At 41.2% G+C, this 144,179-nt stretch overlaps 1 long non-coding RNA gene across 2 annotated transcripts; it reads right to left on the minus strand.

Moving 5' to 3' along the window:
• Positions 1-39,030: 39,030 nt before the first annotated feature.
• Positions 39,031-96,359, minus strand: LOC123363536. 2 transcript variants are annotated; one of them, XR_006576816.1, is made up of 3 exons: positions 95,937-96,359; positions 89,779-89,834; positions 39,031-39,062 (listed from the first exon to the last, which is right to left on the minus strand). It is a non-coding gene; the product is annotated as an uncharacterized LOC123363536 (long non-coding RNA). The 2 variants fall into 2 exon arrangements; XR_006576801.1 differs by lacking the exon at positions 39,031-39,062 and adding an exon at positions 83,058-83,175.
• Positions 96,360-144,179: the final 47,820 nt, after the last annotated feature.

Genomic DNA, 144,179 nt, shown 5'->3' on the forward strand with positions numbered 1-144,179 from the left:
CCCACTTCGTCAGATGCAATAGTATCATTGAACTCACGGAGCTACTCAGAGTGCATAAAGTTCAGTGTGTGCCTATGTATTTGCAGAATTGGGGAATAAGGACCTGATTCAAAACCTACTGAAGTCAGTGGGAGTTTGTCCATTAATTTCAATGAGCTTTGGGTCAGCCCTTAGTGTTGTGTCTATAATAGAAAAATTAGTAGCCTATTCCAGCAATGAGCAACATCCAGCAATGATTAAATTGTGTCATTGCTGGAATAAGGATATACATGTCTATTGTAGAAAGGGCCTAAAGGACAAAGATCAGATAGGAATGGACATGGAAAAGCTTGGGGACATGATGAGTATGGTTAGGGCTGGCCAGAAAACAACAATTTTGTTTCCTGAAAAAAATTCAAGATTTCAACATTCGACTTAATTCTAATGTGGAATGAAAATTAGACCTTCAGAATTTTTTTAATGGGGCGGGGGGAGACCCCAGAATAGCCAGTAGCCTGGTGCATAGAGCACTCACCTTCCAAATAAGGAATGGAGTTGAACATAGGTTCCCCACCTCCTAGTTGAGTGTCCTAAAGTTAGTCTCACTTTTTTTGACTCAATAAATATTTATTTATACAAAGTGGAACAGCTCTAAAGGAGAGCTAGAGAAAGACCCTTGAACCTGGGTCCTCCTGGTGAGTCCCCTAATGTAAAAACATAAGAATTGCTATATTGGGTCAGACCAATGGTCCATCTAGCCCAGTAGCCTGTCTTCCAACAGTGGCCAATGCCAGATGCTTCTGAGGGAATGAACAGAACAGGTAATCCTCTAGTGATCCAGTCCCTGTCCGCCACTCCTAGCTTCTGGCAGTCAGAGGCTACAGATGTCCAGATCATGGGGTTCCATCCCTGACTATTTTGGCTAATAGCCATTTATGGACCTGTCCTCTAGGAACTTATCTAATTCTTTTTTGAACCCCATTATGCTTTTGGACTTCACAATGTCCCCTGGCAACAAGTTCCACGGGTTGTCTGTGAGTTGTGTGAAATATTACCTTTAGTTTGTTTTAAATCTGCTCCCTATTAATTTCATTGGGTGACTCCAGATTCTTGTGTTATGTGAAGGAATATATAACACTTTCTCCACACCAGTCATGATTTTGTAGACCTCTATCATATATCTTATTAGTTGTCTCTCTTCTAAACTGGGTGTTTTTTAATCTCTCATATGGAAGCTGTTTTATACCCTTAATCATTTTTGTTGCCCTTCTCTGAACCTTTACCAATTCTAAGATATCTTTTTGAGGTGAGGCAACCAGCAGTATTCAAGCTGTCAGTGTACCAGGGATTTATATAGTGGCATTATGATATTTTCTGTCTTGGTATCTATCATTTTCTTAATGGTTCCTAATATTCTGCTAGCATTTTTGACTGCCGCTTCATACTGAGCAGATGATTTAAGACCACTCGGCTATTCTGGTGTCTTTTTCTCCTGTGTGTTATGACCAGAAATTCCATCCTCAAACTTTGAAATATTTGAAAAAATTAGTAAGTTTCTATGCAATGTTTTGGTTTGGACAAAACTGATTTTTCATCAAAAATTTTTCAACCATGTTAAGTTCTGATGGGGATTTACAGTTGGAATAAGTGGAGCATCAGAAGAGATTTGAGTGTATTTAGATTTAGAAAATGTTCATCTATCCCATCCTCCTTATGGGCACCAACTATACAAATTTATATTCATAATATAATTTATTTATATAATGATTTACTCATACTTCAAAGAACAGATAAATATCTACCAGAAAATATAATAAAATAGCCTGTCCCTCTTAGCAAACGTAAACATGCTCCACCTCCTAAGCTTAAGGAAAAATGTGGCTTTTCAGCATACCTGGGAAGTTAATGGTAAAAAAATTTCAAAGCTGAGCCCACTTCATGGAAATATCCTGCCACCAGTTATCTTCCTTTAAAATCAAGAGGGCTACAACTGAAGAGTTCGCTTTGTTTTGTTTTACTCATTTTTAACTAATTGAAAGTAATACAATTTTTTTTCCCCAAGAGCATAATTAGCTCATGGAACGCATTGCCAAATTGTCATTGAGTCCTAGAGGTTAGTTGGATTCAAAACATATTTTTGTTTCATTTTGCTGAGGATTCACAGTTAAATTGCAGGTGATCATGCCTATTTCTATTCTATCATGGCACAAACCACAGCAGAACAGAACCGTCAGTCTGTTTTGTACATACATTAACTGTGGAAAACATGCAGATTGGAATATTGGTGAATTAGTGATTAAACATTGGGTTGCCAATACCAATCAAGCAAATATGCTGGTTTTGTTCACAAACATACTCATGAAATCTGTTTGCTGTAATTGCTCAGCACTTCTGCCCAGAGGCAAAGCACACAACTATTTATTTATTGCGGGGGGATGGGGGATGGAAATGTAGTAATTGGCGTCAATTTGCTTATTTAAGTATAAGTGAGAGAGAAGGCCACTTTGGAGCAGAAAGTAGTAAGCATTGACCCATCCCTCTTAAAGTACTAAATACATCTTTAAATGGATACAGGATAAATAATAGTGATGGCCCTGTGGTCAAACTGAAGTTTTCAATGTTACCCCACATCAGAGATCAGCTTTATTACCAATTTCAGACCCCCTTGGTTCTTAAGTCAGCATTTCTAGTGTGTATTTTTTTTCCTCCTTTCCTGTGACTCCATGGGTCAAATAATGTTTTTTTTGGCCCTAAGGGTCAACGTATTTATGTGGCCCGTTAGTTTTAAAAAAAAGACAAAATCAACCAGAACTGACACATGATATGTAATGCACATGTGTTTGATGAAATGCAGTCCTGGTGCTATATTTTAAAAAGATAGTTTATATACACATTTTTGTTGCTTATATATTATGCAATAAATCCTGTGAATTGAAATTAGTTCTGTCCCATCATTTTTAGAACTAGGTGAGGTGTTATACTGATGCAAAACCATCCAGCTAGAACTTGAATATATACAGTACTAAAGCTCTGAGATAAAATGAGAACAAAGGACTTTTGCAATGCCTGAATCATAAAAAGCAGCTCTGTTCTCATTTATGCCTCAATCCTTTTTATTTTTCCTGCTAAGTTCCTTAAGTTTGCCTCTCAAGGAGACATGCGCAGAGTAATATAGATTGGTTGAATAAGTAAGTGATATCCCAAGTAATAAGGAACCTGAAAAAAAATCATTAATTTCCTTCTTCAACTTATACAATTTGTATACATTTGAAAAACAGATACTAGTAAAATTGGAAACGTCTTTCCCAGAGCTATTCCTGGAATCAGGTTGCTGAGATCAAAACATTAAGATGCCTGCAATGCTTGCCAAGTAGTGCATAACCATCAGGCACTTTGTGGCCATCCATTATATCTTTGATTTTTTTAAAAAAAATTATTTAACTGAAAGTTGTTTGTTGAAGAGTGAGATGAGAATCCATTGGGAAGGAATAAGGAGACAGGATTTTTTGCAGCTCACGTTTCTTTACTTGCTGCTTGCTCTTTGTTCCTTCCTGCACTCCCTTCATTTCCTTTAATAATCCAGTAATCCAACATTGCCAGTTTAAACGAACATCTGAGTGAACTGTCTGACCTTCTAAATAAATAACACTTTCCAATCTATATGCAGAAGCTGAGTTAATGCAGGCAGGAGCTTGCAGGAGTGAGATTCTACCTCTTAAGGAAAAAGGCACTAGTAGCACTTTGCCTGTTTGCCTTCATTGCACAGTGACTCTTCTTCCCAAAATACAGGATAGTGATAGTGCTCTGTCCACTTATCTGCATTTTACCTGGGGGATATTGCCATTCACCAAGTGGCTTTCTAGAATAAACTAGCTGAATTAGCAATTTAAATGGCCCTATATTGTGAGTTTAAACCTGACACAAACTTTCAGTGCATGCAATGACACATCACAATGTATTCACACAGCCTTGCAATGCAACATTGTCATATGACACTGACGACCAAATTTGTGAGCTCTCCTTCCTTTTTAACCACTAGATATATGGTGCTTTCAAATATGTGGCATAGGATTATTTTGCATTCTAGGGAAGAACATAGTGTTCATACAATCAAGTTATAGGGTCTGATTCCCAGGTCCATTATGGCAGATATATGCCAATATATTGGCATAAAGGTACCTTGGAGCCAAGTTAACCAGATAGTGGAAGATTCCCCTTGCTGTAGCAACTCGTATAGGGCAATTCCTCTGGTGTTATGTTTTTGGCATACATACAGAAGTTAGATAATAGCCATACGTACTCTTTGTGGAAGGTTGCAATGTAACACTACTTTATTTCTCAAAATACAGAACAAGAACCCTGAAACAGATTAACAGACAAAGCAGGCTGCTCCCTAAAACAGAGAGGCATAATTCAACACACCTTACTTTAGGCTGACTCGCTGAAGACCTGGCTTTGAGCCATAGAGTCCCCTACCCTGCAAATAGTACCTTAGTTTTTAAAGGGGTGGCTTGTAATTTGTATACAGTTTTCCATACACCACATGGGAGAAGTAGCCATGTCACCAGCAATATCTGGCTGCAACAGCCCATTAGAGCTTTTGGAAGTTGGCATAGATTGAATCAGGCAGTTCTGATCTGTACTGGGCACTGGGATGGTGCAGAACTGGCCTTAGTATCGGGGCACAACAGCTGAGATTCTGGGCCAATACATTTAGTTATGGAGTGAAATTTTGAAAAGTGCCTAAGTCCTATTTTCTAAAGTAAGGTAAAGACTATTAGGAGCTTAGGGCCAGATTTGCAAAGGTATTTAGGCCCAATGGGAGTTAGGCTATTTTATAAATTCCATTGGGTACCTAAAACACTATTGTAAGTCTGGCCTCTAAGCCTTATTGAAAGTCAGACTCTCAGTTACTTAGATGCTTTTGAACATGTTATCCATAGCGTATATTACAAATGATAAATATTATTTATAAGAATATAAATATATATAATACATTATCAATATATGAAATCACATACTACTAATACTGTCAGAACATGCTTATATTGTCATAATTCTTGTACATTTAGACCTCTGTATCAATTGCAAGCATTCTAAATATAACATTTATATACCAAGGAGAAAAAATAAATGTGAATTATTACAATCATTGTGGATACAAATGCCAAATAAGGATTGTGCAAAATGACCTTTTTTATATGCAACTTTGATACTCAATCCTGGTGTCACTAAGAGATTTCATTATCTTCTTGCCATTGTCTGTGATGGATATTTCAACCTTAACCACTTTAAATCCATTTTAAAATTCTAACTCTGATTGGAAGAAATACTGGATGTTATATACGTTATATTATCTCATAATCTCTCTATACTCAAGGGTAATGAACCCTGTGGAACTATCAACAACAACACTATTATGATGCTACAATATGGCAAACTGTGGCAGTTAACTCAATAAGCAACACGTAATTTGTGAATCTCAGATTTTCCAAAGCAGTGAAAATACAATGTCTTATTTCTTCTGTCTGTGTACAACAGATAACGTCTCCTTTTCATTCTCATCTATTTAACATTGTCATTTTAAGGCTGGCACTGAGAGATGCTCCGACTGCTACTCTGCAACAATTAAAGTGGACAAAATCTTTTCTCAGTGATGCTGCATCGCTGATCCCAAACCAAATTCATTCTATCCTATCTATCCAACTTAACCTAAACTCCCAGTTTTTTTAAGCGCTCATACACTGCAACCCATCATTATATATTTCAATATGCTCTACAGCTACTTCAAGAGCAAAATCTCCTTCCCTCTCATTATAAAGTTCAAACATACTCTGCTGCTGTATGTGATGACACTCATAAAATATTAAGGTTAATATTATTTATTTGTATTAAGGTAGCATCAAGAGTGTTATACAGACCTGGACTCAATAAAATTACAGTGAGACAATTTCCACTAATTTTCCACAGGGTGGTTGTTCTTATGGATACTTAAGCAACAGCCTACAAAGCTACAGCTTTCTGATAGGTTTGTGAAAGAGTATTTTTTCCATTTTTTGGTGATATACTTTAAATAGACAAATGAAATATTAATATTAGGATCTAAAATTTTATTCTATTTGATACTGTAGTCACTTGGGCAATTCAAGAAATAAATTAGACCCTTTTAATAGGGAATCAAACTTATACAAAGAAAGGAGTTGATTCAAAGTTTCAATGTAAATCTGTGGAAAGGCTGTGGCAGCTTTATCCAAACCTTAGGAGATGACAAAGGTCAGCTTTGGAGGAAATTCTGTTGCTAGGAGACAGTAACTGCTAAGGTATCACAGTAAGGGCTGCTCATTTTAAGGCCTGGTCTACACTACGCATTTATACCGAATTTAGCAGCGTTAAACTGATTTTACGCTGCACCCGTCCACACAACGAAGCCCCTTATATCGATATAAAGGGCACTTAATACCGATATCTGTAATCCTCCCCGACGAGGGGAGTAGCGCTCAAATCGGTATTGCCATGTCGGATTAGGGTTAGTGTGGCCACAAATAGACGGTATTGGCCTCCGGGAGCTATCCCACAGTGCACCATTGTGACTGCTCTGGACAGCAATCTGAACTCGGATGCACTGGCCAGGTAGAGAGGAAAAGCCCCACGAACTCTTGAATTTCATTTCCTGTTTGGCCAGCGTGGAGAGCTCATCAGCACAGGTGACCACGCAGAGCTCATCAGCACAGGTAACAATGCAGTCTCCTGAGAAGTGAAAAAGAGCTCCAGCATGGACCGCATGGGAGGTACTGGATCTGATCGCTGTATGGGGAGAGGATTCTGTGCTAACAGAACTCCGTTCCAAAAGACAAAATGAAAAAACATTTGAAAAAATTTCCAAGGCCATGATGCAGAGAGGACACACCAGGGACTCAGTACAGTGCCGTGTGAAAGTTAAAGAGCTCAGACAAGCCTACCAGAAAACCAAAGAAGCAAACGGAAGGTCCGGGGCAGGGCCGAAAACATGCCATTTCTACGCTGAGCTGCATGCAATTCTAGGGGGGTCCGCCACCACTACCTCACCCCTGTCCATGGATTCCAAGGTGGGGGTGGTGATCGCAGCCATGGCTGAGGATTCTGCGGACGGGGAAGATGAGGAGGAAGAGCTTGTAGAGAGTACACAGCACTCCGTTCTCCCCAACAGCCAGGAGCTTTTTCTCACCCCGACGGAATTACCCTCCCAGCCCTCCCAAGCAACCATCCCAGACAATGAAGCCATGGAAGGGACCTCTGGTGAGTGTACCTTGTAAATATAAGACATGGTTTAAAAGCAAGCGTTTTTTAATGATTTTGCCCTGAGGACTTAGGATGCATTCGCGGCCAGTACAGTTACTGGAAAAGTCTGTTAACATGTCTGAGGATGGAGCGGAAATCCTCTAGGGATATCTCCATGAAGCTCTCCTGGAGGTACTCCAAAAGCCTTTGCAGAAGGTTTCTGGGCAGCGCTGCTTTATTCCATCCTCTATGGTAGGACACTTGACCACACCATGCATGTAGCAAGTAATCTGGTATCATTGCATGACAAAGCCTACCTGCGTATGGTCCCGGTGATTGCTGGCATTCAAGCAACATCCGTTCTTTATCTCGCTGTGTTATCCTAAGGAGAGTGATATCGTTCATGGTAACCTGGTTGAAATTCAGGAATTTAATTAAGGGGACAGAGATGGCCATTCTTACTGGGCTGTTTGCCTGTTGCTTAAAAGAAATCCTTCCCTGCAGGTAGCCAAGCGGGGGGGGGGGGGGCGCGATTGGCGCTGAGCTTTTCCGCGTTTGGCTAGCAGGGATCTTTCCTGCTACCAGCCACGTGGTTGGGGGGTGGGAATGGGGGGTGTTTAGCAGTGATCTTCCATGATACCAGCCACGGGGTGGTTTCTGCTGCTGCACGTTAACAGGAAAGAAGCAGCACTCAACAGGCTTTGCTTGCTATTTGGGAAAGGAGGGCACTGGATAGATGAAGGCTGCAGAAGATGAAAGACAATGGCTTACCATGGCCGCATGCAAGCCGAATTCTGCTGCCCAGACCTGCGTCTGTGATCTGTAACACCAAAGCCGCAGGCACTGAATATTAAGATGCAAAATGCGACCTTGTAGTGAAAACACATGTGCTATGTAAGGTGAATAGTGTTGTTCACCGTGAAAGAGTATGACCATTGTTCTCTAAAATGTATCTTTTAAAATACTTCTCTCCCTTTTTTCCCTCCCTCATGCAGCTGCAAATTTTTCAAGCCTCCCTACTCCGTCCCGAAGGCTATCTCAGATAAGGCGGCAGAAAAAAAAGACGCTAGAAGAAATGTTTTCAGAAATCATGGAAGTGACCCACAATGAAAGAGCTCATCTGAATGAGTGGAAGAACGTGGTAGCAAAGTACAGGAAAGATGCCAGTGACCGTGAGGACAAGAGGGACCAACGTGAGGACAGGAGGGACGCTCAAGATGAGAGGAGAGATGCTCGAGATGAGAGGTGGCAGCAGGAAGATCAGCGGTGGCGGGATGCAACTCTGGGGCTGCTGCGTGATCAAACTGACATGCTCCGGTGTATGGTGGAGCTTCAGGAACGGCAGCAGTATCACAGAGTGCCGCTGCAGCCCCTGTATAACCACCCTCCCCCCTCACCATGTTCCTTAGCCTCCTCACCCGCCAGATGAGTAAGAACTCGTGGGGGTAGGCTCCGTGCACCCGCCCACTCCACCCCAGTGGACAGCCCAACCAAAAGGCTCTCATTATTATGAAATTATGAAATTTTTATAGTGGCCTTTTACTTCCCTACTATTCTTCTCCCAAACCCCACCTGGGCTACCTTGTCAGTTCTCTCCCTCTTTTTATAATTAAGTAATAAAGAATACATGATTTTTAAAAGAGAGTGACTTTATTTCCTTAGAAAGCAAGCTGTGATCGAAGGTGGGGTGGGTGGCTTACAGGGAATGAGTCAATAAAGGGCGGGGGGGGGGGGTCATCTAGGAGAAAGAAACACAACAGTCAGACTTTACCCTGGCCAATGATGAAACTGGTTTTCAAAGCTTTTCTAATGCGCACCGCTTCCTGGTGTGCTCTTCTAATCGCCCTGGTGTCTGGCTGTGCGTAATCAGCGGCCAGGTGATTTGCCTCAGCCTCCCACCCCGCCATAAAGGACTCCCCCTTACTCTCACAGAGATTGTGGAGCACACAGCAAGCAGCAATAACAATGGGGACATTGGTTTGGCTGAGGTCTGAGCGAGTCAGTAATGTGCACCAGCGCGCCTTGAAACGGCCAAATGCACATTCTACCACCATTCTGCACTTGCTCAGCCTGTAGTTGAACAGCTCCTGACTACTGTCCAGGCTGCCTGTGTATGGCTTCATGAGCCATGGCATCAAGGGATAGGCTGGGTCCCCCAGGATAACGACAGGCATTTCAACATCCCCAACTATTATTTTCTGGTCTGCGAAGTAATTCCCTTGCTGCAGCCGTTTAAACAGAGTAGTGTTCCTGAAGACGCGAGCGTCATGAACCCTTCCCGGCCATCCCACGTGGATGTTGGTGAAACGTCCCTTGTGATCCACCAGTGCTTGCAGCACCATTGAAAAGTACCCCTTGCGGTTTATGTAGTGGGTGCCCTGGTGCTCCGGTGCCAAGATAGGGATATGGGTTCCATCTATCGCCCCACCACAGTTAGGGAATCCCATTGCAGCAAAGCCATCCACTATGACCTGCACATTTCCCAGAGTCACTACCTTTCGTAGCAGCAGCTTAGTGATTGCTTTGGCTACTTGCATCACAGCAGCCCCCACAGTAGATTTGCCCACTCCAAATTGATTCCTGACTGACCGGTAGCTGTCGGGCGTTGCAAGCTTCCAGAGGGCTATTCCAGTCGCTTCTCAACTGTGAGGGCTGCTCTCATCTTGGTATTCTGGCACTTCAGGGCAGGGGAAAGCAAGTCACAAAGTTCCATGAAAGTGCCCTTCCGCATGCGAAAGTTTCACAGCCACTGGGAATCGTCCCACACCTGCAACACTATGCAGTCCCACCAGTCTGTGCTTGTTTCCCGGGCCCAAAATCGGCATTCAATGGCTAGAACCTGCCCCATTACCAGCAGGATCTCCAAAGCGCAGGGGCCCGCAGTTTGACAGAATTCTGTGTCCATGTCCTCATCACTCTTGTCGCCGCGCTGCCGTAGCCGCCGCCTCCTCGCCTGGCTTTGCAGGTCCTGGTTCAGCATTGAGTGCACGAGAATGCGCGTGGTTTTTAAAATGTCCATGATTGCGGTATTGAGCTGAGCAGGGTCCATGCTTGCTGTGCTATGGCGTCTGCACAGTTCACCCAGGAAAAAAGGTGCGAAACGGTTGGCTGCTGCTGCTTTCACGGAGGGAGGGGTGAGGCGGTACCCAGAAGCACCCGCGACAATGTTTTTTGCCCCATCAGGCACTGGGATCTCAATCCAGAATTCCAATGGGCGGGGGAGACTCCGGGAACTATGGGATAGCTATGGGATAGTTACCCACAGTGTAACGCTCCGGAAATCGACGCTAGCGTCAGTATATGGATGCACACCGCCGAATTAATGTGCTTAGTGTGGCCGCGTGCACTCAACTGTATACAATCTGTTTTAAAAAACCGGTTTCGGTAAAATCGGTATAATCCCGTAGGGTAGACATACCCTAAGTAGTTAATGGATTAAGAAATGTTAAATAACCATTGATTAAAAAACAGGTAATAAACAAAGAGACATCAAAGACTATGGGTTTTATAATATCTGGAAAAGCCAACACAAATCTAAAACAATTGAGTCCAATGGCTTTTGGTCATCTTATGATTAGTTCACTACATCCTTTGGTGACAAGGCTGTGACAGGGAGGGCCGATCATCACAAAGCATTAGAAAAATAACACAAATCCATCTTTAGCTTTATATTACTTATTACACAATATCATTTGAGTGGGTGTTATCTCCTGCACAATTTTTAAAGGCACAAGAGCATCCAAGGCTTCCCTTAATTAAGAACAGCCCACTAATAAAACTTTCGAATTCCATTTGTATATTCTTAATATTCTGTATTCTTTTATATAAATGCAACATTACAGCTGCACCGTTGAAATCCCCCAAAGCCTCCTCTCCACCCCCACCAAAAAATACAAAGAATAAGGCTTCAGCAGCAATGTTAACTTGGCTGCATCAAACATCCTTTGTTTTATTGTATACAAAACATTTAACAACAAACAAATACAAAGTGCCTTGCTTGCCCAAAGAGGTGACTGTAGGGGGAAAAGGGAATAGAAAATATTTTCCCAGAGCTTCATTATCTCATGACTTTGCCATTTTGCCCCAACCTGCCTTTTTTTTTTTAATCTATTCAAAACACTACTGCAAAGATCACTCTTCTCTTCACAACTCTCCACTGGCTCCACCTTTTGCAATGCATTAAATGCTTAACCTCATCATAGCTATGATCTCTTATATGATATTGAGCTGTTGACCTCCATCTCCACTCTGTCAGGTTTCACTGCCTATTTGTCCAACTTTCTCTCAAATACTGTCACACTTTCTTCTAGCTCCCTATAAAATCCGCAAAGCCACTGCATAGTTCTTTTTCATATACCTCTTTTAAAAAAAACTCTCTGCTGTTATTTCTACAAAACACTTTGAGAAGAGAAGGAAGCAGCCCATTACCTAGAGGTCTTTGGCTTTACTGATGTCAAGTATTGACAATACATATTGTGGACAAAATGCTTTGGTGGCTTCTAAAGCTGACTGAAATTTGGAATTTCCATCTGGTAGCAAATTCTGACACTTTAAATACTGTTTTAATCTCAAAATGGAGTAAAAACTTGAAATTTCAAAATTTTTCTGTAGACTGGAATCTCCAAAAAAGTGTGATTCAAACATGTTCAAATATTTTGTTTTCATGTTTCAGGTAGAAATACAACATTTCAACATTCTTAAAATTGAAATGTTTCATTTTAGTTTGTTGACATAACACTGAATCATGTGACTCCCATGAATGATGAACCACATACAGAAAATCTGCATTGCATTTTGGGAGATGTCATAGACCAGGGATCCCAGCTGATAGAGAATGGGGGCTGGCTCTATAATTACCATAAGACAATTAACAATAGGGAAATGCAGTTTTATTTTTTTTTAAACTGATTTAAATGAAACATTTCAGGTAAGTTAATTGGGATTTTTTTTCAGTTTGAATTGACCCCAAATTAATATTCAATTTTGATTTTTCCGAATATATAATTGAAAAAAAAATCAGCAAAATCAAATTTTTCCCAGTGGAAAATTCCCAGCCATGTCTTGCTGCTTCCAAAGATGGATTTGATTTTTGGGGCCATTTTGATTGAAGGAATTCTGTGTATGGGGAAAACAACTGTTATGGAGAAGGTGATACAGGAGGGTGTTTTTGTTTTTTTGTTTTTTTTGCACATGAGGGTTTTGTAGCTCTTTGCAAACAATCTGAAAAACAGAAATTAGAACCATATAAAAAGGGCTCAGGGTGTTTTCAAGGGTTAGTTGATTCTTTAAACAAGGTTTCATTGTTTTTCTATATGTTTTAATCTTTGCCCTGAGGTGCAATTAATCCCTTCAGCCTTTTGCTGGAACCCAATTTGAGTAACACAGGGGAATTGCCACAGGGAAAAATGAAGGATAAATCTCCCCATCCCTCACCAGGATTGCTATTCTGTGCCTGCTACTATGGGTTCATTGTGCCCAGAGTTGTATTTCCTAACCCCCCAAGTTGCTACATGCAGCCATTCTGGGAATCCCCATGGAGCTCAGTTCCTGCATCCAGGAGAGAACTGGTATTAGCTCTTATACTAGATTGCTTAACACCTTCATTAATGAAGAGTTCCTCCAACCTTTTCTTTATGAAACTCTCACACCTGCATTATTTGCTGAAAGCCTTTGGGGGAACCCTCTTGGGCTACAGAAATGCCTGTTCTTTGTCCAGTGAAATTCCATTCAGGTTTGGCTGAGAAATAGTGTTGGAAATTGCCATTTCCCTTATCACATGGGTTTGTCAAGAAAATTGTGGCAGCCTGCCAAAATGACTCTTTCAGTGCTGGGCTCACATTGCCTTTGCCACAGCAATAGCTGCACATGCTGTACTGGTAACAGAGAGAAGCTGCTAGAGCAAGGTTAGGGAAAAAGTTGTGCTCCACTCCATGGTGCAGATGGGTGGAGACGGCTCCTACCATTGTAGAACGGAGTTCAGTGATGTCATTTATGTGTTTGTGGTATGAGGACAATAGTGGTAGGCCCAGTCCTGGTCCCAAAGAGTTGGGTTTAAGGGGTTAAATGGTGTGGAAGGCATTGTATGAGCCTTATTCACTGGAGTGAATTTCACCATTTAGCTGTGATCCAGACAAGGGGACTGCTTGTGCTTAAAGTTAAATGAGTGTTTAAATTCTTTCCTGGACTGGGGCCTTTGAGAATAGGTAAGGAACAAAAATCAGAAAATTAACCAGTAACTACAGTGTTCAAGTCTGGCATGCCACACACTAAAATTATGATTTTTAAAGCTCCTACAATAACTTTATGGATGATATTTCCGGAGTACTCATTCCCTCTTCTTCTGTTAGCTATTAGCTTATTATAACTACTGTGTGTTTGGCTATGGCACTATAAACATTCAAACACAAGGGAACATTTGTTGCATCTCTTCCTTTTGTGATAGCTTTTTATGGCATGTTGTCCCTGCACATAACTGGATTCCAGTGTATGTAAACTGAAAATTAAAGTATTTAGTCTATTTGAAAACCAAATATGAATAAATCATGACTCTAATAATACCCTATTATATTATGGTATTATCACAGTGAAATTTCATATTGCAAGCTATCAGAGGTACTCTTTATTACTGGTAATAAATCTCTTTGTATTGCAAATGATTATTTTATCTTTTCAGAATATACTATTAAGCTGGTGAAACAAACAACTTGTTTGTTATGTCAATCCTGTAATGCCTCTTACAGTGGTTTCTTTGTTTCCACTGGTTTAAAGTATTATGATGTATATATTTTTGCACTTTAAAGCATGCTGTAATTTACTGTTCCGTACATTTTCATACTGTTTTACAAGGCAGCATTACAATCCTAATAAAACAGTAATGTAATGCTATTGCCAATCAATAAAAAAAAATTGTCTAGTACCTAAAAGAGGATGAAAGAATTTATGGGATTTGCAGAACTGAATTTAGGACAGGGAGATTATTTCATTTAGAGGGCTCATCAGCAAAACTGCAAGCATCATATGTTTCCTAATAACTTCACACAGCTGACATGGTGTCATTACTGGAATGTAACATTGAGGAGTTCTGATTGATACCAGATGTTTCCTACAATTACACAGCTGAATGCACAACACATTGGAGCTTAAGCCTGATTTAGTAATGGAAATGAAATGTATGCAAAGTACCAAAAGTGGTCTACAATTAGGAAAACACTGAGGTTTAGAGTGAATAAAATACCCCCAATCTAGAGTAAGGCATACTATTTTTTGATAATTTTAAGGTACTGATACTGATCCACACATTTATCATACTCCCCATGCCTCCTGATAACTCACTGGCAAATCTGGGTGATCTTCTAGTTCTCCTAATTTGCTTCCCATAGGTAATCTTTCAAATGTGCCTGTCTTCTCAGTCTTCACCAATGCACCCCCACCCAGCTACTCGGACTCTTCAGAACACCTTCTGGGGCTTATTGATGAATCACAACCCTCTTTCCCTCTCTGATGCTGCCTCTGCAATAACATACCCTTCCCCCTCCCCACCTACGCCAATGCACTAGCCAGCAGTCACATATAGTACTACACCTTCAGAAGTGGTATAACAGCAGCAGGGATATATCTAGAGGGCCACATGATGTGGACAGAGGAGTCCAGCTTCCCTCTGAGCCCAGCGAGGAGCTATGCCTTAAACACACAACTTTCCCCTCTCCCCCTCTATAATTGTTTTCCAGGTTTACCAAGAAGCTCAAATCACTAGCTCTAGATTTAAAAAAATAACTGTTATTTGTGGGGGAGACACATTCCTCATGTAACTATTGAAATCAATAGCATTACAAGGTAAATGTAGTGCATGACATTACCACAAACAGACCCTGATTCAAGAGACATCAATTGTCTCTCTTCATTCTCTGGGACTATTCATACGCTTAAGTTTGGCACCTGCTCCAGTACATTCCTGAACTGGAGCAACACAACATATTTCATTTCTATTACGCTTACAAGAATGATTTTTTTCATTAGTCAATATTTTCTAGCATTTTCATTATACTTTTATTTTGCTTAATACTTCATTTTTAAGCTAACTGAGTTTTATATGGACTATAATACACATTTTATTGAATTGTGAATTCCAACTCAAAGCAATCATCCTAGGAAAACAACAGAGTTTTTTTTTTAAAAAGGGTATAGCAAATGTATGACTGTCCAATACCAAGGTTATGACTATGAGCTAGCTACATTATCATTTGTGTTCTGTAATTCCTGTTCATGCAGAGAGAGAGAGGCTGATAGATGTGTGTGTGTATAAATATGCATATGTATAAATAAAATATGCATATGCACCTATCAGAATAAAAACAAATATCTCCAGTATGTGGAGTGAACAACCATGTGATGTATTTCAGAGCCATGTGCCATATTGCATTTGCATTCATTTTGACTGATGCATGTACACTCCCATTAGTCTTTCCCCTCCCTGGACTATGTTTACGCCCAGATATGAAAGCAATTTAAACTAATTTTTAAAGATACTGCCCTGAAAAGGTTCCCCTCTTTTCTTTGCTGACTCACAAAGGGCCGGTCTTCCATACTTATTCACATTTACAGTACAACCTCAGAGTTACGAACACCAGAGTTAACTCACCAGTCAACCACACCTCATTTGGAACCAGAAGTATGCAAGCAGGCAGTAGTAGAGACCAAAAAAGAAAAGCAAATACAGTACAGTACTGTGTTAAATGTAAATTATTAAAAAATGAAGAGAAAGTTTTAAAAAATTGACAACGTAAGGAAACTGCTTCTGTGCTTGTTTGATTTAAATTAAGATGATTAAAAGCAGCATTTTTCTTCTTCATAGTAAAGTTTCAAAGCTTTATTAAGTTAATGTTCAGTTGTAAACTTTTGAAAGAACAACCATAATGTTTTTTGTATAGAGTTACAAACATTTCAGAGTTACAAACAACCTCCATTCCTGAGGTGTTTATAATTCTGAGGTTCTACTGTAGTAGTGACACAGCAAATAGTCCCATTAATTTCACTGGGACTATTTGAGGATTAAGGTTCTACTGAATGTGCATAAGTGTGGCAGAATTTAGCCATGTAGTTCCCTGTCTATCTTGAGATGCAAGATGGGCATTATTCAGTCCTGGATCAGAGAGAGATTTAAGGTCTTATAGTCCATGAGATATGAGAGGGTTATTCACCCTGTGCAGTAACTGAGGTTCCTCAAGATGCATGGTGCTCCACTGTAGGTGAGGTAATGTCCCTGCACCTGGGATCAGAAATTTTTGGTACAGTGCCCATTGGGATGCACATGCACTCCTCCCCATCTCATGCCATGAGTGGCATCTATATAGTACTGCTGTGCGGTCCAACTACCTTCTCCAGCATAGAGCTTATCTTTGAGCTCCAAAGCAGAGGGAAGGAAGGTGGATAGTCGAGCACCCACAGGGGGACACGTCTCAAAGAATATCAATAACTTCTTTGAGTAGTGTCCCTACAGGTGCTTCACTGTAGGAGACTGTAGGGCAGTGCCTCTAGTTGGAAAGCTGGGATTTCAGAGTGATCTCTACTGAGGAGGATAGGACAGTGAGTTCTAATAAGGTGTCTGATGTTGCGTCATGGGTGATAACGTAATGTTGACAGAAGATGTCTGTGAATTCCCAGGCTGGCATTTGTCCATAATCAGCACATTATTCAAAAAGGCTTTGGAGGTAGATAGTGGTCGAATGGAGTGTTTTCAAGGGCCAGGTGAGGGCCAAAGTTTGTGGTGTTGGTAGTAAAGGTGGATGCACTCTGAGATCTATTCCAAAAGAGGATATTTGGATACAGCTGACCCCTTTGATTTTTTGGCGACAGACAGGAATAAATATGGCGACAATCTGAATGATTTGGTTCTGTCAAGGTTGAAGGCTGATGCTCATCTGACATCTAAAGTGAATAGCGTGGCCTCACCTCATGCTGGCTGCCATGTGGCTTGAGGAAGGGGAGGTGGAGAGGCTGGTTTAGATGGAAAGAGGATGGTATCTTGTGTAAAAATTTTGTGTGGGGTCATAACGTGACTTTATCTTTGTAGAAGATTATGTATAGAAGGTACACCATGAAGGCACCTATTTTTCCTTCCGTCAGACAGATGTAATGGCTATGAGAAATGAAGTTTACATAAGAACATAAGAACGGCCATACGGGGTCAGACCAAAGGTCCATCCAGCCCAGTATCCTGTCTACCGACAGTGGCCAATGCCAGGTGCCCCAGATGGAGTGAACCTAACAGGTAATGATCAAGTGATCTCTCTCCTGCCATCCATCTCCACGCTCTGACAAACAGAGGCTAGGACACCATTCCTTACCCATCCCCGCTAATAGCCATTAATGGACTTAACCTCCATGAATTTATCCAGTTCTCTTTTAAACCCTGTTATAGTCCTAGCCTTCACAACCTCCTCAGGCAAGGAGTTCCACAGGTTGACTGTGCGCTGTGTGAAGAAGAACTTCCTTTTATTTGTTTTAAACCTGCTGCCCATTAATTTCATTTGGTGGCCCCTAGTTCTTATATTATGGGAACAAGTAAATAACTTTTCCTTATTCACTTTCTCCACACCACTCATGATTTTATATACCTCTATCATATCTCCTCTTAGTCTCCTCTTTTCCAAGCTGAAAATTCCTAGCCTCTTTAATCTCTCCTCATATGGGACCCGTTCCAAACCCCTAATCATTTTAGTTGCACTTTTCTGAACTTTTTCTAATGCCAGTATATATTTTTTGAGATGAGGAGACCACATCTGTTCACAATATTCAAGATGTGGGCATACAATGGATTTATATAAGGGCAATACGATATTCTTCATCTTATTCTCTACCCCTTTTTTAATCCTAACATCCTGTTTGCTTTTTTGACTACCCGCACACTGCGTGGACATCTTCAGAGAATTATCCACAATGTCTCCAAGATCTCTTTCCTGGTTAGTTGTAACTAAATTAGACTCCATCATATTGTATGTATAGTTGGGGTTATTTTTTCCAATGTGCATAACTGTACATTTATCCATGTTAAATTTAATTTGCCATTTTGTTGCCCAATCACTTAGTTTTGTGAGATCTTTTTGAGTGGTTTGAGCATTGGCCTGCTAAACCCAGGGTTGTGAGTTCAATCCTTGAGGGAGGAACTTAGGGATCTGGGGCAAAAATCAGTACTTGGTCATGCTAGTGAAGGCAGGGGGCTGGACTTGATGACCTTTCAAGGTCCCTTCCAGTTCTATGAGATAGGCATATCTCCATATATTGAGTTCTTCACAGTCTGCTTTGGTCTTAACTATCTTGAGCAGTTTAGTATCATCTGCAAACTTTGCCACCTCACTGTTTACCCCTTTCTCCAGATCATTTATGAATAAATTGAATAGGATTGGTCCTACCACTAGTCTACCCCTCTTCATTCTGAAAATTTGCCATTTATTCCTACCCTTTGTTCCCTGTCTTTTAACCAGTTCTCAGTCCATGAAAGGGTCTTCCCTCTCATCCCATGACAACTTAATTTACGTAAGAGCCTTTGGTGAGGGACCTTGTCAAAGGCTTTCTGGAAATCTAAGTACACTATGTCCACTGGATCCCCCTTATCCACATGTTTGTTGACCCCTTCAAAGAACTCTAATAGATTAGTAAGACATGATTTCCCTTTACAGAAACCATTTTGACTTTTGCCCAACAAGTTATGTTTTTCTATGTGACTGACAATTTTATTCTTTACTATTGTTTCAACAAATTTGCCCGGTACTGACGTTAGACTTACCGGTCTGTAATTGTCGGGATCATCTCTAGAGCTCTTTTTAAATATTGGCATTACATTAGCTATCTTCCAGTCATTGGGTACAGTAGCTGATTTAAAGGACACGTTACAAACCATAGTTAATAGTTCTGCAATTTCACATTTGAGTTCTTTCAGAACTCTTGAGTGAATGCCATCTGGTCCTGGTGACTTGTTACTGTTAAGTTTATCAATTAATTACAAAACCTCCTCTAGTGACACTTCAATTTGTGACAATTCCTCAGATTTGTCACCTACAAAGGACGGCTCAGGTTTGGGAATCTCCCTAACATCCTAAGCCATGAAGACTGAAGCAAAGAATTCATATAGTTTCTCTGCAATGACTTTATTGTCTTTAAGTGCTCCTTCTGTATCTCAATTGTCCAGGGGTCCCACTGGTTGTTTAGCAGGCTCACTGCTTCTGATGTACTTAAAAAAACATTTTGTTGTTATCTTTTGAGTTTTTGGCTAGCTGTTTTTCAAACTCCTTTTTGGCTTTTCTTATTACATTTTTACACTTAATTTGGCAGTGTTTATGTTTCTTTCTATTTACCTCACTAGGATTTGACTTCCACTTTTCAAAAGATGCCTTTTTATCTCTCACTGCTTCTTTTACATGGTTGTTATGCCACAGTGGCTCTTTTTTAGTTCTTTTACTGTACTTTTTTAATTTGGAGTATACATTTATGTTGGGCCTCTATTATGGTGTCTTTAATCCCGTGCAGCTTGCAGGGATTTCACTCTAGTCAATATACCTTTTAATTTCTGTTTAACTAACCTCCTCATTTTTGCATAGTTCCCCTTTCTGAAGTTAAATGCCACAGTGTTGGGCTGTTGAGGTGTTCTTTCCACCACAGGAATGTTAAATGTTGTTATATTATTGTCACTATTTCCAAGTGGTCCTGTTATAGTTACCTCTTGAACCAGATCCTGCGCTCCACTCAGGACTAAATCGAGAATTGCCTCTACCTTTGTGGGTTCCTGTACTAGCTGCTCCAAGAAGCAGTCATTTAAAGTATTGAGAAATTTTGTCTCTGCATTTCGTCCTGAGGTGACGTACCCAGTCAATATGGGGATAATTGAAATCTCACACTATTATCTAGTTCTTTATTTTGATAGCCTCTCTAATCCCCCTTAGCATTTCATCGTCACTATCACTGTCCTTGTCAGGTGTTCGATAATAGATCCCTACTGTTATATTCTTATTAGAGCATGGAATTACTATCCATAGAGATTTTATGGAACATGTTGTTTCATTTAAGATTTTTACTTCATTTGATTCTACATTTTCTTTCACGTATAGTGCCACTCCTTGTCCCCCACCCCACCCGCACGACCTGTTCTGTCCTTCCAATATATTTTGTACCCTGGAATGATTGTGTCCCATTGATTGTCCCCACTCCACCAGGTTTCTGTGATGTCTATTATATCAATATCCTCCTTTAACACGAGGCACTCTAGTTCACCCATCTTATTATTTAGACTTCTAGCATTTCTGTACAAGCACTTTAAAAAATTGTCACTGTTTATTTGTCTGCCCTTTTGTGATGTGTCACATTCTTTTTTATGCGAAAGTTTCTCATCTAACCTGGCCCATACTTTATCCTCTTCCATCCTCTCCTCCTGACTAGAACCTTTCATAGATAGATGCATGTAGAAACAGGTCACCATAGGTTCCAATGGGGGCCTAGTGAGACAGAGCTAGGCTGAAGTCCCTAGCCTGGTGGGGTGGGGTCTCATACTTCAGGATAAAGATTTTGAAGGCCCTTAAGGAATTGTTTTGTTATCGGGTGGGTAGATACTGACTGACCTCCTATCTTAGAGTGGAATGCAGTAATGGCGGCCCAATATACATAAACGGAGCTTGTAGATCGCTCCAATCTCTTGAGCTGTAGGAAGTAATCCAAAATGAGTGGTAAAGGAGTGCTCATTTCTGAGGTATGTTTAATGTCACAGTAAGTCTGGAATCTTTTCCAGTTTTGCACGTAAGTATAGTGAGTTGTTGAATTCCTTCACCTCTTCTGAACAGGTCATTTCCAGTTCCTGGAACCATGAAGGAGCCATGCTGGAGAAGTTTTAGATTCGGATGGAGAATTTGGCCTGCTTCCTGTGAGAGTAGGTGCAGAGTCAACTGCAGGGTGATCGGTGGACAGATCATCATGCACAAGAGGTAGGGATACCATATCTGTTGTGACTATGAGAAACAACTGGAATAAGCCAGAGTCAATCTTGTGAAGCACTTTGAATAGCAGAGGAAAGGGTGGAAAGGAGAAGAAGCATGCATCCTATATAATGAGGAAGGCGTCCCCCAGAGGTCAGTGATCCAGACTCACTTTTGAGCAGAACTGTGGGCATTTGGTGTTCTCAAGTGTGGTGAACAGATCTATATTTGTGAATTTCCAGAGGCTGAATATGTGTTGTTTGGGTTCTTGTGACTATCTCCCACTTGTGTTCTGGTGAGAACCTCCTGTTCAGTGAGTCTGCCAGGATGTACTGGTGTCCAGATAGGTATGCAGCAGAAATGCTGATTTTTGTTGTTGTTGTTGGATATATCTGTTCCACAATTTTAGGGCTTTGGACCTTGTTCCCACCATCTGTTGATATAAAACATGAAGGCAATGGTTGTCCATCATTACATTTATGGTATTTTGTCTGATTACTGATATAAAGTGTAGGTACCCATTGAGCACTGCACATAATTCTAGGAGGCTGATGTGAAGCACAGATTCTGATAGGGACCACTTGACCTGTACCATGTGATTTTGTAGATGTGCTTCCCAGACAAGTAGGGAAGCATCGGTTGTCAGTATAAAGGATGGTAATGGTTGGAGGAAGGGAACTCCCATACAGACATTTTGGGGTTGTGTCCACCAGTCTGAGTTCTTGTCCTTGAGTGGGAACAAGAGAAGTTTTCAGGCTGTGTCTTTGTGGTACGTACGCTTTTCATAGCCATCCCTGGAGGAAGCGTCTGTGTAATCTGGCATGTTTTATCATGAATGTGGCTGCTGCCATATGGCTGAGTAACTGTAGACAAGTTCTGGGAGAGATCTGTGGGCTGGTTCTCCTGGTGGAGATGAGATTGATTATTGCAGAAAATCTGTGAGCTGGGAGGAAAGTTCTGGCCTCTCTAGTATCTAGTGGGGCACCAATAATCTCCAGTTGTTGTACTGGTGTTAGCGTTGATTTTTGCGTGTTTATATGGAGGCCAAGTTTCGAGAAAAAGTCCATTTTCTTATGGCTTCAAATGTGTTGACTCTGGATGGAGCCTTGATGAGGCAGTCATTGAGATATGGGAGTATTACAATCCCTTGTTTGTGGAGGTGTCACCACCACTGTGAGGACTTTGGAAAATACCCTGGACACTATGGAGAGGCCAAAGGATAGTACCTTGCATTGATAATGGTTGGATCTCAGGACAAATCTGTGGGAAGTATGTATAGTGATATGGAAGTACTGTGTTGGAGGTGGAGGGCCGATAACCAGTCCTCCTGTTTCAGTGCTGGGATTATTGTTGATAGCGTGACTATCTTGAAGCATTGTAGTTTGAAGAACTTGTTGAGGTTCCTCAAGTCTAGGATCAGTCTCCATCTACCCAATTTCTTTTGGATTAGAAAATAGTGGTCCCATCTCAACATGTTTCCCTCTGTGTTGAGATGGGACCAGTTCTGTGGCTCTGAGTCATAGAAGATGGTTTACTACTTCTCATAGAAGGTGTGGGCTGGTGGTGTAACATCTTCATCCATTTCTTCCTGATGCTGATCTACCAATTCTGGCTTAGGGTCAGGAGACCTAGAGATCGATGAAGATGGAGAGTATATTTGTATCTGTTCTGCAGGTGGTTTGGTAAAGTGTGACCTATATGCATCCCAAGGGTCCAAATATGGCCACTGTGGGGAAATAGGCATATGGAGCTGCGTTCAGGGGTGTCCGTACTAAGGACCTGGTTCATTTCTTGTCTCTGGGTATGGAGGGCGGTAGTATGATTCTCGGAGAGGAGTCTTGTTATACCATGGTGGAAAGTGAGATGTACGGGAGTACTCCTCATCTTCCTCCTCTCTGGAGAATGGTGGAGCAGTCCGCGATGGTGAAGGAGAGCGGTGTGATACAAGATGTGTTTCCGGAGGGGAGGCCTGCACCACTGGGAGCTCTGTATGGAGGGGTGATGATTCTGGGGTGTTGGAGACAATCAGATCTCTGGGGTAGCAGAACTCTTCTGGTACTGGCAAAAGCATCATCACTACTGGAGGTTGTACATGTATTGATACAGAAAGTGAGGATATTGACGGTGCTGAAGTTAGATTGCATTCCATGGAATGGCCCAGAACATGGTGTCAGGGGCTTCATTGGTGCTGTGCCCTTGAAGTTGTTTTGTCTTGGTGCTGAGGGATGGTGTTCCTGTATGTGGTTCTGCCCTCTTAGGGTCCTTCACATGCTCACTAGTGCTGGTACTGGAGGTGATCCAGATGGTCACAGGAGCCAGGTCTTGCCCCCAAAGATGTCAAGGCTACAGACCAAAAAAAAGACATCTCCCATGAGATGTGGCTCCTTGGTGGGTGAACTCAGGGCCCGTTTCTTCTCATTTTGGAGGGAGAGTATAGATTTTCTTTTCATCATGTGTGGTGAATGAGGGTCAGAAGATGACCGTGCTGATGGTGACCCTCACAGAGGAGAGGTATCAAACCCAGGATCTGAGAAAAATTTTAATGATGGAGAGTTTTAATTTCAAACCCCTTTCTTTCCAAGACCATGTATTTAATTTGAGGCAGTAGGTGCACTTTTGCAATACGTGCCCCTCTCCCGGAGAACAGACTCACCATGAGTGGCTGTCGCTCACTGGGATGGCCTCATGGCAGGAGAGGCACTCTTAAACCCAGGGGATCTGGGCATAACCTGGGTAGGAAGAGTTTCCCCATAGAGAAAGGAATAGAAAAAAAGGAAACCTATGTGAATCTAAAAATTAGCAAGAATTATAATTTTAAAACAATATATATTAGAAAACCTCCAAGTCAGAAGTATACTATGAAGTCTATGAGTTTAGAAAATCTTGTTCGCAAACACTGTTTTTTTCCCCCTCATTGAGACAGTTTCTGGAAGTTTCAGATCCTGAAGTGCCCATCATGATGCATGAGGTGCAAACGTAAATATTGTAACTGATTATTACATTGACACATTTTGTCTTCAGCTTTAAAAACAACAGTTTGTTAAAAATATTATAAATAGGAGAGGATTTTCACAGAACTATATTCAGTTTTTAAAAGCACTGTAATTAATATTGTCTGTAGTATTTCCCTTAGCTATAGTACTGACTATCTAGACACATTTTTTATTCCTAAAAGGGTGTTCTGCTAATAAACAGCAACATTAGTTTTTTTCTAATCCTCTATGGCGTTGTGCTGCTGACACACCAATAGAATCAGCCTTAAATTTAACAATGCAAGACATAAATTAACTGGAGCAGTAAATAAAGGAAATAAAATGTTTGAAAGGGAAAAACTAAAATGCTGGGTAAGATGTTAAAAATGATTATGTTGAGCATTGTTTTTACTATGTTATTAACCAAGGGAGGAAAGAGCCATTTTGTATATACACTTTATGCAACCTATAGCTTTCTCACCTAGGAACTTATCTGGTGCTGTCAGGAGAAACCTATACATGCAAACTTATCAAATACATGTTATCTGACCTCAGATGTATTAGTAAAATTAGGTTTCATGGGGATAAGTTCAGTTTTAAATGGGAGCTGTCTGTATCTTTTAAGTCAATAAAGTCCCTCAGGCTAACACTGTCTCTGCTATTGAACCCTCTATTCTTCACTTGAACTTCAGAGACAAGGCATGTGAATTATTACACAGATGAATAATGATTATTCACCAAGACTATCTTCCCTAAAAAACAAGTTGTCTCACTGGACAGTCCATAAATATTAATAAAAGGCTATGCTTTAGGAATCAGTGGAAGATCAGAGAAGTATCCAGAACCTCTGTAGTAGAGCTTGCCTAAGGGGATATGATACTACCTAGGCCAGGATGGATTAGTGGAACCATGATGAAGGTGGACAGCAAATCTCTTAAATCAGAAAGGGAACAATTTATAAAGAACAGTGATATTGTTGGGTGAAAAAAGCATTGATATTTATCTATGTTCCATAATGGTGGTGAAATTGAGTTTTAAAGGGACAGGAAAATAAACAGTTCCTTTCTAAATATAGTTTAGAAGGAGGTTGATTTTAAATTTAAAAGATATAGTGTATTTAAATAATATTTATAATGATGCTCATTATACAGTTATTTTAATGCAGCCAGATCAGCTCACAATGTGATCACATTGCAGGGACACCCATATAGCCAGTTATACTGCATAAAGCAAATATTCTGATTAATTAAATAGGATGGAACAGATAATAAAGATTTCTGTAGGATGAGTTTTGCATGGTCACATTACTTAGGGTGACAGCGTCATGAGCGAGTTATGGAGGCCATACCAAATGAGTGCCAATGAAATCTTTATAACCAAACGTACTATCATGCAGTCTGCACCAGCAATCTATTTTTAAAAAGTATTTTATAAATGTTTTAAAAGGTTCTTAAAATCTTACTTTTTCCATCTCCTTTGACTTCAAAAAGCAGGTGCCTTAGCTAGAATTGGCCAAAACATCTGATGTGCCTGAGCTACACTTGGAGCACCAGAGGAAAAGAAAATGTCAATAAATGTCTGTCCACCTCATTTATACCTCTGCACCTTCAGCCCCTGATCCTGTGCTACTGGATCAGTGGAGGCCTGCTCAACCAAAGGTAAAAGTTAGAGCTGCCCTCAGACCATTCCGCTGGAGCAGAAAGTGATTTGCCTTATTCTTCCTTTGCACTGAATGCCTGCTACTCCTTGGGGAAGCCAAAAGCAGGTGTCATAGCACCATCTTTGGCAGGTTTACATTTTCCTAGACAAGAGGAATGCCCATAGGGATATTTAACCTAGTTCACTGTCCTGTTTGTACCATCAGTTCAAAAGTGACTCTGAGTCAAACTGCATGGTCCCCAGAGGAAAAGAAATGACATAGCCAAAAAGAAAAAAAAATCCAATAAAAGTTACTTAAAATTAATTTTCACTATGTAATCATGTTACAATTTTAAGATTCAGTATGTCAGGACAATCAAGGTAGGAGCAAGTTCCATATCCTATTGGAACTGTGATTCTCTTCTTTCCAGGCATGTAAAACTTTAGTATATCTTTTTCAAGTAGTGTCCCTATGAGTGCTGTAGGAGAGGTAGCATCCATGCAACTGGGATTGGAGATTTTCGGTAGCAGTGTCCGTTGGGCTGCACATGTGCTCCTTCCCATCTCACACTGTGAGGTGTGTCCATATAGTGCAGTGCAGTCTGACCACCCTCAATTTCTTCTCAATCACCCTTGGTCTGGGATTGAATCCCTAGCAGAGCCCTTCATATGCCTTTAGTGCCCTTACTAATATTAGTGCTTCCATTGCTATTGTAGGTCTTTCCTTTATTTATTTCTTCCCCTTACCCCCTCTTATTTTTTTTCCTTTTGGCTCTTTCCTCCCTTGGTTAATAACATAGTAAAAACATCCTGATTGGTTAATAATTAAATCACACAATGTTTTAATATCATGTGTTGCAAAGAGCTGCAGGAGACCCATTAAAAGAGCTACTTGAGGCTCATAAGCCTCAGTCTGAGTATCGCTCATCTAGAAGTAAATCCACTTGCTGCTGGTTACTCCCTCATAATATAGGAATTAGTTTTAAACCGAAAGGCACAAATATCAAATTAAAAGAAATCCACTTCACTGTTAGAGACCACAGGTCTCAAGCCATGGTTCACAGGGCACTTAATAGCAAGGTAGTCCCAAACTGCCACTCAGTGACCTGCTAGAATAGCAGCTGCACTCTAGCCGAGGATTCCATTCCTGGGATCTGTTCGATGGAACTCTAGAGAGTCCTGATTGGTCCCCAGCCTCTCTTTAACCCAAGGACTGGCACAGGACATTGTGCAAGCAATTGGGTTCTCCCTGCTTTGTTCTGCTTCCCCTATGATACCTGCTCCTGCTGATGATCTTCTGGTAATCTGACCTTGCCTGACACCTGATTTATCCTCTGGCCTATTTTGGACTCTGGCCTCCTGGTATTGGACGTGGCCTGACTCAAGACTGCTGCTCCAACCACTAGGTCAGACCATCCATGTCTCAGTTGTGACATTTACAGAAAATGTATTTTATCTGTGGAACTAATTACTGTGAAGGATCATTAAGGCCTACATTTTTGTAGTAGTCACGAAGAGTTTGTATTTGTGTGGAAAACAAGAAACGGGAGCATCCAAAGTTACTTTAGAGAGGCTGAAAAAAAGGGGGATTCAAATCTTCAGGACATAAGGCAACCACTAAATCAGAGGTAGGCAATCTATGGCACGGGTGCCGAAGGTGGCACACAAGCTGATTTTCAGTGGCACTCACACTGCCCGGGTCCTGCCACCGGTCCGGGGGGCTCTGCATTTTAATTTATTTTTAAATGAAGCTTCTTAAACATTTTAAAAACCTTATTTACTTTACATACAACAATAATTTAGTTATATATTATAGACCTATAGAAAGAGACCTTCTAAAAATGTTAAAATGTATTACCGGCACGCGAAACCTTAAATGAGAGTGAATAAATGAAGACTCAGCACACCACTTCTGAAAGGTTGCTGACCCCTGCACTAAATGATAGGGTTAGGAAGGAAATTCCCCCATAAGCAGCTTAATGAACAACTGTCCACTGCAGGGTGTTTTGAATCTTCCTCTGTAGTATCTGGTACTGATGAGGCTGTCATGTCCTGAAGACCTGGAATTTAAATACATTTTTTTAAATCTTATTTAACAAGTGTGGATATTTTCATTATTATCCTTATAAATGTCTACTGTTGATGAATCCTGTTATTTTGGCCTTCATGATACTTAGCAGCATTGACTTCCACAGATTAATTACATGTTGTGCATAGGAGGATTTTTTTCATTAGAAAAATGTCAGGTGGTATTTGTCAGTGACACGGTACTGGACCAGATGAACCACTGTCTGATCCAGCATGGCAATCCCTATGTTCAAAATACAGCAGGTATAGTAATGTGGCTTTGTGACTGTTTGGGTGGTGGCGAGACTGGAAGTGCATTTTGGTTTTGACCCAGGACACAAGGGATTGTATTTTGCCTACAGGTACACCTGTGCAACCTCACTGGAGTCATTGGGTAAAACTGAGGGAAGAATTTGGTCCACGATCAATCTTTCTTAAGCACCGAGGCCAAAATCTAGTTTCTAGCCTGTGTTGCCTCCTCAGGCCTCAGTGTCCCTTTTACTGTAGGAGAATTATAGTATGTGTATAATTGCTCTGGACCTGCCCTGCCCTCACCCACCATGCCCCAAAATACTGTCATCACCCTACCTTGCAGGAAGGTCCTACTGAGCTGGTGACATGATCTGCACCAAAATTATCCAAGTGAATCTCTTTGACCTACAGTTTATACATCTATCTGGTTGTCAATAATTGCTTTTGTTTGTATGACATATCATCCTGGAACAATGAATATTTAGGGCCTGATTTTCCTCTTACCAGTTTCACACCATTGACTTCAGCAAACTGTTCACTGACAGTGGTGAGTGTGAGTGAATAATCAGACCCGTAATCTTTACCTGTTCCAGTTGTGTGGCAATCTTGATATTTAACTGAAAGACAAGGTACATACAAATGCAACTTAGCAAGACATAAAAATAATTTACTTTTACACACAACCTTTTATCCAGAAGTAACTTGAAGTGCCTTATAAATTTCAACTGACATATACTGATTGTATTTAGGGATTACTTCACATCCCAGTAGAATGCAGCAGGGTGGAGGCAAATGTTTAACAGTGCATGGTGAACACAGCAGTTAAGATGTGAAGAAGTAGACTGTGTCTCATTTGAAATTCAGGTTAGCAGGCTGTAATTAACCCAATTAAAATTTTGCTGGAAAGCACCTTGTGACTGAGTCTCCTTTTGCACCAATGTAAATGAAAACTATTTCTAATGAAGTTACACTGGTGTAATACTGGTGGAAGACAGTGGAGAATCAGGCCAGCTGTCTCTGGAATAGAAGTGCTGTGGAAACGTTAATAGTTCCAAGTGGTCAGGCAGTCAGTTTGACATCTCATCCAAAAGACAGTGCTTTGGCAACACAGTTAGTGTCCCCACTGGAAGAATGCTATCTAATGTATCACCAAGAAAACGTCTTGTAGCATGTTCTGTACATGTTTCTTGGCCTCTTGTCCAACTACTTACTAGCCCAACACCTGCTTATTTTTTGCAATCTGAGATTGTAGCATAAAGAGGGAAAAATGCAAGAGACACTGTTTCTGTTAAAATATTTTTTTAAAGTGTGGCGTGTGATGGCTAATAAATAGACCAAAAGGTAGAGACAATTGTTCTCTTATAAACCAAGGCACAGGCTTTTCCTGCACAAGGTTAGCTTACACATACTCTCTGATTTGACCATGAATTAGAGGTGAAGATGATTTAGGGCATGGCTACACTTGCAATTTAGAGCACATTAAAGCAGCCCAATGCTTTCTCACTCACGATGCGGCCACACTGGCAAGGCATGTAGAGTGCTCTGACTCCGTGGCTAGAGCGCTCCTGGTAACCCACCTCAGCGAGTGAAATAATGTTTGATGCGCCCCTGCTGGAGCACCGCAGTGCCAGTGTGGACACCCTGGTCTGTTAATGCACTCTGATCGGCCTCCAAAAGTGTCCCACAATGCCTGTTCTAGCCACTCTGGTCATCAGTTTGAACTCTACTGCCCTGCCCTCAGGTGACCAACCGTCAGACCCGTCCTTTAAATTCTCTGGGAATTTTGAAAATTCCCTTCCTGTTTGCTCAGCCAGGTGTAGAGTGCTCTCAGCGAATCTTTCCAGGTGACGATGCCTCCATGCATCAGGCGATCCCCAGTATGGAGCAATTGTGAGGTGCTGGGCCTCATCAGTGTTTGGAGAGAGAAAGATGTCAAGTCCCTGCTGCACTCCAGCTGTAGGAATTACAATACCTTCGAGCAGATATCAAGGGACATGATGGAACGGGGCCATGACCGGGATGCTCTGCAGTGCAGGGTTAAAGAATGCGGAATGCCTACTGCAAAGCCCTCCAGGCAAACAGCCGCTCCAGTGCTGCCCCAATGACCTGCCGTTTTTACAAAGAGCTGGACACGATACTTGGGGGCGACCCCACCTCTATTCTGAGTACCACTATGGACACTTCAGAGCCCAGTCCAACAAGGTAGGAGGAGGAGGAGGAAAGCAGGAGTGAGGGTGCTGAGGAGGAAGACACCCCAGCATCCCTAGATTCTCTCAAGCCAGGAGGAGGGTAGCCAGTCGCGGGGTCCGGTGCTTCGGGAAGGACAAACACCAGAGGAGGTTCCCAGTAAGTGGCTTTTATTTTGCGAAGGAAGTTATTTGGTGCGGGCTCTTGGAGTGAAGAAGGTTAGGGCTCCTCCCTGGTGAGTTTCCTAACCACTGGGCTGTTGCCTAATCTGGGATGGGTGTTTCTCAATCTCTCCTGTTGAAACTGTTTCCCTTTGAATAAATAACTAAATATTTGTTGAACCACTGGCATGAGCTCATGTTTCCCACTCTCAGGTGAGTTCCCTAATTACAAGGATATACAGTCATTCTCACTCTCTGGGCATGTGTAGACAGAGGGGGAAGAAAAAAACCCACAGCAGAGAGTCTCGGAGCTGGGTCAATTGACTTGGGCTTGCGCCGTGTGGCTAAAAATAGCAGTGTAGATATTTGGGCTGGACCGTTGGCTCTAAAATCTGGTTAAGGAAGAGGGTCTTGGACCCCAGCATAAGCCCGACCTCTACACTGCTATTTTTAGCCCCAAAACTTGAGCCCTGCAAGCCCAAATCAGTTGAACCAGGCGCTTAGACTCACTGTGCAGGGTGGGGTTTTTTTGTGTTTTTTTGCTGTGCAGACATATCCTCTGTGTCTCACCCAATGACTATTCAAGTATTTTATTTATGTGTCCCTCACCAGTGGACTATTAATAGAAGACCACCACCACAATCTGCTGCTACTCTTGTTTTGCAAATAGTCCTAAGTCTTTCTGTGAATGTAGCCCAAAACGTTATTTTGTTTGCAACTATTTGGCAAATTCGTTAATAGAGTTGTTTGACCCGAAACCGTGGCAAATAAACTATTCCTCCAAAGATACTTGTAGGTGAAATCAATCTTACTGCTGATAGAAATAATTGTGTACCATACAGTTCATATTTTAAATTATTTAGAATGTTAGAGACTTCATTGACAGCAGTGGTCATTGATTTTATACTTACTGTGTTAAATACTAAGGTATACAGTTTGTGAAACTTGAGAGGTATTTTGTGTTGGCAGTTTACCATGTCTCTAGGCCAAAGTAATTGCCTGTAACTGCCCATACTCATCCATACAAATGGTATGGATAAAGTGATTCTGACGAAAGAGGCTGAATGTGAAATACTAGTTTACCTCTCAAATATTGCAACTGGAGACCCTGTTTGGAGTTTTATATTGAGATCTAAATCTCTGAATTCTTTGAAACCAGTTGGAAAATGTATCTCAGATATGGTTCCTGATGTTAAGAAAAAAAATACTATGCTCAATTCAAAATTGATTAAGCAACAAATTTTACTCCTGTGTGCCCTGCCCCGCAACCCCCTCAAACCAGGCTATAGGAGAATAAGCCTTAACTAACCTTTTTAAAATTATTTCCCATCTGTGAAATTCTCTGCCACTTGGTTGTATCACTCTGTAGTGAGGCGGCCTGGTTCCCAGCCGCACCTGAGAGGGACGAGCCAGAACGGCAGCCTCAGTGGGCAGAGCCGCCGCCACCTGTCCCCGCCCCCCAGAAGTCAAGGGGCGGGACAGGAAGTATAAAGGCCCGGCCCCAGCGCTCAGTTGCAGCCCGGCCGCTGGAGAGGACAGACGCTGGTGCCCGAGCTCCTGCTGAACCAAGCCTGCCCCGAGCCCGGTACCCTGAGGAGGACTGGCCGAGCCTGCCCCGAGCCCGGTACCCTGAGGAGGACTGGCCGAGCCTGCCCCAAGCCCGGTACCCAGAGGAGGAGTCGAGCCCACCCGTGCACCCGTCTCCTGAGGAGCCCATGCTGGTGGACCCCCCTGCTGAAGCCACAACGACACAGGTACCACTGGAGGGGGAGATTGGAAGTGGCCCGGGGATAGCCGACCCCAGTCTGGCTGCCGCCGACCCTGAGCCTATGTCAGTGTGTTGCGGCCAGGATCCCCACTGACTGCAGCAGATCCACGCCGCTGCTAGGACCCTGGGCTGGGACACAGTGGAGTGGGTGGGCCTGTGTCCCCCCTGCCACCCCACTCACGGGTGGCAGTCTCCCCCTCACACCAGCACCCAGACCCAAAAGTCTGGAGTTACCTGCTGTTTGCTCAGCTCCTGACTGAGGACCTGAGCCCTGTACTTGTTGCTGCCCCGCCCTGAGCTAAGGGCTTGGGGCTTACAAACTTGAACTGCTGCTCAGCCCTGCCTGAGGGTCTGAGCCCTGTACTTGTTGCTGCCCCGCCCTAAGCTAGGGCTTGGGTTTACAAACTTGAACTGCTGCTCAGCCCTGCCTGAGGGTCTGAGCCCTGTACTTGTTGCTGCCCCGCCCTAAGCTAGGGCTTGGGCTTACAAACTTGAACTGCTGCTCAGCCCTGCCTGAGGGTCTGAGCCCCGGACTACTGCCTGTTGCCCTGCCCTGATCTAGGGCTGGGGATTAAAGTACTGTTTGTTTGCTCAGCCCCTGTCTGAGGTTCTGAGCCCAGGACTACTGCCTGTTGCCCCGCCCTGATCTAGGGCGTGGACTTTGTGACTACACTACTACTCAGCCTCCTGTAGTGAGGCGGCCTGGTTCCCAGGTGCCCCGAAGTCGAAGAGCGACCCCTCGCCTGACAAGGGGACCCTCACCCGGACCCTTACACACTCCATCTCTCAACCAAGGCCCCACATGTCTGACACAGACCCAAATGAGAGACATGAAAACAAATTGTGCTGGAAACCAAAGATACTGTGAGATTATTCCTTTAGTGTAAATAACTATAACATCTTCAGAATTAATTATTTGTGATCAAAATAATTTTCAAGAGTGAATATGAAAGGACATCATATTTATATGGAATGAAGGTAAATTTGAGTCTCAAATGAGTGATGCCTCAAAGTGAGGGACATTTGAAAGATATGGGTTTGTTGAAATTATTTCAGAATACTTCTTTCTGTGCCATCAAAGATCCAATGGGTTTCATGTGTTGTAATGAATCCTCTCATGGTAATAGTCACAGAATAGTGCCTATTTTAGTGAACTGGGAAATGCTGGGCAGATACAGAAGGCAAAAAATAACTTAACTTAAAAAAAAAGTTAGCTAGAACTTATTTCTATTCTAGACGACCCTCGTGCTCCGGTTAGTGTTTGGGAGTCTGTCACAGGACACTCTCTCAGCTACCCAGTTGGTCACTCTGTCTGGCCTGTTTGGATTGTCTCTTACTCACAATACACCCACAGTCAGTTTCTTTTCCCCATGTGTATCTTTAATCTTTAGATTCCCAGCTTTGCAGAACATAGTACAGGAATGTGTCAGGAGGAGCCTTCCATCCACCTTTCTCTATCACACCCAGCTCATTCACTAAACTCCCCCTTTCTTCATGTTTCTGCCTTTTATATATCTTTAGTCCAATCATTCACCCCAAGTGTCAACATAACAGGTTAATTGCCTCACAGTAAAATGTAATCTTCTCTGTTATGCAATTACCAAAGTGACCAGGGTGCTACAGCTAGTCCTCTGTCACGGTGTCCAAATAAAGATTTAGGTATCTAATGTTGGGCATTAAAGTCTGAAAACTTTGATCTGAATTATTTAAAATAGCGTATATTTTGCAGAAGCTAATGGGACCACCAAAGAAATGACGTGCCACCACTGATTGTTTAGCCTAACCCCTGGCCACTTCCAAAACTGCTACTGAGAGTGTCAAAACTGCAGTGACTTCTTCAAACCTTCCTGATTGTAGCCCCAATACATCAAAATACTTAAGTAAGGCCTGGTCTAGACTGGGGCGGGGGGAAGGGTTTGATCTAAGTTACGCAACTTCAGCTACGTGAATAACGTTGCTGGAGGCAACGTCCTTGGATCTACTTACCGCAGTGTCTTCACTGTGGTAAATCAACAGCTGATGCTCCCCCATCGACTCCGCCTGAGCCTCTTGCCCTGGTGGAGTACAGGAGTCAACGGGAGAGAGCTCGGCAGTCGATTTATCATGTCTAGACTGGATGCCCTCTGGATCAATTGCTGCCCATCGATCCAGCCAGTAATGTAGACAAGCCGTAAGAGAGTTGTCCCAGGAAATCAGTGGGATTATTCACATGCTTAAATGTTTTAATGTATCCGTATGAGTTATCCTTATCCAATCAAGGAATGGAAAATATACCATGTAACCAATCACAACAGACCAGCACAGATTCAATAATATGCTTCCATTTTAAGGAATAGTCATTTCATGTTTTATCTTTTTAATGTTTCTTTTCTTATTTTTCCTGCTGTTCCCTTCCTTATGTCTCTGCTAAATGCTGGAGGACACTTGTTTTATATGTACTATATTTGTAGGGAAAGGATGCCTGACAGTGAAACAAAATGGCATATTATCATAATGAAAATCAGTTGCATATTTGCTAAAGGCTTATAAACAACAGGTTTGTTAGTGAACGATTGTTTGTGACTCCTGGCCCCCCAGTGAAGGAGAGACCCACTGTAAGATCAGTATACAAGACACTCAGCATAATGGAATGAATACTTTAAAATTGCCAACCATCTGTCTGTTGAAAAGAGTGCATGGGAAAAAGCAATTTCTCTGTAAACTCAAGTACCAAAGGATCCTTCTAAGCAGAGAGTCTCTTCTCTACAGTTTACAATGAGTATATAACTGAAGAGAGCTCCATACAAAAGCATCTTTCACAACCGCTATTCAAAACTGAAATAGTGGCTGTGCAGGAGAAGGTGATTAGGCCCTGTTAGAGCATTATGGTTATGATGGATGACCAGTAAACCTAATCTAATGTTTCTTTTCTGGATAGGGAAAATGATACAGAATTGTAAGGTTTACTATATCCAAAGAATGGGAGCAAATTCTCATATTAAGCCAAGCCATACCTATAACCATGGCAATAGCTAGTGCATTGTTCTAGAAACTAGACCAGCAGAGAGAGGGGTATTCGGATCATTTGAATTGTTAGTGTTGTCTTTATTAATGTTGTTGTCCACATAGGCATTTCACAGATGAAAAACACATATTTGATTGTTTGCTGATAGGAGTGTTGGAGTGATTTCTGGGTGAATTTCTGCCTCCACAAAGGATGTAGAATGGCTGCCCATGCCACAGCATGAGAATTTGGAAAAAGCTGTCAGAGAGGGAGGCCCTCACCACAGCCTAGAGACCACAGTAGATAGATGATATCAAGGGTTTATGCGGTAAGCTCAAAAGAAGATGGCAGGAAAGTTGCCTGGAGTCTGAATTTCATAACTGAGCCTACAGCTGAACTATGATAGAGGCCATGGCCGCCACAAACTACCATGCAACTGGATTTTTGTAAGTAGTGCACAGTACTAGCAGAGTACTAGCAGTTCCTTCACATGATTTATGTGATAAGCTTGCTATGCTCTTTCCATAAAAGACAGAGAAGCTCAAGGCTGGTATCTCCTTTCCAGAGGAAGAGCCTATGAGCAATCTGTACTTCACTTGTGCCAGAAAGGTTTCATCAAGCCAAGAAAAAAATAAGTAACTTTCACAAGGCCACATGGCCAGTCAGTGGCAGAGTTGGGATTTGACTCTAGAATCTGATAATCTGGAGACTGTAAATAAACAGGGAGTTATGCTAGATGGAGACATTAGTTTAATAAATCTATTCTAATTTATTCAGAGCATTTTTAGGTAAGACCACCTCATGTTCTGGCTATAGAACATTACAAACTCATATAATTTGCCTTCATACAGCTTGAATTAGTGCATTATGTGGCATTATTGCATACCTGCTTCTCTTCAAAGTTGTCTAGTGCCCCATCCTTTTTTTTTAATGAAAGTCTCTAGCCATTATGGCTGCAAAAAAAAATCCTTGGAGAATGTGAACGGACTATAGAAGATACAGTGATGTTTGTGTGTGTCTGCAGAGAGCCTGAAACAGTAGCTCAGAAGTGTGAACTGCTGCATTCATTAAAATCAGGTGTTAATTTGGATGTCCAGTGATGATACTTTAAATGCCAACGTTGCTAACTATTTCATTTTGGAAAGAAGAATGAGGATCATATTATGAAGATTTGCATAATCTACTGTGAATGACAATTCATATTGGCACCATTAGCTGGTGGTGTTTGGGAGAATACAGTCACTTTTTTCCCCAGTCAAGAAGGTACCAATCCCAAATATCCTACTGGAGCCCAGAAGGGCATCTGAGCCCAACTGAGAGGGAGCCGAGCCAAGCCCAAATTGATAGTGGAGCATTCAAGCCACACCAAGTGAAAGCCAAACCCGAGGACCATATTTGAGCTCATGGTCGTGTTTGAACCACAATGGGGGCAATCCAAATTCAGGGAGCATACTCATTGTATTTTGTGCAGCTTTTCAATCTAATAGGATTGGTGTCTTATTTTTTGCAATTTTAAGTGAGTAGGCATGTTTTGTAGATGGAGATTGAAAGAGCACCACCACCAGTCTCTCTCCATTTTGACTCCTGCTACTGTGCCCATAGGCAAGGTACCCATAACAGCATACCATTCACATGCATGCGTCTCTTGGGCAATGATCTCTCTGTTTTGGCTGTATAATCTGATGATTTTCTACAATATAAGAAACACTCTGGTATCATTCCACAAGAGCATGTGAAAGCTTCTGAGGGAGTTCTGGTCACTGAGGAACTGCAGAATGTGAACATCCATTTTTGGATGCAGAATATTCCCCCTTCTGTTGGCTGTGTCTATTCTCAGGTACTGGCTGAATTTGGCCCATTGAGTGCATTTGGATAGATTTTGTTGTTTTTGTTCAAGTAGATAGTTTGCATTAACAATAGTTTAAATCTCAGCTGAATATTTCTGTTTTGATGGAACATGAGTCTATTTTTCATTAGGTGATCTTCTATTGGGCAAAGCTGGATTCCGCTATTATAAGTTACCACTGTGGATGGATTGAAATGGCAGTAAAGTATTGATGTGCAACAATGAGAAATGAGAGAGCGGGGGGAGAGACAACCAGGGGCGGCTCCAGGCCCCAGCACGCCTAGTGCATGCTTGGGGTGGCATGCTGCGGGGGGCGCTCTGCCGCTGGTCCCGCGACTCCGGTGGACCTCCAGCTTCGGTGGAGCCGCGGGACCAGCGGACCCTCCGCAGGTACGCCTGCAGGAGGTCCACAGGAGCCGCGGGACCGGCGACCGGCAGAGCGCCTCCCGCGGCATGCCGCCGTGCTTGGGGCAGCGAAATGTGTAGAGCCGCCCCTGAAGACAACTCCTTGAAATTCATCTGTTCCATAACTTCAGTATGAAAATGGAGTTGTGGGGACATCTAGCGCAACAGGGCAAGCCTAATCAGGGTCAAGGCTTAATGAGAGATAACGAAGCAGGTCATGTCTGAGTGGACTCTCAAATAATTAATTTACTTATCAGTTCTGTCTCATTAAATCTTTTTCCTTGTCTTTCTCCTGTGATGATTTCCTTACATCTGTTTTATTGTTTTCATCCGTCACTCATTATTGTCTCTGTTCAAGCAAAGCAGGAAGCAGCTCTTTTCTTTCAGCAATCAGCTAAATCACAGGGGTACTAACATGACAATCAAGTTTTCTGAGCTCCTGCTCACTTTTAAGCAAGATGAAGGAACACTAATTTTAAGCAAGTGAAAATGGCTTAAGTTAATCAGAAAAATGTAGAAAAATGAATGAGTGGCCTATGGGATCTGTCCTTTGTTCAGATGACTTCATCCTGGCATGTTGCATTCTTGGAGGTGTGCTGCAATATGAAGGGTTAAGCTTTAGTAGGAAATTTAAATTTGCCACGCATCCTCCAGAACAAAGTACAGTGCCACTCTCTGATTATGTGACAGGGACCAGCTGCAGAGACTGAGATGGGAAATGTAGCCAGTATAGATTACACCAGCTGTGTTTATTTTCATAATTTATTACCCACTTTTTATCCTAAAAGCTACGTTTAGTCACCATTAAAAGCTTCCATGGTACCAAAGTTGGCACATGTGTCCATTGGATATTTAACCTCCGATTCTAGTTCTATGAATAGAAAAGATGTCTGGCATTCAGTGACTAATCTAATTTACAACAAAAGAATGTATGAATAAGATTTAATCTAGTCAGACTGTATTCTGTGTCTCAGTCTCAGCAGCTACAGGAACAGAGTAGCTAGTGGAACAGAGTAGCTACAACACCATTGGAAGAGGCATAGCATAAAAAACAAATCTATCTTTCTCTCCTTTCTCTGTGGTCTTCCAGTTTGGAGAATTAATTCTCTAATGTTAAAAAGGTACCCAGCAAAATGTCTTTTGAAAAATTAAACTGATAATTGATGTTCCCTGTCAAGAGAGAGTAACTTTCTGAAGACCAAGCAAGTGGTAATGCTCAAATCAGTGCAGTTCATAGAATCATAGAAATATAGGACTGGAAAGGTCATTTATTCCAATCCCCTGCACTGAAAAAGGGCTAAGTATTATCTAGATCATGCCTGTTTTTCTTACCTGTTCTTAAAAAACCTACAGTGATGGAGATTCCACAATCTCCCTAGGTAATTTGTTCCAGTGCTTAACTACCCTTACATTAGGAAAAGCTTCCTAACTCTATGACCTAAATCTCCCTTGCTACAATTTAAGCCCATTACTTTTTGTCTTGTCCTCAGTGGTTAAGGAGAACAATTTATCACCCTTTTTTTTATAATAACCTTTTACGTACCTTGAAGACTGTTTTCATATCTCCTCTCAGGTGTCTTTTCTGTAGACTAAACAAAATCAATTTTTTCAATCTTAGGTTATGTTTTCCAGAGCTTTGATCATTTTTGTTGCTCTCCTCTGAACTTTCTCCAATTTGTCCACATCTTACCTGAAGTGTGGTGCCCAGAACTGGACACAGGATTCCATCTGAGGCCTTATCGGGGATGAGTAGAGTAGAAGAATTACTTCTTGTATTTTGCTTACAACACTCCTGCTAATACATCCCAGAATGATGTATGCTTTTTGCAACAATATTACATTGTTGACTCATAATTAGTTTGACTCACAATAGCCCCCGCAACTTTTTCTGTCGTACTGCTTCCTAGGCAGTTATTTCCCATTTTGTATTTGTGCAATTGATTATTCCATTCTGAGTGGAGTATTTTGCATTTGTCCTTATTGAATTTCATCCAATTTATTTTAGACCATTCTCAAGTTTGCCAAGATCATTTTGAATTCTAATCCTCTCCTCCAAAGTGCTTGCAACCAGTCCCAACTAGTGCTAAGGGAGTGAAATTGTGATAATTGTTTCCATTATGTGTAGCATGCACATGTAGGAGACCAGTAGATCCCTATTTTTTTTAAAAAAGTGAAAGAAGATACTGCAAAATACAATGGATTATAGTAATAGTCCCACTTAGTGTTCCCAGTACGAACAAAAGTTAAGTAGTTGAGATGAGTCCAGGAAGAACTAGTGGCTGATTCAGACAATGATGGACTTAAGAAAAGTAGGGAATTGGTGGCAAGAAAAGGAAGAGAGAAAGAAAGGAATAGATAAAGACAGAGGGAGGAAAAAAGAAAGATACAAAAGGAGGGAAGAAAGGATTAGAAGAGAGTTAACTGCTCTGGATAATATAGTGGAAACAGAGTTTGAGGAGAGAATAGACAAGAGAACAGAAGAAGAATATAACAGTTGAAGGGAAGAAGGAGCTGAGAATACATATTTGAGATAGAACATGTAAGGGGGCATATACCCCATCCTTTCTCGGAAAAGGTTAATGTGGGCATCAGAGGGCAGTTAACCCATCTGGCTGCACATGGAGGGTTGGCCAGGTCTGATTAAAGATGAAGCCCAGGTGGGGAAGGAGCTGGATGGTGACTATAAACAAAGGAGGTAAAGAGTAGAAAAAGGCTTTAAGAAGAGAGGGGAAAGAACACTGAAGTCCCTTTCTTGGTGTTAGAGACATGAGATCAGAAGGGTGGAAGAGGAAGCACAGAGGGATAGTTGACCCAGAGGATTCTCTCCTGAGTAGAAAAAAATGTGGCAAGAGGCCAGGAGAGAGACAAGTCAACATGACAGAGAAGGCTCCAGAGGTGAGCTCTGACAAATGGGGGAGTTATGTTATAGGGGCCCTAGACTGGAACCTGGTATAGTGGGAAGTCCTGAGATTTTCTACCAGCCATTGGGGAAGGTGGCGAGAGGCCTCTGAGAGGGGACTAAGGACAAATGAAAAGCCTGAGAAAAAGATGTGAGAGATCATGGAGCCCAGAGTAAAATAGAGGCCAAAGACATTTTGTAAGGATTTTGGACTTTGTTACACTGGAAGGAGTGGAACTAAAATGTGAGCTGGCTTGAGGGCCAAATCACACAAAGAGGCAGATCACCCCAAGACCAGAGCAGCTATCGGCAGGGGGTTCTAAAGAAGAATGGTTTACTACACCACATCCAGCCATGAGAGGGTGTGTGCCACTAGTGAGTTGACCCTCTATAGAGTAGTTAAGAGAGATACAATGGAACTGCTGTTGGATTTTGGGTTGGAAACATGGGAAAGAGGGAAGCAAGGAAGATGAGGTACCAGAGAACTGGAGGAGGGAAATGGCAAAGAAATAATTGAGACCCACCCAAAAGGAAATGTGAAATGGGTAACAAAATAAGGCCAAGGGAGAAGCCACAATCATTGCAAATAAAGGAAAGTGTCTTGCTTTACAGAAGGAAATGAAAAATACTATAGCAAAATGAATGATAGGAAGGTAACGGAAGAAGATGGATGTACAGTCAGAAAAAAAGGCAACAAGAAATTTAGTGTTGGGTGTGAATCTCAGCCCTAGATGTGATCACCCCAAAATTTGGATAAATTTGGATTGCGGATCCAACATTTTTCAAGCTGGATCATCTCTAAAATAAATATAGGAGATTGGGAGGTGAAATCCCTAATGAGGGACCCTTAACTTTTATGTAAGTGATCTGTGTTTTATTTATTGCTGGAGGGCTGTTCTGCAGGTCTGCACATTTGGGGAAATGGATCTGCAAAATATTGTGAGCATTTGAGTCTTATTGCTTCCACTGTTACTGTTGGACATGTAACCCAATAAGACATGGATTTTAAAAAAATACAGAAGGATTGGGTAATTTCTTGCTCCTGAGGTATTATCTACACTGCAGAGTAAGTCGGTGTAAATTACGCAACTTAAGTTACATAATGTATGTAGCTTAAGTCAATGTAGTTTACATTGACTTACTGCTATGTCGTCGGAAGGCACTCTCCCGTTGACACATCTTCCACCTCTCGTTGAGGCGGAGTACTGAAATTGATGGGAGAGTACTCTGCCATCAACTTATTGCGTCTTCACCAGACCCACTAAATTGACACCTCTGCATTGATTGCAGCAGTTCTGATTTAGCCTTCAATGAAGACGATTCCTGAGTTTCAACTTCCCTTGGAACAGAAGAGAAGGTTCCAGAACTGTTTAGGGAAAACTGAGAGGTCTTAAAGAGACTGGCAGGAGAAGGATAGCCTTTAGCATTTGTACCTTTTAGATAAGGACTTCTTCAAAATTAGGATTATTATCCAGTACAGAATGTATGTCCATCAGCCCAGTGTTGGTGTGTGTGGCCTGTTTGGAATTTACTTCCAAAGTAGGCTGTAATTAAAAACAACAAATATACATGAATGTAATTTTAATTCTTATGTGCGAAACTGCATGGTGACAAATTCTGTCTGCTCTTTACAGGGGTGAACACAATGGGAGGGAAGGCACACAGAATTATCCTGCTTTTGTTCAGTCTGCATAACAGCCGACAAGACTTACAGCCTCTGCACTGCTCCCTGCTTTCCCAGGAATACATGGCACCACAGAGAAGTTAGTATGAGACCAGTACACAGGGGATAGTAGGCTACATCTTATAAATAGTGTTGCCTCAGGAACACTTCTCCTCTGCACTGGAGAACCTTGAATGGCATTCACTGAGGCTGAATGCTTTATAGAGTTGTCCCTGAGAGATGGCTCCATACCATCCCTTACTATGTGCTGTCTCTAATATAGTATTTAATTAGATGTAGTGCATGTTCAACCACATATGTAAGCAGACATTTCTGGAGAAAGTAGGCTGTGAAGGAGAGGTTCATTTCTCTTGCTAAAATCTTTTCAAAATACATAGAGTTTAAGGCCAAAAGGGATCATTAGTTCATTTAGTCTGATCTCCTTTGTATCACAGGCCATTACATTCACCCAGTTATCCTTTACTTAGCCCAGTGTGTTTAGTGTTTGACTAAAGCATATTTTTCAGTCAGGCATCCAGCCTTGAGATGGAGAATTCACCACTTCCCTTGGTAGTTTGTTCCAGTGGTTAATCACCCTTGATGATTAAAAACTTGTGCATAATTTCTAATTTGAATTTGTCTGACTTCTCCTTCCAGCTACTGATTCTTTATCCCTTTCTCTTCTAGGTTTAAGACCCCTTTAGTACCTAGTGTTTTCTCTCCATTAAGGTATTAATACACTGTACTGAGAGGTGGCTTCATTAGTATTTTTGATGTAGTACCAGATTGACTCTTTAAGTCTCATCACCCTGGAAGTTTGTGTGCACTTGCTTGTCTACTATGACCTTCACGTCTTTTTTTGGAATATCTGCTTTCCAGGATACAGTCCCCCATTCTGAAGGTATGGCTTGCATTCCTTGTTCTTAGATGCATAACTTTGCATTTGGCTGTAATAAATATATTCTGTTTGAATGGGACTGGTTTACCAAGTGATCCTGATTGCTCTGTATCACTGCCTTGCCCTCATAATTTAACACTCCATCAATCTTTGTGTCATCTGCAAATGCTATCAGCAGTGATTTTTATAGTGACTTGCACATCAGTGATGAAAGTGTTGAATAACATCAGACCTAGTACTGATCCCTGCCTAACCCCACAAGAAACACCCTGATTTAATGATGATTCCCCATAGACAATGCCTTTTTGAGATCTGTCAGTTAGCAAGCTTTTAATCCATCTAATGTGTGCTCTATTGATATTATATAGTACAGATGTCCCCCGAGTTACGCAAACCCAATTTACGCAAATCCGCACTTACAGAAAAAGTTCTGTAAGCCAGAAATAGGAGGGTTTTTTGTGAGTGTTTGTTTTGCATAATGGTTGGGTATACATTTCCGACTTATGCAAAATTTGAGTTACGCAAGGCGTTCCAGAACAGAACGCTTGCATATACTCCTTTTTTAATCAGAACATCATGTGGTACTTAATCAAGTGTCTTTACAGAAGATTAAATATATTATATCCAGATCAACCAAATTTGTTATCTCATCAAAGATTGAAATGAGGCTTGTTTAACAAGCCTTATTTTCCATTCACCATATTAAATGGCATTAATTATATATATTTCCTTTCATTCTTTATAAATTGAATCACCTATCAGCTTTTCTATTACTTTACGTGGGAGTGGTGTCAGGTTACTGGCTGATAGTTATTTAGGTCATCCCACTTGCCCTTTTGAAAACTGGCACAATATTAGCATTCTTACTTTTCTGTAATTTCCCTGGTATTCCAAGTTTTATTAAAAATTAACATCAGCAGGCCAGAAATCTCCTCAACCAGCTCTTTTTCACTTTTAGGTGCAAGTTAACGAGGTGTATGGATTTAAAAAATGTTTATCCTTCAGAGTTGTTGTTTAACATCTTCCTTGCTTACTAATGGACCAAAAAGTATTTCATCTTCCTAACGTGATACAAATCCTGCTTCTTTCCAAATACAGAACAGAAATGTGTATTGAATATGCCTGTCTTTTCTGCATAATTATTAAAAAAAAAGTACTATATCATCCAGTAATGGGTCTATTCCATTGTTTGGATTTCTTTTTTCCTAATATACTTTAAAAATTAATTAATGACAATAGGATTTAGGGAAAAAAACCTGTGTGTTCAAAATAAAACAAATTGCCATCTTCTGGGAGTAAATTCTGACCTTTTTTCACTATATAGTGTATGTGGAAAGCAGGATTGATTATTTATTTTTCAGGTCTACATCTTGTTAGAACTTAATGCTTTTATTTTGCATGATACTAAATCTGCTCAAGTCTCTCTTATTATTTCTAGTCATTAGGTCCTAATCTCTGGAATGCCCAGAATCCTCAAATACCTGAAGGCCTGGAAGCATTAGGCAGTCTTAAATCTTTATCAGATGATAGTTGTTAAGGACACTTGTTCCATCAGTCATAGGCTCAGAACAAAAGGCCTATTTTATCATTTGTTTTGTTAATTCTTTTGATATATTCATATATCCATCAAGAAAACACAAACCGTCCTCTTTGATTCTCCAGGTGCTTTTGACAACTGTTAAAAATACAAACGACAAATATATCAGCAAATCAAACAATATCTTCACCCCTAGCCAAAAGAAAGAGAAAATAACTAAATTAAAACCACCCATGTTTCTCTCCAACACCAACCCATCACTTTCCCTAAAATACAGACATACAGAGCCAGGTTCCATGTGTAGTGTGGCTGCTTTGCACAATGCTGTCAGCAGTAAAATGACCCTAAAACAAGAATAGACTTTCACAGGGAGATCATACCAGTGTAGTGTCCTATGATATATATCTAGCAGAGCAGTTCCTACCTCCTCCTTCCTCATGTGCTGTCAACTGTCCATCATGCAAATATCTGTCCAAGACAGCACTAAGGTCCACCTGCTTATCAGCTTCTTTGATGCAATCTATCCATCTCTTCCTTGTTTTTTCCCCACCCTCTCTTTTCATGCTATCTTCACCAGATCCCCCTCATACATCCTTTACATGTGTCCAAACCAGTGTCCCATGTGCTTCCTGGATTTTGTCCATCACATCAGATTTTGACTAGCAGCTCCTTTGCCAATCTCAGCGCTCTTGCTTGCTGAAGTACTGTGTGTGGCAGGGGTTCCCTGATCCCTTGTGATCCCTGGCTGCCATATCACCTCATTGGCTCCATTGGCACCAGTGTAAATTAGATCAACCATAGGCTGCTCTGACTTATGTTGGAGAAGCAATCTGATGCACAGCTGGTTCAGGATCGGGACAAAGAGGATTTTCCATATCCCCTGCCTCAGCCACAATCAAGCATTAAATCTATGCATATTGGAGGGGGGGATATGATGCCGTAGAGTGAAACAAATGTCATTTGTTTGAGCCCACTTATGCCACACAGGAGCCAGGAAGCTGTGTTCTGCATTAGTTGGAACTGCTGGGCGGACTTCAAGGGCTGCTCTGAGTAAAAAGTGTGACATGTTGTGGATGACAGTGGCAAAGTCCACATTTGAAAGGGTTGTCTGCAACCTTTTACTCTTTAGTGGCTGGTAATTATGGGCCTTCTGTGTTGGGTTGTATGCTATTTGTGGATAGATGAAATAACTGTTGTATTATATTTCTATATGGAATGCTACGGACTGGGAATTAATCAAATTAAACTTACAACAGAGCAAACAGTGGTGTAATGGGAATGCTCAAGGCTATGGAACAATCATGGGAGCTAGAGCAGCAGTGTGGAATTTGTAAAATGGCAACAATAGGTTTCTGGTACAGAAGGTGGCCTAGGCTGAGCATCTGGTGCCTGTCAGAAGAATGATACATGGCAAATTAGCTTCCATATGAACTCTGGTGGTGTGGGGCCACACCCTTCTTTTGCACTGGCTAGTGGTCTGAAGCCAGAGTCAGAGATAGCACTTTTCACCACTTAACAGTGGAGCCACTCCTACTCTCCTCAGTGCCTCAGGGTGCCGCCTGCTCTGCAGGATGCCTTTGGGAAATGCTATTCATACAGCAGCTTTGCCGTGCTTGACTATGGCTCCTAAAGCCTAGATGAAGCCATCTGTGGTAAAAGGCTTCAGGAATCTGTTAAACTGGAGTTTTGGAAAGGGCTTCCCATAACAGGAAAAGGGGTGGGAAGGAGTTATTTTGGAGGTGGCTGGGTGGCTGAGTTCCTGTTTGAAATGAGTATTTTAATACTGCTGGGGTTTTGCTGTGTTAATAATTGTGTTAGGGCACCTAGAGTATTATATAGATGTCTTTTTCTATTAAGTTTAAATAAGTTAAATAAAGTTACCGTCATGCCGTCTAGAGTGGCTCACAAGCCAGAATACCAACCTCAGGGCAGATTATTAAGAAGCAGGGCACAAATCCCAAATGGGATATGAGTTCTATACATAGATTTCACCAACCAAGTAACAAATGTAAACGTCTCAGACATTATACAGGCTTGACATGGAGTCACAGACAGTCCTCTTGGGCATTCCAGTCTATCTTGCCATCCTGGCAAACTGTACTTAGTGATAGATGGTCACTTACACTAAAGATCACAAAATATTCAGGTTACTCCCAGTCCCAAAGGACCAGTCACTTACCCCAAATCAAACTGCACCTTACATCTCACACCCAAGACAGCACTTGTAGCCAATCCTGTAACAAACCACCTAAAGGTTTATTAACTAGCAAAAAGAATTTACAGTTATTTACAAGGTTAAAGCAGTCAAACATACACACAAATGAGATATAATCTTAAATTCAAAAGGTAGTAGAAGCTGCTATAATAAGCAAGATTTGATGTCCTTTTGGGCTAACCCAAGCCAGGCAGTTTGGGAAATCTTTGCCCCTCAGATTCCAAACAGCATAAAATACCCTGATTCCTTCTGGTAAGGGATTTTTATCCTCACCTCCCGAGAATCCAAGCTAATGGAACAAGCACTTCTGCATGTAACCTCTTAATTAGGGTTGCCAACTTTCTAATCACACAAAACCGAACACCCTTACCCTGCCCCAAGACACTGCCCCAGCTCTGCCCCTGCTCAGTCCATCCCCCCTCGCTCAATCGCTCACTCTTCCCTACCCTCACTCACTTTCACTTGGCTGGGACGGGGGTTGGGGTGTGGGATGGGGTGAGGACTCTGGTTGGGGTTGCGAGCTCTGGTGTGGGGCTGCGAATGAGGAGTTTGGGGTACAGGAGGGGGTTCAGGGCTGCAGCAGGGGTTTAGGGTATGAGAGGGGGTGTGGGATCTGGCTGGGGGTGTGGGCTCTAGGGTGAGGCTGGGGATGAGGGGTTTGAGATGCAGGAGGGGACTTGGGATTGGGGCAGAGGGGTGCAGGCTGCGGGATGGGGTTTGTCTGGGGCAGGGGCTGGGATGTTGGAGGGGGTGCAGGCTCTGGGAGGGAGTTAGAGTGTGGGAGGGGGTTCCCATCTGGGGCAGAGGGTTGGGGTTGTGGGTAGGAGTTCGGGGGGGCAGGCTCCAGCCAGGCAGCACTGACCTCAGGCGGCTCCTGGAAGTGGCTAACATATCCCTCTGGCTCCTAGGCGGAGGGGCCAGGGGGCTCTGCACACTGACCGCGCCCACAGGTGCCGGCTCTGCAGCTCCCATTCGCCGTGGTGCCCACTAATGGGAGCTGTGGAGCCAGTGCCCAGTGCAGGGGCAGCGCGTGCAGCCCCTGTGGCTGCCCTGTGCCTAGGAGTCAGATATGTCAGCCATGTCCAGGAGCCACACAGAGCCAGGGCAGGCTGGGAACCTGCCTTAGCCCCGCTGCGCACCTGACTGGACTTTTAGCAGCCCAGTCAGTGGTGCTGACCAGAGCCATCAAGGTTCCTTTTTGACTGGGCATTCTGATAAAAAAACTGGATGCCTGGCAATCCTACTCTCCATGTGTGGATGTGGGGGAGCAATTGACAAAGTCGTTGTTCAATTGGATTCAATAGTATTGAATTGCCTGATGGACAGGACCTTCTGTAGGAATCCAGAACTGTGCATTAGGTAAAGTTTTTTGCCCATTTGGCGAGTTACATAGTTTCAGAACAAGCATTTTACCATTATAGAGCAAATATGCAGTATTACCTTAGAGCATAGGATAAAGATATCATAAGTAGGATTAATGCATGCAGCATCCTAAAAGAATTCCATAAAGTCTATTTTAACTACCCGCAGATGAGCCAGACTGGTTTTCAGCTCTGCATTTGTCAGTGCAACCTCGGACCTTGGCAGGAGCTGGCACCTGATCTGCCAGCATCCCAGTTACAAATCAGTAGTTTTAGCAAAGAGGAAATGCTATAGAATGTTTCCAACCAATGGCTAAAACAGGTACAAAGAGGTCTGAGAACTAAAGTTACAGTCACTTGTATTCTGGCTAGTATATCTGAAATCTGAAAGCTATTGGAAACAAAATTCATCTATATGAGCTGCCTATCCTATTTGTGGATCTTTCCCAGTATCTGACTTCCTGGTTATGGGGAGGAAGATAAGAGGGAAAGCAAAATTGAAAAGCCAGATAATTTTCATTTCATTAGTTACTTTCTCTAATAAACAATATCCAGATGGATGACATCATGAGGCCTATCAGCCTTAAGAGATGCACTTTCTGTCTACATTAGGTACATATATTGTCTCCATTACTGCAGTATCTGAGCACCTGATGGTCCTTAATGGATTTATCGTTACAACCCCTGTGAGGTAGGGAAGTGTTCTCATCCTCATTTTAAAGATAGGAAATGAGGCACAGAGAGACCAAGTAACTTGTCCAAGATCACCTAGGAAGTCTCTGGTGGAGAGGGGAACTGAATCCAGGTCACAAGTCCCAGCTAGTGCCCTAACCACTGGTTTTCCATATTCGCAGGTGTTTCTGATGTGTTGATAATATTCTTGTAAGCATCACTTTTGGAGAAGTACTTGTGGGGTGGAGAATACTATATTATTCATTGAAATTCAATATCAATGTTTATTTTTTATTTTTTTAAAAGACAAATGGATGCACAAGGCTTTCTAATGAACAGGATTCCTACAAAAGTTGGAGCTTATTAACAAATTAATATAATAAAGGTGACATGTAAATGGAAGCGATACAAGCTAATGTACTATATAGTCAGGCCCTGAGTCATGAAAGCACTTGAGTAGCACATACATAAAATTAAGTTCCATTGATTTAAATAGGATTTGATTTAGTTATGTTCTGATAGGCATGCTTTGCCTGAACTGGGTCATAATAAGTAATTAGCCATGAATCAACACAACAAAGAACTAAATGTGAAATATTCTACCAGTGTTGGATCAAAGCACTGACTTTTCCCAACATCATAATAAAGAATGTAAAAAATAAATTGTAAATGAAGTCTCCTGTGAGTAAACACTAAAACACAAAATCATCGCACTTACCTCAGACTTCAAGGATAAATGACAAGTATGCTGTCTTTAGATTTCATTACCTTAAATAAAAATACTGCAGAATATTTTATGCACTGCTTATTAATAATTCACAAACATTTCCATGCATTTATATACAGTGGTTGTTTTTATGCAAGTGACTCTTGGAATATATGTGTATTTACTGTGTGTTATTATAGTCTATATTTTGTTATAAGTTGGATTTTATTTTGTATAATCATTTTCTAAATTTAACATTATTTTCGCTCAAAAATACCATTAGAAAATGCCAAATTATATTTTTACTGAAAGTTTATAGAAATATATAAACACTACAGCACTTCTCTGTTATTAATCAAAACAGTCTAAATTCATCCCCGGTGTAACTTCACAATTTACATATGCTGATTTCATAGAATTACATCAAAAACAAAATTGGCCCAAAGTTTTTTGTTTTTTTCCCCCTCCTTCCATATCTCATGAATGAGTGCCTTAGGGGAAGGTGTAAAGCCATTTGGCTCATAAAATCTCATCTTTCATTAGCACTTCATTTCCATCCAGGATTTGCTCTACTTGTTATTTAAATAACTTACATGATATTGGACTCAACAAAATGCTTTCATGCTGAATCAAACTGTAGGTTTAGTTTAGTATACATACTTTATTTTGATTTGGAAGCAGGGAATGCTAAAAGAGTGGAGGTCATTCCTCCTTATCCCAACTGCTACCAAATCTCTGTGGCTTTCCAATACTATTTGTGGCCACATACTCTATGGAGCTTTTTATTTCTAATGCAGTCTGCTCTCTCATCTCCCTTTCCCTACTAACTTTCATGGGATATGTCATGAGTCTACCCTCACTTGAAACTGGGCGGTTTCAAAGTGAGGACCCGCATGCCACCATGTCCTAGGTCTCACCCCCACTTGGAACTGTTGGGCTCCAATGTGGGGACCTGACTTGGTTTCCCTCTAAACTAAAATCCTAGTTTAGATCTAGTAAGCTGCCACCATGTCATGGGATCTCACCCCCACTTTGAGCTTGTGGGTTCAAAGATGGGGACCCGCATGTATTCTGCCACCACCCTAACCCTTAGGGTGGGGTTCCTTCTCGCTGCCACCACTCAATCAAGAAATGTGGATTGAGACACAGTCCTTCCCCAAAATCCTAGGGGATTCCAAGAGCCCCAAATCCATGGAGTTCTTACACCCAGGAGAAACAAACCATTCCCCCTGCTTCCTCCCCCCCCTCCCTTTTCCTAGGAGAGATACCGGGATCCAACTACAGAGGGATACCTCCCCCTCCCCTTTCCCTGAGAATCCACCCAAGGAAAGACCAACAAGTCCTTAATAGAAAAGAATTTATTAAAGAATAAAAAGAAACTACAGAATCTCTGAGCCCAAGCTGGACACTCATAGGGTATAACCTTATCAATCTCTGGAGAGAATCCCCTCTCCCCCTTTTCTCAGTAAAAGCAATATCAGCAAACAGGAATAAAGCATTTCCTTTAGCAAACACACAATTGCAAATATAGAAATCAAATCATAAGACTAATTCGCCTTTCTAATTAATACTCACTATTAATTAGTAGAAACTACTCCAGGAGAACTTGGAGACATGACTGTCCTCTGTTAGATCCAAAAACAGTTCTCACACAGACAAAGGCTTCCCTCCACAGAGATTTGAAAAAATCTTATCTCTGATTGGTCCTCTGGTCAGGTGGTCTCCAGGTACTGCATGTTAACCCTTTACAGGTAAAACAGACCTTAACCCTTAACTATCTGTTTATGACACGCCCCCCAAATCGCCAACAGTGGGAACTACTGGTGGTGATTTCCTCCTAGAACTGTAAAATAAACAGATAAACAAAACACATGCACTATTACATATACTACTAAGTATGTAAACAACAAGATATTTGACACTGAAGAACACTTTGTATGCATTTGAGCGGACATACTTGGCAACGTCCTTGCCCATCCCCTCCCAGTGGAAGGAATGTTTTTAACCTGTTATTGCTTTGTTGACCCCAGAATTCACACTGGGATGTCAGGGCCCAAGCTTACGAGCTTGTACCAGTACTTAGTTGGAACTACCAACTGTTTTTGAGGATTGTGGCCTTTCTGGTGTCCACCAGAAAAAATGTCCTTATATAAAAGTCCTTGTTTTACAACAAACTGGAATTGGGTAGAAGAGCTGAGAGGCGGTGGGTTGCTTCGTGCCACCGCCCAAGCTTTCTTAAGGCTGTCATCGGCTTCCTGCTCTGTCTGGAACTGTTCCCTTGAGGCGGGAGACACCAGTTCCTCTGGGAGCGATGTAGGTGATGAGTTTGTTTCCATTGACTGTGAACCGCTCTCCGCTGGTGCACAAGGTGATATTTCAGGCTCTGGCTGAGCCTCTTGGGTAGAGTTGTCTGCTGCTTATGCCAGTTTAGGCCCTTTGGCGCCCCCTGGCGGTGGAGTTGCAAGCGCTGGCGTCAGTGCTGGCGCTGGTTCTGCCGCTGGTTGCTTTTCCAGTTCTGGTCCTGGGACTGGATGTACTATGGCTGCTGTAGTTGTTGGCATGGGATCCGGTTCCACCACCTCTGTCTGGGTCTCTGGTAACACAGACAGGGTCCTGGTGGATGGCTCAGGAACAGGGATGGGAGTGCCTGCTTGTTTGGCCTGGCCGCGGGTGACCACTCCCCCCCTCTTGGCCAGCTGCACATGGTTGGCCAAGTCTTCCCCCAATAGCATGGGGATGGAATAATTGTAATAGACAGCAAAAGTCCTCTTTCCTGACCAGTCCTTGTACTGGTCTTCAGGGATGCTGTACCCATGGCAGGTCCTTTTAACCTTTTTGAAGAAGGCCTCAGTGTCCTTACCTGCCATGTAGGTGGGAAATTTCTTGGGATGGGGAACAGTGCCTTCTGGTGTTGGCCACACCCCTGTGCAGTCAGTGAATTTTATGTGTGGCTTGCTGGTGTTGCTCTTTGGTGCTGGCCACACCCCTCTGCAGTCAGGGAATTGGGTTGCTTGCTTCCCAATTCCTAACCCTTTCTATTTCCGAGAGACTAAATAGAAAAGAAACAAAACCTTTTCATTTGCAAATGTGTACTTGCTGTTTGCTGATATACTGAGAAGACCAAAAAAACTGGTTTGTCCTGTTTCTAGCACTTGCTAAGTACCTCACAGTGGGGGTCCTTCTAACAAAGCCTGTTAGAAAAACTTACACCTCTTTTCTAGCTGTTTTCAAGCAGACAAAGAAAAAAGAAAAAAAAAAGAAAAGAAGAAGAAAAAAAAAATCCTTTTCTAACACAGCCCGTAGAAAACCTTAGTTTCTAAGGTTTCTAAAAAAACTGTTTCCCCCAGCTAAACCCAGCTGAAAATATGTTTAAAAGAAAAACAAAAAACAATCTCCCTCTCCTGGCTCCCAAGAAGGTGGAAACCTGCCCTGCAACTCTCCCTTGCAATTGCTAAGTACTCTCTGAGCAGGGAGTTCCTTGCCTCCAGAGGATTTTAAAAGACACAGGGGAAAAAAACCTGGCTGGAGGGTTTCTCTCTCCAACCCCCAAACCTGTTTTCCCTGTTGGACGGGATGAGCTTCGAGGAGCACCTCCCCCCACCCAAGGAATCCTGATTGATACCTGATATCACAAAGGAAGGACACACCTCTAGGGAAGAGTTTTTCCTCAGCATAGCCAGCAGAGAAAAAAAACTCCTAACCCTGAAAACTGCTTGAAACTGCCTTTTCCTGAAGCTCCCTGTCCAAGCAAACAGAAGAAAAACTGCTTCCAACAAAGCCTGCTGGAAAACGTAATTCCCTCCAGCCAACCTGGCTGAAACTGTAAACTCCCTCTTCTCTAAGGTTGCTTTACTGCTATAGAAGAAGAGAATAGCTCCCTTCAGCGTAGCCCAGCTGAAAAAAACTCCTTGTAACAATGGGTTCGAAACTCCGCTGCCACCATGTCATGAGTCTACCCTCACTTGAAACTGGGCGGTTTCAAAGTGAGGACCCGCATGCCACCATGTCCTAGGTCTCACCCCCACTTGGAACTGTTGGGCTCCAATGTGGGGACCTGACTTGGTTTCCCTCTAAACTAAAATCCTAGTTTAGATCTAGTAAGCTGCCACCATGTCATGGGATCTCACCCCCACTTTGAGCTTGTGGGTTCAAAGATGGGGACCCGCATGTATTCTGCCACCACCCTAACCCTTAGGGTGGGGTTCCTTCTCGCTGCCACCACTCAATCAAGAAATGTGGATTGAGACACAGTCCTTCCCCAAAATCCTAGGGGATTCCAAGAGCCCCAAATCCATGGAGTTCTTACACCCAGGAGAAACAAACCATTCCCCCTGCTTCCTCCCCCCCCCTCCCTTTTCCTAGGAGAGATACCGGGATCCAACTACAGAGGGATACCTCCCCCTCCCCTTTCCCTGAGAATCCACCCAAGGAAAGACCAACAAGTCCTTAATAGAAAAGAATTTATTAAAGAATAAAAAGAAACTACAGAATCTCTGAGCCCAAGCTGGACACTCATAGGGTATAACCTTATCAATCTCTGGAGAGAATCCCCTCTCCCCCTTTTCTCAGTAAAAGCAATATCAGCAAACAGGAATAAAGCATTTCCTTTAGCAAACACACAATTGCAAATATAGAAATCAAATCATAAGACTAATTCGCCTTTCTAATTAATACTCACTATTAATTAGTAGAAACTACTCCAGGAGAACTTGGAGACATGACTGTCCTCTGTTAGATCCAAAAACAGTTCTCACACAGACAAAGGCTTCCCTCCACAGAGATTTGAAAAAATCTTATCTCTGATTGGTCCTCTGGTCAGGTGGTCTCCAGGTACTGCATGTTAACCCTTTACAGGTAAAACAGACCTTAACCCTTAACTATCTGTTTATGACAGGATATGTAATGATTTTAATTGTGCTTTGTTACTTCCTTTTTCTGTTGGTCACTGTGCACCTTTTTCAGGCCATTTTACCTTTTACAAGTACCATGAAATACATAATGCAAATGATGGAAGGTTTGGATGATATGAAATCTGAGGAGAGAGTGAGGAAGCCATATTTATGAAGTGTACACAAGAGAAGATGCAGGGGGAATATGATCACAGCTCATAAATACCTCTAGTGGAAGTTTTGTGTGGTCTTGTGATGGAATTTCCCATGGAAGTAGAAAGGGTCTGAGGGAGGGAGGGTTTGGAGTGTGAGATTGATGGGGGACAGGGGAACACAGACAGCCAGGAAAGGGAGCTAATGAATACTCAAGGTGTTTATGGAGAGTGAAGTTTCTGTGCTCTTGATAAGTATCCAAATGTTCAAAAACTTTACCTGAACACCTAAACCTTTTAAACTTTAACAGTCGTAAGCAGAAATCAAATGTTTTTTTTTAAATGTGGCAAGAACCAACCTGAATTCAACCAAGAACTTCCAGTCCTTGAATAAATGTGAATTCTGATAAATCTGAACCAGTCTGCACCTATGCCAGTGTTGCCAATTCTCACATTTTTAATCACAAATCTTACAATAGGCTGATATTTTTCTTAAAACCCCATCTCCTGGAGTCATGTGATTAAATTGGAATTTCAGTTGAAAAAGCAAGTTTATAGCCCTCATGACTGTGAAGAAAAGCTTGAAAACATGAAGCCCAGAGTGCTCAAAAACCAGAAAGTAAATCAAAATAACCTATAACTTTGCATTTAAAAATCTCATGGTTTTTAAGACAGCCTTTTGATTTGACTCAGGATTTTTCAATACTTGGGAATGACAATGCTGCTATTTATAACCTTAATGTTTAGTTCAGTTCAGGAATTCTAAAAATCTATACTACGGTTGATCAATAAATTTCCTTCAAAATGATTTTTCAACAGATTTTTTTCTTTTTTTCATGAGAAGTGTCTGTTTTCTGCAGAAACTTTGGGCAACTTGTTGAAAAAAACGATTAATTGAAAGCTGAAAATTCCAGCTGACGCATGAAATTTTAATTCAGAAATCCCACTGTATTGTGTCCTCTGAGTTTTACTTCTGGTGCTTCATATCTCCATTCTCCTCTACAATCCAGGCTCCCCTGCCAGACTCTATTTCCCATGATGCACCATGTGGCTCAGCATGAAATGGGACTGTGGTATATCATGTGAGATGTTGCCTACTCAGTGATCCCAGCCCATTGAGAAGAATGGGGATATGAAGCACCTGAAATAAAATTTCCATGAGGCAGTCTAGCAGTGTTTCTGAATTGGAATTGACAGTTTTCAGCTAAAAGTTTTTTCTATTTTTTTTGGGGGGGGGGCAGGGGTAAAAAAAAAATTCAACCAACTCTGCTATATATGCTACCATTTTTATAAAGGACAAACAAGTAAATACAGATACCTTATAAATCTGAGATTAAATTAGCAGGAAAAATGTAAATAGTGTACATGATGAATAGCAACAGTGACTGATCAGGAAACGATGATAATCCCAACATCCTGTGTTCAAATAAAATATTGATTTTTATCCTTTAACTGGAGCGATGCACAGTGCTGGGGGTACTTCCTGATAAACATAAGTGCAACAATCAGACTTCAACCTCAAAGTGCAGAATGAAAGTTAGAAAATACTTTAAGAGAAGGGCATCCTCCACCCCCAACAGGAATTTATATAGACTAGATAACAGAAACAAAGCAGAACATGAAAAGCAAAATGAATTATGAATTAAGAGAAAATAAAATAAGTGTATCTTTTCACTGTGAAAATTCACCCATGTGAATTGAGTCCTATACATAATATTAACATAAACAATGATCTTGAGTGAGCAGAAAGGATACATAGCCTTGGACCATTGTAGGGTGACCAGATAGCAACTGTGAAAAAACAGGACACGGGGTGCGAGGTGATAGGCGCCTACATAAGAAAAAGTCCTCAAAAATGAGACTGTCCCTTAAAAACAGGACATCTGGTCACCCTCGACCAGGGATCGGCAACCTTTGGCATGCGGGGCGGTGGGAAGTGGCGGCCAGCACATCCCTCGGCCCGTGCCACTTCCCGCAGTCCCCATAGGCCTGGAGTGGTGAACCGTGGCCAGTGGGAGCCACGATCAGCCAAACATGCGGATGCAGCAGGTAAACAAACTGGCCCGGCCTGCCAGGGTGCTTATCCTGGCAGGCCGTGTGCCAGAGGTTGCCGATCCCTGCCCTAGTTGATTAACTAACTAGAAAACCCATCCTACCAAAGACAGGCAAAAAACCCTACGGAACCTGTGGGAGGAGTGGGGGAAACAACCATGCAACCCTTAAGGAGCTGTGCTGGGAAGAGCAGTCTTGTAAAGCCTCCCCTTTCTTTTATTCTGCTACTTCTTAACTGTATCTGCTCCTTCCTCTAACCCTTTGCCCTGATACCTAGCTTTGTGGGACTGCACAAACCACAGGAATTCCTAGATCTAGAGCAGCTCTCATGTCCTGCTCCATGGTGGGAAGAGACCTGATTTCCTACACTTACCTAATACACTCTGCTGCTCATGGGAGATCCCCTTCACTGCATCTGCTGTGGCGGGTACTCTGGGTGAGCTCCTCAAATGGAAATCTCCTTGGCCTACTCCATCCCTTTCTCTCTCCAAATGCTTTTGGAGGGAATGAACTCTTGGGACTCATGGCTCCACCTCATTCCCTTACCTGATAACCTAGTTTCAGATCTCTTCCAGGGTGAGATTGTATCAGTTTGCCTGTTCCCACCCTGGAAGACTGGCCATCACTCATAGCAATCAGATGGCAAATCCAGCCATGGAAATATTAAGGCTACAGGAAGTCATTGCTGAAGGTGAGGCAGCCTCTTGAAATAAGGAATAGCGTCTGCCAAGAACACACAATGAATTTCGATGGGTCAGTAGCCATTGCTGCTGCTTGTTGTTAAACAGGGACTGGAAACTGCAATTGCGGTTTCATAATCCATTTGAAAAATCTATGTCAGTCTTGACTGTCAGTCTCAAGTCTAATTTTCACAGAGCTCGGCGAGGGAAGTATCCCTCTAGATGAGCTAGAGAAAAATCAAACTCGTTTAACTTCAGTCTGAATATAAATCTTACAGATTTCATTCTCCATGGAATTCAAAGTCTGCCTTTTGCTATGCTAATAAAATTACCATATTTGCAAGGTTTATTACTCCTAAAAGCTTTTTTTAAAAATTTATACAGCTATATTTGCTTTCTGAATTAATTATATGGAGGATATGAAAAATGTACATAGTTATTTATCACTTACAGTGCAGTAATACCCTGAGGCCCCAATAAGTATCCAAGCTGGGCTTTGTACAAATGCAGAGGAAGGCACACACTAAGGTCCCAATCCTGCAAGGTACATCACATGGGCAGAGCTCTGTGTTTGCACAAAGACCTAATGATTTACACGACCATGGCTAGAAGATGTTTGCACTGTTATAAACCATGTAAATTATATTTCTGAACCAAATTTTGGGTGTATTTTATTTCTGACTTATTTACCATATAAAAATAATATTCAGCCTAGATCTTTACCTAAGTCATGTACATGAACTAAATTACACGGTATGGCAATATCCATTTTCTGTAGAACATAACTCCAAGTGACTTTTTATTTCCTTTTTAGTTGAGGCTGTTTTTTAATGTTGTGACTTTGAAATAGAAGGATTTATTCTTATTTGGTTTACAATATGACTTTTATGACTGCAAAAAAAAATAAATTATAGGCGACATGTCCCAGAGAACCTTTAAAGTATTTATCCTCCCGGCATTGTCAGCCAGGAAGTTTTATATACAATAGCTGCATACTGTTAAAAAACAAAACAAAAACCATGCAAATGTATGCTCATGTAAAAGTAAAATAATTAAAACAAATAAGTATTGTAAACCCAATAAGCTAATAGACAATGATTTCTATGTGAAGTGGCTACTTATTGCTGATCTATTGATAAAATATTATTGAAACTGACTTTAGGAATTAAGGACATCCCAACCTGAATCAATTATGAACATTTTAAGATTATTTAAAGACTTACACAATGCTTCTGACTTTAAATTGGTATAGCAGGAAAATTAATTATGGCTTTAAAGTGATGTAGTGGGGAAAAATTGTATTAGCAGGGGAGAGCTCTCCAAAGCTCCAAGCGTAAACTAATATTTCAATAAAATGTTGTTTCATTTTTTATTGCTGGCAAAACCAAAGTAAGTTTTATAAAACCCCAAACCCCTTCACCAAAACATACACACACAATAAACAGCTAAGGTGTCTGTTATTTAATAGCCTTTATTTGTTTCATAATGACAGTGTGCTCAGTACTGGACAGATCATAGCCTAATACCCAGCTCCTGCCCCAAGGAAAGTCCCTAACGTCTGGTCCAAATCTCACTGAACTCAGTTCAATAGACTCCCATTGGCTTCAGTGGGCTTTGGATCAAGCCCTTAAAAAGTAGGAAGACAAATCTAGATCAGTTACTCTGTGTGAAATTCTGGTCCTATTGAAGTCAATGGCAAAATGCATTTGGCTTCAATCTGGTCAGAATTTCAGTGAAATCCTGACCCTGTTGATTGGGCTCAGTCATGAGCACATGAGTAGTGCTTGCCATGCCTGGGGTGGGGTGCAAAGGTGGCTTTCTGCTGTCTTTCTGTTCCCATACCTTATCCTGGTAATAGCTGGGGGTTCAGCTGCGAGGGCTGCTTTAAACTCCCTTTGCTGTGTTGGAGTGCTACAAAGAGGATTTAGCAGGGGCCGCTCTGTCCTGTAGTATGAATATATGACTCTCATGGAACTTTTTTCCCCCTAAATTCCCTACTGGATATCTGATTTCTTTGAAGGCATTCGTTCACAGTTCTGGTCTTTGGAAAACAGTCAGGTATTGTCTTTGGCTCATACTGGTAATTTAAGGGACCAACTGCATCGTCATGTCAGATGGTTGTACAATATATACAATTATACAGTATAGCTTTTATGTCCTTGCTTTTATTGTTACAATTTGGCTATTGGTTGTGTAGCGGGGACCAAGCTATGTTTTTACTGAATTATGTGACATCCCTTGCCTTTACAGAGCTGTAACAGGATTCAATAACATGATCAAAACATAGTTACAGCAGGTCCTGTCTATACAAGCAAGACAAAGCAAAGCTAAAATACAGTCAGGGGAGTATTGTTTTACAGCACTGTGCTCTATAATGCTTATGTAGTCAGGCCCTAAAACTATCTATGAATGTACATTTCCTGTCTATAAAAATTTAAACATGAGCTGTGCCAAGATATTAACTGCAAAAACTTAAGTAGGAAAATAAAAAAAAAATCTCCTTTTTCTTCTCTGAGCTGTAATCACAGGCCCTCTTGCCAAATTGCTTTTACAGGGATTTAATCTCTCTTCACTGGTTTTATTCACATTAATTAAAAGCAAACTCTCAGTCATCTTACTTCTGGACTGAGAAGAGGACAATGCTCTAGTCTAAATCATTCTCAAGGAAAATCTTCTTTTAGTTTCAGCACTTTCATCTAGATGAATCTCAGCTAAATGCAACACATACTTTCCTTTTACATTAGCACATAACTCTAGAGGAGAGATTTTCTTTTTGAACCTCTATCCCCATTCCCCAGGATGGAAGGACAATACTCCAGGCTAGTTCACTGATTCCAGAGGTGACGCATGGGGGGTTATGTACCCTCCCCAGATTTGTTGCTTGGCTTGTACTGAACAGGCTCATACGGATTGAGCTTGCTCATTAAAGCTCCTGATGCTGGCTGCCCTCATGCTGCCCCACAACTATCGGCAGGCTCGGGTCATGTCTGACTGATTTCACCTTGCTATACTAAAATTTTCATTCAGAGGAATGCAGCACCCAGTTCTGCTATGCATACTGTTAGTGAGAATTTTAGTGACCCATAACCAAGATGATTTTTTAAAAGTGATTCTTTATTGTAAATTTTCGGACAGGTCAGTTAAAGGGCAAGTGGTATTATAATGGGGGAAGAGAGGAGGGCAGCATCCCCAATATTCAGGTTGTCTCACCTACTCCACTATAAAACATTTTTGTAACCTTGTTCTTTTTTTAAAGAGCGCTAGCATCTTCATGGTTTGGAGCAGGACTTTGACATTTGGCAGGAGGTCAGTCCTGAGTCAGGGACATATTTCTTGATGTGTTTGTGAAAATTTGTTCAGATTTGGCTGAGTTATAAATTGTTGAAAATTGCCATTCACTTTTGTGGTTTGTAGAGTAAAGCTGCAATGCAATATATATAAATTAACTAATCTCCTGATATTAAGCAACCTGATCTGTGGAGAGGAAAGTTGGATTGTCAGTGCTCATATTAATAACTAAAAAGCATACCACACTCTCTATATTATTGTATAGATAAATATTCAAACATACAGGAAAGCTGGTTGAATTCTATTTGTTGAATACATTATACTGTAACTTCTGGTTTTCATCAAATTTATTTGAGAAATCATTGTTTTTGCAGTATTAAAATAGCTGTTGGCTGGGTAAATAATGTTCCTCTATTTTTTGACGGGTAGTAGCAATGTCCATTGAATGACTTATTCAGCTGATTTTTTTAAACTATTCAATCAATTCTAATACATGTAGAGTACAAAATAGAAAACAGTGAAGAAGTATGTTACTTTGGCTTGATTTCAGTTATCAAGATCAGTAATTAAGTACACGTTTGGTCTGTTGTAAATTTTAGTCCTTCATACTTATCAAGAATGAGCATATTGTATCAAATATTTGTAATTGTTCACTTCATAGGATATTTCGTAGAGTTGCTAAATTGCTCCTTGATATGATTCAGTTTTCAATCATAGGTGTTAATTAGGATTTCTATATTTTTATTAATTTGATTTTTAGGTTTGTTATCAATTCCTGGGCAGTGCAATCACTGCACCCACATTTAGAAGGGTACAACAAATGCTTTTTTGCAGGCTGGGCAATTCCTGGCACATGTATACTGGAGCAGGAAACAATCTGGATTGTTTTGAGATTTTTGGTTTTTTTTTAAGTTGGACAGTTACTATGAAATTATTCTTGCCAAGTAACTGACCAGTCAGTAGGATTCCAGTATCAAGCCATTCTTGCTATCTGTGTTTATTTCTCTCGTGCTGATTGACTCCATATGCATCAATGACGTGTACAAAAATAATTAATATTAGATTTTTTTTTCTCATCTGGCCACTTTTCTCCAGTCCTCCTTGTTTGAGGTATGTCATTATCTAATGCCAGATCTAGAAGTATGACATTTTCTGCTATAGCTAGAGAAATAGGGGAGATAAACATGTCACACAGTAAAATCTATGTATCCTGAGTTTTCTGGAAACAGCCTTTGATCTGATTAGAGTAAGGTAAGGGACTGATCTTATGAGGTCCTAATCATCCTCAACACTCATTGAAATTGATCAGGACCTAAATCAGGCAGTGTCAGTTTCTATGCTAGGGATAAAGGAGAATTTGTTAGCTTCCCTTGCGCTTAGAAAAATAAATAAATAGTGTGGTTTTGTTGAAGTAAACCTTTGATCAATAATGTGTTCAGTATGTAAATAAGACAGAGAAAGATATTTATTTTTAATGCTATTGACTTTCCTCCCCATTACGAGTCGGGAAGTTTATCTCATCTATCCAAATCTAGGTTAATGGTACCTATTAGTGGCTGGAGGTGTGTTTATTAGGTAATGTAGTTTCAGTGTTTATACAGAAACCTATATACAGGACTTCAACCCACGTGGAAACAATTTCAGTTTTCAAAGTGAAACCACAACTTACTTAAACATGTAATGGTTACCATGAAAAATGTGACAGTTACTGTATATTTGTGGCATTAGCACACTGTATTATACATTCTATGTGAATCATTCAGCAGCCATATTAAAGGAAATCTAAAATGAAATGGTCAGAGTTAAGGTATTTAAGGTGAATGCTCACATCCATGTCTTGTTGGTAATTAAATGGAAGAGAAAAACAAGAAACATGAGAAGCCATATAGGCAAACACTTAGTGGATACAGACAACTTTATATGTTTGGCAGATTGGCCTAGTTTCAATAGTGAAAACCTAAACATAAAGTCCTAAATCCATATTTAAAAGCTTAAATAACTGTCCAGATTCTTATAAATGCTGAGCACCAACAAACTTCCTTTGATCTAAATTGATAATCTTAGCTTTGAGGCTTTGGGGCACCTAAATGCTACAGAATGAAAACATTATGAACCCAGCACCTAATGTTTTCAGTGCTGTGAGCCTGGAATTCTTCTGGACAGTTTATGCACTGGTTGCCTACCTTCTTTTTTTAATGGAGTGAAACCCCTAATAATTTGTACAGAAACTATTTGACAATGACATTTCAAGTTTTCAGTACTTACTATACATGGTTTACATTGTAATAACCCTCCCCCACCAACCTAGATTCCAGCCTTTGTCTCCATTGTGGTATGAAGTCATATTTTTTTTTACATCTAAATTAGACAATGGTATACAAAGAATTAATGTTTCTATCCACGTAGAGATCTGAATTTAGGATATCTGTTGTGATGGGCTGGATCACAAAAACCCTCTTGGGAGCTGCCACCTGATGTTCCAAGACTACTTCTGCCCCTGTCTTCCCTGCCAGCTTGGGACCCCAGCACCCTGTCTTGCTGAGCCAGACACTCCCGTCTGCTCCAACAAATGGTCTGACTTACTGTATAAATCTTATACAGGGTAAACTCATAAATTGTTTGCCCTCTCTAACACTGATAGAGAGATATGCATGGTTGTTTGCTCCACCAGGTATTAATACATACTCTGAGTTAATCAGTAAGTAAAAAGTGATTTTATTAAATACAGAAAGTAGGATTTAAGTGGTTCCAAGTAGTAACAGACAGAACAAAGTAAGTCACCAAGCAAAATAAAATAAAACGCGTAAATTTATGTCTAATTAAACTGAATACAGATAAGATCCTCACCAGTTTCAGAATGCTTCCTTTCACAAACTAATTTCCTGTTAGTCGGGGTCCAGCAATCACTCACCTCCTTGCAGTTTCTTTAAGGTCTCTTTCGGGATGGGGAGGCTCTCTCTTTAGCCAGCTCAAGACAAACTGGAGGGGTGTCCCGGGGTTTAAATAGACATTTTCTTGTGGATGGAGACCCCCTCCTCACTCCTATGCAAAGTCCAGCTCCAAAAAGCAGTTCTGGAGTCACCTGATCAAGTCATATGTCCATGCATGACACTCAGTCTTTACAGGCACAAGCCATTGTCCACATGGTATCTTGTATGTCTCAAGAAGACTTCTTATGTGGATTGCAGCATTCCAAGATGCATTGTTCCCCAAGTGCTTCCTGATCAGGTACTTAACCTTGCAAATTCCTTCCTAAAGAAGCTGACCAAATGCCTCACAAAGCTTACTTAGAAGTCAAGCAAGTGTACAGCCAATATTATTAACCTCAAGTACAAAATGATATATGTGTACAAATAGGATGAATAGATATAGTAGACTATAACCTTTACAGAGATATGTTATTTGGCCCAGGCAGCACAAAACACATTACAGTTATATCATTCCCATAAAGCATTATGGGGTACAGCGTCACACCTGTGAGGAAGTATCAATTGTGAAAATACACCCTTAATGAAAAGTCCTGATAATGAGATTGATATTCATTTTTTTCCACATAATTTTATTGAGAATTTCATGGACAAGGTTCAATAAGAATGAAAGCTCTTCTATCACACTGTGAACATTTCAGTCCATTTAAACAGAGGAAGGTTTATGAAAGTAGTCATTATTACCATCAGTGTCTGACCTTTCACAAACATTGAGAGTCTGTAAAACAAACCTGACTATGGGAGTTATGGCTGTAATTCTGTAATTTGATTCTTCAGCATCTAAGTTACCTATATGTTATTACTGAGATGAATGGTTTAATTTTAATCTAACTATTGACTCTTCTTCTATATGTTATAGGTTTTAAGGGCAGGAAAGTGGCATTAGATTTAGGCTTGACGGCTGCCAGTTATGTTGGATGTCAAATACAGATAAAAATACCTACCTTCAATACAGAGAATAGTTTAAACTGGGAACATTTTAGATGGAGTGGAGATGATTCCATGCACATACAACCACCTGACACTTATATAGTGCTTTACATTAAGAAATATCCCAACATGATATATCAGCTGTGTGCCTGCTCCAAAATCCATTTAAGTCAATGGGTGTCTGTCCACTAACTTTAGGATTGGGATCATAAACAAGTTTTGGATCAGGCTTTAAATCTTTATTTAGGCAAAATATTTGTTTAGGTTGAACCTTTTTCCTGGATGAGGCTGCTGGATTGAGAAATATACAGCAGCTGGCTCCAACCTGTACACTGCACAAAGGATGTAGGACTCTTTACCTCAGTCCCTGTAGAACTTAAATATTGTGCAGCAGTTGAGAGAGAGCGTTCTGTATTTGTAATATATGGAAAGGCTCATCAGGAGCCTTTATTTCTTCCATTGGTAGGTAGCTTAATCTTCCATCTGTCAGTTCAACTTTTCTCATCCTACTCTGACTGAGATTGGAAAGGAGGGTTGTGATTGGTTAGCCAGGAACAATGGGAACAGTAGACCAGGATTAACAGAGAGGAGACCAGTGACGAATTAGAATAATAGAAAATCAGGGTTGGAAGGGACTTCAGGAGGTTATCTAGTCCAACCACCTGCTCAAAGCAGGACCAGTTCCCAACTAAATCATCCCAGTCAGGGCTTTGTCAAGCCTGACCTTAAAAACCTCTAAAGAAGGAGATTCCACCACCTCCCTAGATAACCCATTCCAGTGCTTCACCCCGCTTCTAGTGAAAAAGTTTTTCTTAATATCCCACCTAAACCTGCCCCACTGCAACTTGAGACCATTACTCCTTGTTCTGTCATCTGGTACCACTGAGAACAGTCTAGATCCATCCTCTTTGGAACCCCCTTTCAGGTAGTTGAAAGCAGCTATCAAATCCCACCTCATTCTTCTCTTCTGCAGACTAAACAATCCCAGTTCCCTCAGCCTCTCCTCATAAGTCATGTGCTCCAGCCCCCTAATCATTTTTGTTTCCCTCCGCTGGACTCTTTCCAATTTCTCTACATCCTTCTTGTAGTGTGGGGCCCAAAACTGGACACAGTACTCCAGAAGAGGCCTCACCAATGTCGAATAGAGGGGAATGATCACGTCCCTCGATCTGTTGGCAATGCCCCTACTTATACAACCCAAAATGCTGTAAGCCTTCTTGGCAACAAGGGCACACTGTTGACTCATATGCAGCTTCTCGTCCACTGTAACCCCTAGGTCCTTTTCTGCAGAACTGCTTCCTAGCTATTCGGTCCCTAGTCTCTAACAGTGCATGGGATTCTTCCATCCTAAGTGCAGGACTCTGCACTTGTCCTTGTTGAACCTCATCAGGTTTCTTTTGGCCCAGTCCTCTAATTTGTCTAGGTCCCTTTGTATCCTATCCCTACCCTCCAGTGTATCTACTACTCCTCCCAGTTTAGTGTCATCTGCAAACTTGCTGAGAGTGCAGTCCACACCATCCTCCAGATCATTAATGAAGATATTGAACAAAACCGGCCCCAGGACCGACCCTTGGGGCACTCCACTTGATACCAGCTGCCAACTAGACATGGAGCCGTTGATCACTACCCATTGAGCCCGACAATCTAGCCAGCTTTCTATCCACCTTATAGTCCATTCATCCAGCCCATACTTCTTTAACTTGCAGGCAAGAATACTGTGGGAGACCATATCAAAAGCTTTGCTAAAGTCAAGGAATAACACATCCACTGCTTTTCCCTCATCCACAGACCCAGTTATCTCCTCATAGAAGGTAATTAGGTTAGTCAGGCATGACTTACCCTTGGTGAATCCATGCTGACTGTTCCTGATCACTTTCCTCACCTCTAAGTGCTTCAGAATTGATTCCTTGAGGACCTGCTGTAAGATTTTTCCAGGGACTGAGGTGAGGCTGACTGGCCTGTAGTTCCCCGGATTCTCCTTCTTCCCTTTTTTAAAGATGGGCACTACATTAGCCTTTTTCCAGTCATCCAGGACCTCCCCCGTTCGCCATGAGTTTTCAAAGATAATGGCCAGTGGCTCTGCAATAACATCCGCCAACTCCTTTAGCACCCTCGGATGCAGCACGTCCGGCCCCATGGACTTGTGCTCGTCCAGTTTTTCTAAATAGTCCCGAACCACTTCTTTCTCCACACAGGACTGGTCGCCTTCTCCCCATACTGTGCTGCCCAGTGAAGCAGTCTGGGAGCTGATCTTGTTTGTGAAGACAGAGGCAAAAAAATCATTGAGTACATTAGCTTTTTCCACATCCTCTGTCACTAGGTTGCCTCCCTCATTCAGTAAGGGGCCCACACTTTCCTTGACTTTCTTCTTGTTGCTAACATACCTGAAGAAACCGTTCTTGTTACTCTTAACTTCTCTTGCTAGCTGCAACTCCAAGTGTGATTTGGCCTTCCTGATTTCATTCCTGCATGCCTGAGCAATATTTTTATGCTCCTCCCTGGTCATTTGTCCAATCTTCCACTTCTTGTAAGCTTCTTTTTTGCATTTAAGATCAGCAAGGATTTCACTGTTAAGCTAAGCTGGTCTCCTGCTGTATTTACTATTCTTTCTACACATCGGGATTTTTTTTCCTGCAGCCTCAATAAGGATTCTTTAAAATACAGCCAGCTCTCCTGGACTCCTTTCCCCCTCATGTTAGTCTCCCAGGGGATCCTGCCCATCAGCTCCCTGAGGGAGTCAAAGTCTGCTTTTCTGAAGTCCAGGGTCCATATTCTGCTGCTCAAATTTCTTCCTTGTGTTAGGATCCTGAACTCGACAATCTCATGGTCACTGCCTCCAGGGTTCCCATCCACTTTTGCTTCCCCTACTAATTCTTCCCAGTTTGTGAGCAGCAGGTCTAGAAGAGCTCTGCTCCTAGTTGGTTCCTCCAGCACTTGCACCAGGAAATTGTTCCTTACACTTTCCAAAAAGTTCCTGGATTACCTGTGTACCACTGTATTGCTCTCCCAGTAGATATCAGGGTCAGGGCCGGTGCAGGGATGTTTTGCGCCCTAGGCGAAACTTCCGCCTTGCACCCTGCCCCACGCCCCGACCCTGAGACACCCCCCCTCCACCCTGAGGCACCCCCCCGCATGGCAGCTCCCCCCTCTGCCCTTAGGCGCCCCCTTGCAGCAGCTCCCCACACCCCCACCCTCCACCCTGAGGCACCCCCCTGCCCCAGCTCACCCCTGCTCCGAGCACGAGCACTCTGAGCACGCTGTTGCTGCTTCACTTCTCCCGCCTCCCAGGCTTGTGGTGCCTAAGCTGATTGGCGCCGCAAGCCTGGGAGGCGGGAGAAGTGAAGCGGCTCACCCCTGCCCCACCTCCCCGAGCATGCCGTGGCTGCTTCACTTCTCCTGCCTTCCAGGCTTGCGGCGCCAATCAGCTTAGGCGCCGCAAGCCTGGAAGGTGGGAGAAGTGAAGCAGCCACAGCATGCTCGGGGAGGAGGCGGGGCAGGGGTGAGCTGGGGCGGGGAGTTCCCCTGCATGCCGCCCCCCCTTTACTTGCTGCAGGTGGCCCTCCCCGCACTCCCCTGCCCCAGCTCCCTCTGCCTAAATGCCGGCGGTTACCGGGGAGGCCGAAGATCCAGCCACCACGGTCGCTGCCGAAGAAAATGCCCCCCCCAAATCCTAGCGCCCTAGGCGACTGCCTAGGTCACCTAAATGGTTGCACCGGCCCTGATCAGGGTGATTAAAGTTTCCCATGAGAACCAGGGCCTGCGATCTAGTAACTTCTGCTAGTTGCCAGAAGAAAGCCTCATCCACCTCATCCCCCTGGTCTGGTGGTCTATAGCAGACTCCCACCACAACATCACCCTTGTTGCTCACTTCTAAACTTAATCCAGAGACTCTGAGATTTTTCTGCAGTTTCATACCGGAGCTCTGAGCAGTCATACTGCTCTCTTACATACAATACAACTCATCCACCTTTTCTGCCCTGTCTGTCCTTCCTGAACAGTTTATATCAATCCATGACAGTACTCCAGTCATGTGAGTTATCCCACCAAGTCTCTGTTATTCCAATCACATCATAGTTCCTTGAATGTGCCAGGGCTTCCAGTTCTCCCTGCTTGTTTCCCAGGCTTCTTGCATTTGTGTATAAGCACTTAAGATAACTCACTGATTGTCCCGTTTTCTCAGTCTTAGACAGGAGTCCTCTCCTCTTGCACTCTCCTGCTCATGCTTCCTCCCGGTATCCCATTTCCCCACTTACCTCAGGGCTTTGGTCTCCTTCCGCCAGTGAACCTAGTTTAAAGCCCTCCTCACTAGGTTAGCCAGCCTGCTTGCGAAGATACTCTTCCCTGTCTTCGTTAGGTGGAGCTCATCTCTGCCTAGCACTCCTCCTTCTTGGAACACCGTCTCATGGTCATAGAATCCAAAGCCTTCTCTCCGACACCACCTGTATAGCCATTGGTTGACTTCCACAATTTGACGGTATCTACCCAGGCCTTTTCCCTGCATAGGGAGGATGGACGAGAACACCACTTGCGCCTCAAATTCCTTTATCCTTCTTCCCAGAGCCACGTAGTCTGCAGGCACCTGTCTAGCAGAGCTCCAGATTGTAGTGCCAGGGACTCAGCACAGCTACAGCTCTCCAAACTGAATATTCTGATCTAGAGCATCTGAACAAAGCTACAATTTGTAGCTCCCCTACAAAGCTACAATTCCTCTTATATGTAATATAGACCTTCAACTAAATTGTAAATATCTAGCTATAGTCCTGCCAGCTTCAGAGGGATGTATCATATGACAACTCTGCTGAATCTAATGCAGGAATATGATATAATTGCTTTCATTATTTTTATTCCAAATCACATTAATAGTCAGAAAAATCTAATTTTTAATCTCAAGTATAACTGGTAGATTAGATTCCTGCAAATTTGTGACATTTTATAGATTGATGCAAGTGTGAAAGGTGATCTGTGTTTGACATAGATAGCTACATCTTGGGGACCCTCAGTGCTATTTTGGGGGGGGGGAGGGCGGAGAGGGGAGGAGAAATTCCTTCAATCTACTCCTGGCTAAAACTGAGGCTAGTGAGTTTCACCATTCTTGGTGTATTTCTAGGCATTTATGGTGAATACTGAATCTGTCTTTTTTAAGCCAATAGCTTTAGTTTTTCCTAAATATAAGTATGTAAAAGCCATCTGTCATAGGTCTCACCCCCACTTGGAACTGTTGGGTTTCAATGTGGGGACCTGCCTTAGTTTCCCTCTAAACTAAAATCCTAGTTTAGGTCTGGTTCTCGCTGCCACCACTCAATCAGATATGTGGATTGAGACACAGTCCTTCCCCAAAATCCTAGGGGATTCCAAGAACCCCAAATCCATGGAGTTCTTACACCCAGGAGAAATAAACCATTCCCCCTGCTTCCTCCCCCCTCCCTTTTCCTAGGAGAGATACCGGGATCTAACTACAGAGGGATACCTCCCCCTTCTCTTTCCCTGAGAATCCACCCAAGGAAAGACCAAACAAGTCCTTAATATAAAAGAATTTATTAAAGAATAAAAATAAAGTAATTTGTCTCTGTAATCCAAGATAGAACCATACAGGGTCTAAACTTATCAATCTCTGGAGAGAATCCCCCCCTCCTCCTTTCTTTCTCAGTGAAAGCAAAGTAACAGCAAACAGGAATAAAGAATTTCCTTTAGCAAACACACAATTGCAAATGTAGAAAACAACTTAAAAGACTAATTCGCCTTTCTAATTAATACTCACTATTAACTAGTAGAAACTATTCCAGGAGAACTTGGAGACATGACTGTCCTCTCTTAGATCCAAAGAGAGCTCTCTGAGCAAAACAGGGAACACAGATAAAGGCTTCCCTCCACAGAGATTTGAAAATAATCTGTTCCTTGATTGGTCCTCTGGTCAGGTGTTTCTCAGGTTACTGAGCTTGTTAACCCTTTCCAGGGAAAAGAGACCTTAACCCTGATCTGTTTATTTATGACACCATCCTTTCTGCCAAATGTTTGAATTTGAGTCTGATGATTTGGGTTTCAGAGACATACACCTGTAAAAATCTACTACGTGTATTCTCCTACAGCAGTGGCTTTCAACCTTTCCAGACTACTGTACACCTTTCAGGAGTCTGATTTGGCTTGCATAGCCCCAAGTTACACTTCCCTTAAAAACTACTTGCTCACAAAATCAGACATAAAAATACAAAAGGGTCACAGGGCACTATTATTGAAAAATTTCTGACTTTCTCATTTTTACCATATAATTATAAAATACATCAATTGGAATATAAATATTGTTCCTACATTTCAGTGTATAGTGTTTAGAGAAGTATAAACAAGTCATTGTCCATATGAAATTTTAGTTTGTACTGACTTTGCTAGTGTTTTTTATGTAGCCTGTTGTAAAACTAGGCAAATATCTAGATAAGTTGATGTACCCCCGGAAGACTTCTGTGTACCCCCAGAGGTATGTGTACCCCTGGTTGGAAACCACTGTCCTACAGAGTATCAATACTTGATGAAAATTTCATCTTACTCTTCCTTCCTCTATTTTTTGTTTTGTTTTCTTAAGAGAAAAGGTTGAACTGGTGATTACATCGATATATGTCACTAGTCTGTCATAGAATCTCAGGACAAGAATTAAAATACCCCCATGTAGTAAAGAATAAGGACTCAGTGCTGTTCTTGTTGAAGTGAATAAACCAAATTCAAAATATAATGTGGAAGGGAGATGGTGTAAATTTGATTCAATTAAACACTTTTAAGATTGAGTTTGATTCCCTTACATTTAAGAAGACTTCCTTACACATACACTCACCAATGTATAAGGGACTCTAAATTAGTGTAAATTACACATTGAGGAGATGAAATAAGGTGTAAATGAAATAAAGATATGGGGTAATATTTTCAAAAGTGACTTAGACTTTAGCTCTTCCGTCCTATTGACTTTCAATGAGCCTTAAGCTCCTAAGTACCCAAGTCTCTGTTGAAAATAGAATTTAAACTCCTAAGTGTTTTGGAAAATTTACCTATGATCTACTTTTATTTACACATGTTTGCATCCTTCTGACGGCTGCTTTTCTTTCTATAGTCTGTTCTTCTGGCACCTATCAGTGTGAGAGTTATGCCAGTTTAGACTCTCTTAGACTCTCTAGGCCAAATTCAGAGGTGATATGTAAATCAGACATTGGTAATTTGGTGTGAATCTAAATAGGCAGGGAAAATCTAAGGCGGTGTAATATAGGACACATGAAGGTGCAAGAGAAGGTGTTAGTTACATTGACTTGGGCTGCCTCTAGAGCTAATTAATCTCCTTTAGATATAGACTCATAGACTCATAGACTTTAAGGTCAGAAGGGACCATTTTGATCATCTAGTCTGACCTCCTGCACAATGCAGGCCACAGAATCTCACCCATCCACTTCTATAACAAACCCCTAGCCTATTTCCGAGTTATTGAAGTCCCCAAATTGCGGTTTGAAGACCTCAAGCTGCAGAGAATCCTTCAGCAAGTGACCCGTGCCCCATGCTGCAGAGGAACGCGAAAAACCTCCAGGGCCTCTGCCAATCTGCCCTGGAGGAAAATTCCTTCCCGACCCCAAATATGGTGATCAGTTAAACCCTGAGCATGTGGGCAAGACTCACCAGCCAGCACCCAGGAAAGAATTCTCTGTAGTAACTCAGATCCCAACCCATCTAACATCCCATCACAGACCACTGGGCATACTTACCTGCTGATAATCAAAGATCAATTGCCAAATTAATTGCCAAAATTAGGCTATCCCATCATACCATCCCCTCCATAAATTTATCAAGCTTAGTCTTAAAGCCAGATATGTCTTTTGCCCCCACTACTCCCCTTGGAAGGCTGTTCCAGAACTTCACTCCTCTAATGGTTAGAAACCTTCGTCTAATTTCAAGCCTAATAGGAGCAAAATTGGGCCCTGGGAGAACTGAAACTTATATTGGTATTTAAGAAAATGAAAGTACCAGCCTCTTGGATGCCCACTTCAATGCTGTTGCTGCTAAATCTAAAAAGAAAAAAGAAGTTGGAGCAGTAGGGTTTTTTTAAGAGCTGTCCAGTGGAGTAGTTTTGGCTTTCAAAGCCTTGATGAGGCATTCAGTGGTGGACATTTTAGAGCAATGTGCAGACATATAGTCCAGGTAAAGTCTACACATGATTGGAGCCAGCAGGATATGACACACAGTAGCCTCCAGATTAGTGGAGCGAAGGGATCCCTCCCTAGGTGTTGTCAGTCAGCAAGCATCAAGTTTAAAAAATCACTGGAGCGTGATCAAGTAAGTAGGCCCCTTTTGTATGAGATTTGGGAAATTTCATTCAGCACAATTTTTTTTTCCCCTCTGGCAACCTGCTGTCATTTGAATGGTAGAGAGTGAAATTTGCCTCTGTGCAGAAAAGCAACACAAGGCCTATGCAACATTTTGTCTCTTTAGAATGCAGTTTGAGGACTGACATGGTGCATTTTTGCTGGTCTTCTGTGTTAAGGTGAATTTCATACTAAGTAAAAATCCAATTAGTGAACAATGTAAAGTTTCCCCAAATGATAAATGCAGCATACTGGAGCATCACAGGGTGAGGGGAATGGCAGTGTGCATAAATTGTCTCTTTTAACTTCACAAATTAATATTTCTTATCAGGGTACTGCAGAGTCCAAACAAACAGAACACCATAAAGAAGGCCCATACCTTAGTATACAGAACTAAAGAAAACACAATCACTAAGATTCCACAGTACAAATCCAACTTTAGTAACTCCCAAATGTATAATCTTGGATGGTCACCTTTCCCCCCAGTTTACCTGTAGGGAAAATTAGATAAAAACTAAAAAAACAACCTAATGGGAAAATCAGACGATGCATCTGAGTCTATTCATTACCAAAAAGTGTGTGGAACTAGTTAGGAGATGGTTCTTAGCTAATAAATTAATTTACAATAAGTAGATCATGAAAATCATTTAATTTAGAAGTTGTTAAAACAACTGTGAAAATATTAAATATTAATTTGATTTTTTTTTAAAGAAAACATTCTGAGGTTTAATCAGTGACATACCCAGATAAATCTAGCTGTCACATAATCAATTTAGATTATTTCAGTAAAGAGCTGGAGTATTTTTCCTTTTCCTACTAGCGTAGGAATTGTAGGGTATGTCTAGCTTTTGTAGGGTATGTCTAGCTGTTTAAATAGCCTTTAAGAGGCAAGAGCAGTGGTATTAAATGCAAATATGATACTGAATATTATATGTATTAATACTGAAGTCATGATCGTTAATATTTGTATTACTGTAAAGCCTGAAGCTTTAGCCATGGTCCAGGAATCCATTGTGCTAGAACATAAAACAAAAAGAAGGAGCTTATCCCAAGCTACCCCAAGGAGCTTACAATGCTGTTTATTATGGTTATCAGTTTATTAGAGCTTCAATTAACAAAGTCTGATGAACCAGCCTCTTGTAGCTCACTTTGGATTTGTCTGTAATGGGAAAATGGGTTGTGTTTGGAAAATATGTGAATGAATGTTATTAAACATTATTTAGACAAAGTCAGTCATGTTTAAAACCATATTTGCTGGTGTTTAACACCTGGTGTTTAACCCATGTAATAGGTTTTTAAACATGCCTGGGCCAGATTCTCTCCTGTGTTAGATCTCTGGGCTCAGGAAAGTGGGAGTTTCAAGAAGGACGAGAGACACTGGATGTGGTTTAATTAAGTTGTAAATTTATTCCTAAATATCTGGGAGTACCTGGCAGATAAAATTTTGCAGTGCAGGTCATTCCATAATCATTTATATATACCTGCCAGGAAGTGTATGCATATGCCAGTAGTGCCCCAACCCACACCCATCCTGGTCCCCGGCCAATCCATGGCTGAGACCTCACCATTCCTCCCTTTGAATGAGGGTAAAAGGGGGCTGTAAAGGAATGTGGGTTGGCTCCTTGCTGAACCAATCATAGGAACCCCGAACGTGACCTCCCACCACATTTCTGCCCCTTTAAAGAATACCTCCTTTCCCAATCAATTTTTTCTGATCACTGTATCCCTTCCTTACAGAGCAATGAACATCTGTCACAAGGAGGCACCAGCAATTAGCGTGGCTGCCTCCCCTGCATACCTACCTGGGCATAAATAGTCTTCTCCTCTTCCGGTCACCTGTGGGAGGATTATTCCAATGTACTGGAATATGTACTTGGAATGGTGCTGACCATGTTGCAGGTAATCTCCTGGCTCTGTGGCCTCCCTTAAAAGGACACCACCTCCTCTGCCAAGCTCAACACAGGTCCCCACCCCTTCATGTGCAGAGGTCATTTTTAACAACACAGCTTTTCTCACCATCATCTTGCGCATCAAGTACTGATACCAATGGAGGCACCCGTGGAAAGTTTGATCCCATATGGGAAGCACTTCAAGGTATGTTCACACTATGTTTTAAAACCCACAGCCACTCACCCCAGTCCACTCTACAAATTTATGTCAATATAGCTATGTTACTCAGGGATATGTGGAAAATTCTTGAGCGACCAATCTACCCACCAGTGTGGATAGGGCTGTGTTGATGGGAGGGCTTTTCCTGTAGACATAACTACGGTCTCTCATGGAGGTGGAGTACCTACACTGATGGGAGAGCAGCGCTACAAGTGTAGATAAGTCCATGACAGCTGTTGAAGAGGCCAGGGAAGAATATTTGTATGATAGTCAGAGTGGGGTGACCAATGACCATTTTCCACCCCATGCCCATGCTGTATTCAAGTTTTTTTGTGGATATGTATGAGCAACAATTGTCTCAACTTGATCCTTAATATTGAAGTCTATAAAAGACTACTTAAGGCATACAGTCAGACTCTGCATTTTACAGGACTGAAAAACAGGATTATGGCTTCAAGTAAGGAATAAGCAGCTGTGGCAGATGAACTCTTAAGAATCAAAGAGCCTGATTTCCCTGTAAATAGTCTCAGTGATGAACAATAAGGGGAACAAAATGTCTACTATTAATGTAAAACGTGACATCTTATGCTTCTGGTGTTGCCATCTGTAGAGTTCCCCTGCTAATTATTGTTGTACATTGGAATAATCGCCAGTACTCTGACTTAAAATCTCTGAACACTGAAATGAGATTCACTGGGGATATCAGAGCAAACACAGTGTAACGTTGTACAGTGGTGTTTCTCTGGTTTTGGTTATGCTATAGTTATGTTTCAGAATGTACTTTATTAAAAGTCCCAGTCCTGAAGACATTGAGTTAAAATGTTGAACTCCTTCCAGATGATGATTTGGTATCCTCTCACACTGTGTATACCTCTCTGGGGGAGGGAACTCCAGCTATTAGAAAGAGATAGGTATTAGTAATGGGCAATTCAATCATTAAAAACATAGGTAGCTGGGTTTGCGATGACCAGGAGAGCCACATGGTGACTTGTCTGCCTGGTGCAAAGGTTGCAGATTTATGGTGTCCCAGATTGAGGTATTATTAGAGGAGGTTTTGGAACAAATCGATAAATTAAACAGCAATAAGTTACCAGGACCAGATGGTATTCACCCAAGAGTTATGAAGGAACTAAAATGTGAAATTGCAGAAGTACTAACTGTAGTCTGTAACCTATCATTTAAATCAGCTTCTTTACCAGATGACTGGAGGATAGCTTATGTGATGCTAATTTTTAAAAAGGGCTCTAGACGTGATCCTGGAAATTACAGGCTTGTGAGCCTGTCTTCAGTGCCAAGCAAACTGGTTGAAACTATAATAAAGAACAATATTGTCAGACATATAGATGAACGTAATTTTTTGTGGAAGATTCAACATGGTTTTAGTAAAGGGAAATCATGCCTCACCAATCTACTAGAATTCTTTGAGGGGGTCAACAAGCATGTGGACCAAAGGGATCCAGTGGATATAGTCTACTTAGATTTTCAGAAAGCCTTTGACAAGGTCCTTCTCCAAAGGCAAAGTAAGCTGCCACGCGATAAAAGGGAAATTGCTCTCATGGATTGGTAACTGGTTAAAAGATAGGAAACAAAGGGTAGGTATAAATGGTCGGTTTTCAGAATGGGGAGAGGTAAATAGTGGTGTCCCCCCAGGGGTCTGTTCTGGGACCAGTCCTATTCAACATATTTATAAATATGTGGGAAAAGGTGTAAACAGTGAGGTGGCAAAATTTGCAGATGATAAAAAATTACTAAAGATAGTTAAGACCCAGGCAGACTGTAAAGAGTTACAAAAGTGGGTGACTGGGCAACAAAATGGCAGATGAAATTTAATGTTGAAAAATGCAAAGTAATGCACATTGGAAAGCATAATTCCAACTATATATATAAAATGACGGGGTCTAACTTAGCTGTTACCACTCAAGGAAGAGATCTTGGAGTCATTGTGGATAGTTCTCTGAAAACATCCACTCAATATGCAGCAGTAGTCAAAAAAGCGAACAGAATGCTGGGAATAATTAAGAAAGTGATAGATAATAAGACAGAAAATATCATATTGCCTCTATATAAATCCATGGTACACTCGCATCTTGAATATTGTGTGCAGATGTGGTTGCCCCATCTCAAAAAATATATTCAATTTGGAAAAGGTTCAGAAAAGGGCAACAAAAATTATCAGGGGTATTTCCATATGAGGAGAGATTAATAAGATGGGGACTTTAGAGCTTGGAAAAGAGAAGACTAAGGGGGGATATGATAGAGGTATATAAAATCATGAGTGGTGTGGAGAAAGTGAATAAGGAAAAGTTATTTACTTGCTCCCATAATATAAGAACAAGGGCCACCAAATGAAATTAATGGGCAGCAGGTTTAAAACAAATAAAAGGAAGTTCTTCTTCACACAGTGCACAGTCAACCTGTGAAACTCCTTGCCTGAGGAGGTGGTGAAGGCTCGGTCTATAACAGGATTTAAAAGAGAACTAGATAAATTCATGGAGGTTAAGTCCATTAATGGCTGTTAGCCAGGATGGGTAAGGAATGGTGTCCCTAGCCTCTGTTTGCCAGAATCTGGGAATGAGAGACAGGGGATGGATCACTTGATGATTACCTGTTCTGTTCATTCCCTCTGGGGTACCTGGCACTGGCCACTGTTGAAAGACAGGATACTGGGCTAGATGGACATTTGGTCTGACCCAATAAGGCCATTCTTATGTTCTTATAGAAAAGATGGTGATAAAATAAGCTAAGATCCCTCCTGACCAAGATATTTTACAAGAGGAGGAGAGTTTTTGGATGTTTAATTCAGGAAACATCCTGAAAACTGTGAAAAAACTGCTGGACTTACACTCTTTTTTATACAGACTTGTTTGGTATAGAAATGTAGGTCTCCTAGGAATATACAAATATTTCACTTTTTAAATTTTGAGTGGTTTGTTTTAGGTTGAATATTTGTAGCCTGATTTAGGGTGTACTGATAATATTAATTTGGATAATATGGGAATTTAATTTATTAATTTAATTTTATTTGATCTTAATAATATTAATAATTATCATCAATATTAATTAGTATGGGTTTTAGACTTGCCAATCTGTTTGATCAGAAGATAAAAGCTTTTGTCCTGAATCAGGCTCCACAGAATTTATAAAGGACCCTGGAGGGTATGACACGAAGCTCACACTGAGACAGATACAGCCTTAAAGACTTTTTATTAAAATTAATAATAGTAAGTAAATGGTAAAATACCCAGAGTTACAAAGTTACAATTGCATTACTACTATTCAATTGATGCGTATAATACTATATTATCATATGTAACAAAGCTTTGGTTAACATACTCACACCCTTCCTTGATAACCTGGTGATAAGAGACACAGGAACAGCCTTGTGGTTCAGCTTTCTCAATTCTTGAGTGAGGGATGCAGTGCTTAGAAAATGCTAAGAGCTATCAAAGCTGACTAAGGTTTACTTGACAAACTTAAATCAAAACCTAATCAACAAACTAAGAATAAAACTTAGGGAAACCAAGCTTAGCCTAGTTCCTTTGAAACTTAAAGTTTAAGAAGAACAAGTATAGCCCACTAATAGTAGCAGTCATTGTAGATAGATAGAATAGATAGAGTGGAGGAAGTAAGTGAGAATAGAGATGGAGTGAAGTGAGAACTGGAGATGGAGTAAAGTGAGAACTGGAGCAAGTGAGAAAATGGAGTACTCTATTGAGGTGGGTCACCTCTTTTATAGGGCAAAGTGCTGGAAATCCTTCCTCCTATGCCCAAATTTCATTCTTCACCCACAGAAATGTTAGGGTACACTTACCCCATAGGCTAATATGTATGTGCGTATTGATGACAGGTATGTACGCACATCAGTTTCTTGTGGTGTACTTGTTAAGTCTGTGGGTACAAAATTGAACCCCCCCCATGCCATTCTCCATTGTCTATTGGTCTAAATAAAAGGTCATAGGCGTAGGTACTTATCTATTTAGATAACAAGCTATAGGTCAACTTTTCTTTCTGAGTAAAAGGTCTTAATATAGATATGCTAACTTTGCTTCAGCTTAACATACAGGATATAGCCTGTAGGTCTCTTGCATTACAGCCAAACTTACTTTAATATAAATCTATAAACTTATTACAATAAACCAAATACTTTAAACTATAAGAACATTTTATATATATATATATATATGCAAGCAAGCAGGTTAGTCCTATAGGCTACATAGTGAAAGAATTAGAGGTTGTTTGTTTTAATGTATGGGCACTAAGCATTGTTTAATTTGCAAATTGATCTATGATTTTTCATTTAGAACTAGAAATGCCATTATCCTGCTGGTTTCTGCTAAGGCAAGAAATTGATAATACATGTATATTCCATGTAGGAATTAAAAGAACCATTCTCACACTCCAGCAAGCTTTAAATATATATTTTCCCAACCACCAGAGAACATTCAGGTACTGTATTTTATCTGTATTTCCTAACAACCATAAGCATGATAACATCATTGTGCTAATGGAAGCATTTTCCTTGCTAATCAGAACATTTGTCTTAATTCATTTAATGATACCCCAGTTATGGATAAATAAACTTGAACCACAGAACTTTGAGCTTATTTTGATCAGAAAAGTTTAGTTTAGTTAACTTTTGTTTGTATATATTTTTTCCTTTGCTTCTTGACACCCTGGTCGTAAATGGAAGCAGAAAAACTGCAAAAAAGACATAATTTTTTGAACCTAGAAAGGGGCTGTGGAACTAAGAATGTCAGATGAGAATCTAAACTGAACCTCTGAAACATTGGGGTATTTAATCTTCCTTATGTTTCTCTGAAATAAAGTCCCCAGAGTTCACCTTTTGTAAATGCTGATGAAATTTCTGTTCATCATGGAAGCATTACTGTGATGCCACAAACATTAGACCTATCATGAGATAACTCTGGAAGGAGTAGTCTGATTAGAAAAGAGGCTATAGCTCTTTCATGATATTCTGAAGGCTTAAAGAGGACATAATACCACCTCTAGGAATTCACCTAGTATTGGGTTGCTGTAAGACCAACATAGTGAGTTCTGAGTTGCCATGTTGTGTAGTGCCTATGTAGATGAATGCTGGTCTATACTAGACAATAGTGGTGGAGATGGCTAGAGTGCAAAGCAGCCTATACGTAATCATAAATTAGAGCACACCTTCAGGATGCTCTAACTTGTGTCAGCTGTACTGGGCCCATTAGCAATCCAGAACTAGCAAGGTCTAGAAGTGGCATATTAGGTGCACCAATATGCTGCACAATCCATGTTGTGCTTTTTTAAAACCATAGCATAGAATCTGCCCCTATACTTATATTCGTGGTGCTTGGTAAACAGAAATGTTGGGGAAATAAAAATGTAGAACCAGTTTGTAACAGCATAATGTGGCTTTGATAGAATAGGACACTTTAGAAACATTGCCAGCGTATGGCACTGGCTGCTTCAGATGTAATCTTTCTGGCAGCTCGTTACAGCAATGTTAAATAATAAAATAAAACATACTGGCAGAATTATCCAATGGGGGGGGCGGGGGAGAGAGAGAGAGAGTGAGAGCTGAAAAAGCTTTAGAAAATCTGGCCCAAGGAAAATAGAAAGAAAAGTTAGCTTGAGGAACTGAAGTGAAATGTCGTTCTAAATGAGGGTTTGTTTTTTTTCATAACAGGGAAATGCCCCCATTAAATTATTCTTTCTTTACAGTACAGAAAAAAAACTAAGGAGCTACTTCATAGTATGTACTTGACTAACAGTAGAAACTGTCTATTAAACACTGATATAAACAAATTTAAAAATACTCTTTTTTATAATAAAATATTTGTTTTATATTAAAGCATCTGATTCTTCCTGAAATAAGCAGAACAATTCCAGTCACTCAGCTAAAACTGGTTCTGTGCCTTAGAAATAAGGGTCAGATATCCAGAATCTTGTCTCTTTCATTGTTACTTTGAAGGACTGGGTATGTTGTCATAAGGTAATACAGGAAAGATGTCTAACAGGTAGAGTAGTAGTCCCGGGAGTTGGGACTCCCGAGTTCTGTTTGTAGTTCTCCCATCACATTGCTGGGGGACTTTGGGAAAGTTATTTAAAACCTCAGTGCCTTCGTGTCCTCATTCATTGCCAGAAACACAGAAAACTTCATTACGCTGCTGTGCTGATTAATATAACCTTTATGCAAACAAGAATATGACAATTGAAATGTAGACACATTTTCACTGAAGGTAATTTTATATAAATATTCCATCACCCTTGCAAGGTTTGTACATTCATGGAATGCCAATATTCACATGTAAAAAATCCTGCAAACCATTATTTCAATGTTGTTGGCATGAAGCATAATTTTTACACATCTTTGATATTACACTTGACTATATCTAAATGTATAGTTAGAATGTTAAAAATGTTATTTTGGCTCCCTTTTTAATTTCATGTAATTGATGTATCATATTAACGGAAACATTGAATTATGGTGATTTATAGTAAGTCATTACAAGCTTGTAATTTTATACTTTATACACAAATTAGGCTTGAATTTCAGACACAAATGGGTGCACCTAAGATGTATAAAAAACTGTCCCTTAATTTATGTTTTAGACGAATCTACTCACTATTAATTACTCATACACAGAATATATTGTTCAGAAAGACAATAGTGTACCAAATGCATGTAGTGCTTATTGCCTTGATTCAACAAAACATTTAAGCACGTGGTTATGTCTATCCCTGTTTGGCAAAGCATTTAAATTTATGTGAAGCATTGCTTAACTATAAAAACAGTGAGGCATCCAGTGGCACCTTAAAGACTAACAGATTTATTTGGGCATAAGCTTTCGTGGGTAAAAAAACCACTTCTTCAGATGCATGGAGTGAAAATTACAGACGCAGGCATTATTATACTGACACATGAACAGAAGGGAGTTACCTCACAAGTGGAAAACCAGTGTTGACAAGGCCAATTCAATTAGGGTGGATGTAGTCCATTCCCAATAATTGATGAGGAGCTGTTAATATCAGGAGAGGGAAAGTTGCTTTTGTAGTGAGCCAGCCACTCCCAGTCCCTATTCAAGATCAAATTAATGGTGTTAAATATGCAACTGAATTTTAGTTCTGCAGTTTCTCTTTGAAGTCTGTTTTTGAAGTTTTTTTTGTTCAAGTATGGCTACTTTTAAATCAGTTCTAGAATGTCCAGGGAGATTGAAGTGTTCTCCTATGGCTTTTGTATGTTACCATTCCTGATGTCTGATTAGTGTCCATTTATTCTTTTACGTAGAGACTGTCTGGTTTGGCCAATGGCAGAGAGGCATTGCTGGCACATGATGGCATATATCAAATTAGTAGATGTGCAGGTGAATGAGCCCCTGATGGTGTGGCTGATGTGGTTGGGTTCTATGATGGTGTCGCTAGAGTAGATATGGGGACAGAGTAGGCAACGTGGTTTGTTACATGGATAGGTTCCTGGGTTAGTGTTTCTGTGGTGTGGTGTGTAGTTGCTGGTGAGAATTTGCTTCAGGTTGGGGGACTGTCTTTAAGCAAGGACTGGCCTGCCTCCTAAGGTCTGTGAGAGTGAGGGATCGTTTTTCAGGATAAGTTGTAGATCATTGATGATGTGCTGAAGAGGTTTTAGCTGGGGGCTGTATGTGATGGCCAGTGGTGTTTTTTTATTTTCCCTGTTGGGCCTGTCCTGTAGTAAGTGACTTCTGGGTACGCGTCTCACTCTGTCAATCTGTTTCCTCACTTCCCCAGGTGGGTATGATAGTTTTAAGAATGCTTGATAAAGATCTTGTAGGTGTTTGTCTCTGTCTGAGGGATTGTAGCAAATTTGGTTGTATCTTAGGGCTTTGCTGTAGATAATGGATCGTGTGATGTCCTGGATGGAAGCTGGAGGCATATAGGTAAGTATAGGGGTCAGTAGATTTCTGGTATAGGGTGGTGTTTATGTGACCGTCACTTATTTGCACTGTAGTGTCCAGGAAATGGATATCTTGTGTAGACTGGTCCAGGCTAAGGTTGATGGTGTGGTGGAAATTGTCGATGGCGGGGTGGAAATTTTCAACTTTGAAATTTTCAACTTTAAACATTTAAATTTAAAACAATTCAAAATCAGTAATCAAAATGTAAAAATATCTTTATTTTTATATTGTTATCAGTAAAATTAGAAACTGTAAATCCCTTGCATTACAATGAACTATTTCTTTAACTGTTTGTATAAAGTGCTGTTTGTATAAAGTGTTTGTATAAAGTTTCCCTTCACTTTTAGCTCTAGCATTTGAGGATGCACCATCATTAGAGTGTTATTTTGAGAATCCAGACACTTCAGAGCAGCATTACCTAAAAGGAAACATTTTTGTATTTATTGGGGCAGTGGTTAGGGTTAGGGCTCATACTAAATTAACACCTTAAGCAGTGTACCTTGTTAATTATCCCTTATCTTAATATTTAATATTGTTTTAATATTCTTTCTTCTTCTTCTTCCATACTTATGGTAACTTTTTTAAAATATATATCATATCTAGGTTTTTTGTTTCTACTGGTGGCCCACATCCACACATTACCTTGATATTGGTGCTGCACATAATAAAATTCATTCCATACATGGATGAAAAAAATTAGAGAGAACATTGGCTGAGATTCTTTCTCATAAAATCAAGCCTCCTGTTGGCTTTGTCCTCACAGATTGAAGGGATAACTAGGTGTTCATCTGCACTCCAGAAATGGTTTCAAATTGTATTAGTCCTAAACAGGACTAATCCATTTTTGTTTTTCTCCTCTAGCCCCCCAAGTCTATTGATTTAGCATTTTGCTCAGACTGTAAATGAGCATTCATTGTGAACCATACAATACTCAATTTGCACATGAGTAGAGAACATATTTTTTAGTATATATACCATAATGCTTCACATATTTCACACACACATGTCCCACAATGACCAGTATGACTCAGGCTTTCATTAGCGATATTATGACATCCTTTGGAGGACTAGTAGATGCCAGACTCAGGGGACTTCTGCAATGAAATTCTCATGTATCCCTTTGCCAGTTGCCATCAATATGTCCTTAGGTCACATCAGTCTCAAATGAAATTTGTTTGCCTTCACACTCTTCAGAAAAATCAGTCTGTTGGGACATTTCCAGGAACTGGATAACCTTCCTTCCCCTCCTTCATGTCTCCCCAAGGCCTTGACGCTGGACATAGGTATTAATTTATGGCCACAACACCTTTCATCCCATTCTCAAGTGTCATGATGAATCTCAGCACTATCCCTGCTTCTTCTGCAGCTTCTCTGCTTCTGACATCCTCATCTAAGAAAATCCAAAGACTAACTAGGGCAAATACTAAATAAGGTTCTGTTCTGATTAAATTCTAATACAGCCCCTGTTTCCTTGGTGTCAGAGTCCCTACGATCAAGCCTTGAATGCACACACTTACATATAAGATTTTGTTTTACAGGGGGATAGTCTAATTTAGCAGCAGATCCTGAGCTGGTATATGCGGTCATAGCTCCATTGAAGTCATTCACAATTTACATGAGATGAGGATTTGCCCCATTATTATGTACTATTTTCTTTGGTGATATAGTCTGAAGCATCTTATCTTAAAACATGTCTTTTCTCCTTAGCCTGTGTCTAATTGTGTTTTCCTTTTATTATTGGCCTTCTGCCATTCATCCACCCTTAAGTGTCTTTAATCCACTGTTTTCTTTCATTCACACTGTATAGTTGCTGCAGTTATTGAACTAAATTATTATGTAAAGCAATTTAGGATAGTGTTTATATGAAAAAGCACTGCACAAAAGGAACTAAATTGTTGTGTAAGTAAACACATGAGAAACAGCTAGTGGTAATGATGCTGATAGAAATCAGAGAAGAAAAGGGGAAAGTCAAATTAACTCTTGGATTTGAAGCACCTCCCACCCCCCGTCTGCCCATTGAACCACCCAAATATAAAATTACATCAGAAATGATCATTGTGAATATTGCTTTTAATTAGTAACAGACACATTAATTGTGATGATATATGTGTTTCTCCCTCAACAAAATTGGTAAATCAGAAATCTCATTCATCTTATTCATCTTAGCTGCTCTTTTTTTGGAGCAAGCAAATAAGTTACCATCTAATTTATGTTTCGGGTATGATAATAAATAGGTATTCGCCTACAGTGAAGCCACTTGTTAGTTGTAACAGATGTATTATTTAGAGGCAGTAATAACCCTAAACTTTCTCATTATTATCAATCTCAATAGACACAGATCCGCAAAGAGCAATGTGGTTTTCATAAAACCATGGTGTCTGTGCAACTGCTGTAACCACTGGCCAGCTCATCAGCTGGTGTTAATCGGCAAAGCTCCATTGAGGTCAACGTAGCTTTGCCAATTTATGCCAGTTGAAAATCTGGACTTACATATGTTTGAATAAGAGGCAAGGATTATGTTTCCATGCACCCACAATAAAAATGTACCTTTCAAAAAAGACTAGGGGTATAATTTTCAAAAGTGCTCAAGTCCCATTTTCAAAGGTGACTTAGTCCCAGTGAATTTCCATAAGACTTAGACTTCCAAGTACCTAAATTGCTTTTGAAAATGTTACCATTAAATAAATCCCAGTTGAATATATTACCCTTACACTCAGTTGCATTGTGTCACTTTGCAAGTGCTCCAGCAGTATTGGTAGGGCCTTCACTAGGGCTGGTGGAGGAAAAAAGCAAAGAAACCTTTTTCTGCTGTAAAATGCTGTCTTGTCAAAACCAAAATGTTTACATAAGAACAGCCATAGTGGATCAGACCAAAGGTCCATCTAGCCCAGTATCCTGTCTTGCGACAGTGGCCAATGCCAGGTGCCTCAGAGGGAACAAACAGAAGAGGTAATCATCAAGTGATCCATCCCCTGTCGCCCATTCTCAGCTTCTGGCAAACAGAGGCTAGGGACACCATCAGAGGCTAGGGTCATCATGGAATTATACTGGTATTAAGAAATGTGTGTTGTTTCTCAGGTCTTGGGTGGAATTTGGAGGGGGAAGGAAGAGAAGAGACTCCAGAACAGCCAAGTGTTTAGTGCACTCTCGTGGGATGTGGGAGATCCAAGTTCGAGTCCCTACTCCGAATCAGGCAGTACAGGAGACTTGATCCTAACCACTGTGCAGTTCTGGGGTGGGTCACTTTCTGCAGGAGTGGATTTTTCTTATGAAAATGAGCTAAAGGTCTCATTTTCCTTCTACATCAGAACAAAACAAAAATTCCCAAACTTTGGAATTTTTTGTGAACCAGAATTGTTGTTTTTGGCCAGCCTTACTCCTTTAGAAACCTGCTAACCTGGACTCATTATTACTATCTGTGTCTGTTTTAGATTGTATCAGAGGGGTAGCTGTGTTAGTCTGGATCTGTAAAAGCAGCAAAGAGTCCTGTGGCACCTTATAGACTAACAGTGATATTGGAGCATGAGCTTTCGTGGGTGAATACCCACTTCGTCGGAGGCATGTAGTGGAAATTTCCAGGGGCAGCTAAATATATATGCAAGCAAGAAACAGGCTAGAGATAACGAGGTTGCTTGCATATATATACCTGCCCCTGGAAATTTCCACTACATGCCTCCGACGAAGTGAGTATTCACCCACAAAAGCTCAAGCTCCAATACCACTGTTAGTCTATAAGGTGCCACAGGACTCTTTGCTGTTTTAGACTGGAAATTCTCATTCTTCCCTTTGAAAACTTCATTCTTCATGTTTCATTCTTCTCACAGTAACTGCCAGTAACTCCCTTCCTGGTGTAAGAGAAATGAGTGAGGATTTCATCTGTCAGTTGATGTGTGGGGATTGAATAAGATCAGGATAAGAACAGAAAGCAGGATTTTATGTGCTAAACAGCAGATGTGTGAGTAAAGATTTAGAAAGAATAAAATAGCTTGAGAATTGTACTTTCAGGTGTATTGGTACTGCATGCACACAGAGAGTGAATACTACATTACATCCTAATAAGAGGCATTTGATATGAGATGGTTACAGAAAAGACCAAGGGCAGAAGAAAAATTATCAGTTATACCTAACAATTCATTGAACTGCTAGTTGACACAGTATGGTCTAGCAGCAGCTAGAGCACTGTACTTGGGAGTCAGAAGACCTGGTTTCTCTTCTCTGCTGATATACCATGGACAAGTTTCTATGCCACTGTATAATCTAAACAGACAAATGGGAAGACGACAAATTCTTTGGGGCAAAGACTTTTTCACTGTTTCTATACTGCCTAACACAATGGGGTCCTGGTTTTGTCAGGCCTGTACTTGTACTTGCTATTATAATGTTAATTCTAATAACAATCTGGTGTGCAGAAAGATGTGGAACATTTAAAGTGGTGATGCATAAAATGTTCAAACCATGATAACTCTGTAATTGTTTGTTACTGCTCAGACAGAAGTTATAGCCACACGTGGTCCCTCGTAGCAAGGAGTGAGAAGAAGCAATGCCTCCAGAAAAGTTGACAAACAAGGTGTTACTTTGCAAGAGATGAATAAGGCAGCACTAAGAGCTTGGGAGAGTTAACTTGGATTATAATATTGATCCTGAATTGAATTGTATGCTCTCACACAAACCCTTAACTGATATGCTGTGGTGCTTTTAAATAGAGTTGGCTGGCCTTCCCTGGGGTATAAAGTACAGCTCATCAACTGCTAGTGTTAGTACAATCACTCTGTGAAGTTCGAGTAATGTTTCAGTGTGGCCTTTCTCATTCATGTTAGGCTAACTAAAGTGTGGATAACTGAAGTTACTTTTTCAGTGAAGATATAACCTGAGGAACTCCCAGTAAGCTAGATACTGTGCCTTTTACACTGGTTTCTATATAATTCTGAGCCCAGGACCCTAACCCTCTGATCCTTTATGTGGCAGACAAATAAGCCTAAATAAACATCTTTGTTCTATTATGTAAATTAATTATTTTTTCAACAGACCTCTGCTGACCTATCCTTCCAGTGGCATGTTATTTACAGTGATGTCCATCACATAACATGAATGTTACCAGGTTATAGTGCATAATATGTGAAAAAATGAAGTAACCATGCATACTAATGAAAAATAAGTAGGTTTTATTTTATTTTTTACAGTAAAAAAGACGATCTTATTTTTAAGCCTTTTAAAAAAACTCTTTGCTTTGAACAGTACTTGCATCTTCAAGATTTTTGCAAGAACAATTGCAGATAAGTATTTTCAGGCACTGCTGTTTGTGGATGGCAGATATTCTACAGTTACTTCTGTACAGGATGGAATTTGATTGTATGTTAGCTGTACAAAAGTGACAATATTTGCTACTGAGAGACATCTTTCAACTTCATAGCCCATATCTTTCCAAAAGGCCCAGTTCTACAATGAAGTATGGTGTTCAAATACATTTTTTTTTACTGGATTGTGCAAATCATAGACTCGTAGGACTGGAAGGAACCCCAAGAAGTCATCTAGTCCAGTCCCATACACTTATGGCAGGACTAAATATCATCTACATCATCCCTGCTGGGTGTTTGTCTAGCCTGCTCTTAAAAATCTCCGATGATAGAGATTCCACAATTTCCCTAGGCAATTTATTCCAGTGCTTAACCACAATGTTTCATTGTAATCTCCTTCACTCATTGGTAACATTGTTTCTTATGCATATATTTCACCTTTAATCAGAAAAATGTGAATGGTAATTGGGAATCATGTAAGTACGCCTTACTAGATACTCAAAAATCTACAATCAAGGAAGAAGGCTATGCTGGTTTTTTTTTTTAAATGTTTTAGAGGGTAAGTGAAAGCAGCTGTAAAAAATATATATAAACAAATGGAACAAAGGGGAAGTTGATAGGAATGAATAGTTGGAAATTAGGAATTGTAGAAAACTGGTAAGGGAAGCAAGGGAACATAAGGAGAAAATTGTGCCCAGCAGAGTTCAGGACAGTTAGGAAGAGGTTTTTAAAAATATATTAGGAACAAACAGAATTCTGATAATGGTATTGGTCCATTACTAGATGAAAAAGGTAGAATTATTAATAATATGGAAAACACAGAAGCATTCAATAAACATTTTTGTTCTGTATATAGGGGAAGAAACAGATGATATAATCTCATGGTGATAACACTCTTCCTATTCCACCAGCATCTTTGTAGGATGTTAAACTGAAGCTATTAACATTAGAGAGTCTTAAATCAGAAGGTTCAGGTAACTTGCATCCAAGAATTTTAAAAGAGCTGGTTGAGGATCTCGCTGGACTGTTAATATTGATTTTCAATAAGTCTTGGAGTACGGGGGAAGTTCCAGAAGATTGGAAGAAAGCTAATGTTGTACCAATTTTTAAATAGTGTAAATAGGATGACCCAGGTAATTATAGGTCTGTCAACTCAATATCAATCACAGGCAAGCTAATAGAGTGGGAGACTCAATTAATAAAGAATTATCGGAAGGTAGTGTAATTAATGCAAATCAACATGGGTTTATGGAAAATAGATCCTGTCAAACTAACTTGATATTTTTTTTATGAGGTTACAAGTTTGGTTGATGAAGGTAACAGTGTTATATACTTAGACTTCTGTAAAGCGTTTGACTTGGTACTGCACAACATTTTGATTAAAAAACTAGAACAGTATACGATTAACATGGCACATTAAATGGATTAAAAATTGGCTGATTGACATTTCTCAAAATTTAACCATAAAGAGGGAATTGTCATTAAGAGTGTGTGTTTTTGGTGGTGTCCCACAGGGATTGGTTCTTGGCTTTATGCTACATAGGGCATACTCACTAGATAGGGGACTCTGTCTTGGGAAGCAGTGACTCTGAAAAAGATTTGGGGGTAGTAATGGCTAATCTGCAGAACATAAGCTTCTCATGCAAAGCTGTGGCCGAAATTGCTAATGCAGTCCTGGGATGCATGAACAGAGGAATCTTGAGTAGGAGCAAAATCATTATTTTTACCTCTCTATTTGGCACTGGTGGGATTGCCACTGGAGCATTTTGTCCAGGTCTGGTTCCTGCAATTCAAGAAGAATGTTGATAAATTGGAGAGAGTTCAGAGAAGAGCCGCAAGAATAATTACAGGATTAAAAACATGCTTTAGAGATATGCTAAATAGATTGAGTTTGAGTCTAACAAAAAAAAGTTTAAGTGGTGATTTGATTACAGTCTATAAGTATTAACACGAGGAAGAAATATTTTAAAATGGGCTCTTTAATCTAGCAGAGAAAGGTATATCATGATCCAGTGGCTGGAAGTTGAAGTTAGACAAATTCAGACTGGAAATGAGGAATACGTTTTTGGCAATCAGTGTTATTAACCATTGGAACAACTTACCCAATGGTTGTAGTAGATCCTCAATCACTGGCAATTCATAAATCAAAACTGGATTTTTTTCTTCTAAAAGATATACTCTAGATATTATTTTGGAAAAATTCTATGGCCTCTGTTATGCAGGAAATCAGATTAGATTATTACAGTGGTCCTGCCTGGCGTTGGAATCTATCAGTCTATAAAACCTTATAGAAGGTTTTGCAGTTGATTGAAAACTTTGTGAAACCCACAAAGATTTGGCTGAGATAACAGTATTTCACTGGGGAGGTGATTTTTTTTTCTTGTATGAAAAAAGGATGTTTGCAATTCTGAAGGATGACCATGAGTATTTTGTAGATCATTTATTTTGTGAAAAGTGTCCTCTTACTCTTGCAATGAAGCATGCATACTAAACCATGTGTGGTTTTCTTTTGTTGCTTTAACATAAGGAAAACTAATATCGGTTTTGGTTTTAACAGGCAAGATATTGGACTTATCCTTTAATTTCCGATGCATGTTGGTGCAGTGACTTGTCTAGTCATGGAGCCATTGCAAAGAGTTCCACTCTCTCAAAGCAATGAAATTATTTGATTGAGACTAGTAAGTCCTCTTGGCTGGTTCTTCAGCTCCTTTCCCATAAAACTACTACTTCTTCTCTTCCCTTATCAATAGCATACATCTTCCTCTCATTGTATGCCTGCTGACATAGCTCCTTTTGGCGAGGCATATAATGGCACCTGATAACAGCATGCCAACTGATCCATTACCTCACAGCTCCTCCCACTCTTCTATATTCACACTTCCTGCTGCTCCCTGCAGCTGTGGTTGCATCCATATGCCTTTCTCCACACTGCTCCAGCTCATCCCTCCTTATCACATTTGTCACTGTTTTGCTTCCTTTTGCTCTTGCAACAAATCAGGCACAAAGGGATTAAGTTTCTGCATCTATTTTCCTCCATAATGGGCTAAACATTAGGGGAACTATAGCTGTGTTAAATGTTCCTGGCAGTTTCAATTAGTCATTGGCACTAGAGATCACAGATTGTTAGCGGAAGGGTGGTTCTTTTCTCTTCTTCTCTAGTTCTTCTCTTTAGGATACCAGGGCATTTGCAGCTCTGTCTCTGAAATGGTGTAGAACAGTTGCTTATTCTGGGCTGCATCATCAGTACTAATGCAGCTGCTTCCCCTCCACCCTGATGAATTCTCTTCCATGTGGTGTTACTTAATGGAAAAGCATTCTATTACCAGAAATGAGATAGGAAAGCAAGGGAGGAATAATTACAACATTACTAAGAAAAGTGACAATCTTTTCCCTTAATGTTCTAGAAAAGGACCAGACTGTAAAGACCAGACCAATCCCTTCAGTCTAAGTTACAAGGAGAAGTCTACACTACAAAATTAAGTTGACCTAAGTTATGGTGACGTACAATCATCACAGTAATTGAATGGCTTTTGCATCTCCATTCTACACTCCTTGTGTCAGTGGGGCACATCCTCATCAGGAGTGCTTGCACCTCTTTAGCAGTCAGTGTGGGGCGTTGTGGGATGACTTCTGAAAGGCAGCAACAGTCGATGTAATAAGCAACAGTGTTGACACTGACACTGCATCGACCTAACTACATGGACCCTATAACTCCGCCTCTCATGGAGGCAGAGTTATTAAGTTGGTGTAGTAGCTGAGTTACGTTGGTGGAAGCTACATTTTAGTGTAAACACTTAGCGTTAGGTTGACATAAACTGCCTTATGTCGACCTAACTCTGTAGGACTGACCAGACCTAAGGAAAGGTGAGCTCCACTATTTGGGAAACATAAAATAAGCCAATGAAATGTAATGTGCATAGATTTCACAGATTTTTTAAGGCAGAAAGGACCATTGTGATCCTTGCAGCCTGACCTCCTGCATAACACAGGCCATAGAATTTCACAAGTTAAATCCTGCATCCATCCAGTGTACCTTAAAAAAAAACAACAACCAACAACGCCAGTGTCACAGCTTAGTAGGTCACAGCTGAGCATGCCAAATTCAGGACAAGCTGCTGAGAAATAGGGCAGACTCACCCCAAACTGGTGGTTATTCTATCATTAGATTATACCAAGCCAGTAAGAAAAGTAAACCTCTGTCTCACCACACTGGTCAACAGGAAGTAAAAAAATGCAGTCTCCTTAGGCATTCCAGCCCTTGTCTCACCACCCAGACACTGGACTCTATGATAAGTGGTTACTGAAAATCAGTTTAATCAAACATAGGGTTCTTTTAATCCTGAGAGATCAGCGACTAAGCAAGGTCAATATATAACTTAGATCTTACCCAATAATCACACTAATACCAATCCTTTAGTAACTAAAATTAAAGGTTTAATAATAAAAGAAAAGAAGAAAGTTGTTAATAGATCAAGTACATACAAATAATCACAAAGTCCTTATATCAGGTTTGTAGCAGTGATAGAATAACTGCTGGATTGTAATGTGTCTCTGGTAACTTCTGAAAGATTGGAAGGTCTTCAGTCCATAGTTCAAAATGCTCCTTTTAGTTGTAAATACCCAGTCCAAAGAATCAGGGCATGAAAGAAGCAAAATGGAGACATCTGTGGGGTCTTTTATATTCTCTGCCATGTGCCTGGAAATTTACTGACTCAAACAAAGCTCACAGCCCAGGTGCCTGGAAAATTACTGGCTCAAGATGGAGTCTAGGCTCACATGAGCATATCACATATCCTTACACAGTTTGATGACTCACAGGGGCATCCATTGCCCATATTCTTACTGAGGCATTCACAGGAAGATCTTTCTGGGTGGAATTAGTTTCTTCAATGGCCCATTGTGAAATCTAAGTATCCTTGATGGGCCATCAATAAACAGCTGTCTGGCCTTAAAGTAAATCTTATCTGGTGCATGTTACCCAGGGATACAATACATGTATAAGACACATTTCCATGCCCAGCATTCATAACTTTAGACAAAAAGATGATACATGCATGTAAACAGGATAACACTGCTCTACAGGCAAAATGCTTCTGAAATAAATGTAGTCAAACTTTACTAATTTTGGGTCACTGAGAATGAAAATGATGCTTAAAATTGTTGACTGGCTCTAGTTTTCAAGATATGCTATTGGGTCAGTATATACGACTCTTTACTTGGGAATAGCAGAGGATAAGTGAGTTATAAAGGGAAGGGATCTCAATTTAAACCAGAAATGACTAAAATACATCTTTGACTGGATCTATGAATAAATCTATGACTGAGTTTGGACAGTACTTGCTTTTTAGGCAAAACAATGAATGATGCAATCTGAAGCTGGTATTGCGTCATACATGATATGAATTGCATCATGTTATTCCTAGAAGTCATGGATGATGCAATCATAACAAAGCTTAGATCACTCTGCTGAACAAATTGCCCTATATCAGCTCTAGAAATCATACAGTGTCGTGCTCTCTTATTTGTCAGTGTTTGATTTTGCAAAGGGACACATTTCTGTTTAGCCAAAGTGAGCAGAGATGCCTCGTACTTGTGTGAACAGTGCAGATAACTTCTGCTATGTTTGTGGTGAAGTGACTTTTGCATCACAAAAGCGCAGTATAACCACTATGGTTAAGAAAGCCTATCTATCACCTTTATTTTGGCTGCAAAATTGGAGATCAGGACAAGAGGTGGGCCCCACACATATGCTGCAACACTTGTGCAACAAATCTTTGCCAGTGGTTGAACAGGAAAAGGAAATCTATGCCTTTTGCAGTGCCAATGATTTGGAGAGAGCCAACAGATCATACCAGCAATTGTTACTTCTGCATGGTGCCTCCAGTTGGGAAAGGTGTGTCAAAGAAGAAAAAGTGGACTGTGCATTATCCAAACATTCCATCAGCTATACGCCCAGTACCCCACGGAGAAGGACTGCCAGTTCCTGATGCACCAGAATCATTCTCACTTGAGTCAGACGAGGAAGAGGAAGAGGATGAAACTTCTGGTCTTGAACCATCAATGTCACAGGACCCACATTTTCTCCCATCCTCCTCCTCTGAACCACACCTCATAACACAAGGTGAACTGAATGACCTTGTCAGGGATTTGGAACTACCCAAGAGTAAGGCAGAGCTGTTGGGCTCCAGATTACAGCAGTGGAATCTCCTGGCAGGTGATGTTAGGGTTTCCATGTTCCGTGACCGTCAAAAGGATCTTGTCCCATTCTTCTTCATGGAAGGTGATCTTGTAGCCTGCAACAACATCGATGGTGTGATGGCAGCCCTCAACATCGTTCACGATCCAGATGAGTGGAGACTGTTGATTGATTCATCGAAGACGAGTCTTAAAGCTGTTTTACTGCATAATGGCAATGTTTTGCCATCAATTCCAGTTGGTCATGCAGTCCATATGAAGGAAACCTATGATAACATGAAACAACTTTTGAGGTGCATAAACTATGACCAACATCAGTGGCAGCTTTGTGGCGATTTGAAGGTTGTTGCTCTCTTGCTTGGTCTGCAGACTGGATACACAAAGTACTGCTGTTTTCTCTGCGAATGGGATAGTTGTGCAAGAGATTCCCACTACATCAAGAAAGATTGGCCACTCCGACAGTCATTGGAGCCTGGGAGGAAAAGTGTTCATCATCCACCACTTGTTGACTCAAGGAAGATTTTGTTACCACCCTTACACATCAAGCTGGGTCTGATGAAGAACTTTGTCAAGGCCATTGACAAAACACAAGCAGCTTTCAAGTACCTCCATGGAAAATTTCCAAGGTTAAGTGAAGCTAAGATAAAGGAAGGTGTCTTTGTTGGTCCTCAGATTCGTGAACTTCTTCGAGATGATGTATTTGACCATGCACTGCGTGGCAAGGAAAAGACGGCATGGAAAGCCTTCCAGTTAGTGGCAATAAATTTTCTCGGAAACAACAAGGCAGACAACTACAGGTTGTTGGTGGAAAACCTCCTCAAGGCATACAAAAGCCTTGGTTGCAACATGTCACTAAAGAGACATTTTTTGCACTCTCATCTAGATTTTTTTCCACCGAACTGCGGAGCAGTGAGCGACGAGCACGGCGAGTGATTTCACCAGGACATTGCAACAATGGAGAAACGCTATCAGGCAAATGGAGCCCATCAATGCTTGCAGACTATTGCTGGACAGTGACAAGAGATGAATACAAGAGACAAGCCAAGAAGCGCCGAGTAGACACTGAATAGGACTAAACTATGTACATACCGGTAATAGTTTTTTGCCTTTTGTTTCATAATAAATTTTAGTTAGATAACCCTTTTGCTGATTTTTAAAGTGTTACATAAACAGGACAGGTGAAATATTATCATGTAAAGCAACCATAAACACATGAAAAGACCTAGGTTTACAATTTATGATTAAAACTCTACTATCTACACAATATACATAGACATAAAATGTAAAAACTTAAATATCTTAGAAACAGTAGCCAATCAGTTGTTTTAATTGTCATATTTGAATTCAGCACATCAAAATACATAATAAATATCACATTTTATCTCTGAATCAGATGACTTCTCAAAAATTGTAGACCAGTGTAATCATACTGAGCAAATCATAACTTTTCCATTGACACCTTAGATAACATATTCTTTGTACAAGATTTGTTGCAATGGTATAACAGTGGCAATATCAATGATAGAAATGGTCATATTCAATCATACAGCAACACAGTCAGCTAACCTTCTCAGCCATATCAGTTGCTAAGAGTACATCACCCTGATAATCTGCTAACTGAACTAGCCGCCCAAATTCAAAATCTGGTTTTAATCATCAAGCCCCACCATGCAAATAGTTCTTTACCTACTTTTCCTCCAAGATAGTGATCTGCCTCAATAACTGCATTCCTAAGGCTCTGTGAGATTGTCATTCCTGAGAATGGGAGGGAGGGAGTTCTCAGCAGCAGGCCCAAGGCTTGGAAACTCAAAACAGGAGGATGAAATGATCACAAATGTCAGTGCACGGGGCAGAATGAAGTACTGAATGCTAGTCAGAAAACAAACCATGGGCTGCATCCCTCTTACTGTCTCTTTTCTCATGTTTTTTTCCATGCAGCCTTGCTTGGTTGCCCCATTTACTACAAGGTAGATTTCTCATCTGGCCATGTATCAGGCAGAACTCCTGTGCAACTGAAAGGAAGTAAGAAAATGTATTTGTTAACCAAATTCTAAGAAATTCGTTAACCTGAAGTTAATAGGCTTTCACACATATATCCTCTGATTTAAGTGCAAAGTGAAGGACCCAGGCAAGTACTACTTTACTATGACAAATCAAAACTAATAGAATTCTAGAATGAGCCTCATTCTGACCTTACTTATGTCATAGTCATAAGCAATTTATCTGAAGTCAATGGACCCAATTCAAAGTTATGTATGCTACTTTATGCTTCTCTAGAAGCTTTAATGCCAGATTAACTGGCTATCTGTGTATTTGCCCAGCATCAGTGATAGCAGGTGTAGCATACAGTGTGCTCTGTACCAGTGACCCTCTGTGTCCCCAGTATAGATGGGGTGGCCAAGGAACTTCTCGTCCTAGCTACTGCCAACTGCTGGACTGAATCTTTTGGGCTGTGGGAAGCTGAGCATCAGTTACAACGGCCTTTGAGCTGCACTAACTTTAACTGGGGCAAAACTGGTCACCAACCTGAACTATGCTGAAAGCAGTACACAAACAGCTGAAAATCAGAACTAGTGGAATTCCACCAGTTGAAAGCTATTATAAATGAGATCAGAATTAGGTTCTCTTTGTATTTCTGGGACCTACTCATTTGCTGCCTTTCCCCTGCTTACACCTATGCAGAATTTATGCAAACTGAAGATAAAGTGCTACCACTCTGATTTGGTTTGAGTTTTAAACCCACTTTGCACAAGTATAAATGGCTGCACAAAATGCAGATCAGTGAACCCCTTGTTCTTAGAAATTTTATCTGTTTTATGTGTGAACAAAAAACCTTGTATGCACCATGTGAAGCCATTTACACTTTTGTGAAGTGATTGTAAAAATATTATCAGACCAACAGTGTAAATAAGTATATGAAAAGAATGAAGAATTCCTCCCCTCTGCCTTACGGTAGGTAGAACCAACAAAACAGATATTACAGGTACCCAAAAATGTATTCCCCACCTTCTGTTGCTCAAATGAGTGAGAGGATCTAGGTGATTGTCACTTCACAAGGAAAGTTCAAAGTAGTGGTTGGCTGGCTGAATAGTTTATAGCCACATTCCACCTGCACTGCTACAGCAGTAGAAGTTTAAGAATTAGTTGGAAATTACCCCACAGTAGGAAAATTCTTGGGAAACAAAGGGATGTTCTAGCTAACCCAACACCAGCCCCCAGCCTCGGTGTCAGAAGATGAGCTGTGAGGTGACCAGAAAATAGCTGCACTCCAATAGTCTCCAGATTCCCAAATAGCCTCTGGCCCACTAATGGAGCCAGGCGCAAATTAGAGCAGGCTTAGGGCAGCTCTAACTTGCACTAGCTGTGGCTGATTTGGATTTGGAATGTTCTGGCACTGAACCCAAATAAAGATATCATTCAACCTGTAACAGGTCCTCTGTCTGCCCCTCTTTCTGGGGCCCACTGGCTGCCCCAATAAAGCTCAGAGAGGCTTCTAGTTCTGCAGCACCCAGGGCTTTATTTACACCCTGTTCTCCCACCACCAGTGATATACTATATACAGAGCTTGCAGGCCTTATAATCTCCTCTCCTACAGAGTCTGCCCTCAGACTGGAGACTGACCTTCCCCTGGCCATTCCCCCTTCTTCTGGCTGCCAGCCAGCCTTTATAGCCCTTGAACTCCCAGGCCTGCAGGTGCAGCCAGTTCTAACAGCCAGGCACCAGACTTCTCCCCGGCTCCAATCTATTTCCCCATATTGGGGTTGGCTGAGCAGGGGCTAATTAGGTGCCTTTGCACCAGCACCCTGCTACACAACCATTTCCATACCCCTTTCCCCAGGTCATACATCAAGCACAGCTCAGCCAATCTGAGCATTGTACCTAACATTAGACACTGGGTGGGTTTAGTCCTTTAGCAATAGATTTTTGGTAAATATTTTGAATACTATTTATAGTATTGTACCATATATGTGCTATAAGAATCATTATACATTTCAGTAACTGTCTGTATTGTTTATATTTTATTATTCTGTGGGGAACCATTGCATGAATGGAAAGAGAATAAAACAAGTCAAATAAATTCCACAAGAAAACCTTTCATTTCTGAATGAGTGAGATGTGTTCTGAGATGTACTCTGCTGTGTTATTCTATTATGTGATCATTATAGACCTCTAGGTTGGGAGTGTTCTGGCTTCCCCAGGACACATCAGTAATAAGGTACTTTTTCCTTTAAAATGACATTTTGGGTTGATTTTAACACACTCAGGAAGCTGAGAATCTGATAGCAGTGGCTACAGACAGATATCATGAAAGCTTCCTTACACATCTTTCCTAATGTACCTCCATTTTGCTGTGCTGCTTATTATTTTAATACAGGGCCTCACTGCAGTAGAGATTATCAATTGGGCAAAAGTACATTGGGAAAGGTGTGAGCGTGGAGGGGGTGTTCTTTGAACAATTGTCCAGTGTGGCCCAGGATTGAGAGCAGCCAATTTACTTTGCACATTGAAGTTGCAAGTACATATATGATGCTTCCCAGGGGCACCTCAGGTTTTGAGGCACCTCACCACTATCTGCCCTTAGCATGAAGCAATCTTATTGCTGCCTTCTGTAGCCCAACTCCCCGAAACCAATAACCTCTGGCCACACATAAGCAGCGACTTTCAGAGACCTACAGACCTCAGTCTCTCCGTGCAGGCTGATGATAGACACACACCAACCCCAGGGTCCTCAGGATGCTCCCTGCAGTATTCAGCATTCTTTTGCTGGACATTGAGGCTGTGTCAACACTACAAAAGCTACCGTGACACAGCTGCATTGTTGTAGTATAGATAGTTTCTACAGTGACGGAAGGGGTTCTTCTGTTGCTGTAGTCAATCCAATTCTCCAAGAGGCGGTAGCTAAGTTTACCTAGTGGTCTCTACACTAGGGCTTAGGTGGGCTCAGTTAACCTCATGGGGGCATGCAATTTTTCACAGCCTTCAGTGATGTAGTTTAGCTGACCTAACTTTCAAGTGTAAACCAGCCCTGACAGAAATTATCAGGTAAGCTGTCCTCAAAAGGACTGCATGTACACAGCTTGACTGGCACAACTCAGGACCAGGTCCTTCATAACATTACGGTACTGAAATATATTAATAGTGAAACGATCATAAGTTTCTTATAAAAGAAGTAGCTAGAAAGGACAATAAGTGGAAACAAAATAATCTTTCTTAGAGTCTAAACTTTAACAGGCCTAAATCCTTGTCTAAAGTACTTTTGCACCTAAAGTAAACTCCCAGCATCACCAACCCACCTAGCTGGGATCCACCATTCCTGGATGCAAAAAGTGCTGTCCTTTTTGCTCCCTCACTAATGGATGACAAAATGTCTGCCTTGTTCCCCAGTTATAGCCAAGTAAACCTTTCAAGTGTACGTCTAGACAAAGCTCTCCCCCCCACCACATTCTGCTGTTCCTCTCTTCCTGTTGACTTCCCACCCCCTTGTTGACTCGTATGTAAATAGGAGTCCAGTTGTTTTTGTCTTACAATGATTAATCTACATTTGACAGATACGTATTTTTTTCTTCTTCTTTCCAGAAGAAACCTATTTGTCAGCTCTGCTTGGGACTCAATTTCTAAAACACATTTTAAGTACATACACACAGCTCCTTAAATAACAGACATACATAGATCTTGCAATGATGTTAATGACCAGCATGATCCTGGCTTTCATTTAAGACTTCACATGGCATTCTTGATAGATAAATACTATGACAGCAGTGTGTTAGGTGTAATGAGTTTGTCAGGCCTGTTAGGAGTTGCTAACACAGAGTCGTGAACCTGCTGCCAGCTGGCACCAGTGGGCCTGTGTCTCAGTGTGTTAATCAGTATTGAAAAACTGCAGCAGAAACTCACTCCATAACCCTAAGGTGAGTACTTACAGGTCTCTGTACAGTAGTCATACTTTCTAAAGGAGCTGCTATGTAGCTACTCTATATAACAGTCACTGTGAAATGCCGCACAGTGTTTCAATGGAACTCCTTAAGTAATTTTGGCTGCCAGATGTAACATGTGAATGCCCTGTGTAAGTAACTCTCAAATGCAAAGGGCCAAATTTAAACATGATGTAATTTTACTGGAGCCAATGGAGGTAAAGCAGATATGGATTTGGCCCAGTGATTTAAGATAGCTACTGTATACACATCCAAAACAGTCTCACACAGACACAAATGCTGTGCTCACCTATTCATTTTTTACTGTGCTCAGGTATTCTGTATCCTTTCTGTTGAGAAAAACGTTGCTGTCTCTTTCATCTGTTAATCTTATCTCTTGCCTAATGTGGCTCTTGCTACTGCAGTATCTCAGCTTCTACCCCCCTAAAAAGTGTGTGTGTGTTGTGTGAGAGAGAGAGAGAGAGAGAGGAAAAAAATCCATGGTCATATTCACAGTGAGTGACATGCATGGATGTGAAGCCTCTAATTGTGTTAGGAAACCTGTCCAGTGGTATCATCTAAAAAGTATGGTGAACTCATATGTCTGAACAACCAAACTTTGAGATGAAGTTAATGATGCTGCATGGGGGAGAGGGGAGTCCCATGTCCCTATGAGCATTTGTATTGCACGATCTGCAAAGGGTATACATATGATCAAAGGACAGTGTTTTGAATCTGACAGCCCTTTCTGTGACATCCCTTTGCTGCTGTGAAAGATGACAAAAGCACTAGATCCCATGATATTTTAGCACAGGCCACTGGTCTCATGTAGTGAGGTTTATCATGTTTCTTACAATGCAAACTACTCCAGATGGAAATGAAAGCAATCCAGAAGAGGTCTGACCACCTACATGCCCACAGATTATTAGATAAACACGACAAGATCCAGAGAAAGGAGGGAATCTAGCTGGAGAGTCAGATGCCAGGCAGAAAAAGATATTTTAGAGCATTTTTGGCAACCAGTGTCTTACAGTTACCAAGTTATAGATGTTTAGCCATGATTGTGCCTGATCATCTTTTTCGTGACAGAGCTCAGAGACAAGAAGCGGCCATGGTGTGTGAGAACACTGTATGTGAACGAATAGGTGAGCATAGCATTTGTATTTGTGAGAGACTGTTTTGGAAGTGTATACAGTAGCTTTCTTAAATCATTGGGCCAAGCCCAGATCTCAATTGGCTACAGTGAAATTACATCATGGTTAAATTTGGCACCTTGCATAACAGAGTTACTTACACAGGGCATTCACATGTGACACCTGGATAGTGGCGGCCAAAATTTCTTAGGTTTAAAACAAATAAAAGGAAGTTCTTCTTCACGCAGCGCACAGTCAACTTGTGGAACTCCTTACCTGAGGAGGTTGTGAAGGCTAGGACTATAACATTGTTTAAAAGGGGACTGGATAAATTCATGGTGGCTAAGTCCATAAATGGCTATTAGCTAGGATGGGTAAGAATGGTGTCCCTAGCCTCTGTTCATCAGAGGATGGAGATGGATGGCAGGAGAGAGATCACTTGATCATTGCCTGTTAGGTTCACTCCCTCTGGGGCACCTGGCATTGGCCACTGTTGGTAGACAGATACTGGGCTAGATGGACCTTTGGTCTGACCCGGTACGGCCGTTCTTATGTTCTAATGTGTTCCCTTGAAATACTGTGTGGCATTTCACGGTGACTGCGGTATAGACTACCTACATAGCAGCTCCTTTAGAAAATACAACTGTACAGAGACTTGTAGGTACTCACCTACAAAGAGACGTTATGGGGTAGATCAGTTGAGTCACCACTGTACAGTGGTTTGTAATAAGAAAGTGGAGAGGAAGATTGTAAGTCAAATGTCTGGTGATAAAATAATTAGGAATAGCTGCAGGCCAGTTTTTTGGAATAAAACAGTGTTCAGATGCAGTACTGATGGTGTCTAATTATATTGCTTAAAATACCGGTTTTGTTCCAGGTGCTTCAAATTGCCCTGCTCAGGAGAAAAGAGTGACCAAGAGCCGGGGATACTGATTCCAACCAATTGTAAAATCAACACTATTAAGACTAAGTTTTAATAAAGTAGATAAAAAATGGGAAAAAAATCCACCCTCCTCCCCCTTTTTAATGGTGTAGTTTTATGGTTTTGGTTTCTGTACAGTTGTCAGTGGCCGTATCCTTTTTCCAGTGAAGTCCTTGACAAAACTCCCATTAATTTCAGTGAGAGCAGGATGAGGCCTTATGTTTGCAATGTTACTACATAGTGTGAGAATGTCATCAATAGCCTTCTGCCCTGGATTTTGTTCTTGCTTTGGTTTATTGTAATTCAGAACCAGTGGCTAGATTCCAGTGGATGCATTACATGAGCTGCCTTTTTATTTATTTTTTAAATCTGTATCCCTGCTTGTAATGTGGGATTATGTAATGCAGCGTCTAAAGCTCTTGTAGCTTAAGGTTGGTTGTACGAATAAAAATGTAGTTGATTAACCCTGAGTGATTTAATGCTCACATGAATCTTAAAAAATTCTCCAGTAATCTCTAAAAAAAAAAAAATGCTCAGGGCATTTATGAGGGGCAGTGACTCTTATGAATCATGTTGGTTATCATCAGTGCTGAAGGGCAGAACACTGGTAGTTTTTTCTTATATAGAGACATACATAGATTTTTTAAAATTCATTTTGTTTAACTTACAGCAAAATATTTGCACTGAAATGGAGGATAAATGAAGGGTTAAAGGAATACTGCAAAATTCAACTGCAGCCATGTCCTGCTAGACTAAACCATAGTTTGTGTATTTTAGTTCATGTTTTAAAGCAGTATTAATGTGTTCTGGGAACTCCAAGGATATCTTTTTTTCTGTCAGACACCAGCTACTTTTTGGGCTGTGTCTCCCTCCAGAGGCACTTGTAGAAGAATGTGTTCCCATTTGTTGCCAGTGAATTTTATGAAGCAGAACCAATGCAGGGAAATTACTCTGAGTCTATTTTACACTAACAGTCAGAGGTAATTATCTAGCCAGCATAATGTTGCATTAAAATTCTGAAAACTTTCTGAGGATGTTGATTTAAAAAAGCAGGCAATAGGAAAAGTAGGGGAAATGTGGTGTTTGGGATAAGCAGCCCTGAAACATCATAAGGTGTTTTGCACTCAGTGAACAGGGATAATCATCTACAAAGATGTTATGGTCTAGATTGTCACAGTTCTTACTCCCTTTTTTCATCTGCTGAGATTGAGGTGTGGAGAGCACGGGCTACTCACCTCCTTCTACCAATTGTGAGCAAGTGGGTAGAGAGGGTTTGGAGGAGGTGGGAAGTGGGGGTAGCTCTGACTCCACCCCGGTACTCACTAGCCAGGGCAGCTGACTGAGTGCACAGCTGGGTCCCAGATACTCCATGAAAAGGGTGAAGTAATTTTTCTCTCTGTGGGGATCAGGGAAGGAACTGGGACTCTGTCGGTTAGTTTTCTGCTCTGTTCCTGGGGCACTGCAGCAATGCCCCATTCCTTTCTCCAGGTAGATTGTAAAATTACAGTCTAGTCCTGTGCTATCAAGAACATATGTTTCATAACAAATATGAGGACAAACGTTCCTCTTCCACATACTTCATCCCCCTCTGGGGTGTTTTATGTTGAAAATGACAGGGTGGAGAACAGGAACCTTTTACCTTTCTGAAAGTATTGGGCAGGAGGGATTTAGCGGATATCTGACAATGCTCAGATTGAGGACCCATGAAGAATCCCAATCCTAATCCCAATTCTGAGGATTTTGAGGTATCTCGGTGGAGTGCCAACCTCCTCATGGTCTCTTCTGTCCCTCACTCTGGCAGCAGAGAGTTTGTTGGCCATGCTGAAACTATTTCCTCTGTCATCTTTGCACCTTCCTACCTTTTTCAAGGGTGGAAGCTAGGGCTGCTCCTTGTCAGGTCTGCTTCTGCTTCAGCTAGCCATGCCTCCCAAGTTTTCACAAAGTCCTAAGTGTGCATTTTTCACAAAGAGTGAACACTATGTGGAAAGCTATGAGCTCAGAACACCGTACCCTGCAGCCATCATCACTCCTTTCAGTGTTGTTCCAATGCTGTTTCCCTCCCTGTGTGTTACTGTGACTGTTGTTTATTTAAGATGCTAGAGTTAGCACCCCCTTACTTTAATGTCCAGATGTCTACAAGCAAGCTATTTTCAATGACGTAATCTGCCTTATTTCATGTCTTGGTTCCATAGGATCCAGGGGTGAAAGTAAGTCAGGACACTTACCAGTACAGGCTGGGGGGGCCTCTGGCCCCTGGAAGGGGTGAGGCTGGGGGGCCAGCATCCCTCAACCAGCCCTTTTAGGCCCCCTGTCCCATGTTACCTGGGACTCCATGTTGATTTAAAGGGCCTGGGGCTCCAGACGCTGCTGCTGAGCTAGTGGCAGCAGCGTACAGAGCCCCAGGCCCTTTTAAATCGACCCCAGGGCAACTGCTCCCTTCCCCGCCCCCGCCTGTGGGATGCTGCGGGGGCGGGGGGAAAGGGGCAGGGACATTAAAGCGCTGTATGGTCCTTTGCCGCAGCAGCGCTTTAACGTCATTGCCCCTCCCCCTTCCCCCCCCCCCAAGGCCCTGCCAGTACGGACCCTACCGGCAGGGCCACCGACAGGGGAGGCAAAAGGGGCACGGCAGCGCTTTAATGTGGGCTGGTGTGGGTTCTTACCGGTATGGAGTACTGGCCCCTACCGGCTCACTTTCACCCCTGACAGGATCTAAGCCTGTTGACCTTCAGGTCACATTGCAAGGCCTAATTGTTCTCTTGGATTTATACTGGAGGTCAGGGCTAAGCTGATGAGTGGGGATATTGAAAGTTCATGGGTTGGTCTGGAAGAATTTTGGAACTCTGTTTGCACTCACTGAATGATGGTTTAATTATATACAACCATATACACACACATACGTGTGTCCCCACAGTATTGGAAGCAGATGGGGGAATGGTTTTGAGATTAAAGCACTGGATTAGGACTCTAGGTGTGATGCAGACTCCCAATAGAACCTTGAGCAACTCATATAATCTCTCTGTGCCTCAGTTCCAAAACTGTAAAATGGGGATAATGATACTTCCTTTTGCCCAGCATTTGTTTATTTTATCTGCTTGCTTTAGATGCTTCTCAGGGCAGTGGCTGTCTGTTACTCTGTATTTGCACAGTGTTTAAGTGTCTTTTAATGCTACTGTAATGGTAATAAATGATTTAGAAATACAATCAAATGTATTTATTTCACATATCTATTTTATTTATTTTGTCAGGTTTTAAAAATGTGTCTATCAAATGTATGTGTGCCCAGAGCATTGACTATAAAGGCATAATGACAATTTAGGACCAGTGTCCAACAAATTGAGCCCTCCTAAACCCCTTGGATTCACACGTTTGTTTCCCTCTGTTCTGTACAGCAAAAGGGAATATTAGGACCAGAGTCAGAAAAACACAGTTTTCAGCTACAATTACATTTAACAGATGGCCAAGGTCAGCAAGCTCATGTGAAGACTCTAACAGGTCACAGAAGGATTCACCAGTTGCATCTTGTGTCTGTCATGTTAAATATTTACTTTTCATAGATGGGTCAGTAACTGAAGTTTAAAAACAAATGTTTCTTACTCTGAATATTCCTTTAGTTCTTGGCTTACTGACCCTCTTCTTGTTTCTCATTTTCCCTTTTTCTTCTTTCACCTCTCTAAGGCAATGTAACAGTGTAGCAACCAGTTGATCGCAGCTGTCACTGAAGAAATTTTTGGTATCATGAAATGAAGTTTTGATGTCTCAGCAAATCAGATGATACTTTCAATTTAGCACACGGCAAATTGCTTTTCAGAGTGGGTGACTCAGGGGATCAGTAATGGAATATGGAGCCTTTCATCTGTTTATATCCAACTCAGGTTGGTAGTGACTGAAAGGTATTAGCCACAGCATGGTAGACTCAGCTGACAAATGTCTGAATCACAGTTGGTACTAACTGGCATCCTTGTTGAAAGGGAGACCGGTGACTGGAGATATAACTTATCCTCTTTCCCTTAGAAGTGGTCCCACAAAATCAAGGTTGAGCCATATTTCACAGTTGCAGCTTATGCTTATCTGTTCAAGGGATAGAGGATTTCAGTTGCCAATGCTGTCAACTTAGAACTTTACACCAATACTAAATTATTTTTTAAATTGTAAATAGCGTGCTTTTCAATTTCTTCATACTGCAATATATTTGCATATGTGGTGCATAATTTGCAAACAAACACTTGCACAATCCCTTTGAAGATTATACATAACATTTCCTAAATATCTGAGCCACAAAAATATTAAAGGCTCAGTACTGAACTTTTATTATTTTTTATTACTAACAAAACTAGAAAAAGGTGACGTACTCTGCCCATGATGGGCAAGCTTCATCCCTTTATTCACCCACACAATCCCAGTAACTAGGATGGGGATTGCACAGGAGTAAACAAAAAGGTCAAATTCTGCCCTATGCATCTGACATCTACACAACTTCATCCTTTAAAGCTAGTAAAAAAAAATAGGGCATACTTTTAATGAAAATGTTTTATCAGCTCTCCTGCTGAACTCAGTAATTCTGTACATGATATAAGTCTGTTCAGAATTTATTCCTAAAAGGGCAACACCAACTCTGCTCTCTTGGTCTTGGTGGATCTGTGTACACCCATCATCTGCAGGCAGATGAAATTTCCATAAATATGCTTTTTGCCAAAGGTCAGTGATCAGCCAGTACTCCCTTAGAACTGTTCAGATTATTCTTTGCTACCAAATTATCTCATTTTTCTATGAATAATTTGCTAACCCTTTGTAAAAATCAAACATTCACTGTTCATAATCCTTTGGTACAATTTATGGAAACTGTTTGAGACCAGTTCACTTTGATTATTCATGATTCATAGTGTGTGATTGGTCACCTAAGTCACATGGTATTGTTTCTTCTCCTTGATTGGATGATTGTAACATTTAAAATAGCAGTGAATAACAAATATTCATCTTAATGCACAAATATTGTGGCTTCCATGTGAATATGGGTATTTGACTGTTTCACATGGCTGTTCACATTTGTGAATGCCAATTTTTTTTTCAGAATTTGACCAAATGTCCATGAACACAGTTTCTGAAGTATCAACCAGCTCTACTCTATTTTTATGCACTTTAGTTTACCGTTACCCTCTTTTTGCCTCCCGAGTCCGGGACAGGATTCCTAAATACTAGCTAGCAATAGTGTCTGTTATACCAGGATATTGACTGAGACCAGCTTTGAGTCAATTACTGACTTCACATGCGTAGATGCTATTCCTGTTGAAGTTGATGAGTACTGAGGTCAGGAAAGAATTTGTCTTAACATAGGAAAAACACAGTCTGCATTAGAAACTGCAGGCTCCAAAGAAACTTACAAACGTGTGCTCATCCACATTCTCCAAACAGTATTTTGAAAGTTGCAAACCCAACCTACGTGTGGCCCAGTGATACTGTATACCACTCATGTCTTGCAAACTGGATATTGCTCTTCGTGGTCCTGCTTGCAGGACCCATGCATCTGTTTTGCCGTCCTCTCCTTGAGGTCTCTGGCAGAATGACCAGAATGCCAATCAGAGCTCTTCTGTGCTGTCAGTAAAGCTATCATTACAAGGTACTTTGCGTCAGTAATAAGCAGTTGATGTTGGTGAATGGAATGAGCCAAGGGAATAATTAATAGACAATGGTATAACAGTTTTGGGGCTATGCTTTTTAAGAATAAAGTGTGTGGGTATAAGAAATTCCTTTGCTAAGCAAGTGGCCTGTGTTTACTTGCTTTACTGTCACAACATCATCCCTTATGGGTGTAACCAGAAAACCATAGCTCCCCACAGCAAGATGTATTCTGGAGGAAATGTGTCCAAGCAACTAGGAGTTTGAGAGGGTTGAGGCACTGATTCCAGGGTATGGTAATAGTTAATTAAAATAATTTCCTAACCTTTATCTTAAATCTTCAGTTAAATATAGCCACAAACAATATGTTTCTATTTTATGGTTTTATATTGCTGTCCTTCACTATAATATCTCAGTATCTTCCATGTAAAATCAATAGAGATTAGTGAAATCTCTAGTGGACTTCATGGAATCTTGGGTAGTTTTCCCCAGTCAGAGTAAAAAGCTCTTCTTGGGGAAGTTTATTTTTGGGGAAATGAGGACTGGGTTGGTAGGAGTTTGAGAATAGAAGGGAGTGTTCATATTGTGAGTGTCCTTCACAGTGGAGAGGCTTTCCCAAAGAGGAAGGTTTTGCAATGTTTCCTAAAGTTGGCCAGACTCAGGATTCTCCCACCTCCTCTAGAAGATTGTTCCATAACTGTATCCCCGGGACTTAATCCTGTGCTTTGTGGTCTATACTGTACCACAAGAGAGCAGTTGTTTCAGTGGCTCATCAATTGATATTTAGTCTTTGATGTATTTGGGGACTGATCCGTTAATTGCCCTGAGAATTCAGACCAAGGCCATTAAACTGCCATCAGAAGCTGATAGGGGAGGCAGTGGAAGGAATTGAGCACAGGCCTGATATGCTCATGGTAGCTTAAACCATGGAGAAAACAGGCTGATGCATTCTGTACCAGCTGGAACGTATACCTTATCTTTACATTTACAGTCTGCCCATGACAAACTCATAAATTACAGTGCCCGGGTCCTTGCTCAGGAGGAAGAGACAAAGTTTCCTAGCAAACTGGAGGTAAAAAAAGCCATTTTTGGAAACCGATACTGTCTGGTCACCTAAGCTTAGTGAGGAGTTAAATGGGAGATAAAGGCTTTGCACCACTTTTGACAAATGCGGGCTAAATATCTTTAAAGAACAGGAGACAAATTTTGGCCAGCTCTTAGAAACTTTTCCCTTTTCTGACCAGCACCACTTCAGTCTTGCCTGGGTTCAGCTTGAGCCAGCTGCTTTTCATCCATGCTTTAGTTCCTGTAGGCATTCTGACATTTTAGAAGTGGGATGATAGCATCAGTTGAGTATGAAATGTATACTTCAATGTCATTGGCATATTGTTGTTTTTAGTCTATGGTGTCCCACTTCTCTTCAATGCCTGCATGATATAGTAGCAATAGTATGGATGCTGTGGGACCTTGCAGGTGAAGGTCATTGGAGCAGAGGAGCAGTTACCCATTACCACTCTGAGAGTTCTACTGGAGAGGAATGATTGAAGGCATTGTAATGCTGTGCATTCTACTTCTGCTGTGTGATGGGTAATGTTAGTAGTCTACTTGGTCAAAGGCTGAAGAGGTCCATCAGTCTGAGCATGAAGATATTACCCATATCCATGGTCATGGGAAGGTCCTCTTTCTGTGCTACTAGTGACTATGTTCGAACCCTGATTGCCAGGTATACACAATGTTGAGTGATGTCACATGTTGGAGATTGGTCATTATTTTCTCTATTTTGCCCCCAAATCCAACCAGCTCCACAAAATCTTTCAATTTCAGTGAATAGACAAATTTCAACTAAAGAAAGTTTTGTCAGAATTTTTCTGACCTGTTCTAGTGGATAGTTAGTAGTCCATTAGCAGTATGCATAATTGTTTTTCACTGGCTTTTACCAGCTAGGAAGGACAGTTTTGCATGGTGTGGCTCTAATATTTTTCAGCTTCTTCAGCTTCAGTGTGTGTGATGGGCCCATACTCAGTCAGAGGCAGTGGGGCGGATAATACAAACTCGTCAGGAGTGGAATTTTCTTTCCCAGTAAGTACCATAATAATTAGTTGATCTTATCAGTGAAGTATGCTGTCAGCTCCTCACAATGGTCGATGCTTGGGTCTGGGCTGTGCAGTCTAGGTTTGATTAGTTGGTTCACTATGCAGAATCTCTCTCCTGGCCATGATTCTGAATTAGGAAGTACAACAGCTCACACTTAAACAAGATCTCTCAGAACAGGGATTAGTTACATGTCTGAGGCTTGCAATACCATTGCCAGTACTTACGTGTGTGTTCGCGCGCATGCGTGCACATGCAAAAATGGATAAGTAGAGGACTTCAGTCCAGTACTTTCAATCTTGCACCATTCACAAACACTAAATTCATGCACACAGTACAATGAGCATTTCATTAACATATATTTGCATCATAAATGCAAGAAGCTTTGGAGAAGCCATTGGGTTGCATTAAGTCAAGAATCTGTCTTTATATGCAGTAAATCCTCAATTACATATTTGTCATACACATTTTTAAAAGACTGTATAAAAGGTATTTGCATAATACAACCATAACAGAGCTACTGCATTGTGATCCATCATCTGAGCCCTCAAATACTCTCAGCAGGGTTTATATTCTATTTGCCACAAAAAAAAAATAAAAAAATTCCTAGACTGATTATCTCCTTACTTGGTGTTAAAATATGCAAATTCCATATTCCTCTCAAAACTATGGAATAAAACCCATGTTTATACTTGTGAAATTTTACTGGTGTTCTTCCACTTACAAACCCCCACATATTCATTATCTCTTTAGAAGACCTTCTCTTCACAGAATTCAGTATCACACAGAAAACTGAAAGCTTTATGCATTAGATTAATTATTCCTGATGTCACAGAAGGATATACATTTGGAAATTTAGACTGCTTTAAAGCTAAGAAAACTTATCTTTAAAAATCAATTTAATATAATATTTTATATTGATTTTTCCTGATAGAAATTTTTAGTTTTTGGCTAAATATTTTTGACAAAAAAATCGAAGTTTTGACAAAATGTTCCTTGGAGGAAAATTCCTATTTCCTGACTAGCTCTGTCTGGGACTACAGGTCATTGCAAGCATTGCCATACATGCAATAATAGTCCTGTGCCCTGTATCTTTTTCAGCACCACATCCACAGCTGTAGTTTTATTTTTGTTGTTGTTTCACCTCACAGTGTGTGTTTCTAGTAATGCCCATACCTGGCTGCTGCAAACAGATTTCCCCCTCCCCTCCCCATATCTATATGGGAATGCCTACCATGCCATTCAAAGCCCAATTTTTTAGTGAGTTGTTGACATTCAGGATCTGCTTCTATAAATCCCATTGACTTCAATGGAACTAAATACAGGCGGAAGGGTTTGTGCTAGTGGATCCTGAGGCAAGATGCGGGCCATAGTCCTTTCTGTGCCTGTTCATTGCAAAGGGGACATATGGCTCATGGAGTCCAGTGTTCTGTCTGCAGTATTATAAACTTTGCTCAAATTTTACTTGAGATTTCTCAGTATTACTTCTATCATAGTAGCTTCTGATGTAAAATGCCTGATTTTTCAACCCAACTCATTCCTGGCCTCTCTTCTTATGTCCATAATTTTGGCACAATATGTAGAGATAATCAATCTTTGGGAAAATAAATATATCTTTTATTGCTTAATGTCTGTAAAGCATCTAGCATCATGGAGCCTTGATCAGAGCCCTTAGGTGCCACTGTGGTTAGAATATTAGGTAATAGAGGCACAAGTTGGGTAAGGTAATATATTTTTTTTTATTGGACCAACTTCTGTCGGTGAAAGAGACAAACTTTTGAACTTATGCAGAGCTCTTCTTCAGGTGGTAGGTAAGACATATAGAGCACCTGCAAACTGTTGTGGATTCAAAGAAAGAAACCAGGTGAAAAAAATTGTCTAAAAAGGCAAGGTTAAATGTGAAATTTCTCTGAGTGATGATTCTATATTGCTGGTTTTTGGGGTAGCAGATTTCCCACCCACCTTAAACTCAGTGGTATTTACATCTGAAATTGTCATTCCATCGGGGTAAAGTACTAGTTCCTAGCATAATATCTTTGTTTAAAGTGTCATCGGTGTGATTGTAATAGGCAACACATTATAATGTAAGGGTTCTGGCTATATGGAGGCTAAATAAGATTAATTCTGTTTATTTTTTGAAGTAATAAAATAGGTAAACATGAAGATTTGGAATTACCCAAGAAATATGGTACCTTTCCCAAAGTAGCTGCTGATTAGCAATAGAGAACAGAAGGGATTATTCTAATTATTATATAAGGGAGTGAAGATGTTGCTTCTTTACTAGGCTTTTCATATTGACGCCATCTAAGTCACCTGAACAAAAATATTATTTAGGATCCATCTTTCTCCTTCAAAACTCATGTGCCTTTTGCTGTTTCACATTTATTTTACTGCATAATTAGAAACCAAAATCTTGAACCTGATCTTTTACTTTTTCCTGCAAACTCTAAAGATATAAGCACTCTTCTTGTAGCTCTCTGCCTTCAGTACATAAATGATGGAGATGCCCTTGGCCCCATTTCCTCCCAGTTTGAGATCTATAACCCTTTGGCTATTACTGTGTACTTTAAACAGATATCCTCTGAAAAGCAGCAATGAGGAAAGCAGTTTAGCCCTCCCTTATCACAGATTGACAAAATATCATCACTGAACTCCTCTGGGAGATTATAAAAATTGCTTCTATCTCTTGGAGGAAAAGGCTTAATGAATGAATCCTTAAATTTTATCTCTAGCAGTCAATACAGGACACAGGGAGCTCTGGAGTTTGGGCAAAGGACTAGTCAGTTAGACCAATGACACCTAATCCTGAAACACATGAAGAGAAAGCTATTAACTGAGATTTATAAAATGGTTACAATCAGTTACCTCTCATTACTGCAGTGACATTCTGCTGTTATAGTACATTTAATACCCACGTTCCCATAGTTTTTATATGAATGTTATCTATTAATAAGTTAACTTATCTGTTGTTGTTAATTTGATTTATCCAAGATGTAATTGAATGCTCTATTTCACCACATACTTAGTTTTTAATATCACTTGGGTTTGCAAGCCTGTCATCTTCTCAAAAGAAGAGGCATTTAATACAAATTTACTATACATGAAAAATTAAACATGAGGTTCAAGTTATACATGTTAAAATCATGGTGTATGTGTATATGACTACTTTGTGTATGTGCATGCACACACATGTAGTACATTATCTATCCCTGTACAGTACAGAGAAACACAGAAAGAGATTGTTTTTTGGTTAAGGCACTAGACTGAGACTCGAGAGAAATGAGTTTAGTTCCCAGCTCTGCTACAGATTTCATGTTGAACCTTTGCCTCAGTTCCCCATTTGTAAAATGGGGATAATAATACTTCCTTTTTTCTCATCATTTGTCTGTCTTGTCTATTTGGATTTTATTATTTGGATAGGTAGTGCTCCATTTGGTGGAGATCTCTAGGCACTTGCATTATATATATATATGGTATGTAATTATAATTCAAGCATGCGTGTGAAGTGGGTGGTCCAATAAACTTAAAGTTCAGGTTTTTCACCACTGTGTGGGGGACTTAACGTGGATAATTTCCCTAATCCAATTAACGCTAATGGACCTGTGATGCTTTAGGACTCCATCCAGACAAGAAAAGGGTTGTGTCACCACCTGCCCTGCAGCTCTGGGTGCCTTAAATGCTGTGCTGCTGTGGCTCACAGCCCTGATAGCAGCAGCCAGCATACAAGCATGAAGGTCACAGCCTGGCTTCCACCAACCATTATTTTTTGTGGTGACCCCAACACCTGCCCCCACTCCTGAGTTTCCCCAACCATCTGTGTTTGTAGTGTCTGGCTTTCTCCTGGGGCACTCTCAGAAGTTAAGTTTATTGCTCCTTTAAAGGGTCAGTACACTGCAGCTCATTAATTTAATGGGTGTTCGACAAACACACTTATTTCAATCACAGCACTGAACTGGTTTATAGTAAAAATAAAACTAGTTTGTTAAACAAACCAAAAAAGTGATCTGTTTAAGAAAATGATCGGTTTAAGTGATCCCAAGTACAAGGAGTACGGATAGAAATGGTTACTGACAGACAATATTAACATGCGCTTCTAAGACTAAAACTTCAGAAAGTTCTCTTTTTCCCTAAGCAATTTTCTCACCTATATTCAGTTTCTAGAGACTTTAATCCCATTGGCTGAAGGACCCAGTGTTTTGTGATCTCACAAACTTTGGTCCCCTGTAGCCCCCAAGTGATGGACAATTATAGGGTGTTCTTCCCTTTCTTTTTATAGTCCAGTAAAGCTTTGGAATATATTCTTTGAAAAGGAAGCCCAGGCAAAGCCTCTAGCCTGATGGGGTGTAGATGCTGCGCTGTCTTCCCAAAATTTGTTGACCAAGATGCAGGAAGGCTCCTTAGGAGAGCAGTGTCCATCCTCCTGCTGATTTATATGTACATTTATATTAATTGTTCTGATTCTACACGACTTAATTTACATTGGAGATGGGTAGACAGCTGTCTTCCCTCCTGTCTGGGAAAGAACCTATTTCTTCCAGTGTTTGGTCAGAGACTTTAAAGCATAATATCAGTGAGTATCCATAATTCCTCATACAGTGTTAATGCATACCATAATGCATATCACAGTTATATTAATCACCAGTGTTTCTCAGGCTTTCAAAAAGACCTTACTTGCTACACTTTTTGCTTATCATTTGAGGTTCAGACTCTTTGTTTACATAGTTGAGGCTATATCCCCCATTTGCTAGTTTGATGGCTTTGTTTATCATTTATGTAAATGTACCTTCATTACCTCCTTTTATGTAAAAGTACCTTCATGACAATCAGGCTGGTCAGACAAGCAAATTCACATTCCTTTGTCTAAGGCAGAATGGGCTTATGCATTGCTTGCCAAACACATTTTAAGAACATAATTCTAGCACATATTTATAACTCTTTGTATATACCCTGTACATACACCATGCAAGACTATTAATGATCAGTGAGTTAGGTCTGGTCTACACTAAGGGGGGGGGGTCGAACTAGGGTATGCAAGTTCAGCTACGCGAATAGCGTAGCTGAACTCGAAGTACCTTAGTTCGACTGACTTACCCGTCCAGATGCGGCGGGGTCGAACTCCGCGGCTCCAAGTTCGACTCCGCCACCGCCATTCGGGGTGGTGGAGTTCCGGAGTCGACCGGAGCGCGCGGGGAGTTCGAACTATCGCGTCTTGATTAGACGCGATAGTTCGAACTCCGAGAAGTCGAACTCACCGCGTCGACCCGGACGGTGAGTATAGACCTACCCTTAGTTTTCCAGTGGTATATTACATGCTGCCTTTTGGGTATGTATCATGAGAACAGTGAGTGGGATGACTATTTAAGACCTGACAAGAGTGGCTATAAGGATATTTGGGGCTAGAACTGGTGGAGCCTGGAACAGCTGATATTCCCATTCCTCCACCAGGAGGCTATGCAGAGCCACATCCACGGAGCACTGTGGAGATTAGGCACCACAGTAAGTTCTGCCCAAAGGGTCCAGAGTGACAGAACCCTGCGGCCATCTGATTGGTCTATACTCATTATTTAACTCTGATGGGTGCCCTAGGAAGTTCTCTGGGCAACTGCACAGACTTCTAGCCTGCTGCAACTGCAGAACTCACCTTGCTTTCTGATCTCCAGTCTCTGACACCAGCCTGACTCTGACTATTGCCCCCTGACTTCAGGTTGGTGTGATCTCTGATCTCTAGCCTCTAAACCCCTCCTGAGTCTGACCCTAACTCATGCTTACTGATCCTGGCTCTGGTGACTACTCCAATCCCTGCTCACTGACTACCATCTTGTGACTATCCTTGACTTGTGGGCACCAGCTCATCTGTGATCACTAAGTAAGACTGCCTATGCCTCAGTCCCTTACAGTTGCTGACCTAGAAAAGTGAACAACCAGTAGGCCTTTGTGTTACAGGGCCATATAGAGAGTTGTACTACAAGTTCTTATGTAAAGGTGTGTTGGCTTAACTCCACTGCCGTTTGTAAAGAGTTTCCCTAAATTTGTCGTTCACAACACTGTTTCTCAAAGAAGGTATTTAGGGGCTGTATCTGCAAAAGATCATTTTACAGTTTTAAAACTGCCAACAAGATAGCTGAGTTTTGTATTTCTCACTGTTACAATCTCTTACCCAAAAATGGATATGTATTGAGTAAAATCCTATTCTTATTTGACACTCTTCTTTGCCTGGGAAACATATTGTATGTGCAATGTTCTGTTTCCATTCCTTACTGTACAATTCATAGACAAGACAGAATGTTTTTTTCCCTGGAGATATGGTTTTTGATTCATTAACTTATTTCTCTACAGCAGGGGAAATGTCTTTAACTTTTGTCCACCAATCCAACACAATACTATAATGATTATGGATAAAATTTTCCAAAGCATGTAAATAATTTAGGAGTCTGTCCCACTGAATGCCAATAAGATTTAGGTTTCTAAGTCATTTAAGACTTAAATACAATAATAAGAAATTTTAAATACATTAGGAACAATGTTATAGTCCTATTACTAAAAGCAGATGGAAAACTGTTAAAGATGCAGAAAAGGCAAAAGTAGTCAATAAATATTCACTTCTGTATTTGGCAAGAAACAGGAGGATGTACTTTTATCGTATGAGGATAATGAAGTGTTTTGCAGTTCATTAGTAACTGAGATCTTAGACGTCATCTTGTAGGGATAATTTTTTAAAAATCATCAGGCCAGGGTAACTTGCATCCAAGAGTCCTAAAAGAGTTGGCTGAAGAGATCTTTGGCTCAATATTAATTGTTGTTAAACCTTGGAATGTCTGGGAAATTCCAGGAGACTAGAAAAGTGCCAATGTTCAGCCTGTAGTCAGAAAGGGCAAGTGGGATGATGCACGTAACTATGGGCCGGTTAGCCTGACATTAGTCTTGAGCAAAATAATGGAAAAGAAGATACAGGATTCAACTGATACAGACCTAAATGATAGGAATATACTTAATGCTAGTTGTGATGCTGTATGATTGAAACATGACAATTTATATCATTAATATTGCCACTGTCAGACAATTTGCAACAAATCTTGTACAAGGTATATCATGCAAGATGTCAATGGAAAAGTTATGACTTGCTGAGTATGATTTATCTTGTTTATATGCACGTATCATTTTTATATCAAAAGTTATGAATATTAGCTAGGTAGCTGATTTCTTGGGAATAAAGGACCTTATATGTGATGAAATTGGTTTTCAGTAACCATTAATCATAAAGTCTAGCGTCTGGGTGGTGAAACAAGGGCTGGGATGCCTCAGGAGACTGCAGTTTGGGCTTCTTGTTAACTGGTGTGGTGAGACAGAAGTTTACTTTTGTTTCTGGCTTGGTATATCTAATAATAGAATAACCACCGTTTTGGTGTGAATCTGCCCTATTTCTCAGCAGTCTGTCCTGAATCTGCCATCCTCAGCTGTGACCCACTGAAGCATGGTGACACTAGTCAATATGGTTTTATGGAAAATAGATCTTGTCAAACAAACCTGACTTCATTCTTTAAGATTACAAGCTTGTATGATAAAGGTAATTGCGTAGCTGTAATATTCTTAGACTTTTGTAAGATTTTTGACTTAGTACAGTATGTTTAGACTTAACAAGTAAAAGCACTATACAATGTCAGTAGAGCACATGCTAAAGGAGAAAGAACTGAATAACTGACAGTTCTCAAAAAGTAGACATCAATAGGGAATCATCATAAAACGGAGGTGTTTCTAGTGGGATTCTTCAGTCATCAGAACTATTAACTATTAGCAATTTTCCTAAACAATCTGGAAAATCAGTGCTGATAACATTTCAGGATGACACAAAGATTGATGGAGTGGTAAATAATGATGAGAACAAGACAGTCACACAGAGCGATCTGGATCAGTTGGTAACCTGGGTCCATTCAAACAAAATGTGTTTTAGTACAGCCAAATGCAAAGCTATACATCAAAGAACCAGGAATGCAGGCCTACAGAATGGGGAACTGTATTTTGGAAACTAGTGACTATGAAATGGATGCAAAGGTCACAGTGGATGAACAACTCGGCATGAGCTCCCAGTGTGATGCTGTGGCAAAAGGGATAACTCGATCCTTGGCTGTATAAACAGGGGTGTAGAGATGTGATTTGGCCTCTGTATATGGCATTAGTGAGACCTATGTTGGGATACTGTATACATTTCTGGAGTCCCCATTTTAAAAAGTATATTGAACAATTGGAAAAAGCTCAGAAAAGAGCCACAAAAATTATTTGAGGGCCAGAGAAAATACCTTAGTCAGAGACTTAGAGTTCAATCAGTTTACTTTATCAAAAAGAAGATTGAAAAAGGTTGCTATTTTGTGGTCCCGTTTGCTATCTGGAAAGAGGAGAAATTAAAACATTTGCTTCTGTTTTGCAAATGGATCAGTTGAGTCCCTGTGGAGTGAGATCCCACCCTGTGGTATTGCTTAAACTCTTCCTGAAATACTGGCAAAATTTCCCTGATTCTGCTTTCACTGTATGCAGCCATTCTAATCTACTTTATACCTGAAATGTAATGGCCTAGTGGTTCCTGTGTGCACTTCAAAAGCCACCAAGTGTTTTATGAGAGATCAAAAGCAGTAAATGGGGAGAGAGTCTTCTGTTTGGTAAACAACAGTTTCAAATACTCTGTTAAGGCTAATTCCCCACTCTGGCACTTCAAATCCCACAAGGATTCTAAAAATTAATAGTGGCCACTCCAGGCTTGTATAAAATTCCCAAGGTTACAGCTTTTCTCTGCCATTGAGTGGTGGCAGCATCTACCAATCTAAGTGCAGAACCCCTTTGGGAGCCCAGAAAGGTGCACTTGGGAATTCCTTCCTGTGGGGCACCCTCAAGCCCTTTAACCTGCCCTGCTGGGAAAGAGCTGAGAAAGAGGGTGGGGGGAGGAAATCAGCTGTTGCCCCCAGCTAATTAAACAATGTGCACAAACCTCTTAAGGCACAAACATCCAATTCTGTTATTAAAAAAGGTAAATTTTATTAATAAAAAAAAGAGAGAGAAAATGTCGGGGAACTCAGGGTATTGCTTGATTTTAAAAGAGCAATTACAAGGATTAAGCAACAAGAATAGCTTTCTTGAGGTCCAGCTTAAAGGTTACAAGCAAAACAAAAGCACTTGGGGTTAGCACAGAGGAGTTCACCAGCCATAAAGAAATAAAAAGAGATAAATCACGTCTTCCTAGACATTTCCTGATTTACTTACACATCTGGGGTTTCAAATGAGTAGTTTCTAGGTATGATACAGAGGATTTTTCATACGTGGCCCGAAGCTTCTTACAGCATAGCTGTTGCCCTGTCTGCCTCCTCCCCGGAGAACAACAACAGACAGACAAAAGGGGAGCCTTTGTTCAAGTTTAAAAATTTGTAGCCTTCCCTTTGGCTCTTCTGGCCAGGTGCCCACGCACTTCCTTTTACTATGCATTGCAGTGAGACTTTTTAACCCTTTACAGGTAGAGCAATTAGAGAACAGCTACTAAGAGGATTTTATAGCTACTGGCTGGCTGTCCATAAAAGGGAGCTACCCCTCCCCTCCATTTATCACACACTCCATAAAAGATTTTCTCTTATATCTGAAATAATTTAAAAAAAAATCAAAGGACTCCGTTATTGTATTAAAATCAATTGCAAGTTGCTTTCTTCAGTAAACTATGTGCATGCTCACAAAAATAAAGCTGGATAAACTAAACAAGCTATGTCTCCTATAGTTTTGGAAGAAAGATTATTTATCTTCTTAAATATCTGGCAGGTTTTCAGATGGTATAGTGATATAGGGCATATAAGACACAATGGAAAAGCGCCCATTGATTTGTGTAAGCTTGGAGTTAGTAGCACAAATAGAAATGAGCAGGAAATATAAAACATAAATGTAATTAGCAGGGGCAGAGGATAAATACAAATATGGCTTTTATGTACGACCTGTTTCATTCAAAAACAGAGCCATTATATTGGCTTCATGATATGGAGGGGACAGAGAAAAACTCTTCAGTCATGCCAAAATGAGGCCATAGATTGTACCTGGAATGGGTCACAGCATGTCATGCTTCCTCCTCACTAGCCTTCGGCATACTCTCCTTTGGTAATCAGCACTGTAATATGAGCGATTTTAGGGGAAAAAACTGGCCTGCAGCCTTCCCCAATACATTCTAATTGACATGGCAAATTTGTTAGTTACAAGATGCAGAAATCGACCCCTTCTTTGCAGCTTCTGCCTCCCTCTGAAGTGGGAAATAATGTATAGACATACCGGGGGAGTCGGGTGCATAGCTAATGCATCAATCGTGCTGCCAGTGAAGAGAGGGGTCTGGAGACCAGTGTAAGGCTGGCTTAACTAACATGAACAGGACAAAGGCCTGGTCTACGCTACGCATTTAAACCGAATTTAGCAGCGTTAAACCGATTTAACCCTGCACCCGTCCACACAATGAGGCCCTTTATATCGATATAAAGGGCTCTTTAAACCGATTTCTGTACTCCTCCCCGACGAGAGGATTGAGTGACGACATTTACCCAGAATCACCCGCGAGACTGTTTTTGTCCCATCATGCATTGGGATCTCAATCCAGAATTCCAATGGGCGGGGGAGACTGCGGGAACTATGGGACAGCTATGGGATAGCTACCCACAGTGCAACGCTCCGGAAATCAACGCTAGCCTCGGTACATGGACGCACACTGCCGAATTAATGTGCTTAGTGTGGCTGCGTGCACTCGACTTTATACAATCTGTTTAAAAAAAACGGTTTCTGTAAAATCGGCATAATCCCGTAGTGTAGACATACCCTAAGTTAAGACAGGACATGCCTGAACAAGTAACTGCTGAACTAGCCTAAACAAGTAATTGCTGAAACAACTAACTATTGTGAAAATGTTCACAATAAAGGAGGGAGGCAGAAACTAGCTAAGCTATTGTAGGCATCCTTAGAGTAAACAAAGTAGTCAGAAACACTCTGAACTGATAAGTTTGCTGTTCCCAATCTGCAAAGCCATTGGTTTTTATGTGTAAGAAGTATAGATGTTTGTAGCTAGGAAAGATGTGTATAAATGTGTGACATGGATTGGAATTGTGGTATCACCTTGTACCCAACACCTTTGCATGTGGGCAAAGAGGTCTTACATGCCTAATAAAGTAACCTGAATGGTAATTTGGAGTCCAACTGAATATTTTGGGTCCAAGAGAACAGGATGAAGTATTCTCCCAGAACTGGACAAGATGTTCTGGATAAGCCAAGCGGAAAAGATCTTGGAGGGAATCTCAAAAAACAGTGTAGAAGGACAGATACTCTATATGGATGCTCCAAGGTTAGTGTGATTGGTACTCATTTTCTCTGCAGATCCTTGAGTTCACAGCTCTGATATGCATCCCCTGGCTTTTGCATGTCTCTGTTAGCCCAGCCTATCAAGGAGAGAATGTGGCACTATCCTCATTCGCTAAACTATGCAGAATTATTGTAGACTTTTCTCCTCTACTTCCCTGCTACAATGGTGATGAATGTGGCCCAATCATTCTTCTTTAATATAAACGGAGTTTAATTGTATAGGGCATCATAATTGTCCCCACCACAGTCATCGTTGCTATTTTACAATTTAAAATTAAATGTTTTGCTTTGAATATCAAGGGGAGAGAACATTGAGGAAGCCATTTCCCCAAGTTAATTACCTGCTGGTACAAATGGACAAATTGCTACCCAGGTGAACGGCAGCAGTAACCACCTGCCAGAAAAAAAATGCATTTTTTTCCTTTCCGTTTTAAAATGCTGAAGCACCAGCAGGTGTCTAGGAGCTTCAGAAAGCATGAAATCCAAGCATTAAAATGCTGTCTGTATGCCATAGTGGTTTGTCCTAGTCATCTAACTACACTCAGGGTCCTGTAGTCTCTCTCTCATAAAGATGATTTGCAAATAGGATTCAGAAAACACCATTAACTCTAGAATAATATACAGAATGCACCAAATACACTGTCAACTGTGTGAGAGACTCAGCCTTGAAACTTTTTCTTTCTTTTGTTATTTCATTCATTCTTTTAGCTACAACAAAGGCATGGATCACTGCCTCCCTATCAGTGTGATGGCCCCAGCATTCTCTGCAGTTATCATATCCACCTTGGAAAATCAGTAGAGCATAGAGCTCATCTACGGGAATCAGGCAGGCGGTGACTTATTTAGTATATTTTATGGGTTTGGAAATTTCTAAACTGTGCATTCTAAGGCCTCTATTCTACAAACACTGCACATCTACATAATCACCTGAATAGTCCTTCTTGAAATCAATATGACTAACTCTCATGAGTAGAGATATGCTTACACAGAGTGTGTGTTTGCAGGAAGAGGATTGGTTCTGTAATCAATAGGAGTAGCTAACAGAAACTTACCAAACTGAGATACTACGGTGAGAGTAAAAAACCCTAAATGAGGCCGGGGGAGAAGGAAATATCCTCTGCGTTGTTGCCATGTGAAGAATTTGTCGTAGCTGTATGTGTCTCGGCAAAACTTAGAAATGATGTAACGTAATGTAACAATCCTCACACCATTTCTAACTCTGAGTAAAATACAGTATTTGAACATTCTTATTAGTTCACTTTGCTAGTATTCATGAATACTCGGATAAGGGGAGGTTGTTTGCAAGACTGTCTGCAGGAAGCAAAAAATGTCTTAAATATCAGTTCAAGTAAACATTCTCTTAATAATTGAAGCTTTCTTGTTATGCTGTAAAAGAGTAGTGATCCTCAGTACAATGTTACACTCAGTGAGAATGAGCATGGCAGTGATCAGAGTATGTGAAGGATAAGGAAAAGGCTGATATGGAATATCATGCCATTTGATTAGCACCCTTCTTGGCAATCTCAGCAGAGGAACCAAGGAATGAATGTGTTTGGAGACCACATGTAGAAAAAGTGCACTGGAAAAACAACAACAAAAAAAAAAACCCTTTGCCATTTTGAGGAGATCTCTAGTATTTGCACAATAATTTTGTCTAATGCCTATGTATGTTCACTGATAACTTTTACAAACAGCAAAGAGAATTCTTCCTGTTTCTAAAGCTTAATTGATCCAATCAGGGACCAGAAAGTATACAGTGTGACTGAGTGGCCAATTACGTAGCGACTGATCACAGTGAGCAGTTCACAAAGAGACCTAACACTGTTTGCACAAACTGTTCACTGAACAGTTGCAAATAAACAGACATGTAAAAATCCATGATCTCTTCTTGGCTAAATCACAAAACATTAAAAAGGTCTAATTTGATTGGATAACTTAATCACAACAAAGAGCTAGGTCAGCTGGAACAATGATAAAGATAACATCACAGTCCCCTTGGAGCAGCCGGTTTGTGGATCTTTCTACAAACTGTGGCAGTTGTTGGCTATCAAAAATCAAGATGGCCTGAGTACAAGAAATAGTGTTGGGTTATGGAATCCACTCTTCCTATATCCTGTCTCTGATCCTTTAAAATTAATAAACTTGCTACATTGGAAAATGAAACTTTCAGAGTCACATAAAATCTATAGCCTGGTCAATAGAAATTACCACTTGCTTTTATCATCCCACCAGTGGTTTTTATTTTTTTTTTCACCAAGACTTTAAAGCATGGCTGTGTGATCTCCATGTACATTTGTTCCTTGATTTCTCTGCTAAGATTGCCAAAAAGGGTGCTAATTGGATGGCATGATATCCATATAAGCCTTTTCCTTTGGCTCCACATGCTCTGATCACTGACATGCCCATTTTCTCCAAGCATTACTTAGTACTGAGGATTGCTACTCTTTTACAGCGTAACAAGAAAGCTGCCATTATTAATTAATTATTAATCTCATTTTATGTGTTTAAGTCAAATATAAACCACCTAACTATATGACCTCAGTTAATTGAATAACTTGATATGTACCAGAGAGCTGTTTTCTTTTTCTTCTAATACTGACTTCACTTAGGTTAAGATTTACCTGCATTGTCTCCTGCTAAACTTAACTTTGCTCAGTGATGTGTATTGAAATCTCATAACCCATCCTCACTCCTCACCTTTCCCTCATTTGCAAAAGTCAAATAGGGAGCGGGGGGGAAAATGAACACGATCCCATATCTATTTAGCATTGATTCAGCATGAGAAGTTCCTATTGCACACTCAGAGCAGCCTGTTAGTGCCCTCTACTGTTTTCTTCCCCTCCTCTAACTTGTAATCATTTCTGGAAAAAGAAGAACATAGTAGGCAAAAATGTATTTTCTCCCATTATTGTACTTCAAAGATTTCTTTTGTGTGGAACAGCAGGAAAAAATTCAGTTTATAACATACTTTTTTTTTTAGAACAGAATGTTCTAAATTCTTAACTTTGCCCACAATAAAGGGCACAGTGAGGAAGGGGGGAACAAATATGCTTCCAAGTGCATCCCCTTCACAATGAACTTCTCCAGTCCAGAGTGCTTGAGGGAAGTGGAACTGATGTAGGAATGCTGTATATTTTATACACTTTGCTTAGCACAGATTAGACATGGCCATAACAAAAGAAGCTTTTCTTGAGAGAAAATAAATTTTAAAAACATTTAAAATTTCCTTTTATGTGTCATATTTTCCTTTTATTTCCCATCAGTTCAAATGGAAGAGGAGAGGAGCTTTTAAACCAAACTGATTTTAAATACATATTATTGTTTTTACCCCTAAATTAGCCAAGTATCAGAGGGGTAGCCGTGTTAGTCTGGATCTGTAAAAGCAGCAAAGAATCCTGTGGCACCTTATAGACTAACAGACGTTTTGCAGCATGAGCTTTCGTGGGTGAATACCCACTTCTTCAGATGCAAGTTTCTTCTTGCATCTGAAGAAGTGGGTATTCACCCACGAAAGCTCATGCTGCAAAACGTCTGTTACCAAATTAGCCAGCCACTCAAGTCCAAGACATTTTGAAATTGACTTGTACACTCAAGCTCTGATCTTGCAATTAATTGTACACGACAGACTGCTGTTGTGGCATGTGCTATCAATTGCAAGATCCTAAGCAGACCATACTTTAGAACACTTATTTATTATAATGATATAGATGGATTCTATCGTTGTTGTTTTGGGCACTGTTTATGTAACTAAAACCAATTAAGGGGGCATTTTATCAATAAACAGGGAATAAATGAATAAGTCTCTTCACCACTGTTGTGTGATGGACCCCAATAATTTTTTGTTAGGCACATAATAAATGTGGTTGCTCTTAACTATTGTAAGTACATGTTTGAATTTCCTTTTCAGTTCTTCTGATGAGATATTTATATACATTTAAGATGTTATTTCCCCTAATTTTGGTTGGGAATATGAACTAATCTGCCAGGGATGAGCACAAACTCTTTGGATTATAGTCACTTTGTATTGTGATCTTTGGAGTACATATGAAAATCAGCTGCAAATTCCATTTAAAAATGGTTCCGGTTTGTTTTAAACCTGGTTTGGCAAGGCAGTACTGGTTTGATAAGGAACAAACCTTTAATTTTTTTCTCAAGAGTAAGTTTGAACATAGGTGATATTAGTCACTCTGACCAGTGCAAATATGTTTGAAATGAGTACAAAGACCATTCAAAACCTAGTGTAGGTAGAGCCGTTAAGTTCTTTTCAGGCTGATGAATGTCTGTTACAAGAACCTGCCCCAATATTTGGGTAACTAAGCATGCTCAGTGGAGTCGTTGATCTCGTTCTTAAGAATTAGTTGCTTTAAACAACAAGAGGAATAGGTGAGGAAGTGTCAGATTCTGTTCTGGAAAACTGTTTAATGCAGAATACCTTATGTTCCATGTACAATGTGATCATGTAGCTGTGTGAACTTCTGACTAAATGTACCAGAATCTAAAAATAATTAAATTGGTAGCCCTTATGTTTACAAAAACAATTTTCTAAATATTAAATCAATGTAAATAGATGCAGAATTATCCTGGATCTGCTGACAGCTAGAAATAATAATTAGGAGAGGTGTGAACAATGCCCTATCAACCAGGCATTTATTCCGAAGCCTAAGGTTGATGTTATAAATATCAGTGTTGTTGACTACTTCACTACTGATCACTTTAGAAGTAACATCAGGCTAATGTACCCAGTAGTTGGGTGGATTGGGGCAGCTTCAGGGTTCACTATTCTGCTCAGTGAAGAACTCATGCTCCCACAATATACAATTTTGTTCCACTGTCCAAAAAGAGGAAGGGAGAGAGGCAAAAACCACAACAGCCTCTTCACTGTCAAATGGATCCCCGAGCTGACCCCTATGCTTTCCTGGGTGACAAAAACCCCAACTGTCCCTTTTCCAGCTGCCAAAGCCTATAGCTTTCCCCAATAAAGTCTACAGTGAAATTGTGCATTTTTGAAAACCGAAACCCTGGGGGAAGCATCCAATTGAAATAATATGAAAATAATTGAGATAATGGTAATGGACATGACTGAAGGGGTCCCTCAGTGAGGGAAAGAGCTATGTGCACACCTTGGGGGTCCTTGGTGTCACACTGAGTATAGTGTGTACAGTAAAGACTTGAAGCCTTAAGAATGCTAGGAAGGAGGGCCTTTTCTTTAAAGCCCTTAGTGGACTAAAGGTCTTGCTGCCTCAAAGGCCATTTCTCTGTCTGCCCCTTACCATCACAGCAAATATCAGCAAGAGGTCTGAAGCTCACAGTTGTCAGGGTCTAGTTAAAGACAGCTACCAAAAACAGGCTCTGCAGTTGTACTCTGCAGCCTTGGGTTTCTGGTAAGTTTCTGTAGGCCAGTAGCTGCAGGGAACTATTTTCATCTGGTTCAAGGCCTCCAGAAGCAATGTTTAATTTGCATGTATTGTACATTGTTTTGTGTTGGAATACATTTGGCTCCTGGCACTTTCCTGTAGTACTAAATTTAACACCTACTGACAGCAAGAATAATTGCTATGAACAGAATGAAAATGCCTACTTAAAGTTGTTTCTTCACTTCTTTTTTTACAATGTGGGCATTACTGCATATGTAAGTTTAAAAACACCAATAATTTCTTAGGTCTTCTGCTGTGAAAGCATCTAGAAAGCTTAGTTGCCAAAATGGAAAGTTAAGAATAATAGGGCTATTTCTAAATCAATACCACTTTATTTCCTGGTTGTTTCTTTCACATTGGTTGCTATTACTTTGACTCGTGGCTGTCATTTTGCAGATACTAAAAGATTTTGATTTCCAGTTTTAGGACTCTTCATAAAACAACAATGGCCAGTTTTAAAAAGAGGGACACTGTCAAGTCATCTAAAATGTTCTTACCATTCTCCATTATTAAAATATTACATTACACTCTTAAGGCCAATGTAGGATGTATGTGACCTCCCCATCCTTCCTATGTTGCCAAATGGGATGTGGGTCACAGTATGGAGAAGGTTGAGAATACAGCTACTTAGGAAATGATTTATTAAAACAATGTCATTAAAAAAAAATTGTTTTTAATAAAACATGCTGAATTTTAGTCAAAAAAAGAAAAAGAGCAGCCAGACTACTTCCCTCTCCCTGCAAACAGAAAAAAAGGGGGGGGGGCGGAAATTGACCAGATTCAGTTGAGAACTGCTGTTCTATGAGACAATGCACATTAGCCTCTTACTCCCCATATCATAATCTGTCCTATGGCTGGACCCATCCTCAGGGTAGTTTTGGAAAAAGGCTGCAGAAGAGTTCTCCATATTTGCTTTGTGGTGGAATCCAATGAGTGGGGGTGGATGCTTTTGGAAATGAACTAGTCATTCTCATAACCTCCTTCTGCAAATCCTAGTACCCATTTCCTCTAGCATAGAGTTCACAGAGAGGATTGTGCAGTCATGGAAGTACAACAAACACCTTAAAGAAACTTGGGGAAAGAAAATAAAAGTAGGGTAGTTCCCTAAGTGTTGTTTACACAGACACACACACAATCACATGAACAACCTAAAAGTTGAGGTTTGCCTTGAACAAACCCTATAATAAAGCTAGAATGCAGACCAGTGTAATTCCCCCTGGAATACCAGTCTTGGAGGCTTATTTAGCTCAAGAAGTTATTTGAAAAGATGGAGGGAGAGAGGTTTTAATGTTAATGATAGATTGGTGTTTCCTAATGTATGTCTATGGTGCCTAGCTAATATGGTGTTTGGAGCATTTGTTATGGGTGGGATAGGTATGTTGCAGAGATAAATACTTAATGTTAGGCTGCTAAAGATTTCTAAAATACTTATTTCCATTAATGCAAAGGTTTGGGTGTTCACCAACTACTAACAACTTCAATGTAGATAATATTTTTTCAGAGAAGACATCAAGGGGCTGTAACAAAGCAGTGTAATAATTCAATAATACGTCTGCTGAGTGCAGTAAGAGTTTGAAATCAGTGAAAAATTGTCTTTCATTCTTTAAATCAAAACTAAAATCTATCAGCATCTGTAACATCCCTAGAAAGAACTTTCCAAAGAGAAGGTACTAAGGGCTAAGGAAATAGCTGCTTACATAAATCGATATTAGACTGTAGGCTGCCAACTAATGGCCTGATCGAAAGGCAGATATAACCAATTAGCACACTCTCCAGATTACCTCTTGTTCATCCTTCACTTTAGCACAGATGAGACTCGAGATGGGGCTCCTAATTTGGGGCAGCAGTTTTATTAGGGTAAACAGAACCATAGATGAGACAATAGAAATCTGCAGGGATTACTCCCACAACCAAAGTCTGAGGCATTCCAGTGGAGTTTGTTTCCAATTTTACTTGATCCACTCTTACTTTAGTTCCATGTACTATAACTCAAAATGTACACCACAAACTGCTTGCAATATCCTGACTATTTAGTGCACCAATACCATGTCCATTCAGTAATCATCTCAATGATGTAGCCCTTTAGAACAGAAACACTTGAACTGTAGACATCATTATGCTCTCTGCTTATAAAATGGTAGACCTTAAAGTCAATGTGGTTAGTTAACTGATTCTAGGTTGAATGAATGAATTTTAATTTAAAAGCAGAGATTTTGTTTAATGTGTTCATAGATTGTCATTAGTTGTAGAAAAGAATACTACCAAGATATTTTCTTTATTTACATATGCAGTGATTTCATAAAAAGTTTCTGCTGTTTTGAAAGAGAAACTCTTTCATCAGTTTTTTCTCATTCTAAGTATAGGAAATATTTCTCCAGCTGGGAATTTTTTTTTTAAATGGAAGTAACTTAAGTGCAACCACTGAATACAATACATTACAGAAGCAGCTATTTAAAATGAGCAGTGACAGTTAAATCCTACTTAAAATAAGTATATAATTAATGCTGATGAGCTAGGTATCTGCTGTACTGGGAATGAAGGTATTCCCAGCTCAATTAATAAACAGCACTGAATCAGGTCTGAGGCATCATCAACATTCATAATGGGCTCAGCAGAAGAAAATACAAACACATATAATGGCATTGTCAAGAAAGCATTGCCAACTTTCCTTAAATTGATCAGGTCATTATAGCCAAATGCCAACTTAAAGCAGAGACAGGTCTCTTATATTTATTAAACTCTTTAAAATATACAGTGGTAAGTGTTCTTATCCATATGGAAGAATCCCAGCTATTAAATGGTGGCAATCATTGATGTCGCTCATTTAACAATACTACTTTTATTTTTTACTAATGATTTAACTTTAGTCTGCTATTTTCTATCATCCTGTCTTCCAAAAATCTAGCCTTTCTGGTGGCCAATTTACTAGTTAAATCTCTTGAGGAGAGGATAATACCAGGCTGCTGTTACTTCTTTCTGTAATGTGCTTGACAAATATAAAGCTACTTTTGTTCTCACCTTCTTTGAAAGACAACGGAGAAGGAATTAAGCATTCATTATTATGCACATTAGCTTCTTGTTCCTGTTAGTGGCGCAAGCTCCTGGCATTTGGGTTTTATTTTTCTTGGTGTGAGACTGGGAGTGGTAGTTTGTTTTTTCTGCTATGGGATTTCTGTTTCTAGCTGTTAAACTATGGATCAGGCCAGTTTCACAAGTCTCATTTTGGGTGTTTCTCACTGCTGCTGTGGTTGGTAGATAATTGCAGATCGGCAGAGAGACAGTGGGATAATAATGGACTCCAGTAAACAATGTAATTGTTCATCTGACAGCTTGGCAGTCATGAGGGAGAGAAAACAAACCACCATGAAAACTGCTGTTATGTCTAAGGAAAGAAATAAAAGGGGCTACAGGCTTATCCATGGACAAACAAATGAATTTTTGTAATGGCTTTCAAATCAATTTTTATGCACACGCTGACCTATCCATCTCTTATTGTTGGTCCTGGGGGGCAGGGGATCCACTGATATCCCCTTATCTATTTTCCTCTTCCCACACACTCAGGCTTCCTGTATCTACTGACCCTCTGGTGAAGGCAGATGAGGCACATTCCTTTCCTGACAAAGGCCCAGAAATCTTTACAGACCTGCTCCCATTGAAATAAAATGGTAAGACTTACATTGACTACAGCGGGGAGGGAGGCAAGGCCAACCCCCCAATGTATATCAAGGCACTCCCAGCTCCTGCTCGCCAAGATGGTGGATAATCAGCTGCATAACTTGAATTCATATTATGTAGTTAATCTTAGGAACTGAAAGCAAGATTAAAAACATTGGACATTGTTATGGATAATTAGAACATCCACATTAACATTAGATAAATAAATAAAGGTATATAACCCTGGGGCTTCAGGTCATAAGCCAACTTTTTTGCCTAGGGTTAGGAAGAATCCTCTCATACAGTGAGATTATTTTATAATTTCTCACTATGAGGGTTCTTGCACCTTCTGCTGAAACATCCAGTACTGGTCACCTTCTGAGAGATGACACTGGTCTGGAGGGATGACTAGTTTGATCCAGTATGTCATTCTCATGTTCCTATATTTTCTCACAAATTTGGACTAAGCATGCCACTTTTTCAGTGAGGAAGACATTTCTATAGCAAATTGTATGTGATTTGAAAATAGGAATTCATAATGATAGTCTATCACTATGCTAACATTTCACTATTCTAGAGTTCTACATGTCTACCATCATTTCTATATACATCCATTTAGCATTGTCTTATAATGCATGTGTAAACCCTAGTTATTTACTGACACTGAGAGGACTGAAGTGTACAGCAAAACATACGTTTTGATAGCTACTTTCACTTTAAAAGATTTCTACAGAATTATACAAACTAAATAAACTGATATAGAAACTATCGTAGTGATCACATCACCCACTACTGAAATGCAGCCAGGGGTTGGGTGGGACACCAGCACACACAACAACAGTAAACAGTAGTTTAAAAAGGAAAGTGAAGAAGGGAACCATGCTTTCCTAGAAGCAGAACATATAGCTTGAGGCTTACTGGTCTCTAGAGAAATAAAATACCAGAAGCCTGCTGCCTTTATAAACAACTGCAGTCCAGGAATACAAAGCCATGACTAGCCTCATCTTCTGAGGCTGTGACTTCATTGTTATTTCCATTAAAAGCTCCAACAAACTGTATTTATTCAAAGTTTTATACTTCAAACTGGAGTAATATTCATCAAAACAACAAGGAGTCCAGTGGTACCTTAAAGACTAACAGATTTATTTGGGCATAAGCTTTTGTGGGTAAAAAAAACCTCACTTCTTCATCAAAACAGAAACACTACATCTATTCAAAGCCACATTCAAACCAAGTTTACTTGCTACTGCTCTGAGGCTGTATATGGATGCTGCAATATATAAGACTGATTATTTACAAGGGCAATGAGATTTATCACAGCGATTTTTATTACATTTAGCCTTTTAGGTATAGTTCAGTATATTAACATGTTGGTATTGCTTGTTTCCCACTTCAAGTCATATATGTATGTTGAGTTGCACGTTAAAGCACCTCCTAAGCATCCCACCTGTATTTTTATTTTTGCAAAGCGCTATGCACATTTATGGCACTAAGCATTAAAGGTTAGCAAATAGATTTGGGGAAGAATTTTGTAGGGACCTTAAAAGCCCATTAACTGGCTATGGAAGAATTGCCCCAGCAGAGGCACGGTGTGAAACAGTTGTAGGCTGCCCTGTCCCTGGCAAAGGGAGGTGTATTAGGATGGTGCTGTGATATTACACCCCATATTCCTTATGGAAATATGCTTACGATATGGATATGGCATAACTGAGATATATTTTATGCAAGATGGGTCTTGTAAGGTATCATTGGAAAGGTCATGATTTACTGAATGTGATTATCCAATTTGTATGCATGTATCACGTCTGTATCTGGAGTTAGGAATATTAACTATGTAACAATTACAACTGTGTTTGTATTTGGGAGACACCCATCAGACAACAGGCCATCAGCCTTGATGGGTCATTAGGAAGAAACAATAAGACTTTGACGATACTAATCTCTTTCCTTCCTGAGAAGTGTCCTGGGATGTAGCTGTGACACTACTAGGTCAGGTGGTCCTCTCACCTGGTACTAAACACCATCTTGGACTTCTAGTAATTATCCACTAAGGGGAGTGGGAGGTCAAGACTGGGAAACAAAAGATTCCCACTTTATGTAAATCTTATTTAAGGCTGGGAGGTAAAGCAAACAGGACTCTTCTCCATTGCCTTTCTGCCCAAGAAGAAAGATGGCTGAAAGTACCTGGAAGAACAAAGGAACTGGGCGGTGGGAAAGGCAAGGGCTGAGTCCAGAGTAAGACAGGAGTCTAATCTGTAAAGAGAAATAACTGGAACTCTAAGCTACAGAAACTCTGCAACTTGCCTAAAACAACATTTAGGGTAAGAAATTACTTCTTAAAACCAGTCTCTTTAAGATCTTATGCTTAGTATGCGTGTTTTGTTTTGTTTGCTTGGTAATCTGCTTTGCTCTGTTTGCTATTCCTTATAATCACTTAAAATCTGCCTTTATAGTTAATAAACTTGTTTTTGTTTATTATGAAACCCAGTTTCTGCAATTTCTAACTGTGGGGGAGGGGGGAAGAAGTTGTGCTTATCTTCCTCCACATTGAGGGAGGGGGCAAATTTATGAGCTTACATTTTATAGATTTATCTACAGCGCAAGACAATATTATTTTGAGTGTACTTTCCAGAGGGGAGCTGCACTTGAGTGCTGGGCAATTTCCTAGCTGAGTCATCTCATAGAGAGCTGTTTTCAGACTCTGTGTGATTCTACAGCTGGTGCATCCGTGTGTGTGTGTGTGTGTGTGTGTGTGTGTGTGTGTGTGTGCGCTGCCACAGGCTGGAGAGCCTAATTCAGCAAAACAGAGAGAGGGAGCCCAGGCTAGTGGAGCAGACAGGCTCAGTGAAATCCCAGTACATCAGGTGGCATCCCAGAAGGTGGGTCCAACCTGTCACACATGCCATGACTACTTTCGGCAGCTCTCTAATTTAGAGCAGCTCTTTAATATGCCTGAATTATGCTGGGGACTGTTATCAGCCATGCTGCCAGCTCAGAATCCCAGGGACACAAGAGGTAGATCATACAATCTGACCCTGAGACTTTACACAAGGTGAGATGTAATAGATAGTGTGTAGCAGCACAACCCCGGTCATAATTTCTTTCCTGGTTCTACCTTGATTCAGGGGAAAAGTAATCTGCTCCTTGAACTTGATCAGTTAAAAAAAAATTCCTCATAGCCAGTGCTTTAGGTAGGGGAAGGAAATAATCGTATATTGGTTAGGGTGAAGTAGGAGGTGCAGAACCAGGTAGAATTAGTCAAAGTTCTACTCCCCTGCCTTTTTTACCTGCTTCATCCCCATGTAGCGCCCCTCTCCACCTGATTACCTCCTTTACTGGCAATCTACTTACAGGTTCTGATGGACAGGTCTGGGTTCTTTTGGATCCCGCCACCCACTCAGTAGGGTGAATCTTTTTTGGTTATGAAATTAGTTGGCGGTGCCTCCACCCCCCTCGCTCCTTCCTGGCAGAGTCACCAGGGCAGCTTGGGCGGAAAATTCTAACTACAGAGGAATCCCCACTTATTTGCCAGATAGTTGGAGACTTCCAAGAAATAACACAACACATAAAAATATATTCAACACAACAATTATATTAAACAGGCAACAAATACAACATAACAGGGGAAACACTATTTTTAGGGTCACCGGTGCCCACACTTAAAATACCCGTGTCTGGATGTAACAAATGCAAAATTAGTGTCCTGTTGGTACGCGTACTTTGCTGGGGCCCTTGATGACCTATACAATTCTCTGCAGAGGTGTAGCAGTGTGGCTGACTGGGTTCAGTACAGCCCAAAAGACCCACAAGTGGGAGGAGGTGGTGAATCCCTCCACAGGTGTAATAAGCGGTAAATTATAAAATCCTCAAACCCTCACTCCCTGGCTTGAGGACACAGTTCAGGGAGTAGAGGGTCCCCAAAACAAATTCCCTGACTAACTAACTACAGGCAAGGCACTCACGAACTCCACAAATGATCTTCAGGGTTGAGGATGACGCTGGACGATTCCAGGGGCTGCTGTCCGCTGGCAGGGATCCTCCTCAGGCAGGAATCAGCCCTGGACTAGCAGCGCTGACCATGTGGGGACTGGTCTCACCAGGGGAGCTGGAGGCGAACCCAGCCTGGCTGGGGAAATTTTTCAGCAAACGTAACAATTGGGAATCATCCGTGAGGAAGGAAAACCCAGCTGGGGAATCTGGTGTCAGGTCCCTAGAGGCCAGTTCTCAGGGGGAACCTGCTTGCAGGCCTGGGACTCACCAGCTCCCCACACAGCCAGTTTGGCCTTTACCCTGGCTGGCTCCAGCCTCTCCTCAAAATGGCTTCTCCCTCTCCTCAACTCCCTGGGAGGGGCATCTCCACTCCCTATTGGTTGCTGGGCAGACTCTGAGTTTGCCTTGGCTCCTCCTCCCTGAGCTGCCAGCAGACAGAGCTCCAGGAATCTATGTAATCTCTTCGGGGGTTACACCCATTTGCATGGAGGAAGTGGTGTAGGAGCCCATATTAACCTACTTTCATCCTCTGGGTACAGAGTGGCAATGCATGGTGTACTCCACTGTATCAGTACATAGGGCTGTTCACAGAGTTCTGCCCTAATTGCTCGTTTCAACACATTTGTGTTTCTGCTAATGGAAAATGGAAAAGATAAAGGGAAAACTGAAATGGGGAAAAAGTGGGCTGGAGAGAAGAGAAAATGCATAGAATCATATAATATCAGGGTTGGAAGGGACCTCAGGAGGTCATCTAGTCCAACCCCTTGCTCAAAGCAGGACCAATCCCCAACTAAATAATCCCAGCCAGGGATTTGTCAAGCCAGGCCTTAAAAATCTCTAAAGATGGAGATTCCTCCCTAGGTAACCCATTCCAGTGCTTTATCACCCTCCTAGTGAAAAAGTTTTTCCTAATATCCAACCTAAACTTCTCCCACCATTACTTCTTGTTCTGTCATCTGCTACCACTGAGAACAGTCTAGCTCCATCCTCTTTGGAGCCCCCTTTCAGGTAGTTGAAAGCGGCTATCAAACTCCCCTTCGTTCTTCTCTTCTGCAGACTAAATAATCCCAGTTCCCTCAGCCTCTCCTCATAAATCATGTGCATCAGCCCCCTAATCAATTTTTGTTGTCCTCCACTGGACTCTTTCCATCAATGGGAGACTGAAGAATGGAATAAAAAAAGGCAGCTTGGGAGGCTGGGTAAAGAAGAAAAAGGAAGAAAAAACCTAATGAAAAGGTGGAAGAAAACTAAGAAGGGGAAAGAGAGAAACATACATGGAGGAAATAAACTGTCAAATGGATGGAGGGAAAATGGAACAGAGAGGGGAAATGGGAGAGAAACAAGGAGAAGTTTCATTGATATTTATGTAAATGTGTAGTTGTGGTCCTTCAAGAACATTTGGCAAGTTGTCAATATGGCCTCTGTGTTGCAAAAAGGTCTGCACCATAGCCATATAAAATTGAGAGGCTGGAGGGAGTTTAGGTTGGTACAATTTAATAACCCTGTGGCAGGGTATTACCAGACCCTCTAAGGCCCCCTGCTGGAGGCCTTGTGACCCTGCCATAGCCTGCCCCAAAAAGGGGCAGTGGAGAGGGTTCTCCAAGCTGCCTAGAGTGACCCGGTGGGACATGGCCAATCAGGGCCCAGTAGCCTAGTATAAGAAGACCTGCAGGGCTAAAGAGAGTTCTGTTTCTTGAAGGAGCTGTAGGAGTGTGGATAGTGTTTTACTGGCTGACAGAGCTACAGAACCAGGGACAGGGCAGTGCTGCTAGAAGCTGGGGAGAGTGAGAAGGAGCCCTGAACTGGTTGCTGGGACTCCATTAGGTCAAGGCCCTGAGGTAAGGGTCAACATGGCTCAGGGCCATGGGGAAGTGGCTCTGGAAATTAGAGAAGCTACGTGACAGTTAGAGGGACACAGCAGATGTCTACTATTTGCAGGGTCCCTGGTCTGGGATCTAGGTTGCCTGTAAGCTGTGTGGCATACTATTTAGGGCTGTGCAGGTCCCCCAGCCTGGCCCAGCCCCTCCAGAGTTGCTGGGGAGAGGGGCCCAGGTCCCTCAGCCCAGACGAGGCCTGCTGAAGCGGCCAGGGAGAGGAGCCCTTCCCTTGGCCTAGCCCAGCCCCACTGGAGCCACCACAGTGGGGAGAGGTGCCCCCGCACCCACCCAGATGCTTCTGTGGGGGGAGAGACCTAGGGGGTGTCCTATCTTTCTGGGGAAGCCTGCACCCTAAACCTCCTATCCCTGGACCCACCTCAGAGCCTGCACCCCCAGCCAGAGCCCTCACCGCCCCGCATCCCAATCTTCTGCCCCAGCCCTGAGCCCCTCATCCATGGCCCCACCCCAGGGCCCATACTCTCAGCAAGAGCCTTCACCCCCCTACACTCCAGCCCTCTTCCCCAGTCCTGAGCCCCCTCCAACACTCTGAACCTCTCGGCCACACCACACCACATGAATTTTGTTATGTACACCAATATGGAGGTGATGTGTCAGACATCACCTCCATATTAGTGCATGTAGTGGGGTGGTCACCCTGCTCTGGCCATGAAGGAGTTAAAGCAGCCCTGGAGAGGGCTGCAGCTGGGGAAAAGGGAGGCTGATGGGGAAAGCAGCCACAGCTGTGGACAGCTTAATCAGGGCCCAGCTGGCCCTTATAAGAAGGCTGTGGGCCAGAAGCTAACACACACACACACACTCTCTCTCTCTAGCTTCTTGAGAGAGAAGGACCTGGCTACCTGGGAGTTGATAAGGGTACCTGAGGTGGAGCAGTGCTGGGGAAGGGTAGAGGGAGCTGGGGAGCTCCAGCCAGGAAAAAAAACAGGCTGCGGCCTGGCTAAAAGGGCCAAATAGGTACTGGGCTGCAGAGGGGCAGCCCAGAGATAGGCAAAGGCAACAAGTTCTAAACCCCTTGCCAATGATGAGTGGCCATGACAGACTGCAGTTGGCCCCAGGGAGCGGGGGGTCTAGATGATGACTGGCAGTAGCCACTGAGGCAAGGTGGGCTTAGAGGGTTGGGGGTTCCCCTGGGATAAGAGACCCAGAGCGAGTGGGCATTGTGGTGGGCAGAACCCCTGGACAAAGGGCATTGGAGTCTGGGAGGGACATGGGAACAGCGACAGGTGAGACACTGTGAGCGCTCCAGGCTGGAAAGAGCTATCTCCCGAGACAGCCAGCAGGAGGCGCCACATCGGTGAGTCTTCGTCCCGCCACAGTGCACATAACAAAATTAATTCCACACATGAGTGGGAAAAATTAGAGGGAACACTGGCTGGACCCAGAGTCGTGGGCAGGCCCGGGTATTCCCCACCCGCATTAGCCACTGGGGTGAAGTGGCCTCGATATTGAGGCACCCCAGAGGGAGAACTGAACTATAGTGGCTCAGCTGGACAGATGTAGCCAGGAAGCCCAAGAGGGTGAAGACATTTTCTCCAGGGAGGGAGCCCTGGGTCACTGCTCTATCCTAGAGCAGGGACTATTTGAGAGTGTGTGTGCAGGCACATGCACTCAGCCAAGGGGATGTTCATGAGAGGTGAGTGCACCCCCCCTACACTGGTACTAAGGGTGTGGATTCAGGACCAACCCCTGAAACAAGGGACAATGGAGGAGTTGTTAAGACTGCTTCCCCAGCAGCATCACTGTTCTACTGAAACCCGGAGGACACTAGTTGAAATGCAATATGAGGCATAGCAAGCTGTACTCCTGGTGCTTCAGCTCCAGCAGCAATTCCAGGAGGCATTGTTGCAGCAACTAAGTAGCTCAGCCTCCTCAAAGCAGTTGAACGCTGGGCCAGGGATACCACAGGCCAAGGTGGGGCTGCATGATGATCCGGAGGCCTGCTTAGTCACCATTGAGCAGATAGCCACAACCGCTGGTTGGGATAAAGATGACTGGGCCACTCGCATGGCCTCATTCCTGTCCAGGGACGCTCAGGCGGCTTACTAGGCGCTGGATGATGAAGAAATTATTGGACAGTGAAGGCTGCCATACTTGACTGCCTGGGAGTATCCCCAGAAACCTACCAGTACAGGTTCCTCTCAGAGCTTTTTGCCTCTGGGGCTTGCCCCAATGCCGTAGCTCCACGCCTGAAAGACTATGCCCTGAGGTCCACATGACTGCGGCGATAATAGATGTGATAATCTTAGATCAGTAGGTCTTGCAGCTGACTCATTCAATACCGTCAGTCAGCCATCTTGGTTGGGGGGAAAAACATTAGCTCACTTATGTCAGTTCTTCTGGCCAAGGATCTATAGGGAGGTCTCTAATTTCTGTTCATCCTTTCCAGACTGTCAGCAGATTGCACCAAAGGGTTCAGTGTGGGCTCCTCTAATACCCCTACCTTTAGTAGGGGTGCCCTTTGAGAAGATAGGTATCGATATTCTGGGCCCCCTAGAGAAGTGCCTGGGGCCATCAAGACATACTGGTCAGGGTAGACTATGCCACACGATAACCAGAAGGTGTTACCTATGTGCTCAATAACCACATAAACTAGCAACAGAGCTAGTTCAACTTTTTTCTCTGGTGGGTGTACCTACCAAAATACTGAGCAACCAAGGGACAAATTTCATGTCTGGGTTGTTAAAGGAGGTGTGGACACTTCTCAAGTTTAAGACTCTCAGGACCTCCATGTACCACCCTGAAACAGATGGCCTGGTGGTGAAGTTCAATCGAACCTTGAAAAACATTGGAAAAATATTGTAAATGCCGACCCTCGCAATTGTGACCAACTCTTACCCTATCTTATGTTTGCAGTATGAGAGGTGCCACAGGCCTCAATGGGATTTTCCCCGATTGAGCTGCTTTATGGCCGGCAACCCTGAGAGATATTCGACCTTCTCAAGGAAATGTGGGAAGAGCAACCTTCCCAAGCCCAAAATGTAATTCAATAGGTCTTACAAATGCATGAATCACTAGATCAGGTGTCCAGGTTTGCCTTAGAGAATCTGGAGCAGGCCCAACAAACCCAGGCTCGCCACTATAATAAAGGAGTTTGTGAAAACGTCTATCAACTCAGTGACCAGGTTTTGCTATTGTTACCCAGCTCTGAAAGTAAGCTCCTGGCAAAATGGCTAGGGCCCTGAGTGGATGAACTCTTGGATTGGCTTGGAAAGGCAAAGTACATAAACATTGGAATTAATCAAAGGATATTGGTAAATACCCCTTACAAAAGATTTCTGGGAAAAAGTTCCCCTAGGACTGTTCCATTTTATAACTGTGCTCTTCAAATACATGGGGTACCAGTCACCTTCTAACACCTGATGGATCAGGTACTGCATCACCGTGGTTTAATTTGCAGCTGCCAGTTTAGATGATGTAGTGGTCTGCAGTGAAGATTGGAGGTCACACTTAATGCACGTAGCATCTGTTCTGCAGTCATTGAGAGAGGCTGGGCTCACAGCAAACCCAAAGAAATGTAAATTTGATATACAAGAGACCAAATACCTTGGGTGTCTGGTAGGAAATGGGAAGATACAGCCTATACAAGATAAAACCAAAGCTCTAGGAAAAACTCCAGTTTCAAAAACAAAAAAACCCAACAACCAGGTTTGGACCTTTTTAGGCCTGGCCAGTTAATACCGTTGTTTTCCCTCATTTTGCAACACTAGTGGCACCATTGACAGACCTGACCAAGACGTCACACCGAATGTGGTACTATAGACACAGGAATGCCTGGTGGTGTTTCAAAGCATAAAAAACATTTTGGGGTAGCAGCCGGTGCTCTGATGCCCTGACTTTGCCCTACCATTTATCCTGCACACAGATGTGCCCATTGTAGGCTTGAGGGCTGTACTGTCCCAGAACTTCCAAGGGTCAGACATTCAATCCCCTATCTGAGCAAAACACTTCAGCTGTGAGAGACTAGGTATTCCGCCACAGAATGAGTGTGCTTGGTTATCCACTGGGCAGTGGTGGCACTATGTTACTACCTACTGGGAGCCCCGTTTGAACTCCTCACAGACTGCACTCCTTTGAAATGAATGCAAACCATGAAAGACACAACCCCCCGGATTATACAACAGTATCTGGTGTTGCAACCTTATGCCTTCACAATAAGACATCACCGGGGGCACCACCATGGGAATGCAGATTTCTTCTCCCGAACAAGAGTTGACACTGTTTTTGGGATGACGTCCTGACACCAATCTTTTCTGCGGGGGAGATATGTAACAGGGTATTCCAGAGCCTCTGAGGCCTTGTGGCCCTGCCACACCCTGCCCCAAAAAAGGCCAGTGCAGAGAGAGTCCTCCAAGCTACCTAGAGTGGCTCTGCGGGACACAGCCAATCAGGGCCCAGCAGCCTAGTATAAGAAGAGCTGCAAGGCCAGAGAGAGTTCAGTTTCTTGCTGGAGCTATAGGAGTGTGGATGATGTGTGGCTGGCTGATGGAGCTACAGAACCCTGGACAGGGCATCACTTCTAGAAGCCAGGGAGAGCAAAAAGGAGCCCAGAACAGGTTGCTTGGACTCCATTAGGACACGGCCCTGAGGTAACGGTGAACATGGCGCAGGGCCGCAGGGAATTAAAGCCATGCAACATACTTACAGGGGCACAGCAGACAGCTGCTATCTACAGGGCCCCTGGGCTAGGACCTGGAGAGCTGGGTGGGTCCAGGTTTTCTCCCCCACCCCCGCACCTCCCATTAGCCACTGTGGGGAAGTGGCCTGAACAGTGAGGCACCCTAGAGGGAGGAACTGAACTATAGTGGCCCAGCTGGACAGCTGTAGCCAGGAAGCCCAAGAGGGTGAAGAAATTGTCTCCAGGGAGGGAGCCCTGGGGCACATTGCTCTGTCCCTGCTCTGGAATAATCTGTGTGTGTGTGAAAGCATGCACACTCGGCTAAAGAGGTGAGTGCACCCTGTTATATACCAAAATTAAACATTGGAGTTTGGTCGGGACATTGGTGTAAAATCTGTTTCTTGCCTTGCTCTTGCAAGATGTTCTATGAGATCTTTAACAGCCATAGTGTCAAGGCCTAGTTTTATCATGGGTTTGGATGCGATGGAATTGAAGTTCAAGGTGTGTCACTTTTAATCAGATAACTTTGCATTGCTCCCCACCTGCCCTGCATTGTGTGGCGTACTGTACAGCAGCATAAGAACAAACACAATGCAATAAAACCATAATAAAATACCACCCTCTTCCACTTTAACAAAAGATAGGGATTGAAATGGAAAGTAATATAGTTAAGAACAATAATAGTCATCATACAAGTATCTTTAAACTAAATTTGTTTTGTTTTTCCTTAATGTGGGAAAGGGCTGAAATTACACTGATCTCATGTAATGTCAACACTTTAGAAGGAATTACAACTTTCTCCTACTATTTTCTCACAGAAAGGCAGAAATGCTGAACAATAGGTTTGGAACATTCAGAGGTGGGTAGTGCCTAATATGGAGCATAAATGGGATTTAAGCATCCGTGGAATTGTCAGAAAGATGTTTCATTGGAGAGCCAGGTGACTGAGCACGTTGGGGAGAGATTGCGTGTATTTCCATCATTGTGGACATGACTGTGAGATACCCTACAGAAAGAATCACAATACTCAATGATGGGCGGGGAGGAGGACAATAACTGAAAATGTGGAAATGGCCGAGGGGCTGAATGACATCTTTGTTTTGGTTTTCACCAAGAAGTTTTGGTGGGGACTGGAGCTTTAACATGGTGAATGCCAGTGAAAATGAGGTAGGATCAGAGGCTAAAATAGGGAAAAAACAAGTTAAAAATTACTTAGACAAGTTAGATGTCTTCAAGTCACCAGGGCCTGATGAAATGTATCCTAGAATACTTAAAGAGTTGACTGGGGAGATATCTGAGCCATTAGTGATTATCTTTGAAAAGTCATGGAAGACGGGAGAGATTGCAGAAGACTGGAAAAGGACAAATATAGTGCCAAATCTATAAAAAGGGAAATAAGGACAACCCCAGAGAATTAAAGACCAGTCAGCTTTCTGTACCCGGAAAGATAATGGGGCAAATAGTTAAGCAATCAATTTGCAAACATCCAGAAGATAATAAGGTGATAAGTAACAGTCATCATGGATTTGTCAAGACCAAATTATATTAAACCAACCTGATACCTTTCTTTGACAGGGTAACAAGCCTTGTGGATAGGGGGGAAGTGGTAGACATGGTATATCCTGACTTAGGTAAAATTTTTCAAACTGTCTTGCATGATCTTCTCATAAACAAATTAGGAACGTAGATGGACCTACTATAAGGTGGATGCATAACTGGTTGGAAAACTGTTCCCAGAGAGTAGTTGTCAGTGGCTCACAGTCATGCTAGAAGGGCATAATGAGTAGGGTCCAGTTCTGTTCAATATCTTTATCAGTGACTTACATAATGGCGTAGAGAGTACGCTTATAAAGTTTGGAGACAATACCAAGCTGGGAGGGGTTGCAAGTGCTTTGGAGGTTAGGATTATAATTCAAAATGATCTGGAGAAATGGTCTGAAGTAAATAGGATGAATTCCAATAAGGACAAATGCAAAGTACTCCACTTCGGAAGGAATCAGTTGCACACATACAATATGGGAAATGACTGCCTAGGAAGGAGTACTGCAGGAAAGGGATCTGGGGGTCATAGTGGACCACAAGCTAAATATGAGTGAACAGTGTAACACTATTGTGCCAAAAAATACATCCCAGAATATTTGCTCTTTTTTTATCAGAAGAGTTGAAAGAAAGACATGAGAAGTAATTCTGCCACTCTACTCGGTGGTGATTAGGCCTCAACTGGAGTACTGTGTCCAGTTCTGGGCACCACATTTCAGGAAAGATGCGGACAAATTGGAGAAAGTCCAGGGAAAAGCAACAAAAGTGATTAAAGGTCTAGAATGCATGATCCATGAAAGAAGATTGAAAAATTGGGTTTGCTTAGTCTGGAAAAGAGAAGAGTGAGAGGGGACATAACAGTTTTCAAGTACATAAAAGGTTGTTACAAGAGGAAGGGAGAAGAATTATTGTTCTTAACCTCTCAGGATAGGATAATGGGCTTAAATTGCAGCAAGGGAGTTATAGGTTGGACATTAGGAAAAACTTCCTAACTGTCAGGATGGTTAAGCACTGGGAATAAATTGCCTAGGTAGGTTGTGGAATCTATGCTTTGATTCTATATTGCGGGGGAAGGGAGGGAGAGATCATAACAAGAATAAAGCACTCATTAATTCAGGCTCTCTTGGCATGGTCATACTAGGGTAGAGGTTCTGGGTTAATGCTGACTGACTTGTGGAAGGGAGTCTGTGCTCTTGCAAAATTCCTCCTGAAATTAGGCACATCATTCAGGGTGCTATAATACACACCCCTTTGTTCTGTATATGGGCTGAATTCACCATTACCCTGGTGACTTTTAAGCTGCTATCCTTCCCATTAGCAGCCTTCAAAAATGGATGGGAAATAAATTCAATATGAATTCATATAGGAGCATTGTAGTCTACAAACACACAGAGAGACGAAAAGAGCACAGTATATTGTTGCTTAATTGAGCTATTGCTATGGAAATAAATCCTAGAAGAGAGTATTATATTCCTAGTCAATGATCTATTAAAAATCCACTTCTGAGTTCCTTGTGATATTCAGATCTGATCCAATTTTCAAGTCAAAGAAAAATCTTCATCTCGAGAGAATCAATATCTTAGAATACTTTTCTACTTCAAGCATAGAAATACATTAGAAGTGCTTGTGAAGGTAAAAATGACTATGGAAATTCATAGACTGGCTTGGGTATTTTTATGTATATTATAAAACAGAAAAATGAAGGTTTTCTTTTTCCCTCCCCAGGGATAAAAATATTGAATCTCACAGGGAAAAACTGAAAGTGCAAAGTTGGGTTTGGCACTTGAAATCTCT

The sequence above is a fragment of the Mauremys mutica genome, chromosome 1 (assembly GCF_020497125.1).
Source record: "Mauremys mutica isolate MM-2020 ecotype Southern chromosome 1, ASM2049712v1, whole genome shotgun sequence".
In the NCBI taxonomy this organism is placed as follows: domain Eukaryota; kingdom Metazoa; phylum Chordata; order Testudines; family Geoemydidae; genus Mauremys; species Mauremys mutica.